Source organism: Castor canadensis, chromosome 3 (assembly GCF_047511655.1).
Source record: "Castor canadensis chromosome 3, mCasCan1.hap1v2, whole genome shotgun sequence".
Classification (NCBI taxonomy): domain Eukaryota; kingdom Metazoa; phylum Chordata; class Mammalia; order Rodentia; family Castoridae; genus Castor; species Castor canadensis.
The window spans coordinates 156,148,309-156,292,487 of NC_133388.1; the positions used below are offsets into that span (position 1 = coordinate 156,148,309).

Genomic DNA, 144,179 nt, shown 5'->3' on the forward strand with positions numbered 1-144,179 from the left:
GTTATTCACAAATGATTTGCTTCTAAGGTAGGAGCATGCCCGTGAGCCTAGGTTTCCTTGCCTGTTAAATAAGGTTGATGATTCCTGTGGCTGAGTTGTTGGGAGAGTTAGCCATGTGGATAAAATATCTGGATCCTGGTAGGCGGCATGGAGTGGGCACCCAGCCATCTAGTATTATGTGGTGGACAGGCCACTTTTGTCCTAAGACTGAATGTATTTAGAACAATAGACCAACCAGGAAAGGAAATATTCTTCCAAATTCTTTACATATTGTAGGCAAAAATTCTTAGCTAGGGAAAGCTTCTGGGAAAGCTTCTGCGGTGTCCCCAAAGAGTTCCACATAGTGGCTGTCTTTTACTCTCCACCATAAACTGTCATCCCTCCATCCCTCCGTGGTTCCTCATCTGTGGATTGAACCAACTGTGGACAGAAAATATTTAGAAAAACAATGTCAGAAAGTTCCAAAAAACAAAAGTGAATGTACCGCACTCTGAGCACCTCTCTGAATCCACACGAATTAAAAGATGTGTAGGCACACCTTCTGTGACCCCTGTTTCAGTCTCTCTCCAGCACGTGCTCCAGCATCCTTCACCTCCTTCATGTACTGTGTAGTTAGGCCTGTTATGGTTACCTCTGATCTGAAGATGTACAGACTTTTCTTGGCATTACTCCCCACACGATACACTGTAACACTTTTTTTTTTTTTTTTTCCTTTTGTGGAACTGGGGTTTGAACTCAGACCTTTGCACTTGCAAAGGAGGCGCTCTACTGCCTGAGCCACGCCTCCAGTCCGTTTTGCTCTGGCAAACTATTTCCTGGGGCTGGCCTCAGCCGAGATTCTCCGGATCTCAGCCTCCCACGTAGCTAGGGTTACAGGCATGAGCCACCGGCGCGCAGCACGGTATAACAACTATTTATGCAGCATTTACATTGTATTAGGTATCATAAATAATCTAGAGGTGATTTAAAGTATATGGGATGTGCCTAGGTTGTATGAAAATCCACCCCATTTTAAAGTATGGCATTTTGGTGTCGGTGGCATCTTGGGACCAGTCCCCCTTAAAATTGAAGGGATGACTCTATTTACAATTCAAAAGACAGTGATAAGGCATGTGATAATCACAAAGACTTGAATTGCTATTTGGTGGACTAACTAGAACTAATAAAAATGCCTTTCAGAGGTTCTAAGAATGTAGGAAAATCAAAGTGGCTTTTTTTGTTTGTTCTTTTCTCAGAGACTTCTATGATTCCTGGTCACCAAGAAGTACGTGGGAATTTCGCCTCATACTTCTGCAGTGGACGCCGGTTGACAGTCCTCTAATTTATTTCTAATTTATTTAACACTTGTCTACCTGGAGGTAGCGTCAGATCCCATAGGTCAAGGGGTCAGTCCCACAAATCTGTCCCCTGCCCCACTTCCACAAGCCTCAGGTGGTTTTACCTGATCTTTGGAAGCATTATCAAGGAATGTTCCTGCAACACCCTCCGCAGGTTCCACTAATTTGCTAGCATGGCTAACAGAACTCAGGGAAATACATTATTCACATTGGCTGGTTTACTGTAGAGGCATTACAAAGGATACAGATCAAGAGAGGCACAGGGCAGAGCATGGGGAGGAGTATGGCGCTTCTGCGCCCTCTCTGCTGGGCCACCCTGTAGGAACGTCCACGTGTCAGTCAGCCAGATGCGCTGAACCCTGTCCTTGTGCGGCTTCACGGACGTTTCATTTCATAGGCATGGTTGATTTTTGTTTAATCAAATAAACAAGATTTTCCCATGGGGAGAGGTTGGCCGACCTTCAACCTCCTTGCCTTCCCAAAATCTGGGGGATGGGGCTGAAACTCCAAACCCTCCAGTATTGCTTTGGTCATTCCTATGACCAGCCCCCTTCCTGAAGCTACCTAAGGGGCAGCCAGCCATCAATCAATTAATTAGCATACAAAAGACATTTATTACTTTGAAGATTCCAAGGGTTTTAGGAGGTATTTGTCAGGAAATGGGCCTTAAGACCCATTTCACAGTATCCCTTGGGGAGAGGAGGATACATAAGAAGCCACCTACCTGTACCACCAGAAGGATCTTTCTGTTTGTGCTCTTTCATTGTTAGCTTAGAGATGTAGTTGGTCTAACCAGAGCTGGGTTTTAGCTAGGTCACTGGGGAAGGATTTAAGACAGCAACCCTTGGATTAGGGAAACCAGTTTGGAAGCTCTTGGAAGAACTGAGATGAGCTATGTGCAGGCCCTACACCAGGCAAAAGAAAGTAAAGATAGGGAGGAGGTGCTGGGTATGAGATGTTTTAGTTTTTTCCTTTGGCAGCACTGGCGTTCAAACTTGCTAGACAGGCACTCTACCACTCTATCACTTGAGCCAATCCCTGGACATGAGATCGGAAGAAGCAAGAATCTACAGGACTTTGTAATACTTTGGATGCAAAGGGGGTACAGGCAAGGAGAGAGGTCCAGCATGATATGTAGGAATCTACTGATCATGGCCCAAAGGGAACTTAGAAAGATGAGTAGGTTTACAGGCAGAGAAAATAATGAGTTTGGGAGGGACCTGTGGGATTTTTTTTCCCCCCATTATTTGGAATAGCTGAGTGGAGGTGTCAAGGAGTAACGTTTATTGGTCAATGTATTGGGCTTTACAAACCTTATTTTCTCAACTCCTTTCGAGAAAGTACTTGTATTTTCAGATGAGAGAGACAGTTAATAAATGAACTAAATAAATTGCCTAAGGTCACCTGTTTAGTGAGTGGTAGAATCAGGGTTGAAGCCTAGCCTCTGAACCTAAGGTATTAGCACTGGGAGGAGAGGTCTAAACTGAAGACCAGAGACTGGAATATAGCCAGTCTCACACCTGTAATCCTAGCTATTTGGGAGGCTGAGATCAGAAGGATCTTGGTTCGAAGCCAGCCCGGCAAATAGTTCCAGAGACCCTCCCCCCCATCTCCAAAATAACCAGAGCAAAATGGACTGGAGGTGTGACTCAAGTAGTAGAAGGCCTGCTTTGCAAGCATGAAGCTCTGAGTTCAAACCCCAGTTCCACCAAACAAACAAAAGCAAAAAACAACAAATGGGGTAGTGCTGGAGCCAAGGCAGTGGATGACAGAAAGATAGCAAGTGAGATGAGTGTTCAGATGAGGAGAAACAGCTAAGGCCACTGAGAAAGCCCAGCCAGAGAGGCAGGAGGAGGACCAGGACAGTTTGTTCTCTTAAAACCCACCCAGAAGAACAAGAAGCAGTATGTGAAATATCATGGAGGAAGGGTCAAAAAAGCAGCTATGCAATTTAGCAACTTCTAATCGATGACTTTTTCATCATCAGGGACCTACACTAGAAGGTTGGTAGGATGCAGGAAGGACCAGGAAAGGAGGGAAGATAGAAGTTTTTGAGATGATCACTTTGAAGAACAGGAATGAGCCTTAGCTAGAGGAGAGTCCAAGAAAAGTTTTCCTGGATGAGATTCGAAATACACTTTTTTTTTTTTGGCACAGTGGCAAGAGGGCTCAGACAGAAACTGAGAGAGAACCAAAGTTTTTGGGAAGCAAGTTTATTAAGCAGGCCGGCAGTGACTCAGCAGACTCGAGTCCAAAGGCTGAGCCCCAAGAACAAAGGGGGCTTTCCTTATACACCATTTAGAGCAGGTTTCAGAAGTGGAGGGGTGGCTTGTCCCATACATAATCACATGTTTTTTCATTGGCTGCTTTAACTTCTGGGGCAAGGTGACCCTTCTCTGGCCTCCAGGTAACATTCCCTAACTCTGGTTTTTCTTTGTTTCAATGTAGCACTCATTAATCTCCCTTCCCCCTCCCTGCCTTCCTGCCACAGTACCAGGGTTTGAACTCAGGACCTTCACCTTGAACCACTCTACTAGCCTTTTTTTTGTGCTGAGTTTTTTTGAGATAGGGTCTCACAAACTATACGCCCTAGCTGGCTTTAAACCATGATCCTCCTAACCTCTGCCTCCTGAGTAGCTAAGATTACAGGTGTGAACCACCAGTGCCCAGTTTAAAATACAATTTTAGGGCTAGGGGAGTGGTTCAAGGGGTAGAGCGCCTGCCTAGCAAGTGCTCAAGTTGAAACCCTGGTACTGCCAAAACATCTATGGTGAATAATCTTTTTTTATTAATATTCATATGTAAACATTTCTTTAGTTAGAATATCTAAATTATAGTTGCTGGATTAAATAGTAACCAAAAAAAAAAAAAAAAAAGAAAGAAAGAAATCTTGACACTTCTAAATGGTACTCCAAGAATCTTCTACTATTTTATGCTGCCAGAAATAGTGCAGGAAATGATTTTTTGTCGTTGTTTTATTAATAATCTGATAAATACCTATTTCTGCCTTTATTGTGCATATCTCCATTTTTTTCATTGTTATTTTGTTTTCCTTGAATTTGGTATCCTTACACTACTATAAACTGTACCCTCTTCCATTACTTTAACACAATTTATAACTTAAAGCCTGAAATAATATTCCTGACATAAAAAAATATGTTTCAGACTGGAGGAGGAGAGCAGTTCAGCAGTAAAGCACTTCCTAGGCTGCTGTGGTGGCACAGGCTTGTCACCCCAGTTACTCTATTCTGAGGCAGAGAGGAGGATCATGGTCCAAGGACAGCTGAGACTGTATCTGAAAAATAAACTAAAGCAAAAAAGGGCTGGGGGTGTGGTCAAGTGGTAGAGTGCCCTGAATTCAAACACTATACTGCCAAAACAAAACAAAACAAAACAAAAAAACTTTGTCAGGTTTAACCTACACAATCTTCTGGTTCTTCTTCTTCTCCTTCTTTTTCTTCTTCTTCTTCTTCCTTTGTGGGACCGGAGTTTGAACTCAGGGATTCATGTTTACAAAGCAGACACACTACCACTTAAGCCACCTCCAGTCCAGTTTGCTCTGTTTATTTGGAGATGGGAGTCTTACAGACTATTTGCCTGGACTGGTCTTGAACTGAGATCCTTCCAATTTAAGACTCCCAAGTAGTTAGGATTACAAACTATGAGCCACCAGCGTCTGGATTATATTGTTTTTTTTTTTTTTCATGTCCATGATTTATTTTGTTAACTTGAATTTTCATTAACTAAGCTAGTACTTTCTCAATTTCTTTCCAAATCTATCATTAGTCAAACTGTTAATAGAATTGATAAGCACATCAACATAGCTCTTTACAAATGAACAAAAATGGAGCCATGCTCTTTTGCATGGCTGACCACCATTCTGTCCCCTTTCTTTTCTTTTTTTTTTTGCAGTACTGGGGTTTGAACTCAGGGCCTACGCCTTGAGGCACTCCACCAGCCCTTTTTTTTGTGATGGGTATTTTTGAGATAGGGTCTCATGAACTATTTGCCTGGGCTGGCTTTGAACTGTGATCCTCCTGATCTCTGCCTTCTGAGTAGCTAGGATTAAAGGCATGAGCCACCGGCCTCTGGCACTATCCCCTTTAAATGGCATCCTAGTAAATCTTTGCTTGTTTCTTAAAAAAAAAAAAAGTGAATATATAGCATAACCAAGTTATAAAAGAGATATTTTGTTTAATTTTCCAGTATTTAGAAAGATACTTAATTCTTTTTTTATTTAAAATTTTTTGTTTTACAAGTGTCTTAAGAGCACAGAATTGACCTCCAAATATTGATTTAGTTAGCATCATCTGATATGCATCTTATATTTTTGTTCAAAAGACTGACTGTAATGTGGATCTGCTTTATGACTTTAGTTTTACTTAAGAGAATACCCACATATACATATATCTACATATATATATATTTATTTTAAAATATGCTGCATTAAAACAAATCTAAAGAGCTGGAGGCTTGGCTCAAGCAGTAGAGCCCCTGCCTAGCAAACAAGAAGCCCCGAGTTCAAGCCCCAACAGTACTAAAAAAAGAAAAATCTAAAATTTTGTTTTGGGGAAGTGGTGCTATAGCTCAGAGTTACAATGCTTGCCTAGCATGCACAAGCCCCAGATTTAATCCCCAGCACCACATACACCAAATAAAATTGCTTGGTCATTGTCTAAGAATATCATACATAGAAATAATACCTTGAGGTATTAGCGGTGTATCTTTGACCTGTAGTACAGGATCAAATAGTGTGGATGTCACAACTGCACTTGGGAAGAATTTGTTCCTTATATTCTGCTGGTAAGATTTTCACACATGTACACTCTACCATGACTTTACCACTTGTGTGTATGTGTGTGAATAGCCTTTTATTGTGATTTGCCACAGACACACTGTGGATGTAACACAGTGGAATTTCCCATTCCTGTCATTCCTTAAATTCTTTCAGTGTTATGGAAATGATGCATGAACTTTTCAAACATACTCTTATGGTTTCTTTTCATCTTTTTTTTTTTTTATTTTCTTATTTTTTGGCAGTACTGGGGTTTGAACTCAGGGTGTCGGGCTTGCTAGGCAGGCACTCTACCACTTGAGCCACCCAACCAGCTCTTTTCATCTTTTAGTCTGCCAGATTTACAAACAAATTTGGAGGCTGTGTGATTAGATTCGTCCAGGCAGTGGGATACACACCACATACCAGGGGGTACCTGGGAGCAGTTTGGCAGGGCTGGAGAGAGGGAGAAGAAAGGATGGCTGAGAGACTGGGAGAAAAAGGAAGCCGGGCCCTGGAGGTCTCAGTAAGATCAAGAGCAACTGCAATTAGGAGGAAAGAGGCTGTACATAGTCATTATCAAGAGCCGGCTCTGGGGAGCCCAAACTGGCTCTGTCTACTTACCAGCTATGGTCCTTAGAACAAGGGGCCTTACGTCTGTGGACCTCAGATTCCTCATCTATACAGTGAAAATAATACTAAGACTGTTGTGAGGATTAAATGAAATGCTTTCTCTGTAAAGCAGTTACGTCATATCCAGTACATAATAAGTGTCCAATAAAAATGTTATATTCATGTTATTTTCCTTAGCTAGAAGGCTTGGAAGTTGTCTGAAAGATTTCAGATGTAGATTTGTTCTTCAGTAATGCTTACTACTCATAGTAATTTCTTAACCTTGTTTCTTAGGAAAACTTCTACATTATTGTAGCACTTGCCTATGGTAAGATGTATTCACTATTTTTTTGTCTTTGGGAAGACAGTGTCTTACTACATTGCCAGGATTCCTGGCCTCCTGTCCCAGCCTGTAGTAGCTGGGACTATAGGCCCTAGCTTTACCATTGTATTTTAATCATTTGTTTCCCTAATATAGACTGAGCTCTGAAAGCTGGGGTGGGGCCTCATTCTTGTTTATGCTGTCAAGACTCCAAGCATTTTGCAGGCTGAGGAGGATGTGGGAGCCATTCATTCACACAGAGGCCATCCTGGGGAAACTGAGAAGGTCCTCCAGGACACAGCTGTGCGTGGCTTCCACAGGTCAGGAGCCACACGCTTTGCTACTAACAGTCTAAAGGTTTGATTTCTTTTCTCATTAACTGTGTACTTAGAAGTCTCACAGAAACATTTTCACAATGGCCCCATCTACTGGGTTAATTACTTTGCATCTGAATGATGACTGCCTGTTTATAAAATTGAAAATAAACACAGTGATGGTTGATTAAAAACTTTAAAAGAAAAAACTAACAGTTCTCTTCTGCCTTATTGTTTACACACAGAGATAGATATCCTCTAAGAAAAGAACTTTCTTTCTTATGGAGGAGTCACAGAAAAAGCAACCAATTAGAAGACAGCTGAGTTCCCACACAGGCTTAGCTCTTACTAGCTGAGTGAACTTAAAGGAATCATTAAGCCTATCCAAGTTCATTGGTCTCATCTGTAAAATGAAGATTATACCTATCCTCCTTTTCTTCTTTTTATTTTATTTATTTATTTTGCAGTACTAGGGCTTGAACTCAGGGCCTTCACCTTGAGCCACTCCACCAGCCCTTTTATGTGATGGGTATTTTCAAGATAGAGTCTCACAAACTATTTGCCCAGGTTGGCTTTGAACCTCGATCCTCCAGATCTCTGCCTCCTGAGTAGCTAGGATTACAGGTGTGAGCCATCAGGGCCTGGCTCTTTTTTTTCTTTTTAATAGTTTTGAGTATGCATTAGAATATTAAATATGAAATATTTTATTTTATTTATTTTGCAGCATTGGGGTTTAAACTCAGGGCCTATACCTTGAGCCACTCTACCAGCCTTTTATCGTGATGGTTTTTTCGAGATAGGGTCTCCAGAACTATTTGCCCAAGGCTGGCTTTGAACAGTGATCTCCCTGATCTCTGCCTCCTGAGTAGCTAGGATTACAGGTGTGAGCCATCAGGGCCTGGCTCTTTTTTTTCTTTTTAATAGGTTTGAGTATGCATTAGAATATTAAATATGAAATATTTTATTTTATTTATTTTGCAGCATTGGGGTTTAAACTCAGGGCCTATACCTTGAGCCACTCTACCAGCCTTTTATCGTGATGGTTTTTTCGAGATAGGGTCTCCAGAACTATTTGCCCAAGGCTGGCTTTGAACAGTGATCTCCCTGATCTCTGCCTCCTGAGTAGCTAGGATTAAGGGTGTGAGCCACCAGTGTCCAGCTAAAATATATTTATTATTTTCTTTTAATTTTTGGGTTGGGGGATAGCTCAAGCATTAGAGCACTTGCAAACCCCAGTAGTACCAAAAAAAAAAAAATTATGGTGCTACTAGACATTGTACCCAGGGTCTCATACAGACTAGGCAATAGTTAAACCATTGAGTTACAAAGCCACCCATAACAGACCCAAAATCCTTGAATACTGCTATTCAAACAGAGGGGAGTATTCTCATAAGAAGTTCACTAGAGAAGGGGTTTTTTATGTAGTTGTTTGTTTTGCTTTTGTTTTTGGCGGTACTGGCCTGCCTTGGACTCAAATCTTCCTACCAGTGCCTCCTAGTAGTGGGGATTACAGCTGTGCACCACCTTGCCTGACCAGAGAGGGTTTTGAAGCTCTTTCTAAGCACACTAGTGCTAGAAAATGCTTCAACTCAACATTAGATACTATGACATCTGTTGATAGCATAGTTGACATATTTGTGGCTATATTGAGTGCTGGGTGAATCTATGGCAAAAGTAAGCATTGAATTAATGAAGACAGGATGAAATCTGGATAGGAAGGTGCAAACAGGAGGTCTCTTATAGCCTTTGACCTGTGAAGAGTAGGGCAGAGTGAATGAAGCATGTGAGGTTTGCTTTTTCTTTGGTGCTGGAGATTGAATCCAGGACCTGGTACATGCTAAGCCTAGTACATGCCCAGCCCTCATATTGGACATTTTCTTTTATTACATTTATTACATTTTCTTATATATTGGAAGTACTGGGATTGAATTCAGGGCCTGTGCTTAGCCCCTCTCCCACTTGTGGCGCCCCCCCCCCCCGCCCCAGTTCCACTCTGGGATTTTTTTTTTCTTGTATTATTCATATGTGCATACAAGGCTTGGTTCATTTCTCCCCCCTGCCCCCACACCCTCCCTTACCACCCACTCCACCCCCTCCCTCTCCCCCCCACCCCCCAATACCCAGCAGAAACTATTTTTCCCTTATTTCTAATTTTGTTGTAGAGAGAGTATAAGCAATAATAGGAAGGAACAAGGGTTTTTGCTGGTTGAGATAAGGATAGCTATACAGGGAGTTGACTCACATTTATTTCCTGTGCTTGGGTGTTACCTTCTAGGTTAATTCTTTTTGATCTAACCTTTTCTCTAGTTCCTGTTCCCCTTTTCCTATTGGCCTTTTAAGGTATCTGCTTTAGTTTCTCTGCGTTAAGGGCAACAAATGCTAGCTAATTTTTTAGGTGTCTTACCTATCCTCACCCCTTCCTTGTGTGCTCTCGCTTTTATCATGTGCTCATAGTCCAATCCCATTGTTGTGTTTGCCCTTGATCTAATGTCCACATATGAGGGAGAACATACGATTTTTGGTCTTTTGGGCCAGGCTAACCTCACTCAGAATGATGTTCTCCAATTCCATCCATTTACCAGTGAATGATAACATTTCGTTCTTCTTCATGGCTGCATAAAATTCCATTGTGTATAGATACCACATTTTCTTAATCCATTCGTCAGTGGTGGGGCATCTTGGCTGTTTCCATAACTTGGCTATTGTGAATAGTACTGCAATAAACATGGGTGTGCAGGTGCCTCTGGAGTGCCCTGTGTCACAGTCTTTTGGGTATATCCCCAAGAGTGGTATTGCTGGATCAAATGGTAGATCGATGTCTAGCTTTTTAAGTAGCCTCCAAATTTTTTTCACTCTGGGATTTTAAATGATGGTGCCCAGAGTGAGCAGATCTGACTGTGGCCATCAAAGATGGACCTGTTTTACTTTGTTTTGTTCCCATTGAAGCAAATTTACTTGTAGCTTTTAACTGAGCTAAGGAGGTTGGAAAATGAATAGGGGAGAAAGGCAGAATCATTGTTTTGTCTGAAATTATGTAGCCAAATACCGTCCATTGACAACAATAGTTAACAACAGTGAGATAGTGAGCAAACTTCCCAGGTAACCCATACCCAACACCAGGAAGACCTGGACTCCCTCCATTCCTGCTCCAGCTGGTGAAGGGAAGCTTGCGGGCTCCTCAGCCCAGGGCTGTGATTCTCCAGGCTTTTGCATAGCCATATCCTCTGCCTGGAATAGTCTTTCTTCCCAACTGCCTATCAACATCTTAAACTTCTTTCAAAGATTAGATCAATGAATTAATTACTGGGTCATCAAGTTTTTTGTTTTGTTGTTTTTTGAATGCTGGAGATAGAACTCAGGGCCTCTCTCATGCTGGGCATGTGCTCTACCCCTGAGCCACAGCCCTAGTCTGTCAAGTATTTATTTTGTGGCTTGAATACATACAGTGTATAGATAGGGTAAAGAAATGCACAGTCTAATTGTACTAGGAGGAAGAAATACGTGAGAAAACATAATTTTAACGCTATATGATAGGATCTTTTTTATACCAGCTTTATTGACATGCTATTCACAAACCATAAAGTTCATTCTTTTACAGTGTATACAGTTCAGTTTATTATATCACAAAAATTGTAAAATCAACATCACTGCCTAATTTTAAAACATTTCATCACCTCAGAAAGAAACCTAGGATTCATTATCAGAAATTTTCCACTTTTTCTTCTCGCCATCCCAGCCTCTGTCTCTATGAATTTGCCTATTCTTGACATTGCATATACATGGAATCATACAACATATGGTCTTTGAGACTGGTTTCTTTCACTTAGCAGGTTTTTAATGTTAATCTAGGTTATAGCATATATTCGTACTTTATTGCTTTTTTTCCTCCACAGTGTAGGGAGATTAAACCTAGGACCTCTGCACATTCATACTAAGCAGGTGCTCTACTACTTGAGCCATGCCCCCAACCTGGCTGTGAACATTTATGCACAAGGTTTTGCATGGACATATCTTTTCCTATTTCTTAGCTATATACCTGGAAGTAGCATTGTTAGGTCATGTGATAATTTTATGTTTAGCCTTTTGAAAAAGCTGTCAAGACTTTTTTAGAGCATTTTACAATACTTCCAACAATATCTGAGGGCTCCAATTTCTCCATAGCTCTCAAACACCTGTTATTGTCTGCCTTTTTAATTTTGGCCAACTTAATGTGGATAAATGGTACTCCATTATGGTTTTTTATTTGCATTTCCCTAATGACTAATAATGTCGAGCATTTCCATGTGCTTTTTGTCCATTTGTTTTTTTTTTTTCAGCCTCTCAAGTGCTGTGAGTACATGTATGCACCACTGTGCTTCACCAGAGCCCTTACAATTTTGACAAAATTAATCTATTTCTTCTGTTGCTTGTGCTTTTGGAGTCATATTTAAGAAGCCATTGCCTAATTCAAAGTCATGAATTTATTTTTTTAGAATTTTATAGGCTTAACTCTTCCTGATCTCTGCCTCCTGAGTAGCTAGGATTACAGACGTAAGCCATCAGTGCCTGGGAATAGGCTTAACTCTCACATTTTAGTTATCATTCAGTCTTAGTTCATTTTTCTATGTGCTGTGAGAAAGAGGTTCAATTTCATGGATATCCAGTTGTCCCACCACTGCATCCCCCTTTATAGAAGGTCAACAGATTAGAAAGTTAAGGCTGTGTTATTTGACTTTCAGTTATATTCTGTTGGTCTACATGACTATCTATAATATACCAGTAGCACATACTTGATTGCTATAGTTTTGTAGTACAGTGTTTTTGTTTTGTTTTATTTTTGAGATAAGTTCTCACTACGTAGCTCAGATTGGCCTAACTTGAGATCCTCCTGCCTCCATCTCCCTTGTACTCAGGATCAGAGTAATGCACTACCTCACCCAGCTGTATTAAGTTTTGAAATCAGGAAATATGTTCTCAAACTTCTCTAGAGTGTGTGTGTGTGTGGTACTGGGGTCTTGCAGTTACCAGGCAGGTGCTTGAGCCATGTCCTCAGCCCCCATCTAGATTATTTTCATGGGGTTGGGGATTTAGTTTGGTGGAAGAATGTCTGGCAAGTGCAAGGCCCTGAGTTCAGTCCCCAGCACCAAGAAAAAAAAAAAAAAAAGGAAAAATACAAAATAGATTATTTTCACTATTTTGAGTCTGTTGCCCTTCTATGCTCCCATATTAATTGTAGGATCAACATATTAATTTCTGGGGGGGGTGGGAATGGCCATTAGGATTTCAGTAGGGATTACACTGAATCTGTAGATCAATTTGAGGAGTATTGCCAATTAACTATATTAAGTATTCCATCCATGAACATGGACTATCTTTTCATTTAGTTGGGTCTTCTTTCATTTCTTTCAACAATGCCTTATAGTTGTCAGTATACTAGTATTGTGTTCCTTTTTATGAAATTTATCCCTAAGTATTTTTGTTTGATTTTTCTGTTGTGAACGTTTTCTTCAATTCATTTTCAAGTTGTTCATTGCTAATGTATAGATATACAATTTTTGTAATGGAGTCTCAATGTTGCTCAGGCTGCCTTAAACTTCTGGGCTCAAATGATCTTCCTGGCTCAACCTCCTAAGCAGCTGGGACAACAGGTGCACACCACTGTGCCCAGCTTGATAGGTTCTTCATATACTCTGATAGATGGTATGAGAGTTGTAGGAGGTCAAAAAGGAAGTGACCAGCTCTGACTAGAAGGAAGATGGGGCCAGGCATGATAATATATGTCTATAATTCTAGTACTCAGGCTACAGGGGCAGGAGAACCTTCACTTTGAGGCCAGCCTGATCTACATAGTAAGACCCTCTCAAGAAGAGAAGAAAGGAAGGAAGGAAGGAAGGAAGGAAGGAAGGAAGGAAGGAAGGAAGGAAGGAAGGAAGGAAGGAAGGAAGGAAGGAAGGAAGGAGGAAGGAAGGAAGGGAGGGAGGAAGAGAAGAAGAAAGAAGAAAGAAGAAAGAAGAAAGAAGAAGAAGAAGAAGAAGAAGAAGAAGAAGAAGAAGAAGAAGAAGAAGAAGAAGAAGAAGAAGAAGAAAGTAGAAAAAGAGGAAGCAGTAAGCAAGAATTTCATTTCTATAGGTGATACGTTGTGCAAATATAGCAACAAGAGGGCTAGACAGGCAGTCTGGAGACATATGAGTCAGAGCACTGAGTGCCCAGACTCTCACCAGACATTATCTGCTACTTCTCCCATGTGGTTGTTGTCACTGTTTCACGGGCTTTACACTGAAGAAGCACAGTCAGTGAACAAGCCATGGGAGAAATTCTGCTAGGAGATTGCTGGTCAGTAGAAATCATACTTCAGGGTGAAGGGTACAGCCTGAGTGTCTAATTAGAACAGGTATAACCAGTTGGAGGAGCTTATAAAGTGAGGATAGAGAGAATTAGAATTGCATACTGGTTACTCAAGGGATCAGAAAAGCTTCCCTACCAGATTTGGGAGTGAGTGCCTATAGTTCCAGCTACTCAGGAGGCTGAGGTAGGAGAATCACTTTAACTCAGTTTAAGACTAGCCTGAAGCTGGGTGCAGGTGGCTCATGCCAGTAATCCTAGCTACTCAGGAGGCAGAGATCACATTTCTAAGCCAGCCTGGGCAAATGGTTCACAAGATCTTATCTCAAAAACACCCAACTCAAAAAAGGACTGGTGGAATTGCTTAAGTGGTACAGCACCTGCCTAGCAAGCATGAGGCCTTGAGTTCAAACCCCAATACCACCACCACCACCAAAAAAAAAACACCCTGGGCAACACAGTAACGTCCATCTCTTAACAAAGAGGGTCTGTTGTGTGGGTCAGTGGTACAGTGCTTGCCTAACATGCTTGAGGGCCTGGGCTTGATCCTGGTACTGCAAAAATAAATACATATCTCTTTGGAGATAGGTTTTAATTTTATATATGTCTCTTTGGAGATAGATTTAAAATTTTTTTTTTCAGTACTGGAGATTGAACACAGGGCAGTGCTCTACCTTTAAAAAAAAAAAGAAGGGCTCATTCCACCTCCACCTCCTGCTTCTCCTCCCAAAACACTTCTAAATTCTCTCAATGGACCAAGCTGTAGCTCCAGAATCATACTCCTGGATGGCAGGAAATATGTCAGCATCAGTGGTGAACATCCAAAACCTGTCTCCATCCTCCTAAGCTACAACGAACAAGATCCCTCAACCAAGAATGCTCTTTTTCTAGCAAAACCTTAACAAGAGGGCTGGAAATGAAGCTCAGTTAGTAGAATGCTTGCTTAGCATGTTTGATCCCCAGCATCATAAAAAAGAAAAAAGGAAAACGAAACAAAATTTAATAGGAGAAATAGTTTTAAGAAAACTAGCTACACAGATATCTCAAAGGCCTATCTTGAAAACTTACCATATTCTCAGAGGGACCACAGTGTCTGGGTAGCCATGGACACAACAGGGAAAGAGCATTAGATTGGGAGCCAGGAGACCTGAGTTCTGAGTACAGTCCTGCCACTAATTAGCTGTGTCATCTTGCTTGGGCAAGTTACTCAGTTCTCTGGCCTCTTGTGAAATAAGGAAGTTGGTATAAAATATATACTAAAGTCTCTTCCATATATGGAAAAAGGCTTTGATAACATATTTAATACTTACTTTAATTAGCATGCTATTTTAGTTATTGTAGAATGTCACTCAATATGTCAAGAGTTCTTTGTAATTCATGGCTAGCTTATAAATAATCTGAGGACGTAATACAGTAGACCTTTGGTATCAACAGGTATATAGTTCCAAGGAGACCATGATGGTTGGGATGCAGAGTTCAATACTCTAAAATTACTCAAATTTACATATACCATTCATATAGTAATTCTGAACATTCACAACTTGAAACTTCATGGAGGAGGCTACATTACTGTCATAGACATTACTGCTGTACACAAGAATACTGCTCACCAGAAATTAGATCTTATTTCATGCTCTTTATCTCAAATACTGCTGATGCTGGATTCATTTTTCCCACTAAAGACATGCTACCTTTCAAAAAAAATCTCAATTTTTTTTACCTTATTACTTCACTGTAGCACATTCCATGCCCTTTTTGGCTTGTGAGGATTACCGTAACCCTTACTTTGCTTTCTGGGAGGCAGATTTTCACAAAATGAAGGGCAAAAAACACTCAGCAGATCATACAATGATCTTTTCTTTTCTTTTTTTGGTAGGACTGGAGTTCAAACTCAGGGGTTTGCACTTGCAAAGTGGCTACTGCTTGAGCCACACCTTCAGTCCATTTTTGCTCTGGTAATTTTGGAGATGGGGTCTAACAAACTATTCTTCCAGATTGGTCTGGAAATGTGATCCTCCAGGTTGCAACCTCCCAAGTATTTAGGATTATAGGTGTGAGCCACCTGGCTTCTCACTGTTTCTCTTCTTTTTTTTTAAATTGAACTCAGGGCTTCACATTTGCTAGGCAGGTGCTCTACCACTTGAACCACTCTGCCAGCCCTTTTTTATATTGGGTATTTTCAAGACAGGGTCTTGCAAACTATTTGCCCAGGGCTGGCTTCAAACTGCAATCCTCCGGATCTGTCACCTGAGTAGCTAGGATTATAGGTGTGAGCCACTGGCACCCACTATCACTGCTTCTTATGTCCACATCCACATGTCCCTGTGTACTGTGGACAGGGCCTGTGAGCCTCTGTTCAGTTATTCACTTCTGGACCAAATTCTGGATCCTGTTGTTTGGTGGTGACACCTTGGATGGATTCTAGTTTGCCCAGCAGCACGTTGTCTACATCATCGATGTCATTATATTCACAGAATTGGGAGATGTGGTTCTCCAGTTCATCCACACTGCAGGTATGGAGAGATCTCCTTGTCCATGGTGCTCTGCTTCTTCTTCAGTCCCTGAATGTCAAGGCATAGGGACACCTTGCTTGTTGCATCAGTCTGCCCAGACTTTGGGACATGGCAGCTGCAGGGCCTTGAGGTCTAATACTCAGGTAAGAGAGAGAGGGAGAGAGACAGAGACAGAGAGAGAGAGAGAGAGAAAGTGTGTGTGTGTCTGCAGTGCAGAAGGGTCCCAGGCAGGGACTGGAGAATGAACTCTCAGGTCCATCAGGAAACTAGAATTCTGTGATGGAGGCTATAAATGGTAACACCTGACCAGGTTATTATTATTATTATTTTTTTGAGATGATGTCTTGTTATGTTGCCTAGACTGGCCTTGAACCCCTGGGCTTAAGTGACTCTTCCCTCATAAGCCTCCCAAGTAGCTGGGACTACAGCTGCTTGCTATGGCACCAGGCTGACCAATACATTTATAACTACTGGTTTCCTCAGCTATAACAAACAGTACCTTCACCTCATTTAGTTGTTGTGAGAATTAAATGAGATATGGCTTATAAGGGCTCAGAATAGTGCTTGTTACATAGTATTCACTCAATAAATAAGTGACCTTATTATTTTTGATGCATTGAGAGAAAACTCTCCTCCTGTCTGTTCACTTCCATTAGCTCTCTGGACCCCCTCCTTAGAGGGAGTTAGTGCTAATGTATTTTTGTGTTGCGTTATGACAACTTGATTCAAAATACTGTTTGCAGAAAAGCGTTCTGATTGAAGTCAGATACTTCCTCTACTAGCTAATGCAAGCATACAAATCTGGGCAAGAAAGGGATATTCTTTTTTTTTTTTTTTCATTTTTCTTTTATTATTCATATGTGCATACAAGGCTTGGTTCATTTCTCCCCCCTGCCCCGAAAGGGAGATTCTTTTGTGGGAACAATTCTTTATTTTAGAGTGTTTATCCTTCCCTGTAAGATCAGCATAACTGATAAATACCTCTTTTCCATATGTTCTAAGCATGAGTAAATTCTGGTTGCTAAAGAGAATTTAACAATGGAAATGAAAGTGGCTATAACATGACTACTAAGGGGGAGTCTAGAGGTTTAAGAAAGTCAGTGCTTACTTGAAATCAGTAGTGTGAAGCAGCATTTCAGCAATACAGTCTAGCTTGGTAATAACACCAGGACTTTGTTGGGTGGGAAATGTCACAGATGGATTGAGATTTGAGCTAATGGCTTTTTACTTCCTAACTTCAATTCAGTTTGAGAAGGATGCACCAGGTAGACTTTTAGATTTTAAAAAACTGGTTTCTAATAGTAGTAAGTACATGTTATTTTAAAATGAGGGTGTAAATAAACAGAGGGAAAACACCTGCAAGTAGGTAGGAGCTGTCTCTGGAATCAGGAACTAGAGTGTGAGAAGAGTGCTTACCAAATAAATAACCAAAATAACCAAAAATATCCATTGGATCTGACATTTTGTACAGATGTTTAGTCTCTTACAAATCCACAGGTGAGAAGACACTGACATGCAAATGAAGTGGCTTTAGGCCCATCATAAAAATTATCTTCACCATCTCCCAGTGGCAGTTTCTGCCAAAGTGTACTCTCTCAGTTTAACAACACTGTATATATTCCAAACAGATAAAAAGCAGGGTGACTATTTCCTGGTCTTTGGGTTACATTTTGCCAGAAGAATAAAACAGGCCCTCCAGCCAAAGGGGTGGATGAGTAAGCCAACTACAGGGAAGGAAAGAAATGAAACAGACTTAGGAAATAAGAGAAACAATACTTCCTTTCCTTCTTAGAGTCTTTAAAAGGCGAAAGATTTATACGATCTGAAGAGAAACCAGAGTATCCTTCTTAGAGTCTTTAAATGCCCCGTCTTATCAATCCCTGACCCCCTTGACTTAAAAGATAAAGCTTGCTACCATGTTTCTTGTCTCTGGGTTTTGGAAGAGGCAGGTATATACTTCTGAGCGAGGGACAGGCGGAAGGAGGGTAATTGTGCACAAAGATGCCATAAGGCCAGAGTAAGGAGAGAAATTTCCTAGATGCCTAGTTAAATGGGTTCAGTTCTGCGATCTCCAACAATCAAGTGTGTTTTGGAAGACACATTGTCCAGATTCCTGGCACATTTCCCCATCTGTACCTTTCTGTTTATTTCTGTATGACAGGGAAGGCAGTAAAGTCTTGTTTAAACACCTTGATGGTGTCTTAGTCAAAGAGAAAGCCAGAGAGTCAATAGCCTTTATGGTTTTTGCCTTAAGATACCTCTCCTCATTTGGATATACCTTTTTTGGGGGGTGGTACTGGGGTTTGAACTCAGGGTCTCATGCTTGCAAAGCAGGTACTCTACCACTGGAGCCACATCCTCAGCCCTTTTTGCTCTGGTTATTTCTGAAATAGGGTCTGCCTTTATTTGATCCTTCTATATATGCTTCCCACGTAGGTGAGATGACAGGTGCTTACCACCACACCCAGCTTTTGTTGGTTGAGATGGGGGGGGTCTCACAAACTTTTTGCCAAGGCTGGCCTCGAACCAAATCAGGATCCTCAAGATCTCCACCTCCTAAGTAGCTAGCATTACAGGCTTGAGCCATGATATCCAGCAACCCATCAAATTTTAAACCATCAAATTTATTTATTTATTTTTGTGGTGCTGGGACAGAACCCAGGACCTCACCCATATAGGGAAGCACCTTACCACTTAGCTACATCCCTAGTCAAATATTCCTCTTATGTAGTAACTTTCCTGATTCTCAGATTTGTTTCCTTTAGGGAAGACACTTTTTTCCTATTCCCTCTTCCCTTAAAACCTACAAAGTGAGCATCATCATCATGATCCTCATTTTCACAGGTAAGAAATTGAAACCTTTTGGGGTTAAGGAACATGCCCAGAGTCACAAGATAGCAAATGGCAGGGTCAACTGTTAAACCCATATTTTTCCACGTAGACAGCCTATAATAACTGCAATAATAAAGGTTCAGACCAGTCATTTGTTTAAAAGTGTAATGCAAAGGGTAATTAATAGAAAATTATAATGTATTTAGTTATCTTGACTATCATTTCTTCTTACCTTTCCAAATCAGAGGTTAGTTTTGAAAGGGGGATATAAAATGATGAGTCTCACAACTGCAACTACTGTGAATAAATATGGAATATCAATGGCTTGTGATAGCTTCAGAACAGTTTTTACTTGATTTTTTTTTTTTTTTTTTTGTGGTACTAGGGTTTGAACTCAGGGCCTCATGCTTGCCAGGCAGATGCTCTACCACTTGAGCCACTCCACCATCCCTATTTGATTTGCTTTTCAAAAAATGAGATATAGCTAGGTTTGGTGGCACATATCTGTAAATTCTAGCACTCAGGGTGCTGAGGTAGGAGTATCAGGAGTTAGAGGTCAGCCCAGGCTAATATAGCAAAACTGTCTCAAAAACACTCCCTTAAAAATTGAGATATAATTCACATACCATAATATTTATTCTGTAATATACAATTCAGTTCTTTTGTTGTTGTTGTTTTTTGAGACAGGGCCTTGCTTTGTAGCCCAGGCTAGCTTTGAACTTCACATCCTCCTGCCTCTGTCTGTGAAGTGCTGAGATCAAAGAAAGAAGTGCTGGGATTATAGGTGTGTACTACCATGACCAGCTTCAGTTGTTCTTAGTATATTCACAAATTTGTGCAACCATCACCACAAAATAGTCTGAGAAAGTTTTCATACTTTGATTCACATTTGAAGGCTCTTCTCTTCGAGGAACACAAGATTAACTATGTATGTACAACTGAGAACTCTAAGAAAGATGAAGACAGCTCAAATGAAACTAGCGTCAGTAAATAGAGGGCTGCTACTGCAGTCTTAAAAAGGGAACTATATTCCTAGTATTAGAATATGACATTTAGGAAGCACTGAGTCTGTGGTCAACCCCAGCAGACACAATTTGACACCAAGCTTTGTTAAGCAACAGAAAGCCACTGTCAGGAAAAAAAAAAAAAAAAGTTAAAAAAAACTTTTAAATTTGAAATAATTTTAGATTTACAAAACAAAGAATAGCATAGAGTTCTCTCAATGTTAACATCTTAACCACATTTGCTCTTTCGCTCTCTACAAATACATACTTTGAACTTTCTGAGTGTAATTTATAGATACAATTTCTCTTTATCCCTAAATATTTCATGGCCATGTCCTTAAAATGGTATCTTAACTAACCACAGTAATACTATGAAAATTGAGAAATTTAAAAAATTTATTTAATCTATAGATTTTGTTCAATTTTTGCCTATTGTCCCACTAATATTCCTTAAACAAAAAATGGTCCAGGGTCACTTCTCCTAAACTTTTAAGATCTAAAATAGTTCTTCAGAGTTTTGTCTTTCAAGACCTTCACGTTTGATGATGTGTCTCTTGTCCCTTAGGAGTAAACAGACAAACAAAAAACAAAAAGAAACCTCACTTATTTTGAAGAGTTTTAGGTGTCTTGAGTGAAAACTTGGTGAGTGAAGACTTGGAGGAGCTCCTCTCAAGTTCCTCCCAGCCACCTCTACTGTAGACTTTTTAAAAATAGATGGTGGTGACAGCAATGAAACATTTTTGTGCCCAGAACTGATTCACTTGTATTACACAATTTTTTCTCCTTGCCATTCTTGTCTTTTACAAGTTTAACTTAATACAAGTTTGTGAAGAATTAGCACCTAGTTTTCAAAAATATTCGAGTCTTAAATTACCTGTAAACTCCCACTTTGAGAATCTCACCTTTACAGTGATGAACTACACTCTGGGTTCAGACAAAGCGCTGCAAAAATGGGTGGGTGTATTACAATCATTCAACAAATATTTGTTGAGTTCAGAGTATATGTCAGGTTGTATTTCAAGCCCTGAGAATATATTCTACATCAAAAAAAAAAAAAAAATCCCTGTTCTCGTAAATCCGGTTGGACAAATTAGAACTAAAGAAAAAAAAAATCAGAACCAGGGAGCCAACTGCCTTTAACAGAAGGGGAAGTGTGTACAGAGCGACAGCTATGAGGCTCAATATTCTAATGTGGACAATGCTGCTTCGGTAAACGCGCTTATTCTAAGTCAGACGCACTACACTGTGGATCCAAACACCAGTGCCTTGAAGAGTCTGGCGGGGGTCGCACTTCCAGAGCAGTTGCCGCGGCTTTTCCAGCAGCTGTCGCCGGCTTGGCTTCCGACCTCCCAGCTGCCGCGTGCGATCCGCTCCGCCCTGCTGGGGCCACGCAGCGGGTTCAGCGCCCCTGCGAGGTGGCATCTCTCCCTCCCTGCGGAGCAGAGCACCTGGGAACCACGCATCGAAAGAGCCCCGCGGGGAGGTGGATCGGGGGAACCGGCTCCTCCAGGCAGCCTCGCCCACTGCAATGCAATCTGGGTGGTTTTCCCAGGTCCCTCCCGCCCTGGTTCCGCACCCAGTTCCTGCCCCCGCGACGCCGAGGGCTGGGGGAGGTTGGCTCTGTGACACCTGGGCTAGGGCGAGGCCTGGCTGCCACTGCCAGCCAACCGGGACAGATTCATGATCGCGCATCTTGAAATCCCGGAGAGGGAGGCACACGATCCTGGAAGTCAAGCCATGGCCGAGTGGTACCGAGCTCCCCGACGGGCACTCGCAGTGCTGCGTCCCGCCCGCTCTCGGGGGATGCCGGCTGCCATCAGCACCGCAGGCCGCCCAGCCTCCTCCCGTTCCTTGTCCTACCAGGAAACGGGCGGCACCGACCTCCGATTCCTGTCCCCACTCCCGGGAGCCTCAGTCCTCATAGGGAAAGCCGGTTCTCCAGCTTCCCCCGACAAGCGTCCCTGCAAGGTTACCAGAGTGGGTTACTCAGGCAGGTGTATGACTGCCTGAGTTCACATCGTGAGCAAGAAGGGCTGGACACCTGGAGCCCAAATAGTACTGCTTCCGACGAATTCCTGGTCCCAAGAGCAGACGGGTTTGAAACATAAAACTCGAGGAAATTACACCTCTGGCGCTTTTCTCTCTAAAATGTCCACATGACCTACACCACGTTGCCGTCGGACTTGGGGGCAGGGGTGACGGTGGAAGCTCCAGCCTCCGGGCAGAACAAGCCAAGCCAGAGAAAGGGAGGTTGTTTGGGACCTTGGTCAAGTCACACTCCAAGCACAATGCGAGAGGGCACAGGGTTAGAGCGGGAAATTACAGAAAAAACTTTCTTGGCCTGGTTTTGGGAAACCTTTATTAGACACGCGGGACAGATGCATGTTACTTCGGTCCCAAGACAAATTAAAAGTCAGTGGGCCCCAGCCCTGGAGGACGTTCCAGTCTCAAACTAGCAGCCAGGACAAACCAAACAAGAGGTAGCAATTAGAGGAGATGAGGGAAAAGGGAGTGGGGTGCATTGTGCCCCAATTTCCTCACGGGGGTCCCCCAGCTGCCTTGTGCGAGGTGAGTAACTGAGTCCCGGGACGTGACTTGGTGGCAGGCCGTCCAGCCGTGCCGCGCGCGGGCTTCCTCACCCGAAGGTTGGGTAGCACCTCGGGGCCGAGGGAGTACGCGCCGGGCTCCGGCCAGGCTGTTTGCACTGAAAGGTGTGTGGGCTCGGGAGCGGCTTTTCCGGGGTTCGGCAATTGTCCCCGCCACCTCCCGGCTGCCGTTGGCCGCTCCCTCCCACCGCGGCTCGCCCTCCCAGGGCGCCGCACCCTGGGCTGCTCCGCGCCCTGGGCCTCACCTCTGGCCTCCTTTCGCTTCCCCGCGCCTGGCCTTTTCGCTTGACCCTTCAGAACCTTCGGCTGCGCTCCCCACAGCCAACCTTCCTCGAGCCCCCTCATACCTCTCGGTTACCTCCAGCAGGGACCCTTCCCCGCGACTCTGCACCCTTCACCCCTCACCCTTTTGCAGTCCAGCCCTGTCTAGCCTCTGGGTGACAACCGCCTCTTCCCCGCCCCTCCGGCCTCCCCTTCCTCCCTCGCCCTCGCCTCTCCATTCATCCAGCCATTGTCTCCCGCCCCTCCTCCCCCTCCCCAAGCGGCCTCCTCCCCCACCGCTGCCACGTCGTGGTTTGAAGGAGCCAATGGGCCCGCGCCGCCAGGTGTCTCTTACCTGCACCACGTGGGGGAGGGGGAAGGGGCGGGCAGGTAGAGCCACATCCCAAAACAGAAAGGCTTTCAGCCATTGCGCGCGCCTCCCGGGGGTGCAGCCCTGCTCCAGGCTTTTTCGTAGACGCACGGGCAATTGAATACAAAAAGGGCAGGCCTCCTGCGCCCTCCTTCCCACCCCCCTTCCTGCCCTGGGTGTGGAGCACCGGCCAGGTGTGGGCTTGGGTGGTTGGTTACCGCCTTTTGCACCAGCGGCAGCGAGGAGGGGGGGGTGGGCGCTCTTTCTTTTTCTCTTAGAAGAGGGTTTTAGCACTGGTTTTCTCGTTCTCACTTCCACCCCACCTCACCGCCTCCCGACCCCCCTTCTCCCCCCTCCCCACCTATCGTCATGACGGCGTCTCCGGATTACTTGGTGGTGCTTTTTGGGATCACTGCTGGGGCTACCGGAGCCAAACTGGGCTCGGATGAAAAGGAGCTGATCCTGCTGTTATGGAAAGTCGTGGATCTGGCCAACAAGAAGGTATTTCTCCACGTTTTTGTCTAAATGCAAGGAGTGGGGCCGGAAGTTTGTGTGGGAGTTGGAGAAGGGATAGGTAAAAAGGTGCTCTCGTTTGCCCACTTGTGAAGCTGGATGCGAGGCCTAGAGGATCAGGAGTAAAACCAAACTTGTTGGCCAACCGCCTTGGAGCCATTTCAGTCTCACGAAACCTGGCCCAGGTGCAGAGGCCCGGCGCTGCCCGTCGGGGGACGCCAGGCCGAGGTCTAGTGGGTTCCTGAGGCGCTAGGGTCCGCTGGCAGGGCTTTGGCGACTTGATCCGGGTGGGGGTGGGGCGAGGGCAGGGACGCGCCGGCCGCGGGGCGACTGGAACTGCTGGCGTCTAGGGAGCTTTGATTATGCAGCTGGACCCCTAGAGAGGCGCGGGCCGGCCCCGCCGCAAGCGAGGGAGGAGGGGAAGGAATTTCCGAATTGGAGGGGAAGCTGACCCCCTTCTTCTCTCCCTCCCGGAGGTGGGACAGTTGCACGAAGTACTAGTTAGACCGGATCAGTTGGAATTGACGGAGGACTGTAAAGAAGAAACTAAAATAGACGCCGAAAGCTTATCCTCCGCGCCACAGCTGGACCAAGCCCTCCGACAGGTGACAGCCCTTGGCCACGCCACCCACTCTCAATCTGGGCCGCCCGGCAGCCCCTCCATGGGGCCCGACCCCATAGTTCCACGCCCTGTAGGGCGGTCCCCGCTTGTCCCCTGGGGCGGGGTGGCCAGACTCCCAGCGGCGTGGGTGGAAGCGCAGCCTTGGGACCAGGGAAGGGGCGTCTGGGAGGGGACGCTGCTCTTCTTGGTCTCCCAACCCTCAAGAACTTGGGGGACCCAAGTTCGCTAGTTTTCGAGTTGCGTCCCGAATAGTTTTTGGGGCAGGAGATCGGTCGCTGCAATCGAATGACGAGCGGAGTTTGAATCCTAGCGCCCCCGTCTCCAGGTTCAGACCCCAGACTCGCCAGTCCCCGGCGGGTTTGGGTCGGTCTTTCAGCCACTGGAAAGGGGGCGCTGTAGGGTAGAGATGCAGACCTGCCTGGCGCCGTATGCTAGGCGAAGTCAGTTTTGATCCGACCCTGAAAATGTTTGCCTGGTTTCAGTTTGCTGAACTCCCAAAGGCTCGGTTCCTTTATTGCTTCTTTAGTGGCCTTGATCCAATTCCAGGGAGGGTTTGCAGGTCCGAACCTGTAGGGCTGCTCGTTAGGTCATCGTGGACCTGGTGGAATCCCCTTATTGGAACTGAGGTGACCTAAAAACTGGCTACTCCCGGGGGTGCTGACGGTTCTGGAATCGGGGATAGGGCGGGGCGCTCAACACCTGTGCACAGGTGAATGCCCTGAGCTCTCACCGCCTCTCCCCTGCACACGAGTTTTTGCATTATAGGGAAATGTTATCACTTCTGGGGTATATTCCAGCCTTTTCAAAGCCCTCTGCATTCATTAGCCGCTCTGTTTATGAGAAATTGCCATCTTAAACTTGGCACATCCAAACATTAAAAAAGAACGTCAGGGAATGATGATGTAATCTGAAGACAACCTGCCAGGGAAGAGACCTGGTTTGTCTTGAATGAATTTATCATAAAAATAGAGGGGGACTGAAGATAAAAGGCATTGATTAACTTCACCTGAGCACGCACTATGGCTTGATTGGAAAGTTTCTTTAAAGGAAGTTAGCAGGTTTTTTGGAAAGAAGTTTTGGCTCTGTCGTGTTGCCCTAGCACCGGTGTTCTTCAGGGTCTTCAGGGCATTTTCTTTGGTTATCGCTAAGTGGGGCAACTTGCAAATTCTGTCTCAATGGCATCTCCTGTGTGTGCGTCTTTTTCAGTTTAACCAGTCAGTGAGCAATGAGCTGAATATTGGGGTAGGGACTTCCTTCTGTCTCTGTACTGATGGGCAACTTCACGTCAGGCAAATCCTGCATCCAGAAGCTTCCAAGAAGGTAAGGCTGCTGGACTCTAGAAGAACGCTTGTCCTACTGCTTGTGACAGGAGACTGGAAAAACCAAAAAACACCGAACAATCAACAACAACAAAAAAAAACCAGTTCATTTATTCTATTTATCCTGGCTTCTGAACAAACTTGAACTTTTGGGGGTGACAGGAGGTTTTTTGAAAAGTGGTTTACCCAAATTTTTTTTAAACTGTATTTGGGAAGATTGAAAAAAAAAAAAAAAGAAAGAAAGAAAGAAAAAAGAATAGTGGTGATGGTTGCAAAATGCTAATGAACTAGGCTGAGGCTACAGCTGAATGGTAGAGAGCCTGCCTACCCTGTGCAAGAGCCTGGATTGGATCCCCAGCAATGTACACAGTGTTCACGTAATTCACGACACCAAACTATACATTTAAAGTTGTTGATTTAGGAGGTTAGGGATGTAGTTCAGTGATACAGCACATTTATAATATGTGCAAGACACTGAGTTCACCCCAACACCACCCAAAATGTTAAAATGGTAAATTTAATATTAAAACTGCATGACAATTTCATGGAGCTGTAGGGGATTGCAGTAATTTTATAGAAAACCTTTGGTGGTTTTTGTTACCCTTTTCCAAAGCTGAATTTTTAATCACTTAAAGTAACTAAGAGTAGGGAAGGAAGACAGTGTTTATACTTAGCAATATTTCCATTTGTGGAAATGTCTTACCCTAAAAAGAAATATTAACCTAAACCTTTTAAATTGTATTTCTAATTGGTTAAAAGACTATTTATTTAGGTGTTACTTAAACACTTAGATTTTATGTAAATGTTCAAAGCCTAAACCTTGAATCAATAGGCCCAGGTCCTTGTCTTACTATTTGTTACCTTTTCTGATGTGGAAAAGATTGTGACATGATAAAATACAGTTTTACCTTGGCTATATGTAATTTCTCTCCCTGGGAAGAATATTTAGGGGCTGTGGGACAGTGAAGAACATAGCCACTCAGTACACCAATCATTGTTAATACAGTTGCTGTTAACTCAAATTAGTTTGAGCTGTCCCTTTTCATTATAGTAGGTGGGTACTGAGCTTGAAAAGACAGAATATATTTGGGTAACTCTGTGAGGCAGGTCTTACAGTGAATGATGTAGATTGATAGTTGATGATACAGGCAAGTGTAGACAGTGGATATTTTCTTTCTCTTCATTCCCTGAAGTAGGGAAACCTGGGAAGCTAGTTAAAAATATAATAATTTTAAGAGTCTGCGAGAGAAGCAGGGTATGGTGGTGGTGCATGCCTGTAATCCCAGCACTTGGAAGGCTGAGCTAGTAGATCCTGAGTAGAAACCAGCCAGGACTACCTAAGAGACTCTGCCTCAAAAAGAAATGAACAGCAATGACAAAAGTCTGAAGGAGAAACTGAAGTTTCTCTACCGTAATGGTTGAAAAGATCACTCCTTTTATGATTCTTAGTCATAATTCAATTTTATTGAAGTCTAGACCAATTGCCATATCCTTGATCAAGAAATAGATACACATAAAGATTATTATTTTCCCAAAAAGTCATAAGGCTTTGGGGTGGGGGGGGGGCAGGCCAGCAAGACTTAATTCTTTCCCTACTGGAACAAAGGAAAGCACCTGTTATCATTATTTTAGATGAACTGCTTTGCAGAAAAACTTATGGAGAAAAAGGAAGATATCTTCCTGAGCCATTTCTATTAGGATTAATTAAATCCTAATTAATTAGGATTTTTTAGTTCCATTGCATAGTGACCATGATGCAGTGACGATGATTTTAAACTAAGTACAAAAATACACATTGCTAGAACTACTAAATATTACAACTTAATCTTTTTTCTAAACTTTGTATCTGTGAGAAAACTGATTAGTTAAATATGAGAAACTAAAACAGTTTATGTGTCATAATGAAAGTAATTCTATATATTCATTTATATGCAAAATGGTAAAAATAATATATTACATAGAAAATAATAGATTAAAATGCTTTTTCCAAACATGAACATATTTGGATAAATTCTTCCAGACGTCTGTAGAAAAGCATTATTTTTACAAACTTCTTTTCTCTGGTTTATAGCTTAATATAATATCAACAGCTTCATAATTCCTAAATAAAATACTTAGTATTTTTAATTGATTTAGCTATTTAAGCTGACCCTTATTGTCATATATATGAGTTATTATAAACAGCTTTTTAAATGAGTTTTTATAGGTAATTGTAGAGATTTTCTTTCTTTTTTAGTAATTCTTGAAAGCTGTGGCCATGATGCAATGACACTGATTTTAAAGGTAGCATGCAAAGATCACAATAGAATCTAAAAGGAAGAATTTGGATGGAGGAGACATTGTTGTATAAATATTCAGAACACATTAAAACTCTTTATTTCCTCCATTTTTTTAACCTGTAAAAAAGTAAGTAGAAATGTACAAAAACTATTTAGAAATTTTAAGAGAAATCTAGGGTTTTTTTTGGTGGGGCCGGTATTAAATTTCATTTTAAAAATTTCTCTTTAGTTTGGTGTGCTGGTACATGATTGTGGTCTCAGCACTCAGGAAGTTAAGGCAGGAGGATCAAGAGTTCCAAGATAGTCTGGGCTATATAAGAAGACCTTGTCTTAAAAATAGTTATCTTCTAAAAGCTGCTTAATGAGGCTCTCCTCTTTTCCCTATGCATGGAAACCAGGGCTTTGCTCATTCTAGACAAGCACTCTACCACTGAGCTACATCCCCATATTTTTAAAATCTAATTCAAGCTCTCAGGTATAACCAGAATAGTGGACAGGGAACTAATGTGGGACTAAAATTTAGCACAAAATAATGCTTTTCAGTTAACCAGGAATCTACTATTTTAAACTAAGCACAAAAATACACAATGCTAGAACCACTAAATACTACAACTTAATCTTTTTTCTAAATCAAAATACATATGGTCTAAAATGATTATGTCTGGGAAGAGTGTATTATTACCACCCAGAAAATAGAAAGCCTAGCAGCCTAAGTGTGATAGAACTTCAGAAACAGTTTGAATGGAATGCATAAGGGAACACAAACGTTGTGATCTATTTCATTAACATAAGATGACTTTTTTTGTGAGACTCATAAACAGGATCTGTTATAATAATAGGAGTAGCTATTAAAAATGATGCCATTCTTACATTGAGTCTTATATTTTTAAAAATTGTAGCAAAATATGCTTGCATTCAATTGTTAGGTTCCTAAGTACTAGGCAAGCAGTGAACCAAGTTCACTTAATTAATAATCTCTACCTTGTCCTTTCTCAGAATGTATTACTACCTGAGTGCTTCTATTCCTTTTTTGATCTACGAAAAGAATTCAAGAAATGTTGCCCTGGCTCACCTGATATTGACAAACTGGATGTTACAGCAATGACAGAATGTATCCTTTAAAAGGTTATCCAAAAATCATTTGAAAATATAGCTCCAGGAAAGTATGGTAATTTAAGAAACTTTTAAATGCTTTCAGTTTTGTCAGTGTATGGATGAAATTGTCCAAAATTTGTGGACATACCATGCTAGGAGGAACAGTACAATTATAGACATCTTTCAAAGTAGTTATAATTAACTGAACAGTTGGATGGTTGTGTAGATGGATTTTTGTTAGGTGATTGCATCTAAGATAAGATTTGATTTCAGATGAGATTTTTTGTTTTTTGTTGGTGATGAACCAGAGAAGAATGTGAAGACTATGTTTTTTTGCAAATTCCAAGACTACTTGCTTTTCATTATCTTGATCTTGGGGTTTATTTTGACTTCTTTAGAATGGATAAGATTTCTTTTTTTTTTTTTTTTTAAACTACTGTTTACCTCTTTTAACCTTCCTGAGTTTCTCACAAGATCATGACAATTATAGTAAGACATCCTTGGGGATGATAAAATGAGGTCTGGATTGTCCTCACATTCTTTGCTTACCAATAGTATATTTGATGCATTATATGTTGTAAAAGTAATTTTACAATCCTAAACCCTATAGTCAAGAATGACCCTCTGAAGTGCTAACTAATAAGTAGTCATGTGTTCATGTATCAGAAACTGAGTAATAGTTGAGGTGACTCCTTGACAGCCACTGGGAGACTCCTCATGAAGTTCAATCTAAGTTACTTTCAGGAACTTGGGGGTATAGACAGGGTCTTGCTAGGTGAGTCTGAGGTTCGCTTGGGCTACATAGCATGACCCTGTTTCAAAAAAAGAAAATAATTTTCTCCAACTATTCAGTTTCCTCTTAAAGCGAAGGAGACCTTTGCCTAGTGATTATAGGTCAACATACTAGTAAAACTGTCCATTACTAAAAATGGAAGTTTCTTCTATGTAGGCGTTTTGATTTTTCTCAATGTGTTGACAGTTTAGAAAGAAAACTTGTTGAACGTTCACCCATTATTTATTTATTTTTCCCTCCTAATGTCTTCACATAAAATTTGGGAACATGAATGAACATTTTTAAAGTGGTTACTTGGGTTTTTTCCTTGCTCTGTGTTGCTTTCCAACATTTTACAGCACTTTTTATTATCTGATCTTTAGGTAAATGAGTAGGATGCTGTGCCAATAAGTTTTTCTGTCATTTCTTTTAATCCTAGCTCTATAAGCATACATTGGCAATTTATTTTTAAGTGCTGTGATAATGAAAACCAGACACTTGAGTCTAGCAAACAGATAAGTTGTGAATAAAGCTGAGATGGGTTCCATTTCATGTGCATTGCACCTGATATTTGAGGCATTCATGGCCATTTAGCAGTGCATTCACTGAAAAATGATAGAATTTCCCTGATGAGGTCACCAAACCAATTTCTAAGGTCAAAAGCAATCATACTAAATTTGAGTGTCAACTTGTGTTCATCTATGCAAAGTATTTTTATGGTGTCTGCACTGAGGAGTTTTACCCTTCCAGACCACTAAATAAACATTTTCCTTGTTAATTTGTAAATGGTCCTAAATTTGGAAGTACAAATATATCCATTAGATATCTTTGGTTTTGCAAGGTAGAGAGGCATTTCCTCCTGTGGGATTACCTGTTCAGGTAAATCAGTGGGGAAGGGAGAAAGTCTCCTGCCATCCCCTGGGAAGGAACAAGTTAGAGAATATGCAGATGAATATGCTTATTTAATTTTTGTTGCTATAGAATAGTTTTATTCTTGTTAATTTAATTTTTAATTATTTTTTTGGTTTTGACGATTGAACCCAGGGCCTTGTGCATACAAAGCACACACTACCAATTAGCTATACCCCCAGCCAATATTCCTGTTTTTTATTTTTAAATATGCATAGATATATGGATTTGTTTTGAACATAGTTGAAATCAGATAGTCTTTTCAGCTTTGATTTTTTTTTTTTTTTTTTTAAGCCCAAGAATACATGTTTTAGATTGCTCCATGTCTTTTCATGGCTTTATAGTTCACTTCTTTTTAGCACTGCATAGTATCGCATTGTCAGGATGTACTCCAATTTATTTATGCACTCTGCTATTGAAGGACAATTTTGTTGATTCCAAGTTGTGATAATTATGAATAAAACTGTCATAAACATGGCCACATAAACCTGCCACACAGGTTTTCACATGGATATAAATTTTCAATTCATTGTGTAAGTACCCGGAAGTATGGTTGTTGGATTGTACAGTAAAAGTGTGATTTAAAAAAAAAAAAAAATATATATATATATATATCTCTTTACTGCAATTTTGTGTTTAACACAGATTTCTTTTGGGACAAGAAAGCAATTAGGCCTTCAGGGTTTTGTTTTTGTTTTTCTTAATGTAGAGGGTGAATATGCAGTATTTCAAGGTGCTTATGGACAGTGAAAGAAAATAAGAATGTAGTCATTTTCTATGCAAACATTCTACCTTTGAGGCACATCCTCAACCAACCCAATGTTGTCATTTTCTAGTGGAAGAGAGACTGAGACTGAGTTGTAGTTATGTATTCTAGGCCTCAGAGGGTCTTACCACTCTGTTCTGCCTTTCTAGATGTCTTTTTTTTTTTTTTCATTTTTCTTTTATTATTCATATGTGCATACAAGGCTTGGTTCATTTCTCCCCCCTGCCTCCACCCCCTCCCTTACCACCCACTCCACCCCTTCCCGCTCCCCCCCCTCAATACCCAGCAGAAACTATTTTGCCCTTATTTCTAATTTTGTTGTAGAGAGAGTATAAGCAATAATAGGAAGGAACAAGGGGTTTTCTGGTTGAGATAAGGATAGCTATACAGAGCATTGACTCACATTGATTTCCTGTGCATGGGTGTTACCTTCTAGGTTAATTCTTTTTGATCTAACCTTTTCTCTAGTACCTGTTCCCCTTTTCCTATTGGCCTCAGTTGCTTTAAGGTATCTGCTTTAGTTTCTCTGCATTAAGGGCAACAAATGCTAGCTAGTTTTTTAGGTGTCTTACCTATCCTCACCCCTCCCTTGTGCGCTCTCGCTTTTATCATGTGCTCATAGTCCAATCCCCTTGTTGTGTTTGCCCTTGATCTAATGTCCACATATGAGGGTTAAACGCAGCCTTCCCCAAGGTTCACTTTTATCTTGGATTTTCCCAAATGAAAGCCTTGTGGACCATAATGTGCTATGTAAATAAAACACTATGGCCACTTTGATAAAAAGAAAAGGCTTAAGAATTTCTTGAATGCAGTTCTGGTTCTTATTTTAGCACTTCTTCCCTCTTGTCTTTGTTCTTGTTCTAAAAAGTAATCCTGGTGTTGGTGTTAGGCTCTGAGTTGTTCCACTTGCAGGTGTGTTGCCTACTTCTGAATTATGCAATTAAAACTGAGAAGACCTTATCTAACAGGTGAACTGTGCATTGCATTTTGCAAGCTTTTTATTTAATCAGGCAAGGTGGTGAGAGTGTGATGATGGGGTGGTATTTCTGTGTTTCTTTGTTTTCTTAAAGGAAGAAATTATCTTAGGCTCCTTGGAGAAAGTAGTACCAAGTTGTCTCCTAACATTTTGATTATGGGGCTATTTGTTTCAGTGATACAGTTCATACTAAGTGTTGGTGTGGCCCTGGGTTTAGTCTCTAGCACCAAAAAAAGAATTATCATTTATGCCTTCATTAGCCTGACAAGAGCCCAGTGGGATATGTTACGCCCATTTTACAGCTGGAGAAGCTGAGGTATAGATGTTTTTGTCTTTATCTTAAGCTCCAGCATCTATCTGATACAAAAATCCCACTTCCATTAATAAGAATAAAGATCATGCCAGGCACTGGTGGGTTTACACCTATAATCCTAGCTATTTAGGAGGCAGAGATTAGGATCTGGGTTCAAAGCTAGCCTCAGGCAAATAGTTTGTGAAACCGTGTCTTGAAAATAACCAACACAAAAAAGGGCCTTGAGTTTAAGCCCCAGTACCTCAAAAATAAATAATAAATAAAGATCATTTGTTCCCTACTTAGATAAGTCATTTCCTTCTAAAAGATAAGCACCTATTTAAATTTATATTATCTTGGTTTCCTCTGTATACACCAATAAGCCATTCAGCAGTAAGGTGAAAGTAAATTTGTAATTTCTGTTCCACTGTGGGGTATTGAATCTGTATGTGTTGTTTGACATGATTATACCATTCACAAGTGCAGCTTTCTAATACCAGGATAAAAATATGACTAAACTGCTCTTCTTGCAACCCATGGGTTAGTAGGGGTGATGGTTATGTTTTCCTGCTGTTTGTTTGTGGGACTAGGGTTTGAACTCAGGGCTTCACACTTGCAAAGCAGGCACTCTACCACTTGAGCCACATCTCCAGTCAGTTTTGCCACTTCTTGGTGGGTGAAAAGAATTTGGAATTGTGAGTACATATGAGTTCATAGTGACAGTGGCCTGTTTTTCTCCATAAGTTAAAAATAAAAATGGGGAAAATGGCCTCAATAGCTTAGTGGTTAAGAACATGAACTCTGGAGTCAGATTTACTAGTGTCAAATTATTTTCACTTGTCAGTTTCAATTTCCCCATATCAAAATGGGAAAGACTATTATAAGGAGCAATAAAATAGTTTACATGAAACCACCTAGCAGTGCCTGGCTGGGGGTGCTCTCTCGTCGACTAAGAGCCTCATACCCTGCTAGACTATTGGTTGTCTCAGAACAAGTAAGCAGTGGCCAAGGACTTTGAAAAGGACTTCCTTATTGATTTAAAACCTGGTTTAAACTGTTTTACACTTAAAAATTTTAACCTCACAGGAGACTGGATACTAGAACTTTTCAAAGGATCAACTACATGTTAGTACAGGTAAACTTTAATGTCAGTTTGACTTTTTTTATTTGGAAAATATTGTGTGAATGTGTTTCATTCTACCCTTAAGAATTTATGATTGAACAAAGTCATTATAATTATACAAACACTCACTGCCCTTCTTAAAAGAAGAAGGGAAGCACTGAATCTTCTGAAGTACCTGTTCATATGAAAAGGAATTTGGTCTATCATGTCAAGGAAAAAAACGGTAGAAAGGGATTTAAAATACCCCACGCACAGTTAAGCTATGTCAGTGGTTGGCCTTATTAGCTGGAGGGGAAGGAATATCCTTAGTGTCTAATCATCATGATATAAGCCAGGTCGGCAGGTACACCAGCCTGTGATCTGTAATAACGAAGAGACAAGACATACTATGCTCCTTGCCAGCCACTGTGTTGATTTTGTATAGTTTAGTTTAATTATAAGAGAAAAATTTTTTGATGGTGGTACAGGGCTTCATGTTTGCTAGGCAGGTGCTCTATCACTTGAACCACTGTAGCATCGAGTTTTACTCTTCAAATGTAAGTTTGAGAATTCCAAGATAATTTTATTTGTTTTAGGACACTTTAGAAGACTTGTTTTGTTTTCATGGAATCCCCTTTTCCTAACTTGTTTATCCCATAAAAATGTCCTTTTATCTTTTTCTCTTATTTCTTTATACTTTTTTCCTTTTCCCCTTTTATCATTTTTACATTTACTTACATGTGTATACATTGTTTGTGCCACCTCACTCCTCCCCTCTTCTTTTTTAATATTTATTATAATTTATTTTGCAGGACTGAGGATTGAGCCCCTGGCCTCATGTGTGCATGCTAGGCAAGCACTCTTAACACTGAACTGCACAACCAGCATAAATGTCTTTTCCTGAAGTAGAGTTCTTCATCTCTTTTGTTAGTTAGGTTCCATGGTTCTATCTACCTCTTGTTTGTCCTAGGGTACAATTGATCTGATTTGTTTCAAATTCTCTCACGTGCCCCTTCATTATAATAAAATATCTCCTGGAATATTAGGTCAGGATCTTATTTTTAATTCTGGGAACTTGAAAATTTATAGGAAGTAGTTAAAACAGATTTTAGATTCTTTGTCCAACATTTTATTGTTGGTATAAAAAAACTTTGTTGCCTAAGCTCCTAGTTCCTTTACAGTGGCATTTTTTTGGGGGGGAGGGAGGGTGGTGAGACTGGAATTTGAACTCAGAGCCACACCTCCAGTCCATTTTGCTCTGGTTATTTTGGAGATGAGGTCTCTTGAACTGTTTCTCTGGGCTGGCCTCGAACTGAGATACTCCTGATCTCAGCCTCCCAAATTGCTAGGATTACAGGTATGAGCCTCCTGCACCTGAATTACTGTGGCATTCTTAGTTGCTTGTTTCGAAGCTCACTTTAAAATGTAGCAGATTGGGGCTGTGGGTGGAGCTCAGTGGTAGAGTTTATGCTTAGCATTTACAAGGTCCTGGGTTCAATCTCTAGCACACACACACACAAAAAAATTAAAACAACCAAAAAATAAAACCAGATGGGGGCATGGCTCAAGTAGCAAGTGTGAGGCCCTGAGTTCAAACTCCAATATGGGGAAGGGGGCACTGTTGGGGGGAGGGGGGAATTGGGAATAGAACCTATTTTTTTTTTAACTTATACAATTCATTTGTATAAGGGTAATCTTAACACTTTGTCATTTTCTTCCCCCTTTTCCTTCACATACTTATAGGAAATTCAATTCTTAGAATACCATTGATTATTGTCTTGCTATGTTGTATCTGTTTGCTATTCTTTTCTTCACTACCATAGATATTTTAATGTCTGACAACATATGTAATTGTCACATTGTAAATAAAAAAGAAAACAGTAAAAAGAGATATAACAAAGTTGTCTTCTGAGGTCTCTTTGGCAGGAAAGACAGTGGCTCTGAGATGGGATTTTGAGTTGGGATTTAATTATAGATTTTTAAACTTAATTGGTTCACAGCTAATGTATTTATTATATATGTGTGATTTTCAGATACAAACTCAAAACTAAAGTTTGTAAAAGATGTTATTACAAGTGAAAACTGTGTATCCATTCTGTCAGTCAGGAAAGACTTTTTTTTTTTTTTTTTTTTTTTAGTAGATAAGCTAATACTAATGAACTGCATAAATTTCTTCCTCTAAATTATACCTTCAGCTGATACAAGCAGTGCTGAAATCTTACCCTATTTCACCAATGGTGATGCTAAGGAAAACTTTCCTCTTTGTCCATGTGGTGCAAAGTCTCTCCAGTGCTCTAACTCAATTCTAGCCTGAAATGTTAGTTTTGTTCCCACCATGCTAGGCTGTACCCTTCCTCATTCCCTCCTGGCACTTCTTGTTTGTAAAGCTGGCCAAGCCTGTTTGTGCTGTTGTGCTGCCTCAAGGGCAGAATGAGTAAATTGCATGACAAAGCCATAAATCAGGAGGCCAGACTCATCTTCTCAAGATGAGCTGTGCAGCAAGTAATTCAAAATAGAACTAACTATATACGTTGATGGGATAAGGAATTGGCACTATACAACATTCTTAAAAAATACCTCTTTATTTGTGTTGAATTTGGGTGAGGATTATGTGTTGAACAAACTTGAGAGAGGTGTATGTGTGTTTAAGGAGGAGGTTTGAGCATGCAGGAGGTCGGGTGACTTAAAAGTTGTTAGCAGCATAGAGCTGCTGACCTCTGTGATGGCTCAAAGGGAAGCATGTTGGTGCGTGTTACATAGAGTCACGTTAGCCGGATGCCAACAACATATTCTTAATTAAAAAGGAGAATTCAGCAAAATTATTCTTTCCCTACAAATCTGTTTCAACACAGAAAGGAGACTTCACATTTTTACTTTTGATCTCTATCTCCTTCACTTGGCTTTTATCTATGAATTTTCGAAACAAAACAAATTAAGCAAAGCTTCTTAAGCTTGGTGCAGGGAATTTTGTACACAAAATCACATCAGAGCTGTGATGTAAGTCTGGTTCCATTTCCTGCCAGCTAGGTGACTGAGTGGGTTGTGGAACGTCAGTTAATCCCAGTGCCTTTATCTTCTTGGTGAGGTTATTGTGAAAACTGGAAGAAATAGATGGTAGTTTGGACAAAATAGTGTTTAATAAATGCCTTTATTTATGTCAGTGTATTTTTAGAAGCTCTCAGGGCTGTGAAGGGTAGAAAGATCAGAGCAAGGTAGGTGCCAGGAAATGTAAATAATACAGTAGAAGAGAGTAATTTATTGCAGAGATAATATCTGATGGACTCTTAAATTGATGGTTGTTGCTGAAAGCAGGTAGGGAAGTCTTTGGTGCTATGTGGCGGTTACTCATAGTCCAATTTGGTTAGGGGATTAAGAAGATAAGAGTGGTTTATAAGAAGTTACTTAAGCAAAGGTGAGGAGGTTATATAATCTCTTGTTATTTATAGATGAGTTAATGGAGTGGATTTGAATGGAAAATCCTTTTACGTTCCTATTTCTCCAAACCTGAATTTCCTCCCAGTATTGTGTTTTGGGATGGAAAGTTATGATATGGGCAACAGTCCTGTGGTAGTGTCTCTATTTGGACACCCCCATTCCTCTAGGACAGAGACAAAGCTTTTTCTGTAAAGGACCTGATAGTCCATATTTTAGGGTCTGTGTACCTCATATGGGCTCTGCTTATATTCTTCTTTTTATAATCCTATAAACCTGTAAAATCTATTCTTTGTTCTGAGCTGCACAAAACCATGCTGAGGACGAAGGATCACCTCCTGTATAAGTGGGTGCTTTTCTTTTAGGTTTCCTAAGGTGCGCGTATGTATTTGCTGATGGGGTTCCACGTGTATCCCGGTGTTGACAGTGTATCATGTTGCTCTACATGCAGTGCTTTCTTGGCCAACTCTCTGCAAAAATCTTCCCAATAAAGGTCTTTTATATATTATATGTAAGTGCTTTCTCTAAGAGATGAGCAGATGGTAGGAGGCGGAGCTGTTGGGAACTATGACTTTACATCAGTGGTTCTCACCGTTAGGTATTTTTACCTACTAGAAGACATTTTAGTTGTTACAACTGGGGAGTGAGTGAAGGTTAACATGCTACTAAAAATCCTCCAGTACCCAGAAAACCTCCCCCTCTCACAAAGAATTGTGTGGTTTACATGCAGAATAAGTGCAAAGATTAAGAAACATGGTTTATATGTCGAGTTGGTCTCCACTTTCTTGGGTAATTTTTACTCTACTGTAGGCCCATACAAGACTAAAGGTATTATTAGAATTGCAAAGTTGCAGACAATGGTGGCAGAATCTGTAGGATAGGGCTACTCATGACTAGTCTTTGTTCTGTAAGGATCTCTACAACCCTTCCTTCCTCTCCATAAAATTTAGGGCATTTGTCTCCCCAGTGTCTTCATCCTTTGGCTCTGGGTTTTCTGTCATTCTTTGTAAATGGCACTGGTTGAATACTTTATAGTACCTCCTTCCACAGGTAATCAGTGGCCAAAAATCAGTGGTCATTGCAATCTGTTGCTTGATGTTCTGATCCTTCAGTGGGCAGCACACTTATTACATCACTACATGATATAAAGGGCAGGGGTGAGCATGTAGACATGATCTACCATTTGAGCTTGATGATTATCCTGTGGGAATGAACAAGGAGACTGCTGAGTTCAGATTTTTTCATCATAAATGCAGCCCTCAAAGTGTCTGGTTCATCATGGGTTAGGAAAGTGGTCACTGAGGGCTCCAGGAAGAGGGATGGGGAGTAGGACATCTCTTATTACAAGCTTGCTTTGTACTTTGGGCTTTTTGTTTGTTTGCTTTTTGTTTGTTTGTTTTAAGATAGGATCTTGCTATGTAGCTCAAGGTTGCCTTGAACTCTGATCCTCCTGCCTCAACAAAAAAGCCTGGGGAGGGGAAGATTATCAAATCTTTTTGTTATTGTTGTCCTGGGATTTGAACTCAGGGCTTTGGGCTTGCAAAGCAGGCACTCTACTGCATGAGCCACACCTCCAGTCCATTTTGCTCTGGTTCTTTTGGAGATGGGGTCTCACAAATTATTTGCCCACTTAATCTCACATTTCAATCCTCCTGATCTTAGCCTCCCAAGTAACTAGGATTATAGGCATGAGCCACTGACAACAGCTTATCATAGCTTTATCTTCATAGATAAACTCAAGCTTAGAGAGGTGAAGTAGTTTGAATAGTGTATTATCTACGGAGAGATGGGCCAGGTGAGAGACAACACAAAGATGAGTTTGCTCTAACAATGTCTTTTTACAAAGAAAAGAAGGAGGAAGCCCAGGGTGAAATGGAAAGTGATTTTTAAACTGAGAATAAAAAAGAGTGTTTTTTCACTGAATTAACTCTCCCAATGATTGGCTGAACTTGTTAGGAATTAGTGGTGCGAATTCTCTGAATTCTTTCAACATGTATCCTCTTAGTTTTCTCTGAACAGCACATACAGACCTTTCCCTTACATCTATCTTAATTATTAAAGCTTTTTATACTAGTTAGAAAACAGTGTAAAACAAGGCAAATATTCTAGTAACCATCACCCAAATGCCTGTTTTCATTCTAAACGCTAGAAAAAAATATGTGGTCTGGTATTAACTTTCCCTATCCCCAACAAAGAAAGGGTCTCAGTCCTTCTGCCAGGTGATTACAGGCCTGTGCCATCTTGCCCAACTCATAGTATTATCTTCAGTGTACATTGTACTACATTATAAAATTTACAAAAATTTATATACAGTGCAAAAAGACTATAATATTGAAATTAAACATTATAGTGATTGTTTCATAAGGTAAATTTTTTGCTAGAAATACATGCTTATTTTAGAAAGATTACTAAATTATAAGACTTAATTTCTTGTGATGTTGAGCCATGTGTTTAAGAGCCATGTTTCCTGGTTTACTCAAACAGTGTACTGACATGGTCAAGAACCCTATGTTAGCTGTGCATGAAAGATATATGCCTATATTCTCAGCACTCAGGAGGCTGAGGTGGGAGGAGTTCCAGATCAGCTTGGGGCAACATAGTAAGACTAAATCCCTTTAGCTCAAAAAAGCAAAAGTATGTGTGCTGTGCCATTGATGACTCTTCTTTTTTTTGGGGAGAGGTTTTTTTTTTTTTTTTTTTTTTTGTCTTTTTTGGTGCTGGGATCGAACCCAGGGCCTCACGCATGCTAGGCAAGTGCTGTACCACTGAGCTACATCCCAGCCTGATGACTGTTCTTGAATTGTTTCTAACATTACCCTCCAAGGACTAGTATTTGCTACTATCAAAGATGGGATCTCCTATAAGGCTCTAAAAGTATTCTGGAAGGGAAGTTCTGAGTAATAGCATGGAAATAGTGTCATCGGTAATCTGAAGCATCCATTATAAACATTATGCCAAAATATGTAATGTCTTTTAATAAGTCATTTTTTATGTCTTGACTGATGTAACCATATCAGTTACGTTACATGGTCATGGCCTTATTTATATCTAAAGATAGAAGGAAGTAGTCTAATTTTGTTGCTTTCTTTATAGTTCAAAGTGAAATGAAAGTGGTTATTATTCATGCATTTGCTATTACTTAGACAGAATTTTTATTACCATAATACCCAGGACCAGACTGACTTGGACATTTGATCCAAGAGAGCAGGTGGAGATGTCAAGGAGTATGAGTGTCCTGACTAATGGGAAGGGTTATGTTGAGACTTCTACAGAATTTTCTCTGGCATTTTGGGACTTTATGAGTTTAATTTGGGGTTACCAGTAACATCATTTTACCTCTTCAAAATGTTTCCTTAACTTAATCTCACAGGTTTAAACTTTGACAAGCATAGTTCAGTCTCCCGATATGGAGCCTCTCAAGTTGAAGATATGGGAAATATAATTTTAGCAATGATTTCAGAGCCCTACAGTAAGTATTGCTTTGGAAATAATGCTGTCCTGGAACTTGATCCCACCACCTTTCCTGCAGCTGTGCTTTTGCTCTCTAGTAGCTAAAATAATGATTTTCATGTTCTCATTTTAGATCACAGGTTTTCTGATCCAGAGAGAGTAAACTACAAATTTGAAAGTGGCACTTGGTAAGTGAATTCTATTCATTAGAGCTGTTTTATTTGTTCTTTTTCATATTGTGTGTAAGACTCCCTTTGTTTAGTTACTTTTTGCTGTCATTTCTTAATGTTAGGCCATTTGTTACTTAAAATAAGCTTGGATAATGGGTTAAAATTTAATGAAGTGTTCGCATCTTCAGTCATTCAATGACCTTAGGTGCATCCTATGTTTGTATCTATCGTTATTATTATTATTGTTATTATTATTATCGTTATTGGTTGTACTAATGTTTGAACTCAGGGCCTCATGCTTGGTATGCAGGCACCCTCCCACAGGAACCACTCCATTAGCCCAATTTTTTTTTTTTTTTTTTTTGGCATTGTGTATTTTCAAGATCAAGTCTCTTGAACTATTTGCTTAGGCTGGCTTAAAAACTTGATTCTCTTGATCTCCGCCTCTCAGATAGTTAGGATTACAGGCATGAGCCACTAGCACTTGGCTTGTTATTCTTATTTTAGTCTTTTCAAATCTAGCTATCCTCTCATTTGGAAAACTCTAAACTAAAAATCATAGGCTTTAAAAGGTCATGATTTCACTGGGATAAATTACATATGTTCTATTAGTTTATACATTTTTGGGGGGTGGTACTAGGGCTTGAGCTCAGGACCTTCACTTTGAGCCACTCCAGCCCTATTTTTGAGAAAGGTTTTTCTTTTTTAAATATGGAACGCTTCATGAATTTTCATGTCATCCTTGCACAGGGGCCATGCTAATCTTCTCTGTTTAGTATATGTGCTGCCGAAGCAAGCACGAGAAGGGGGACTCACAAACTATTTGCCCGGCTGGCTTTAAGCTGTGATCATCTTGAATCTCTGCCTCCAGAGTAGTTAGGATTACAGGTGTGAGCCACTGGTGCCCAGCTTAGTTTGTACTTTTAAAGCAAAGGAAATGCTTATAGAATGTGGAATGGTGGTATCTCTGTGATCACAGGTAGACCTGGTTATATTTGTCACTCACTGAAGTGAATTGTGTGGTGCCTGATGTGAATAGAAACTTCTGACTGCTTTGCCCATGGAGAGACTTTGAATCCTATTTAGTTGTGGAAAAAGTGACTCATTAGGAAAATGTCCTGGGATTACTGAAAATATGACCATGAGAAGGACAAAACATCAAAAGGTGTCAAAATGTGTAATAGGTGATTTACAAATGACTCATTAAGTGTAGGGACTCCCACCTGTTTTCATAAACACCTGGTGATGGTTCTCTAGTTTGATAGGAGAGATATTTTAATGGCAGATTTCTGACTTACATGTACACATTCCTGATGTGGGTTAATTGTCAGCTCTATTCTGATCCTAGGTTTTACTGCCAAATGGGATTTCACCTCCACTCGTGTACTGGTTAGATCTTAGAATGAATTTAAATCTATCCTTTTTGTTCTGTGAGGGTATTGGGAGCACTGTGCTTCCTATGAATTGATCCTGGGTGCTTTTGAGTTTATGGCCAGCAAGCTGCTCTTTGGCTGGTGGTGGTTTGCTGGATGAGCTGGCTGTGTTGGACCTACATAGGTAGCTTTCTTAGTATAGTGACCCACCTAAACATTACCTTGTAACCAGAAAACTTTCCAGGGTGTAAAGGAAGTCAGTATAGCAAGTCTTTTTGAACTCCCAATTAATAAGACCCCATGGGTAACATTGCCTTGCAGGGGGTGATAGATGTCTGACTTGCAGGCATCAATAAGGAAACCTGATGTTCTGCTTCATCCACAGCAGCAAGATGGAACTTATTGATGACAACACTGTGGTCAGGGCACGAGGTTTACCATGGCAGTCTTCGGATCAAGATATCGCAAGGTTCTTCAAAGGACTCAACATTGCCAAGTTGGTTTTCTTTGATCTATGTTTTACTCAGTCCTGAATGGATGCGGAGTTTGCTATCATTTTCTCCTCACTGTGTTTTTTCCTACCTGCCACCTGTTTTATTATTTTCAAAGGGGAGGTGCAGCACTTTGTCTGAATGCCCAGGGCCGAAGGAATGGAGAAGCCCTGGTTAGGTTTGTAAGTGAGGAGCACAGAGACCTAGCACTGCAGAGGCACAAACATCACATGGGTACGCGGTACATTGAGGTAGGTCCTCAAACCTAAGACGCTTGACTTCTTGAATGATCATTAACATATGGTGAAGGACTCAGAAACTGTGTTTTAAGCTCTCTTTCTTTTCTTAGGTTTACAAAGCAACAGGTGAAGATTTTCTTAAAATTGCTGGTGGTAAGTGCCTGTTATATAATGTTATATAATAAGAATCTAAAATTTCACATATGTACTGAGAGTAGATAAATGGGATTCTGAATGTTTTTTATTTCCCAGTGAAACATGGGAACTGATTTAAAAAAAAAAAAAAAGTTAAGAAGGAACTTCCAGTATAGTATCAGTGAGCTTAATGTACTGTAACACTTGCCCTAAGGTTCAAGCCAACCTTCTGTAGTTAAATAGCCATTAAAAATAGTACTATACAAAGGTGAAAGGGTCACATAAAGTTGTGTATAAAGAGAAATGGTAGTTCTTGAAAGAAATGAGTCTGAAAATGGTTTTCAAGCAGCCATGCTATAATAACTTAGGTTGTTGGAAATCTTCTAATTTTTCTCTAAGAGAATTTATCAGTGGCCTGAAACATGGTAACTTTCTACATTCGGGAATGTGTAGTGTACACAGAAATATGAGCAGAAAGAGAGGGAACAGATAGGGTTTCTATTACTTTTATTTTTAGCATTTATTGTACAAAATAATGAGTTTCATTACGACATTTTCATACATGTAAGTAACATACTTTGATTTTACCCTTCCGTTTAGTTTAGTCTTTCTGTAATTCTTGAGTGATTCATAACTTTAGAATCTAAAAGTAACAGATGCAGAAGCAATGTTAGTTTGTCTGTTTTTTTTTTCTTTACATACATCTACTTTATAATTTTATGTTGCTCTGTTCATGTTGCTTTATAACTTTCTTCCTTGATTGTCATCATGTGTCATAATTTTTAAGCATCTGTGCCAGGCATCTAGACCTTACTACCAACTTTTCCCTTTGTCTTCAAGTGGATATTTTTGTATCTCTGTATGTGCTATTCAGTAGGATAAATCTCTAAAACTAGAATAGCTGAAGCTAAGAATTATGGACCCTTTTGAGAGACTTTAACAGTTCATGTCAAATTATACTAAGACAACTTTCACTTAAATACAGAGAACATTTGTATCTCTGCATAATGTAGCATTGATGAATTTTTTGCAATTGGAGAACTTGTTGAAAAGCATGCTCTTAGCACTGTAGCACAGTTAGCTGATATATTTCTATTCTTGCATTTTCTTTCTTTAGATAAACCCCAAGGCTTAAAAATTCAGGAATTTAAGTTTAATAGTTTCCAAAGCTCCAAAGTAGCATTTGACATTGGTTGGGGATAAACTGTATTTGGAGTTGCTGGGCTCTTAACTGGATCTTGGGGTCCAAAGGTAGATGTACTGCAAATTGAGAATCACAAAGTTAACTAGTATTCACAATTTTGCCTGGGATTTCATTGTCTCTGGCTAGTGTGATAAGAATTTTCTATTAAGGAAAGTGTTAACTATTGTATAAGGTTGAATGATGGTATATTTTGGTATTTACACTCTGGCAGTGCTGTACAAAATGTTTTAATTTGGCCAGAATGTTGATTAAATCCTGGAAGTGTGAACTGAATATATTCATTACACTATTGTCTTTACTTGAATGCATTGGAAGCTTTCTTAATAAAAAGTACTAAGGAAAATAACATACCCAAAGTGCTTAAAGGTATTAGCCTACTTCTCATAGTTTATGAAGTAAATTTTACAGATGAGGAAATTAAGCTATGAAGGTTAAGCTTGACTAATGTCATGTACTAGTAAACAGGGTAGCAAGATTAGGCCAGGTATTCTGGCTCCAGGACCTATGCTCCTTTTTTTTTTAAATTACTGTTGATGTGTTTCTGGGGATTGAACTGAGCTTTGTGCATGCCAGACAAGCACAGTACCACTGAACTACATCCTCATCCAGGTCCTGTGCCTTTAACTATTGTGACTTACTATCTCTCCCAGAGGAAAATAAGTCATATCATATGATTTAATTATCTGACCAGCTTCTTAAATTAAGAAGGGTGTTTTATGAAATTGCTAGGGGGAGAGTTTCAAATTTGAGCAAAGAAAATTCTGATTCCTAAGATGTTACTATGAATTCAGTAGGAGTGTGGGTATTAATTACGAACTGAAGACATTGCCTGGAATTTTACTATTTTAAATTTGGTAAAATTGATATCTTAACTATTTCTCCCTATGCGTTCTAATATTTCTTCCCCTAGGGACATCCAATGAGGTAGCCCAGTTTCTCTCCAAGGAAAATCAAGTCATCGTCCGGATGCGGGGTCTCCCTTTCACAGCCACAGCTGAAGAAGTGGTAGCCTTCTTTGGACAGCATTGCCCCATCACTGGGGGCAAAGAAGGCATCCTTTTTGTCACCTACCCAGATGGTAGGCCAACAGGGGATGCTTTTGTCCTCTTTGCTTGTGAGGAATATGCACAGAATGCATTGAGAAAGCACAAAGACTTATTGGGTAAAAGATACATTGAACTCTTCAGGAGCACAGCAGCTGAAGTTCAGCAGGTTGGTTTTCCATAACCTTTGTATTACTTTCTGTTTTTTTGGCATTTTGCCTAATAAATACTTTGTTAAAATTTCATATGCATAGGAAAAAATTCAATAAAAAAATAATAATGGTAGTACCAAGCATTTTGTACATATTGCCATATTCTGTACTAATTTCTGCTGTTTATCTCTGAAAACAATCTTAAGTTATTCATAGTATTAAAATAAAACTTGAATAATGCAGGAAGTCTTAGTGCATGAAAATTGTCTGATTTTATAACCAAAAGGTAGCCACTGTTACTTTGTATACACTCAGAAAGCATTACCTTTTGTATTTTCTTATTTCCATTTTAAAATTTTTTGTCTTTAAATTAATGTCTTATTGAAGTACATAGTTGATTTAGCAATTCCTCTATTGCACATGTGGGTTTTTTAATTTTTGTTTTATTTTGTTTTCTGCTATAAGAAATTCCTCCATAAACATGCTAGTAAACTTTTTCATCAATTTCTGATTGATTTCTTTAGAATTGAATATGGAGTATGAGCTTTTGAGGTTGTTAATGTTTTACCAAATGTATTTGCCAGAATGCTTGATAAGTTTTATTTCCTGCTAGTCACCTTCTGGCTTTACTAGCTTTTAGAATTTATAGTTTTAAGACAGAAAATAAGTTAATGTATTAAAATCCAGGCGTGAAACCATCTATAGAATCTCAAGCCTATTCGTAGCTGCTGAATATGTCACCATTTCTTTTTCAGTGGTGGTGGTAGGAGTCTCATTCTGTAGCCCAGGATGGTCTTGAGTTCACTATCCTGCTTCAGCCTCCTGCTTAGCTGGAGTTACAGGCGTGCTCTACTGCCCTTTGTTGGACTCTTTTACATATCTTTCAACTTTTTCAGTTTGTGTCCCAGAGTAGTACAGTCATTTAAATTATTTATTTGGTCTTTTATTGTAAGCTTTTATGATATTTGCTCTAATTATTTGTGTGAGCTCAGGAGATGATTTTGTCTAGCTTCTGTAACTCATTGTATATTGTGACTTACAATAATTACCCACAGTTACAAAGAACCTTTTAATTTATTAGGATGCTGTAGATGGTTTGGGATATAGGTGAGCTTCCTATCTAATTCTGTTTCCCTACTGACTTATTTAATAAGTGCCAAAGTAGTCATAGGCATAGGCTCTGTCATTCTTTCTTCCATGACTAGTAATATTTCACTCAATAAGTACTTGAGCACCTTCTATTTGGCAGATATCATAAGGTGCTTGACTATTTTCTGTCCTGAGTTCTCACTACATAGATTTTCTGGTCATGTTCTCTCTCTAATATTTGTTCTGTGTCTAGATTGTTACTTTGTTTGTTTGGTTTTGTTGCAAGGAATTGAATCCAGGACCTTGCATGTGCTAGACAAGTACTGTACCACCAAGCTACATCCCCAGCCTTTATTTATTTATTTTTATTTTTTTGAGGCAGAGTCTCATTCTGTAACCCAGGCTGGACTTGAACTAAAGATCTTGCTTCTACCTCCTGAGTGCTGGGATTTCATGCCCAGCTGTGTTTATATAATTTTAAAAAATTATTATTAAAGCTTTCCTCGGCTGGTGGAGTGGAGTGGCTCAAGTGGTAGAGTGCCTGCCTAGCAAGTATGAAGCCCTCAGTTCAAGTATCTCAAAACAAACAAGCAAAGCCTTCCTGTTTCTTTGTCATGGCATTACTTTGGGTGTGCTATGTTTGGATTTTGACTTTGTTACCTACTATCCAACAACTGAACAGGGTGTAAGTGAAGAAATTAATGCATGCTTTTGGGAGGGTTCATTGATTCTTACACATTTTTTGTTAAAGGCTATAATGAAATCAGATGTAGTAGTATATGTCTGTAATCCTAGCACTCAAGAAACTGAGGCATGAGCATCATGAGTTTGAGGTCAGCCTGGGCCTGTATAGTGAGTCACTATTTCATAAAACCTAAAAAGAAAAACTAATGGCTATAATGGTTAAGTTTTCTAGAAAATCTGGGCATTTCACAATGTCACAAGTGGCATTTGCACAAAGTTCTACCTCCTAGTTTTATGAACTAGACAAAAGTGGACAAAAACTTATAATACGTATTTTGCCTAGAGCAATTCTTGGAAATGTATCTGTGTCATCATCCATTCTCACTTTCTCTCTCTCTCTCTCTCTCTCTCTCTCTCTCTCTCTCTGTTTTTTGCTGTACTGGAGTTTGAACTCAGGGCCTCACACTTGCTAGGAAGGTGCTCTTCCATTTGAGCCACTCCACCAGCCCTGTTTTGTTTTGGGTATTAAGATAGTCTCCTGAATTATTTGCTCAAGGCTGACTTCAAACTGCAGTCCTCCTCATCTCTGCCTCCTGAGTAGGTAGGGTTATAGACATGAGACTCCTGGCTCATCCATTGTCAAGATAGCTGAATTCCATGAATCTAAAAAGATACTGAAGTTCCTTTGTCTTGACGACTACCTCAAGTTCACATGGAAATTAAATTACTATTTAACTTTATGGTACCAAGTTGTTGTTTTGTTTTGTTTTTTTGTTTTTTTTTTTAGTTTTTCATTGTCTAGCCATTCTGTCTTGTGCTTTTATATCATTCAAAGTTGTTATTTGACCTGTGGTTCTTTTACTAGGTCATTGTCTTTATTTTCTTGGGTCTGCAGTAGAGTGTGAAGACAATATTAAGGAGAACATTATGTACTTAGTGAAGTAAAATCTAATAAATTGCTACAGAAGTAAGTGCACTTTGAGCGATACATTCAGATTTTTAATAAATTCAGATTTTAAGGGTACTTGTCTTAAGGTAGGTAGTGATATATTTGTCCAGGTAGACACGGCCTTAGTAAATCCCTGTGTCGTGTGTTATGTATGTTTTATAGATTAGACAAAAGTGGGTATCTCACTTTTCCAGCTGAAATGCATGAATTCCTTCACCAATACTTTTCAAACTTCAGTGCACTGAGGGATCGTCTGAGGATTCCGTGAAAATGCAGATTCATATTTTGTAATTTTGGAGTGGCACTCAGGCAGCATGTCTCTGTCTCTTTGTGCTAGATATTAAACCCAGAGCCTTGTACGTGCTAAGCATGTCCTCTATTATGGAGATACACGCCAACTCCTAGACTCTGCATTTCTAACAGGCTCCCAAATGATGGCAGCTGGCCTGCAGACAGCATAGGAGTAGCAAGACTCTAAATCACTTCTGTTTTGCTTTGAGAACAGGTGCTGAATCGATTCTCCTCGGCCCCTCTCATTCCACTTCCAACCCCTCCCATTATTCCAGTACTACCTCAGCAATTTGTGCACCCTACAAATGTTAGAGACTGTATACGCCTTCGAGGTCTTCCCTATGCGGCCACAATAGAGGATATCCTGGACTTCCTGGGGGAGTTTTCCACAGATATTCGTACACATGGGGTTCACATGGTATTGAATCACCAGGTAAGAAAGTTGAGTATTGGAAAACTTATTCGCTATTCTTTCTGTGTTCAAGTGTTGTCTTCTAATAATAGAGTACAAATATTTCTTAGTTTTTCCCTAAGTCTTTAAGAAAAGCTTTAACCGTAAATACAGGAAGTCTTTAGGATATACTCCAGAAAGAATGCTCTTATTCAAATTAAAATTCAGCTCTGATTCTTTTCATCACATACACCCATCTGCTTGTCAGTACATCAGGTAGGAGCCAAATATGTTATTAGTGTACACAAAATTTTCCTGTTGCAGCTACTGAACTCTGCAACTCTGCTGTTTTGGTGTGAGAGCAGTGACAGATAATACATAACGAGCATGTCTGTGTCTCAACCACAGACTTTTTTGCTAGGGAGGCGTTCTTACTGCTTGAATCCCTCTATAGCCTTCAGAGTGTTTAGAAATTACTGATTTCAATTTTTTTCATACTTATATTAGACATTAAATTATATTCAGTAGAATGCACACTCAATGAGTACTTATATCTATGTCCCCTATTAACAGTGTATGGGGCTTAGAGGCACTTACCTATATTAAGGAATGAATTGTTCATAAATGTCCACCAAAATCAAACTGAATTCTTTCAGTATGCCAGAGAAAAGTTTTCCAAATAGCTTGGTGCTACTTTATTTGTGATTATTATTATTATTATTACATTATTGTTGTGTTGGGGATACAGTGACGTTTACAAACGTGCTTACAGTATATCTTAAATTCAACTCCTCCATCTTTGAGTTAAATAAAATTTAACTCAAAATTTAACTTCCTGGGGGAGTTTTCCACAGATATTCGTACACATGGGGTTCACATGGTATTGAATCACCAGGTAAGAAAGTTGAGTATTGGAAAACTTATTTGCTATTCTTTCTGTGTTCAAGTGTTGTCTTCTAATAATAGAGTACAAATATTTCTTAGTTTTTCCCTAAGTCTTTAAGAAAAGCTTAAATTGCACTTTCATGAGTGCAATTTAGTCTAAACTAGAAAGGATGTGTCAGGAATCAGAAAACTTCCTGAGTCCTTGTATTCTATACTAGTACATGCTCATTCTAACTCTTAAGTCGTTATCAAGCCATATACCTTTTTGTCTCACAGCCGTCTTAGCATGCTTCACCGGTGGGAGTCCTTTTGAATCAAATCCCCCACAAGTCAGCATCCCCAGGGAATTATTTCTTTTTGAGCCATCATTTTTCCTAGGGGACATTATTCTTTGATTAACAGCAGTAGACAGATTTGCCTCTCATTTGACCTCCATGACCTATTGTGATTTCACTGGATAAAAATGCTGCTTTGATGATGGACAAGCTCTTAGCTGCCTTGAAGATGTTAGGTCCATCTGGACTGGGTTCATTGCTAATATCCCTGGTATGGTAACTCTTATGGTAACTTGCATGGTAAAAATTTGGATTAAATTCTTCCTAAGAGACTTTGAGAAGAAATTATAAAATAGGAAAGCAGTCCTAGAACCTGGCTCTACCTTTTTCTCTCCTACAAAATGCTCACATTAAGTAAAACCAAGCAAACACTACTGATTAAAAAAAATTTACTTTGAACATCACCTGTTTGAGCAAGTTTAAGGTAGAGCTCAGAGACAGGAGGTAAGAGAATGGCTTCCAAGCAAAAGTGATGGTACAGCTCTCACCACCCATCACTGTGCCTTTTCTTTTTAGTTGTTTACCCCAAGCTACATTCCAACACCAGCTTCAGGGATGGGGGAAGATGGAGGAAAAGCAAAAGGGATGTGGCAGGTCCATGATGGACGAGGACTGAGAGCCAAGAGAGAAAAGTGGTTTGTTTGGCTTCCTGTAGGAGGACACATAAAGTTCTAATACTGGTTCTGTTCCTAGCTTTTCTCAATCCAGTGAGGTTTAATCGGATTTTTCAAAAGGGAAAAAAGTCTAATACACAATCCTATATTTTGAAACTGCAGTCACAAGGAGACTCTTTCAAAACTTTGTAAATCTGATACTAATTTAACAGAAACCAAAAAAGGATCACTTTCACTTGTGAGCTCTCAAAACTGTTTCTTCCAGGTTTTGTGGGCCATTCTGGTGATAAAGGGATGAAACTCAAATCAGATTTCAGTAGCTCACACTGTCACCCAGATTTTGCGGCTAAACATGTCTGTACTAATGGGTGATTGTCACTTTGCATGTTTTATAAGCAACCATTTATTTCCTTGTTGAAGGAGACAGTCTCCTTTTGTTTTTATTCTTCCCCCACACACTCAGGGCCGTCCATCAGGAGATGCCTTTATCCAGATGAAGTCTGCGGACAGAGCATTTATGGCTGCACAGAAGTGTCATAAAAAAACCATGAAGGACAGATATGTTGAAGTCTTTCAGTGTTCAGCTGAGGAGATGAACTTTGTGTTAATGGGGGGCACTTTAAATCGAAATGGCTTATCCCCACCGCCATGTAAGTTACCATGTAAGTTTTTCTTGGGTCTTGGCGCTATTCTACGCTGTATGCTGGTAGGTGCTTCAGCTGCTTTCATGACTTTCTGTGCCCCTGGTTCTTTCTGAGGCAGGCGAGGTGGTTACATAAGGCTTTCCCATCTGAAATCAGTAGTATCTGGTAATCATTTAAGACCTTGGTTGTGGACACCCATAATTAAAGATGCTACAAATACCTCCTTTCAAATTATATTCTTGCTTTTCCAGTGATAAGCACTTGGTTTCTGAAGCTTAGTGTGCTCCAGATAAGCACTGACTCTGGGAGGCAACCTGGCTATGTAGATAAATTAATACGCATTTAAAGGTAAAATATGTATGACTGAATCCTTTTCATTTCCTTTAATACCTTGAGCTTTACAAAGGATGATTTGATGCCCATTTTGAATTTTTAACTTTTTGAGCATCAGTTATATTTTGAAAATGATAACCTGGAAGAGCATTCGTACTGTTGTCCAGGATATCTGAAATGAGCAAGTTAGCAGAAAAAAAAAAAGTATGCATATGTAAATGCGTAAGTGATTTAGCCAAAGTTTCCATTGGATCACAGGATCAGTGCTTAATTCCAAGCCATGCTCTTGCTCATTGGCAAATGGGTGCAAGCCATCTGGAATCCTGTTTGAGAGGAATAAGCCCTGTAGCCTAGAGATCAAGTCCTAGTTAGCAGCTAAGGAACGTTTGGGAACCTAATGTTGAAACTTGAGTCTTTTCTTACGCAGTTTTCACCTATATATAAGACATACCTTGTTAGGCATGTTGGGTATGTAGTCAGGAAATAGTACTTGGAATATAGTTCAAAGTTAACTGAAAAAGTAAACTAGATTTGTATGTTTGATTCCATTTAACTGGGCAGTTATAGAACTTCAGCTTTACTTTGTAGTAAGCATGACCATACTACTAATAAAGCTGTTTGATAAAGCATTATTTGAGAACATTTGGTGGGGCTTAATCCTTTTTTCCCCCTTGGAATTCCTAAATGCTTAATAATCCATTTATCTGCTGCTTGCTGTTGGTGAATATCTAAGAGTTGATCATTAATGAGTATAAAGTTTTGAAAATTCATGACTGCATTTAAGAAAATATCTTAAAGTAATCCAATTGTGTGTCTTCTGTCTGTAAGCCACTGAATAATGCTAGTGGCTTTTATAATATCCTTTAGTGACAGTGTATCAAATATTGTGAGATAGAGGAATTTCTCCATCATGTACGACCCCAATTTTTCTGCTGTGATATCCTTTTACTTCTCTTCTGGTGGAAAACTGCTTATTACAGACTTTCTTCATTTCTTCCCTTTTTTCCTCACAAGCTCCAAGAAAGGAAAAAAAATGTAAACCCATGTTTCATGTAAGAATATATTTCTGTATCTTTGGTTACCTTTAATACTTTCTGAAAAACAAAGACAAAAATTTTAACCAAAATTTGTAAATTTGTCTTTTTAGCAGAAAATCCAAAATCCACTTTTTACATGCTATTATTATGTCTGTTCTACTGAACTTTTTCCTGCCACCATACTTTAGGTGACTGCCTAAATAAACAATGACCACAAAACTTACAGAAATGGCAGGTTTTAAAATCTATCTCAAAAGCCGAACAGTTAAAATAATGATTGGTTAACATTTCCCACTGAAGAGTTTCTTGTTGCTAGAGTTTTGCTGATGTGTTAACATTTGCCACTTAAGTTCATTAAGAAGGAATGTTTTATAGTCAATTTCATTTTTGTGGTCTATACATGTACACACCTTATTTATTTATTTTTATAGGAATGTAAGAGCCGTGCCTTCACTTTAGGAATGCCCACATCTTAGCAGCATAAGCTCTTCAGTTGTAAAAAATGTCTACCTTTCTTTGTTTTGAAGCAGAACAGACTTAATTACTGTTGTAGGACTTATACCTACTATTACTTGTCTTCATTGTGTGGACTGTCCTATAATGAATTGGTTGATATTGAGAATATGTGCACAGGTTGTATCATTTTCTGTAATACACTAGCCTCTTAATTTGTACTATTAGATTTTCTGTGGGTCCTTTAAGGCCAGAGAACATAATTTAAAATTTTATAGGTAACTAGCATCTAGCCTAGTTTTTGGTGAGTATGAATGAGGTACCCACAGCTGAGTATGGTAACACATGCTTGTAATTCTAGCACTCAGGAGGCTAAGGTAGTAGGATCAGAGTTCAGGGCCAGCCTGGACTACATAGCAAGACTCTGTCACAAAAAACAAAGGGCTGGGGTTGTAGCACAGTGGTAGAGCACTTGCTTGACATAAATAAGGCCTTGGGTTCAATCTCCAGAACCAGGAAGAGAGAGAGAGAAAAGAATGAGGAAAGGAAAGGGAAGGGATAGGAGGAGAAGAAAAAGGAAGGAAAAGAAGGAAGGAAAGGAAGAGAGTCACTCCAAGTCGAATGTGATATCAGTATTAGCCTTTCATCTGTATACTTGTATTCAACTTGTCTTACTCATCTCCATAGAAATAGAGAAACTCATAAGAACAAAGGACAACTAGAAATCATCTTGGAGGTTTTCATGTGAAAGTTCTCCCTTGGGCCTCTACTATTTTCAGAATTTGGTGGTTCTAGGATGAGGCTTAATGTCTAGGACTCAAAGCCAGTCAGCTTCTCAGTTATTTTTTCTGTTCAGTGCAGATGGTCTGGCTAGTTGTACTCATCACACGTGTGAAAGCTAGTGCCCCACAACTGCTCCAACCTAGGGGAGTTTCTGTGCAGAGAAGATGTGGGATAAGAGAAGACAAAGGAAGTCCGTTCTCCCCCTCCCCCAACACACGCAGTGGTGTTAGGGGATCAAACACGGTGCCTCACACATGCTAAACATACCCTATCCTACTTCACCACACCCTTAGTCCCTGGGCCCATTTTTTTTGATGACTCTTGGGAAGTCTTCTACATCTGTTTCTTCATGGATGTGTCCCATGTTGGATTTTGGTTTACTAGTCTGAAGATACAGATTGGCATAATACCTGGTAAGGTGTTTTATCTTACCTTTTCCATTTTATTTTACTGCAGGGTAGACAAAACTGTAATCTAAAGGAAGTTGATTGGGATGATGTAAAGAACTGTGATAGTGTTTCCTTTAAAATGTGTAGGTAGAAAAGTGCCATCATGTCTTTAGTGTTAACACACATGTGTCAGCTGTTACAAATGTGTCTCAAAGACTTTCTCTTTGGTTATTTAGGCCTGTCTCCTCCCTCCTACACATTCCCAGCTCCTGCAGCTGTGATTCCTACAGAAGCTGCCATTTATCAGCCCTCTGTGCTTCTGAATCCACGAGCACTGCAGCCCTCCACGGCATATTACCCAGCAGGCACTCAGCTCTTCATGAACTACACAGCATACTATCCTAGGTAAGTCTCTGAAGGAAGTGCAAAGAAAGGACAGAAACAAAGAACTCCTTTGATAGCCAGTGCCTGAGTACACAAAAGAATATTGTCTGCCACACTGAAGGTTAGCAGGCTACAGCTTCTGGTCATATCTCTGACCAAGAAGTTGTTTCAAGATAAACTGAAAAAAGTTTATTTCTTAACCACATACGGGTAGCATAATCTTTTAGGGTGCCTATGCATTCACCTTCCCCTTTGCAGTCCTATCACAGGGCCATGTTAGTGGTACTGTAAACCTTAAGATAGGGTGTCAGTGTCATGGAAATGAATCACAAGACAGAAAAATTCATAATGGAAATTATTGTGTTTTTTTTAAGCAGCATGAACTCATGTCAACCTAGAATAAAAAAACCCAAAACTGTTGCTTTACATTTTCCAGGGTTTGTATTCTTTTCCCCTTAAGTCTTTACTATAAATAAAGCCAGAATTAAGTTACTCAATATTTTCTTAGGGGATACATATTTTAAGTCTCTGCTTCTTTTTGGTGGTAGTCAATTTCTGGGAGATAGGAGAGTATAATAGAATGTTGTCGGTTAGGGAGATGAGAGGGAGCTGAGTTTTAGTTTCACTGCTTCTCACTGGGGCAAATCACTCAAACTTTCTGGATTTTAATTTTAAGCAAAATGGGATTGACCACGTTTTTGGTGTCCCTTTTCAATCTGCGCCTGTGATTCTAACTTGGTTATATAAGAAATGACCTCTCATTCTATCAATTGTTTTTCAACAAAATCTTACAATATCTTTGTTTAGCCAGTTCACTTTATTAATGTCAAAATTTACTTTGGTAAAGGCAGTATTGTTCAGAATTTTAGGAAGCAAAACCATTTCCACCAGGATTTTTCTTTTTCTTAGCGTAAGCTATTTAGACTAAATGTTTTGAGTGCCTCTATGAGTACATGAGTGAGGCTTCTGATAAATGGCCTGGAACTAACCTGTCTGATTCCTAAATTTTTAAGTGGGATTGTATTATTCTTCCTCCAGTGCAGAGTTTCCAGTGTGGGGCAAGAACTTTGGGGTCTCACGTAGTGCACTCCCCCCCATACTGGAGTTTGAATTCAGGGCCTTGCATTTATAAGGCAGGTACTCTACTACTTGGGGGTTGCCCCCCCATATACCTCCCCTACCCAAGGCCTTTTTTTGCTTTAGTTATTTCTCAGGTAGTGTCTTTCTTACACCTTGTATCACCATCCTCCTTCCTATACCTGCCGATCCTGTGCATCATATCCGGCTGAGTCTCTTTTAATTATATTTGGTTATTAGGAGTTTTTCAAATATCAGTGCTGTTGAAAATAATTGTATATTCTATTGGGAAATTAGATTTGGAAGATAGTTGTCAGCTGTTGTCCTTTGAAGGGGTGGAAAGGCCACAGGGTTGCCCTATTGTGCTTGCCTAGCCCCCACTGAAGTTCTGGGTTTGATCCTCAGCACCAGAAAGGAAAAAAAAAAAGGTCAGAATATGAGTAACTATTCATGGTTAGTACCAAGTCGGGCAACTACTCCAACACAATTCTGTTACCTCTGGTCTCTGGGATAATCACTTGCTGCTAGTGACCTCTGGTTAAACAGAATGTCGTTGTCTACCTTTCTTATGTCATCAGAATGTCAGGGCTGGACTGCAGCATCCCTCTGTGTGCCGGGTGCACTTCTCAGACCAACAGTACACTTGCACAGTAACCAGTTCTATTACTGAATAACTGTCTGAGCCCTATCACAAAAAGGAATCTCTTAGAAATGAAACCATGAGTGTTGAATTAAAGCCCCAAAAGCAAAAAGGGGTGACATTCATATCTTAAATGGTTTTATCATTTTGGCCCCATCCCTGTATGTTAAATCTTTTACAACTCATAGTTGTACATGCTAAGCAAGTCCTCTACCACTGTGGTGCATCTTAGCCTGAAGTAATTTAAAAAGCAAATTTGAAGAACAAAACATTTTACATTTTTGACAGAACATTCATTTTTAGCCTTATGTGACAATAGTGCTACTAAGACTATTGACAAACCTGTGTTGTGTCAACATTCAGGTATATTTTGGCCTATTCTGATAGGTAGGAGAGTCTGAAGTGGCATACTTGAGGCTCCAAAAAAGGGATATGAATCAGAGGCTCTGTCTCTTTTAAGGGTAAAATTTTATTTAAAACATTTATTTGGGTCCTGGCAGTGAACCTAGGGCCTCTGCCTGCTAAGAATGTGTTCTACAAATGAGCTACAAACCCAGCCAAAAATTAAAATCATAAATTCCCTCCCTCCCCCCCCTTTTTTTCTTTTGAGACAGTGTCTTAAAGAAAAGTGTCTCAGTACCCGCCTCTGGCCTCGAACTTGATGTCCTCCTACCTTACCCTCCCAAGTGCTGGCATTATGAGCACAGAAAAACTAGTTCCTGTAAATTAATTACAATAATTTAAATTTTAAATGTTTTTAACTTTCAGTTTAACCGAGAAAACTATGAGCACCTTGCAAGTGTGATTGTACTAGAAATATTATGGTTAATAAAGCATGGACTCTTTCAGGTGTATGTAGCTGACAGAATTTGCACCTGTGCAGTCAGTGATATTAAACAACTCCCACTGCTAGAAGTAAAGGGCCTTTGTCTCTGATCTCCTCTAACTTGGTTTGTTCGACAATGTGAAGACATGTTCTCTAGTGAATTTGTTCTGATAGTATAAGGATTTGGGTTACTTGAGGAACATTTAAAGCGAAAACATGAACCAATAATGGCTATTTGTTTTATTGTTAAATGAGTTCCTACCAGTCTGAAAATGTGGCTGTCACAAAAGCAGCTTAAAGAGCAAGTGAAATGAAGGCAGGTATCCCTCAAGGAGTTTCCATTTCTCCTTATGGACCTTACGGATTTTTTTTCCCTCCCCTTTGGATGAGGCCAGTGACCCATGGCATAACTAAGACAGAAGAATTAGAAAGAGATGTCCTTTCATGTCCACCTACCTTACCTGCCTTTTGTAGTATTCTATAAATAGGACAAGGTAACATCTTCTCAAGGCATCCAAGCGGGGAAGCAAAGTTTGATCTGTTTCATGCATAAAGCTTTATTTGCTCATTCATGTGAGAGGTGTATGGTGGAGAGAACACTTTCTTTTTTGGGAAGGTAACCATTTCTTAAAAATCATCTTATTTGTTCCTCGACAGTGAATGGGTATAGTTAATAATATTAATGCATTTTGCATTGTTGGGTTTGTTGTGTAGTGTTATTGTGTTCTATTTGAAATTCTTTGCAATTGAAGTGAAAGATAATCACCATCTGCAAGATGCCTGTGTTTACTGATTTGAACACTTAATCCTTCCTGTTTCAATTTACCAACTTTTTCTTTTTGGAAATGAGATTTGAACTCAGTGCTTACACACTTGCTAGGTAGGCTCTCTAGCACTTGAACCATGCCTGTAGCCCTTAGTTTACTTTTTGTTGTTGTTGTTGTTGCAGTACTGGGGCATGAACTCAGGACCTTCACCTTGAGCCACTCCACCAGCCCTATTTTTGTGAAGGGTTTTTCACGATAACGTCTTGTGAACTATTTGCCCTGACTGGCTTCAAACTGAGATCCTCCTGATCTCTGCCTCCTGAGTAGATAGGATTATAGGTGTAAGCCACCAGCACCCAGCTCAGTTTACTTTTTAAATTAAAATATTTATTGCAATGAGTATAAGTTCACATGCAATTGTCAGACAGGAAGGTTTTTTTTCTCTTTCAGGGCCTTGCATGTGCTAGGCGAGTGCTCTACCACTGATCTACATCCTCAGCCCCTTCACATGCAGCTGTAACAAATGATACAGAGAGATCCCATGTAACTTTCCCTAATTTATCTCAGTGGTAACATTTGGCAACCAGTTTACTTTCTAATTTCCCTGTTAAAAGTTTTCTGATAGGACAAAGAAAAAGATAATTCTTGTATTTCTGTGTTGTGTTTTTATTTTAAGAGTCATGTTCACCCTATGTTGCCAAGCCTGGCCTAAATACCTGGACTCAAGAGATCTTCCTTTCTCTGTCTCCAGTTAGCTAGGACTGCAGGCATGCACCACTACACCCAGCTAAGGAAAATAATCAACCCCAAACCTGATAAGTTTTGGTTATTTTTCTAAGAATTTTTTCTTCTAAAATGGGGATCATATTGTATGTGCTTTTCAAAACTTAAAAAAATCCCTATAGATTTTTTTTTTTTTTTTTGCAGTCCTGGGGTTTAAATACGGGTTTCACACTTGCTAGGCAGATGTCACCTGTCTTGTTTCATCTGTTTCCACTGCTTCTTGTACTGTGTCCACCCACCCTCCAGAACATTGTAAAACAAAATATAAAGGTCATTTTGTTTACTTAACTATTTTTGTGTCACATACCTCTAAGTTGTGCACTTTATTCTTAAAGGACTAATAATTTTCATTGAAACATAAATACAAATGACAACCTTGGTAATCTATGTTGTCTAGACTGCCCTTTTGAATTTTTAAACTTTTCCTGGGTGTTGGTATGTCCTTAAGAGATTATTCTGTCCAAAAAAGAAGAATTGACTTTTGTCTGTAAAAAGTCATTAACAACACAGATTTATAACTTTCAATATTCTTTATTATATGGTCTTCTAAAGTTTTTGTTGTTGGGCAGGGGAAGGAGTACTGGGATTTGAACTCGGGGCTTGCTAGACAGGTGTTCTGCTGAGCTATGACTCCAGCTTTAAAGTATTTTTTTAATTTCACCAAAATAAAAATGGACTTATTAGAAAACTTTCATTTCAAGTTTAAAATAATTAGCAAGCACTCTGGAAAGGTTGCCAATGGTAACTAAGAAGTCGGAAAATGTTTGCTTCTAGAGAAGAGTTCTGATTTGTTAGTAAAAAAAAAAAAATGGTGTGGTAAAATCTTTTTGAATGTGGATCTCCAGAAATGGTTGTCTTCGTTACTTTGTCAAGGAACACAAATGTCCATGCATCACCTGGGTGCACTATGCAGAGCTGTAGTCCCACCTACTTGGGAGACTGAGGCAGGGGGATCACTTGAGCCCAAGAGTTTGAGACTGGTTTTGGCAACACAGAGAAACCTGTCTCAAAAAAAAAAAAGGGACTGGTGGAGTGGTTCAGATGGTTGAATGCCTGCCTAGCAAACATGAGGCATGAGTTCAAACCCCAGTGCCACCCAAAAAAAAAGACCATGGGTCACACTACATTTTGCTTGTTTCTTAACTTACATTTTTCATTAAAATATTAAGTATCTTTTTTCCACAAACCTATTAAGAGGCTCACCTGTGTGATCATTTTCTATTTTGAATCAAGCAAGGAGACTACTTTCATATAATTTCCAGTGTAGGGTTTCGTTTTCAAATAAAAATCTAGCTTTGTACAGCAATTATTTTAAATTGGCAAGTCTCACTTTGCTATGGATTTAGAATAAAATATTGCAATTGTAATATGGGGTTTATTTTTTGTAATTTTGACATAACCAGAGTATACTTGGTTCCCAATCTTTTTCAAAAATACTTGTATGAAATGCTATTTACATAAAATAGATTCTTGGAAGATTTATTTGTTCCAAAGTTTTTGCATAGTTGTTTGACACTTTCTTCAAGTGGTGCATGTCAGACCTGGAGAAGCTTGTTATATTATTGACAGCACATACACTTGAGAAGTAATATACTGGAACATGAGAATCTGAAACTTAAGACATAATAAAGTTAAAGACAAAAGGTCTAAAAGATGGGCATGGTGGCCCATACCGATAATCCCAATCTCAGGAGGTTGAGGCAGAAATAGTCTGAGTTCAAGGCCAGCATGGGGTACATAGACTGTGCCCCAAAACAAAAACCTCAATGGCCTTCAAGGAGAACTAACAGAACCCCAGAATCCATATGTAGTATTCAGTTCTGACAGCTATGATATAAAATTCATGTGAACAATGAAAAGTTAACTTCTTACGATTGCTGATTTCAGATGAAAGTTTACAGTTGGAAATCACTACATGAAAATTGTCTCCAGCCTTTACACCAGCAAGGATTGAAGCAGTCTTTCTCTAGGCATTTTCCAAACATAAGGTTTTGTAAATGTTAGTGTAAAGGTTCTGTTCAGTAACTTTCCAAGCAGTGGAAATCAATTTCTTCAGGACTTCTCAGAGTGATTCATATAGTAATGTGTTTTGACTCACTGAGAGGGGAGAACATAATTCTTTCATATTCTGTTTACTTAACCTGTTTCTCTAACAAGACACACAGTGCTTGGTTGGGTCATCTCTTCTCTAGAGAAATATAGCAGGTCCTCAAATCTGAATATTGTCATTGCATGACTATATTTTAGAAAGTCACCTAACAACATTAATTACTGTTAGCAATTTATAGTTGCTAAATAAAGGAAGGCAAACTATATGAAGCTTGTTTTTAAGAGTATACTGTGAGTGTGTTGATGTGGTAGGCATCCTGGTCTCCCAATATATTTATCTATCTTTCCTTGTTCTGCAAAGAATTTTGCTTGGTCTTATGACACATCGTATATCATGAAATTAGATGATAGATGTCAGGTGCTTAGTAACTCAAACCTGTCATCCTAGCTACTCTGGATGAGGAGTTTAGGAGGATTGAGGTTCAGGTTTGAGGCCAGCCAGGCAAAAAGTTCATGAGACCCTATCTCAACTGAAAAAGCTGGGCAGGGTGGTACACCCCTGTTGTCCCAGCTACTTGAGAAACGTTGATAGGATTGCAGTACAGGTCAGCAAAAAGCAAGATTATCTGCAAAATAACGAGAGTAAAAACAGGCTGAACATGTAGCTCAAGTGCAAGAGTAACTGCCTAGCAAGTGCAAGGCCATAAACTCAATCCCCAGTACTGTGCTCTCCCCTCAGAAAAGTGATATAAATTAGGATCTGAGGAAAATTTTGATAGGAAGAATTACTTGGATATGCTGGCAACAACTCAAGCAGTTAAATCGTTGTTGCCATAACTATAATGGGTTGTGAGCAGGTAGTCAAATGAAATGAGTTTGAATTGCAAAACTCAATTTCAAAGGAAAAGGAGTAACTTCCCATGGAAATGGCATTTTTTTCATTTGAAAAAGTTGTTAGCAAAACATGGGGAGGGACATTAAACACTGAAGTGGAGGAAGCCTTTGGCAACTTTGTAACTTTTACTCATTTGATTTTGGGGCTGCTTTTCCTGCTCTTAGTGCAGGGCTCCCAAGGAATTGGTGTCTTCACAGCTGTGATGCTCTAGCAGTGTGCCAAACATAAGCCTTCTCAAAAGCACTGCTCACGTTACCTTCCTTTTTGCCTTGGTTTTCTTTTGCATCCATCCTCCTGGTCCTTTGTTCAGGCAACCCTGAGAGGGTTTGTCGCCCAGTTTAAGCAGTGTCTTCGCTAGTGTACCTGCTGAGGTGCGGTTTCTCCAACACCAGCACACCTTTGAATTCAATGTTGGGTGAGCTGATCACTTGGCCATTACCCCTTTCATTTCTTTAAGATTTAATTTTTAGCTTTTGAGTAGAATCTTCATTATTGACACCATGTGTACACGAGAATTAATACTCTGCAACATAAGAATCTGTATTTAAATATACAATGAAGCTAAAAACCTTAATTAAAAAAAAAAAGACAGATGTTTATGTTTATGTTATGGTGAGGCCAGGCATTGGTAGTGCTCATCTGTGATCCCAGCACTCAGGAGGGGCGAGAGGATCATGAGTTCGAGACCAGTCCAGGCTACAGAGCAAGTTCCAAGACAGCCTGGGTTGCATGGTAAGACACTGCCTCAAAAAAACAAAAAAGATGAGGAAGAAGCAGCTTTGAGCTAGCTGTGGTGATTGGCCTGTAATTCCAGTTCTTGGGAGGCAGATATTATTACAAGTTTGAGGACATCATAGGCTACAGAGTAAGACCTTGTGAAGAAGAGAACAAAGAATAATGTTTTGCGGTGGAGGGTGGGGAGAAGAATGCTACCGTAAGGATTTATATTCAGATTTTTCGTTTTTCTTGGGTATATACGGTAGTGGTGGAATTGGCTGATCATATGTTAACTCTATGTTTAGCTTTTGAGAAAGTGACAGATTGTTTTTCAAAGTATTTTCCCACATATAAAATGAGAGTTCTAGTTTCTCTGAATCTTTTCCAGCTCTTAATGTCTTATTTCTGCCATTTTCACGGATATGGGGGAGGGCATTGTGGGTGTCTGACTTTTTTCTTTCTGGTACTGGAGATTGAACCCAGGATCTTGCACATGGTAGGCAAGTACTTTACCGACTGAGCTATATCCCCAGTATGGTTTTCCATTTCCTAAGTGATTATTTACTTTAAACATCTTTTCATATGCTTCTTAGTCACTTGAATATTCTCTTTCCCTCTTTTTTTTTTTAAATTAACTTTATTTTTTACAGTACTGAGGATTGAACTCAGAGCCTCACAAGCCCTCTACCATTTAAGCATGTCAACATCTAAATATGAGATGTTTTAAAGTACTATTTACAATTTTTTTTTCCTCAGTCTATGGAGTCTTCATTTTCTTGATGTGTCTTTTAAAACACAAAATTTTGGGGCTGTGTGCGTGTAGCTCAGTGGTAGGGCCCTTACCTACCATGTGCTGGAACATGGGTTTGATCCCAGCACCACAAACAGATTTTCTTTTTGAAGTTTAATATAGTCATTTTTGCCTTTCTCACTTACACATTTGGTATCATCTAACAGTGGGCCACAAAGATTTACTAGGTTTCCATAGAAGTGTTTTTTTTTCTCTCTTATAGTTAGATTGATGACTCAACATGAGTTAATTTTTTGTATGTCAGGAAGAGTCTGAACTCATCCTTTCTGTTGATATGTCATTGCTCCAGTACCACTTCTTGAATTGAGCTTTGTATGTGTGTATATATATATTTGTGTTTGTGTGTGTTTCTGTCTATCAAACCAAGGACCTCCCAAATGCTTAGCATGCTCTCTAGCCCTGAGCTACACCCCTACCCTAAGTCCTTTCCACATCAGATTGTATTACAACACTTCTCAAAATCTGTAGCCCATAAATGTTAGGGTTTCTTTTTCTCTTAATTTCTATTCCCATTGATATATATGTCCTTATGCCAGTACCACAATATCTTGGTTACTGTACCTTTACACTAAGTTTCATATCTGAGAATCATTGTTGTCTTGTGGTCTTTTTCAAGAGACTTGGCTCTTCTTGTCCTTTTCCTTTTTATATACTGCCTAAGCCATAGCCCAAGCCAGTTGCTTTCTGTGTGTGTGGTGCTGTGGGTCAAACCTAGGGCCTCAAGCATGCTGGGCAATAATTAGCCTGTGTAATTTTGATACATGTTGTGTGAATCTGTAGATTTCAGGAAATGTGGTCATTTTAACAATACTAAATCTTATATATATATATGAGCTTTTTTTTGTTTGTTTGTTTGTTTTTTGAGGAGTAGTGGAGTTTATACTCAGGGCCTTCCATTTAACTATGCAGAAGCTATACCACTTGTGCCACACACCACAGCCCTTTTTGCTTTAGTTCTTTTTCAAAGAGGGCTTCTGTTTTCTTTCCCCATGCTGACCTGAACTTTGATCCTTCAATTTTTTCCTCCTGTGTAACTTGGACCACACTGAGCTTTGTTAGTTGAGATTGGATTTCCCTAACTTCTTTTCCTGGGTTGGCCTCTCACTGCAATCCAAGTTGTGATTAAGCTCAATCAGAATAAATCCTACTTTAGAAGCTGAATATAGTTGTCCTTCTTAACCTTAAATTTCTAGTTGGTTAATTTTTTCTCTAGCTATTGTTATTTTGATTATATTTTGAAGACACTAGAGATCACAAGCTTAATTTATAAAAGATCTTTGGGCAAAGGTAATGGAATATATCATGACAGTGCGGAAAATGTGTAGAGAACTCGATTGTCTTCATGTAGTATTAATCTCAGTATATCAGATATTTGACATGAACTTGTATGGTGTGTGTATGAATGGTGTTTGAATAGGAGGAAAACATTTAAGTAGAAGTTGAGAAATCTGGGGGGTTCTTCTATTTTGGTGAAGAGCTTAGTAGTGTGTGTCCAGTTGGGAAATTACTTAAATCTTATTTTCAGATTCTACCTCAGTAAAAATGAGGAAGTGTGGCTGAGTGATAGCCAAAGCCCTAATCAGATCAAAGATTGACTTGGAGTCTCTAAACAGTGGTTTCAATCTTGATTTTCATTGGGATCACTGGATTACTTTAAAATATATTAATACAGTAATGTCTGGATTTCAGCTCTCTTGAGTTTCTGATTTTTAATTTGCTGACAATAGGCTTCTATTATAGAGATGTGTAAAAACAAACAAAACCTCTCCCCAAGTGATTTTAATTTGTCACAAAATTGCAAGTCACTGCTGTAGACACTTCCAGCTTGATGTCCAGTAACATTTCCAGGGCTTCCATTGTCTTAAAGGATGAAATAGAATGATAGTTAGGGGAATAGCAAGAGTGAGATAATGTGATGATATTTTGAAAAGTAGTCTGATGTGTTAAATTATTGAACCTGAAGGCTCCTATGAAACCATGAAGGTGCTTATCAGTCCTCAATAGCAAATAAAGAAATTGAGTTTAGAGAAATTGAGCTGCCCACAATTGCTGTGCTATTAGATGCCTGGTACCATGCCTGTTAATCCATCTGTAAGGATGGATTGTGGGGTAGATGTGTGGGGTAGATACTCTTAAAGATTTTTAGTGCTTTCCATTATGTTTCTTTGAAATCAGATACTTACTTGCTTAGAAAGATAAATAGAAGGTATTAATCTTAAGTTGGTAGCATATTAACCCTTAAGCTAATGATTTTGAAAAAAATTCCCTTGTATATTTTAAATCACAATTATCTGGCCATCAATTAAAGTAGAAAACAGATTGGCTGAGGGATACTGTGAAGCTGATTGGTAAACTAATTGAATGAAGTAGTAAACTATTGGTGAAACTAACACGGTGATTACTAGAGTCACCACATAAAGTTAGGTGTTCATTTGGTTTATACGCCATCTTCCCCTCATGTGAATGGTGACCAATTCAACTTATGTAGCCCTTCCAACTCTCCCCTATCCCATTTTTTGAAAATCATATTGCAAGAAGTAATTCAAAAACGGTGTTTCGCTTTGCTTTACTATTCTATTCTCATGCTATATGTTGCTTGTGCATCTGGGTAGAATAGTCCTCATTTCTGAGCAGTCACTTCAGACACTCTTGTTCTCGGTGCCTATGGTTCCTCTACCAACCCTTTGTATTCTTGACAATTACTTACTCTTCAGTGAGCGGGCTTTGGAAGTGGTGCCTTGTGGTTGAGTGCCTTGAAGGTTTAATGCTCTCCTTCCTCTCCCTTTAAGAATTAGGGATTTGGGAAAGTGCTGCATATAACTCTTCATTAACCTCACTACGCTTTCAACTTTTGGCTTCCGTGGAAATGTAAGACAGAACTACTATGATATTCTTACCTGTCTTAGAAAAGATAGCTCTGAGAAGTACAAGAAAGATCACCTTCAGAAAGTCTATTTCCTGAAGTAACTAATATTTGTAGAGTAAATATTCAACATTGTCTGTTCCTGTTGGTTCACTGTGCTTTCTCTCCCTTTAGCCCCCCAGGTTCGCCTAATAGTCTTGGCTACTTCCCTACACCTGCTAATCTTAGCGGTGTCCCTCCACAGCCTGGCACGGTGGTCAGAATGCAGGGCCTGGCCTACAATACTGGAGTTAAGGAAATTCTTAACTTCTTCCAAGGTTACCAGGTCAGTAGCTTGAAGAAGAAAAATACTTAGTGCCCTTATTATTTAAGTTGATTTGCCTAAAGAATGCAGCCAGGAAAGAAATTTATTCTCTGAAACTCATGTATGTGCGTGTGCTAATGAATTTGCTTATGGAAGCAAATAGATTAAGAGTCAATGTTGAGGGACTAATTTCTAATTCATCCTCTTGATGAGAACAGGGCTTTTCCATGCTGTCTTAATTCCTTCCAAATAATCTATTGGTACTTTTTTGAAAGCTCCACTGCCTTGGGAAAGCTCTTTAGGATACACACAGCCAAACAGGTGTTTTCATCGAGAATAGGATTGGTTAAGGAGGAGTTTTCCTTGAAGTGAAATGTCAAATCCTTGATTTAAAAAAAAAGAAAGAAAAAGCACTTAGGTTGGTGCTGAAGCTCAGCTCTTGCCTAGTATTCACAGAGCCCCAGGTTCTATCCCCAGCATTGCCCCCACACCAAGGCACTGTAACCTTGAGTTTAAAGTTGAGTATTCAAAATGTTATTTTTAAAAATATGCCCTTCTAGTCTAAAGTTTGGCCAAAAGGATATTAAGGTCACCAAGAAAAATTTAGAGTTTGCCAGGGACTTGTTTAAAAGTATTTTCAAGTCTGACCAAGAACTCTGACATTTAAAAATAGCTAAGAATATAAATACCTAAAATCATGTGTTCTTTTCAGGAAAAAATAAATTAATAAAATGAAGTTGAATATTTGAAAATCAGAGGCCAGTGCCTAACCAGGGGAAAGAAAAACTGCCTCGGCCTAGTGGAATAGCTCAATTGGTACAGCACCTGCCTAGCAAGCATGAGGCTCTGAGTTCAAATTTCAGTACTGCCACCCAAATATTGCCTAATACATTATGACAGACTCATTTGAGTCCTTAGATTCAGCGGCTAGCATTTGCTTTCGTCAGTTTTCTATTACTGCCTGTGTCTATCAGTTGTTTTCTGACTTAAGCTAAAGAGTGAGATTTTTTTTTAGAAAAATCTTTGTAACAGTGAACGAATTCTGTTCATTGCCAACTCATCTGAGCAGATGACCTAAAGTGAAAATTCTTTCCTGCAATATCTAAAAATAAGTAATTTGCAGCCCTTTTATTGTGTTCCTGGTAGAAATTGTCCTTCTTCCTGGAGCTTGAGTGAAGTTAGCTTGAGGGTTGAGAGTTGAGGAGATGTTTTAGGAAGAGTAATGAAATCCTGAAATAACCTTGAATGTTTGAAGCATGGTGTGTAAGGGTTGTGTCTGCATAGGATACTTCACAGTTAAAATTAGTTTATGAGATTCTTGACCTTGAGTCATGGGGAAATTATCTCTGACTAAGCCAGTGCCCAAACCTTCAAGTTACTATATCGTTTTAAGGGCTTTTAACATGCAAAGGATATTTTCTGTCTCGTGAAAAGCTGAATGAAGGAAGACACAAATTATCTTTTGTCACTGCCTGTCTTAGCACACTTCTTAATCTAGAAGAGGATTTATCCCCCACCAGGAGGATAAATATATCCTCCCCTGAGGAGAGATAAAGGAGAATGATGGAGGGGATGAATTCACCTACAATATATTGAAAGAACTTTTGTAAATGTCACAATGTACAACAATAATATAATCAAAGAATAATATAAAACAATATAATAAAAGAAAAACAGAAGTAAGACTCTTATTCTTTCTAAAAGTAAGTTTTTCAGATGTCAGTAGATATTTTTAATCTTCCCTAAACAATTATGTTGCCTTTGGAGGACCTTGAAAGGTCCTTCCAAACTTCATATCTGATTGATTAGAAATTTTACTGGAAGTTTATTGAAAATTCTGCTTAATCTCATGAAGAAAGCATTTTGACTTTTGTATTTTCCCATTGTAGGACATCTAAGGAAAGTTTCAAGTTTACTGGTCAGCTGGGTTAATTTCTTTTTAGTTTTGACTTAATTATGTTCATACCAAATTTAAGCAGTCTTTCACAAAAATTAGTAACGAAATTAAGCAAAATTGCTCTTATGTAAAGAGTACTGTTGCTGGCATTTATGGGTATTTATTTTACCACAAACACATAAGAGGCACAAGGATTCTAGGTTTATGACTAAAATAACTGACAAGCTTCAAAAGTGAGGTAAAATAATATCGATGACAATTATTTAGTATCTTCCAGAGTCATTCAAGGTTGTAGTAATATTATCTGGTATAATCAAGCCCAAAGATTGTTGAAAATTATTTCATCTCAAGATAGTTGGTCTTTTCTTTCTTTCTTTCTTTCTTTCTTTTTTTTTTTGTATTGGGTATTTTCAAGACAGGATCTCTCAAACTGTTTGCCCATACTGGCTTTGAACTGCTGTCCTCTGATTTCTGCCTCCTGAGTAGCTATCTATTACAGGTGTGTGTCGCCAGTGCCCAGCTGGCCTTCATTTTTGAAGTGCTTGGAATTTATAAACTGGATCAGCGAGTTAGAATCTCAATTACCCAATTTCATATATTAAATTATTCCAATATGTGCATTTAGTAATTTAAGCTACAAGGCATGCATTCAAAATCTTTATACCTGACCTAATTTCTTATTCTTACAGATAAAGCTCATATTTCATATGTCTTTAAGAGTTCTTGCCTTCTTATTTATATTTTCTATTCTCAGTTATTCATGTAACAGCTAGTCACTATGGGGTTCTAGATTCATTAGATTTGACTTTGTCACAAAATAGCAAAATCAGTGGGTTGGCTTCTTTATTTTGGTGGTACTGGGACTTGAACTCAGGACTTCTTGCTTGCTAGGCAGGTGTTCTACCACTTGAGCCACTTCTCCAGCCCTGTTTTGTGTTGGGTATTTTTGAGATAGTGTTTCTTGAACTATTTGCCTGGACTGGTTTTGAACTGTGATCCTCCTGATCTCTGCCTCCTAAATAGCTAGGATTAGGGTGTGATCAGGGTGGCTTCTTAAAAACTATTCACTTATGTGCATTCTTTGTCTATCTTTATAGTGCATTTATTGCTATAAATGCTAGTTTAATGGGAGGTTTTATTTATTTATGGTTATTTGTCATTAGTTTTATCTATCATAATAGTTATATTGACATAAGCAAATACTCAGGACATAATTGGTTGAGTAGATGAAAATTTTTGATGGTCTCTGATTCTCTGCTTTAAAACAGTGTAGAACTGGATATAATAATAGCATATGTCTCTTCATAAATACATTGTCCTCAGATATTTTTTGGATGTATTTCCTCCCCTACCTTCAGCAAAATTCCTTTCATAAAACTACTCCAACTTTGTTTTCTATACTTCATTTAGGATGGGGGGGAATGTAAAGGCAGAAAGAGTGAGGATTTTGACAGTTAAAGCAGAATATAGAGCATAAGTTCTGCTATCAAATCTGCCATCCTAGCTGGGCATGGAAGTGCACATCAGTAATTCCAGCACTCAGGAGGTACTAAGACCCTGTCTTAAAGTAAACAAAAATCAAAATCTGAGATACCTGAGTTAGGTCTACTCTAATAGAGTTCCATTCATTCAATAGAATGAGCACAGAATTTATGAAGATGAACTACTTTGAAAATATTTAGCAATTAGGGTCAATAAAACAACTGTGCATTTGTTAGTTGATGAGCCTCTTGTTCTGAAATGGACTTTCAGATATCCTTACATATTTCTTTTAACTCTTTCCATTTGTTCTTTATATTACCCTTTTCTGTCAATTGCTTTACATTTCAATATATGCTGGTTTTTGTTTCTCCTTAGTGTTTTCTGAGTTTAATCAGTGTGTCTGTGGATGACTCAGTACTGAGATTTTTACTTGGTACTCAACTGAGAGAGTTGGATTGATATTTCAAGTATATCTAATACCATTTAAAGTCACAGAGTGTTGAATGATACGGAGTAATTTGGCTTACTGTAAAATGCTGTACAAACAATTGCTGCTCAAACGTGTGATATCTAATCATAGTTAGGATATCATGGGAACTGTACTGTTAACCAGATCTTGAAGGTTTGGTCTCCTGAATTATTGTGGTCAGGTGCTCTTTGTTTTTGTTTTTGTTTTGTTTTGTTTTAAAATCATGTGTTCAATCTAACTTCCCTCTTAGAAGGGATTTTGATGGTATTTTTACGTTAACTAAGAAATGAAGATTGGGAATTAGCACTTTTGTGTGAGGTATGTTCCAGTGTTTGTTTTCTACAGTCTAAATGTCATGTGCTTTTTCTTGGTAGATATGTTTAGTTGAAATACCATCCATAGTGACAGCTTGTCCATCTTTTGATCCTGTTTGTTTTAATTTGCATTTTAGTATGCAACCGAGGATGGACTTGTACACACAAATGACCAGGCCAGGACTCTACCCAAAGAATGGGTTTGTATTTAAGGGCCCCAGCAGTTAGACCATCCTCAGAAAAGAAGGTAAGGCTTCATGACATGCAAGCTCAATCATAAAAGGGCAAAGGAAGTAGGCTAAGACTCTGAAGGTGTTTTAGGTATCAGAGGACAGGCTCCATTTTTTCTTTAGTGTAATATAAGTGTCAAAAAACCTGGAAGGAAAATCCATCAGAACAAAGACTGGTGAAGTGGTTCAAGGTATAGGCCCTGAGTTCCAGCCCCAATACTCCCCACCCCCCAAAAAATGGAAGGAATGGAGACTTAATTCAAGTTTATCAACTAACAAAATGGTGCATAAGCAACATCTATGAATCAGAGTTGTATGTTATTTTGTGTAAGGGGAACCTTCTCTATTTGGACATTGATTTACTGTATCATATAGAACATAGGTTGGATGTGCTTTTTAAGACATGTTCTAAAATTTGAAATTCTCATAATGTAAAATTAACCGTTTAAAAGTGTACTGCGTGGCGCAGTCTGTGAGATTCTGGTGGATTAGAGCCTGTAAGTTCATTAAGTTGCAGACATAATTAAGATTTCACCAGGAGTCCACATTACAGAGTGTCCTCTCTCCTTTATATCTTCTGGCTTGTGTTAGTTTCTCAGTCTTTCCTTGTTTTTAAAGAGCATGCCACTTTTCAAGTATATTGCTTTTGAGGTATTTTGTGGCCTGGCTTACAATTTGAATTTGTTTTATGTTTATCTTGTGATCAGACTAGACCAACAGGTGTTAGGAGAGAAGGCCATAAATGTGAATGGATTGCCTGTCTTGTTTCTGGGTACCCAAGGGTATGGCACCACATGACATTGCTAGTGAAATTAACCTTGGTCTCTTGGTAGAGATCATGCTTCTTTCTCATTTTCTATTCTTTGGAAGAGAGCCTTTGTCTAGCCAACTCTCAATAAGGGAAGGGTTTACCTAAAATATTTGGAATTTTTTTCTGTGGACTTGTACATATTTATTTGATACTTTGGAATATAATCTATTACTTTTTTGGGGGAGGGTGGTACTGGAATTTGAACTCAGGGTCCTGTGCTTTCTGGGCAGGTGCTCTACTTGAGCACACAGCCCAGCCCTTTTGCTTAAGTTAATTTTTGAATAGGGTCTCACATTTATGTTCACGCCAGTCCAGACTTTGATCTCCCTATTCATGCTTTCTGTGTAGCTGGGATGGCCGGTGCCCACCACCATACCTACTTTTATTGGTTGAGATGAGTTCTCCCAGAGACTGATGGAGTGGATCAAGTCTGCCTAGTAAGCATGAGGCCCTGAGTTCAAACTCCAATACTGTCCCTCCATAAAAAAGAAAGAGAGATGGAGTTTCCCAAGCATTTTGTCCAGCTGACCTCAAATAAAAATCTTCCCAATTTCTGCCTTCCAGACAGCTGGGATTGCAGGCGTGAGCCACCATTCCCAGCCTCAGTATTACATTTTATGTTACTCAAATTTTTTCAGCTTTGGCCACTGGGAGCTCATTCATGTTGGCTCATTTGGTCCTTTAACATGCTTCCATCCTTTAGGGTTTTTTAACCTTTTCCTTTAAGCTTTCCTTTGAATAAAACTGATCTAAGCTCCTTGTTTCTTGATCTCTTCGCTTATCTTGGGTCTTAATGTACTTTGAGTAGTGTTTCCTTTCCCCTTTTGGTCATTTTGCTATCATCCTCAACCACCTGGGCTTTTTGAGAGTGTTTTCTATTTCCTCCGTAAATCTATTTTGAAGAGTTTATTTATTTATTTTTTAATTCTGAAGATTTTAATTTTAAAAGCAATCTAAATGGCAAAAGAAATTTCTACTCAGATTTCTTAGAAAATTAACAGTATTTACCACTGTCTCAAAAGGTAAACTGTTCATGGACAAATGTAAAAATTCAGATTCTGCATTGAATCATGTTACAATTTCATAAGATCTTGTGCAGAATAATTAAAAGGAATAAAAACATTTTTACTGGGTTCTGTGTGCCTTTTTTCTAGTTAGAGAAAAATAAAATTGAGTCCAAAATAACAAAAAATCACATCACATTTTTAATACCTGATTAAATTTTAATGTAGGCAAAAGTACTATATTGAAAAGTATTAAGAGTTTCCTTGAAGTGTGAAGTTTGGGTTGCTTTAACGGATTGAATGTGTTCTCTGGCTTTTGTAATATAAATTCTTATTTTGGATTAATGTAGTTAACAATATTTTAGTTTCTAACCAAAAAATATTTTAATAGATATCTTTTGGGCAAGAAATAAATAGCTTTTAAAATTAAGCCTGCTTACTCTTCTAAGTAGTATTTATATTAGTGGGTAAGAACAGCTCAGTAAATGCTGATTTCATTCATTTAAATAAGAAAAAAAGACTAACAAGTTTTCTTTGATTAAAAATTCTGAGTTACGGGATTTATTTATCTCATACACGAGGGAAAAGTAGCTGTTTGACCTAACCAAAGCAAGAAAACCCTCATAAATGACCTATACTTTTCAGAAAAACACATGAAAATTATTTTAAGAAAATAAAACATTATAACTACCCATAATTGTAGGGTTTTTAAGAAGGCTATAGGTTCATTCCAAAAGTACACACCTCCAGTTGGTGACATCCAGGTATCTTTAAAAAAAAAAGCTCCTGTGTATATAACGTTTTTAATGATAGTTTATTACAAAATAAAACATTGTTTTAACACACATCTTATTAGAAAGGAAAGACAGATTTGTGATGTTTGCAGTTAAAACTTTTAAATTTGTCTTTGTATCATAATATTTGCTTTATAGCTAAAGAAGAGGAAGTAAACATTTTCTCCATTTCCTTTCAAGATTTTTTTTTTTTTTTAATTGAATTGGGTTTGCCGATAGGATCCTGCAACTTCTTTTCTAAATACTAAAACTCCACTAGAGATCACTGGGATTAAGAAGCAGGTCTGAGGGCTGGCAGAGGGCCTCAATCAGTAGGGTTTCTGTAAATCAAGGGTGAGGCCCTCAGTTCAACCCCAGTCCCCCCAACCCCGCCTCAAAAAAAAAAAAAAGAAAAAAGTGGGGGGGGAGCAGGTCTGAGAAGGCTAAACATTTAACTTCTTTTTAACAACTTTGGCCTTTTCCACATTGTAACATAGTCTGGGGGTATGATTTTCAGCATTTACAAAAGTATGCTTCCTAGTATAATACAATGTGCTGGGAATGAGGAAGGTGGAACTCCTTGACTGGTAACTGAAGTGCTAGGGTTGATTAATATGAGTGGATATAGGTGCTTGCTCTCAGTCAGGCTCATTTCCTTGAGGTACCCACTGCAACACCTGGTTTATACCCTTTTATTTTCAAGTCCAGAGCACCCAAGAATTGAGTGTTGCTGACATGACTTACCTCCATCTCTGAATCCACTATGGCCCAGATTGTGTAGGGCTTTCTTCAGATAAAGCTGGGTTACTTCCTCAGCTCATTTGCAAATTTAACTCTTTACAGGGTGAGATTGGGTAAGGAGAAAGGCAATTCTTCAAGGAAAATAAGTGTACTCTTGCCAAAAGAAAGGCAAAATTGGCCAGGTGCCAGTGGCTCATGCCTATAGTCTTAGCTACTCAGGAGGCAGAAATCAGGAGAATGGTAGTTGAAGCCAGCCCAGACCAATAGTTTGCAAGACTCTCTCTTGAAAAAACCCATCACAAAATAGGGTTGGTTGAGTGGCTGTAGGTGTAGGCCCTGAGCTCAAACCCCATTATCACCCCCACCCCTCCAAAAAAGGCAATAGACTTTGTTATCCGCATTTATCTGTATTCAAGGAGAAGCCTTTCAGTTTTAATCTAAGAGTTAAATTTTGGTCATGTAACCACCACATTTTACCCATGAATTCTAACAAATTAGCCTATTTCAGTGCTTTTTAAGTATTTGATTTTAAATATGTACCAAATGTATCATCCCTGTTATTAAAGCAAATTTAGTCTTTTTTGGGGGAGGAGGAGGGGAATATAACTGGGGTTTGAACTCAGGACTTGGTACTTGCAAAGCAGGTGCTCTACTGCTTGAGCCATACCTCCAGTCCCATGAATTTAGTCTTGACCACATTTCATACTGGCCATATGAAATAAGACTGAACTCTGAAGAGCTATTTCTATCTTCATGTTTCTCATTTACGTGTGAAAGTATACATAATGCCTAGCTGAAGTTTTCACGTGTATGGTATATAAATAAAATGACATAAGGGAAACCTCTCGGTATTAGTTCAAATCCTAGATCATGCATTGGTTTCAGGCAGGGTGGTTCCAGAACCCCATGGTGTAAAGTGGTGTAGTATTTGCTTATAACCGTCACAAATCCTCTCATACAATTTGAATTATCTTTAGGCAGTAAAATTATCTTTAGAAGCAGTTGTTGTACTATTTAAGGAACAAGGAGAAAGGGAAAAAGTGTGTACATGTTTAAGATGTGATTCTTTCGTCTGAATATTTATAAGCATTCATTTGAATCCACAGACATGGATCCCACCAATATGGAGGACTGACTATACTTGCTTAATCACTCTCTGCTTCAATTTCCCCAGTCTCAAAATGGCCAGAGGGGATTGCAGTGTAGCTCAGTGGCAGAGCCCTTGCTAGCACATGCCAGAACTTAGATTTGATTCCCAGCACTACAATCAATAAGTAAAATAAAAGTCTAGTGGAGTGGCTCAAGTAGTAGATGCCTTCTAGCATGTATGAGACCCCACGTTCAAACACTGATAACACCAAAACCAAACAAAAATAAGTAAAATAAAGGGCTGGTGGAGTGACTCAAGTGGTAAAGAGCTGCCTACCAAGCATGAAGCCCTGAGTTCAAACCCCAGTACATACATACATAAAATAGGGCTGAGATGATAAGCTAAAGTGTTGTATGTGGGAATTAAATAAATTGATCAATATAAAGGTGCTAAAGGCATGTAAACATTTTTTTTTTCTTTTTGCTAGCACTGAGTTTGAACTCAGGGCCTCACACTAGCTAGGCAGGTGCTTTTACCACTTAAGTAACTCTACCAGCCTTTTTTTGTGATTTTTTTTTTTTTTTTTTTTTTTTGACATATAGTCCCCCCGAGTTATTTGCCCAGGGCTGGCTTTGAACTGCGATCCTCCTGGTCTTTGCTTCCCGAGTAGCTAGTATTACAGCCATAAGTCACCAGTGCCCAGCTGCCTTGGTTCTTCTTGATTATAATGTTTTAGTTAGACATTTTTTGATTTTTTTTTTTTTTTTTTTTTGGCAGTACTGGGGCTTGAACTCAGGGCTTTGTGCTTGTGAGGCAAGAACCTTACTTTTATACTAGAACTTAAAATTTTTGACTTAGGGCACTCGTAGTAGTTCAAGTGGTAAAGCATCTGCCTACCAAGTGTGAGGCCCTGAGTTCACACCCCAGCACTACCAATCAATAAATAATTAAATAAATTTTGTCTTTTGAAATTTTGATTCTATTTTTTTGGTGGTTGTTTTTTCGGGGGTTTTTTGTTGTTGTAGTTACTGGGGTTTGAAATAACCTCTCCTTCCCTCCCTCCTGCCTCATGCTTGTTAGGCAGTATTAGGTAGGCTCTCTACCACTTGAGTCACTCTGTCAGCCTGTTTTGTGTGTGTGTGTGTGGTGGGTACTTTTTGAAATAGGGTCTATTTGCCCAGGGCTGGCTTCGAACCGTAATCTTCCTGATTTCTGCCTCTTAGTAGCTAGGATTACACTGGCGCCTGGCATTGATACAGATTTTGAACTTTTAATATTAGAAGAGTGCTGTGATAACTTGGGAACCCAGACTAGAGATTGGATGAAACTGGAGCTGAGTTGAATATGGAAGTATAAATGGTAATACAAAGGATAGGGAGTTATAGAAAATGCCAACTGTCATTTACTATGTAAATGCCAACTCTGTGTGAAGTAAAAATTTGTTTTAATTCTTTAAGAATTTGAGATTGATTTTGTGGCTACTGAAAATTTAGAGATCATAACATTCTTTTCCATTCATTTTTTTCAGTGTTTGAAAGACATATTGTGATCCTGAAACGATCAGACACAAGAAAACTTCTAGCAATTTCAGGTGAAGTTTGTCTACACTCAGGCTGCAGTATTTCAGCAAATGTAATTGGACCATGGGCCTTACTTGTGCCTTATTTTTGGTGGAGTGAAAAATTTGAGCCAGCAAAGCCAAATCCTAATAGCACCATGCAGCATATATACCTGGCTCCTTGTTGATTACAGATAGGCATTTAAATGTGAATTTGAAATCAAATGTCTCTATTACTTCCAGCTAATGTGGCATCAGAGGTGTTTCCTAAGTTTAAATCTTGGATTAAAAAATACTCCACTAGTGTCTTCACTGTTAACTGTTCTGGAAGGTTCATTTTTGTGTATTCACCCGCTTCTTTCTGTCTCTCTTTTCTGTCCACTTATGCTTGAAGTAATTCAAGCATAAGGTCTTGGAATGACTAAATCACAAACTTGTAAAAGGATTAAAACCAATATTCTCTTGATCTCTTAGTGATCATGATATCTTATAGTTTAAAACCAAGTAACATGATTTTAAAAACACCTGATGCAGGCTGGAGACACAGCTCAGAGGTAGCACATTTGCCTAGCATGTGTGCAGCTGTGGGTTGGATCCCTAGCAACCCCCCTCCATCCCCCAACACACACAAACACGAACATCTGAGGATAATTTAGAACCTGCACCTAGTTAAAAAGGTTTGGATTTCTTCTCAGCAGGTACTGGTTGTAAATAGGAATGAAGTAGGGGCCAAAATGCAAAACCAAAAATGAAGCAGCTACATGTAGTTAGTCATTTCTAGTTTGAACTGTAACTGAATATTGCGGCTTCATATGTATTATTTTATATTGTACTTTTTTTCATTGTTGATGGTTTGAACTTTAATAAGAGAAACCCAATAGTTTTTAATATCACAAAAATAAGACTATTTGAACAGTGTATTCTAGAAAGCAATATACTAACTGAAGTGATTGCTTGTATATATTAAGATAGCCTTAAACTTTTTTCTCTGATGCCTTACTGTCAAATACTTAAAACTTTTTAAAGCATAGGACTGTAGTCAGCATGCTAGACTGAGAGATAAACACTGATGCTGTTAGAGCAAAGTGTTTAACACTATGTGTTTAGCTGTGTTAATGCTACAAAAGTGCAATATTAGACACTAGCTAGCTAGTACTGCTGCCTTATGTAACTCCAAAGAGGAAAACAATTTGGTTAAGTGCACATATTTCTTTGTTACTCATTTGTCTTTTGCTTGGATGCAATGCCATGTGGATTTTTGTGGCTGCTATTTTTATTTACTTTGCATTATTTTGATTAACATCTCGAATGGAGAGCCAAACACTACCTTCTTTACCTGACCAGCAATTGCCCATTAACTGCAGTAGTAAAAAAGACAGAAAAAAAATTTGTGAAAAATTGATAAGAACTGGCACTTAAGATCAGAAAAAAAGTTCATTATACTTGATGCCTTAAGATGCTCTCTTCCCAAAGTTCTAGAAGACTAAGATAGGCAGTGATACTACAATACTACTGAGTTTTTGTAGAATTGTTACATTTGATAATAAAACTTGCCTGCTTAATCTCAATGTTTGCATTCTTGTTATTAAAAAACTAAGCTAAAGCCACCTTTTTCTGAGGTAGTAGGGTGTTTCCTGAGTTTACCGTAAGAAATTATAAAGGCTGTCGATTGTCAGTGCACTCAAGATACTGGCCAAGCAACCATTCTTAGGAGTATAAACCATTGAAATTTTATTTTTAAGTTCTCAATAGCTATGACAGATATGTGGTCCTTGTGTCTTGTAACTATGCTTGACAGTTTGCAAACCTATTTAAAGATCTGGAATGTTGATGCTTCTGGATTCCATGTACACCTTGTTTGTTCCAATTTGTCTTTGCTGATGCTGAGTTCTCTAATTTAGATTTTAGGACCCAAGTTAGGTATTGCTGACTTAACTTTCAGAGCAACATGTCTATCAATATCACTTACTTGACATACATATTCATTTTGGGGGGGGAGTGGGATAGTATGGTGTTGGAGGTTGAACTCAGGGACCATTGCTTACTAGGCAGTGCTCTTGCCACTTGAGCCACTCCACCATCCCTTTTTGCATTGATTGCTTTTGAGATAGGGTTTTTCTTTATGTCTGGGCTGTTCTGCACTGGATCCTCCCTACTTATGCTTCCCCATGTAACTGGGATAACAGATCAGACCACCACACCAGCTACTGGTTGAGATGGGGGTCTTGTGAACTTTTTGCCCAGTCTGGCTTTATTGATTCAATCATGATCTTAGCCTCCCAAGTAGCTAGGATTACAGGCTTAAGCAACTGCACCTGGCTTGACATATTTTTGCTTTAGAGCTCAAGTGTATCAGTTTTAGAACTAGAGTATACTCTCATGGCAGAAACATACCTGTATTTTCCTTAATGTCTAGCACATCCCTGTTTACTCAGGATATTTTTTTTTCTGGGTGATACTGGAGTTTGAACTCAGGGCATTCTCCCACTTGAGTCACTCTGTCAGCTCTATTCAGGATATTCTCATTAAGCATTAATTGAATGGGCCACTTGGACAGGGTTTTTCCTGTCCTTACCAACATTATTTACAAAAGTGGAACAATCACTTTCACTTTTGTGTTTCAGTTTTTGGTCCTGCCATCACTTATTGTGAAGAGGAAGCAAAGTTTTTGCAGCAAGCTGAGGTCTCTTCCATGTTTCTGCTTGCTTTTGGTATCTGACAGGCACTTGATGTTACCCAGGCTGTTCCTTGCTTTCTTCAGAATCAAAGTGGGCTGGGCTAAGTAGTGTTTCTGTTATCCATCTTCCTGGGAGTGTGCCTGGTGCTGCTGCTCTCTTCGTACATGAAACAGGCCATCAGGAGGATATGGAATTGATATGGGTAATGTAGTAGAGCAAGAGGACTAGAATGTGTAACAAACCTTCAAGTCCCTTTTTTTTTTTTTTTTTTTTTTTTTTTGTCGACTAGGGTTTGAACTCAGGGCTTCATGCTTGCAAATCAGGCTCTCTACTGCTTGAGCCAAACTGCCAGCCCATTTTGCTCTGGTTATTTTGTAGATTGGGTCTTGCGAAGTATTTGCCTGGGCTCACCTCAAACTGTCATCCCCTAATCTCAACCTCCCAAGTAGCCAGGATTATAGGTGTGAGCCACTGGTGTTGGACAGCAATATGGCTCTTGTTCCCCACTGTGTCTTTCATGACTATGCAGTGCTTGAGATGTATACAATAAATATCTGTTGAGTGGATAAATAAGTTTTATTCCTGCAGGTGAAAAGTGATGTGATTCTATAAGGTTTTTAGAATCTTTATAATCTTTAACTGGGGCTATAACTCAGTGGTGGAGGGTTTGCCTAGCATGTACCATGCACTGGGTTTGATCCCAGCACCACCTTATCCAAATTTTTTTTCTTATAAACTCAATGTTTCTAAATAGCAAAAAATAATTTTCTTTAGTACCATTTTGTCAATTTAAAGCAGGTTAATACATTTATTAACTGTATGGTTTGTACACTGGAGTACAAATTCAGAGTTACTTTTTATACTGAACTATACATTCAACCAGTTTGGTATGAAATTTACCTAAACATAATGTGTTTGGCTGCTTATGCCATCTACTGGACACAGGGTGTTAATGCCTTTTTCAGGATCCAATTCTTAGCCAGAGGATTTAGAGAATATGGCAGAGGCAGTACTGGGGATGGAACCTGGGTCTTTCTCATGCTAGGCAAGGACTCTTCCATTGAGCTACATCCTCAGTCCTTTTTATTTTGAGACAGGGTCTCACCGAATTCCCAGGCTGGGCTTGAACTTGTGATCCTTCTGCCTCAGCATCCCAAGTAACTAGAATCACAGGCATGTAGCACTACACCTGGCTAAAACTCCTTTTTCTATTTTAAAATCCTCTCATAACTGATGACATTTTCCTGCATTAAAAAAGAAAAATGTCATGGCTGTTTCCCTGTTACATATAAATTTTTATTGTAGCTGGGCACTGGTGGATCATGCCTGTAATCCTAGCTACTCAGGAGGCAGAGATCAGGAGGATCTAGGTTCGAAGCCAACTCAGGCAAACAGTTTACAAGACCCTATCTCAAAAAAAACCCATCACAAAAAAGGGCTGGTGGAATGGCTTGAGGTGTAGGCCCTGAGTTCAAACCTCAGTACCGCAAAAAAGAAAAAAAAATTATGGTGGTAGGTCACAATTTTGGTGGAAAACACTTTGCCCCCAAAATCACTGTGTTCTTCTGGTTTGAAGGTAAGTATGATCTGGAGTGTGATTGGTCCTCATACATAGGTGTGCACCTAGGTGAATGATCTGCACTGGCTGAGAAAGGCTTCAGTAGCAGCCCCAGAACCATACTAGGTTCACACAGCTCTGGACTGAGGTCTGAACTGAGGAACTCAGAATCCACTTGCTATCAAACTGCCTTCCCTCTTTCAAAATAAGAATTGTCTGTCCTTTACATATGCTAAAAAGGCCTGAGGTCAATCAATGCTACGTGTCTTCTAGGGGAACAGTCTCAATCCAATTCCCATAAATAGATTTGCTGGAGTTAGCCAAAACAAAAAAAAAACCCAAAATACTCAAATGAGATTTCAGATAAATGACAACTAATTTTTAGTATATGTTCCAAATACTGCATGGGGTATCCTTATACTAATATGTCTTGAATTTTACCTGGAAATGTATGTGCACATAATTCAATTTCACAAATATGTAGAGGGCTTACTATCTGAAAGGAGAGGAAAACTACTTGGGAGATTGAGATTGGAGAATGGTAGCTTGAAGCCAGTCCTGGCAAAACAAAATTTAAAAAAGAGCTAATCATAGTGGCATGTACCTGTCATATAGTAAGGAGTTTGAAATAGGATCTCTACCCAGGCTGGCCTGGGCAAAAATCAAGACCTTATCTCCAAAACAACCAGAGTAAAAAGAGCTGAAGGCGTGGCTCAAGTAGTAGAGCACTTGCCTTGCAAGCGCCAAGCCCCGAGTTCAAACCCCAGTTCCACCAAAACAACAACAAAATACGCGATTGATTTGAAGCTAGAAACCTCAGGAATCATCAGATGCAATCTGTCATCAGGTCCTGCAGATTGCATTGCCACAAGCTTTGAGTCCATTTTCTTTGAATATTTTTATTTCCATTGCTCTATTCTACGTCTTTTTCTCACCCAGTTTAATGCTCCCAATCCACAGTTCCTAAAGACTTAATTTTTTTCCAGTGCTGGGAATTGAATCCAAGGCCTCATGTATGCTAGGCAGGCAAGCATTCTACCACTGAGGTACATTGTCAGCCCAAGACTTAACTTCTTTGTGAAGGGTTTTTGCAAGATAGGGTCTCAAGGAACTATTTGCCTGGGCTGACTTTGAACCATGATCCTCCTGATCTCTGCTTCTTGAGTAGCTAGGATAATAAAAGTGGGCCATCGGCACCCCACACAAGACTTAACTTCTTAAAGCAAAGAATATTTCACATCACACCCTAAACATCAATGGCATCCAGAAAGGGGCCTCAGTCTTTTGAAGGTGTCAGAAAATCATATTGCTCTTTGAGAATAGTTTGGAAATAAAAGGCCATGTGATAAATCTGGTATGTTTAGAATTGGTTAAGGAGAGGCAAAGAGGATTTAGATTTAGATTTTGGGTGGGAACCTAACAGCCCATGCTTTGCAGTGATAGAAGTGTCAATATAGTTATTACCTAAAGTCATCTTAGGGCCATGTCCCTGCCATGTGCACTGTCATCTAGAAGCAACTGGCCTTTAGGAATTATGAACGAATGAAAACTCAACTATACTGCCTGCTGCAAGGTAACATCTTGCGCAGTTAAGAGTTCTTTTTGGATGAAGTATGCATTTTGAATGAAAAATGGACTGTTTCTTTCACAGCAGGTTACACTAGTTTGGGGATAAGGTATTCCACTCTTATCCTTATGTGGAGGTTTTAGGACTCCAGGGAAGAATGTTTCCACTAGAGAATACAATCGCTAGTCTGTTAATTTCTATTTAATGATTGAATAATTCTATATTCTTTCATATTTCCATTTCTCATTTAAATTGTTTTTTCTCTAGTGTTTTTTCCCCACTACTGTATATAGTAGACAAATTTACAATAAAGTTCATTAGCCACCTTTAGGTGATCATGAAAGAAATACAGTATGGCTGGGTGTGGTTATACACACCTGTCGTTCTACCTACTTGAGAGGCAGAGGCAGGAGGATCATGAGTTGGAGGGCACACTGGGCAAAGTTACCAAGACCCTACCTCAAAAACCTTATACAAACTAAAGGACTGTAGGACTGACTCAGGTGGTAAAGCTCCTGCCTATGTACTGAAGCCCTGGGTTCAACACCCAGTACTGCACAAACAGCAACAAAACTACAAAATGGCACCTCCAGACCCTAGACAAGGACAACAGTGACACACAATGGCCTCTGTATTGGTGTCCCATAGGGTGTAGCTCTTCCAGCACAAAGATCTGATAAGCAGGACACTTCAGTATCTGCTGCCCATGTCCAGGGACCCTGTTATATCCTGTGGTTTTCAAGGTTCATACCTTCAGTTTTTTCTCTGCTTTGACCAGAGGCCTTTTCTGGTCTACAGTTTTCTAACTCCTGGCGCAGTTTTGCTTGGCCGCAAAAGACATATGTAGGCATATGATATATTCAGGCTACCAAAGACATAAAAAGAGTTCCAGGAACTGTTTTTTCCCAGCTCTAACACAATTATAGCTTCTCCCCAAATACCCTAGCTTACTCAAGGTGCTTTTAGGAGAGTCTTGCTGCCTGCTAATAAAGGGACATCAATCATTACCCTATCACTTCATTGACCTTGTGCTTATTTCTGCTCTAAAAACGATTATTTTGTCAGTTCTAAATGTACATCCAAGTACTGTTGGGGAAAAAGTTGGAGAATGAATGTCGAATGTAACAGAAGTGAAGACATACACAGTATTACAAATTAAAGTTTTTGCTGTGTAATATCTTCACTCATACCTCCTTTCACACACCATAGAGTATTATTGTCTTTTTCCTGAAATATCAAGACATGCGAATGCTTTGGTGACTGGCACAAGCTTCTTTTTTGTAATGGTCAAAAAGTCTTCTAAATCAGGTTAAGGCGTGGGTCATGCCTGTAATCCCAGCACTCTGGAGGTACAGGCAGGACAGTAGGAGTTCGAGGCCAGCCTGAGCTGCATAGCAAGACCATGTCAAATAAATAAATAAATGAAAACCAAAGCGCTGGGCGCCGGTGACCATAATCCTAGCTACTCTGTAGGCAGCGATCCTCGTTCAAAGCCAGCCCGGGTTCTCTAGACTTTATCTCGAACTTTATCTCGAAAATACCCAACACAAAACAGGGCTGGGGGAGTGGCTCAAATGGAAGAGCGCCTGTCTAGCAAGCACGGAGTTCAAAACCCATGCCGCCAAAAAAAAAAAAAAAAAAAAAAGCCTATGTTTTGTCCCGCTCTGAAATCTCCATGGGATGCAGGCACTGACAACAGCTCGGAGCTCTGGGTTCCAGTTCTAGTACACTAGCTTTGTGATTTGCTTCGCGTTGGACCCGTTTCCTGTTCACAAAATAGGGCCGGACTTGGTGGCTGGATCTGGAAGGAGCAGCTGATCGCCTGACTCCCTGAGTGGAGTCACAAAGCCATGGAAAGCACAGTCGGTACCCGTATTCGGCAGGGCTGCCACGAGCCGCACCAGCGATGCTTCTCCGCGGAGGAGCCGGCCAAGAGTGGGCAGTGGCCCCAGCCTGGCGTCTCCTTCCGGTCTGCGAAGGCCCAGGCGTCCCAGCTAGACGCTCCCGCCGCCTTCCGCTCCCTGCAATTTGGTTCCGACGCTGCCCCGGGAAGACGCAGTTGGCGGCGACACCAAAGGCGGGCGGGTCAGGAAGTGGGGGCGCGGCAGTCGGGAGTGGACTCGGGGCGCCCACGGGGTTCGGCGACGCTGAGGGCGTCAGACACCCGGCCGTGCGGGAGCCTTAGGGCCTCCGCGGAGATGATGGCGAAGGAAGAAGGTGACGGCCCTGGAGCCCAGAGCGGTAACTGCCGCCCGCGGCGTCGGGGAGGGGGCGGGGACGCCCGGGGCCGGGAGGCCCGGGCTGCGGGCGGCTGAGGCGCGGGGAAGGCGGGAAGCAGCGGGCGGCTGGGGTTTGCGGAGAATTCGGGAGGAGCGGAGTCCGGGGCCCGAAGTTTTGTTGGCCGAAGTGGGAAGCAAAGGTGGAACTTAAAGTTGGGAGTCGATGGGGAGGGGGAAAGCTGTGCTGGGGGCGGGGTGTTGAGCTGAGGGTCGAAGCTGATCTTTAATGGAGTCTGGGGCCTAAACTGCTTTAGAATATGTAGGTTTAGGTGCACCATGCATGTTTGGATGTGAGTTTAGATAAATGCCGCTCATTCTCTGGGCGCTCTTTAAAGGTTTGTGACCCAGACATCAAGTCCGAGTATGAGAGGGGCTGGACACGCATACCCGAGCTAAGGTGAAGTGGGAAGGAATGGACGCGCTGACAGTAAAAGGACTAAGTTCAAGTTAGGGTTTAGGAGTGATGCCAGAACGGTAGAGGCATGCACGGCGTCTGGGGGAATCAGGAGGCCAGGAGAACCTTGAAGGTTCAAGGCCAGTTGAACCTTGAAGGCTCAAGGCCCCTCAGGACCAATGCCACGAAAATTAATGCAGCCAGCAACATGTATTCATAGAAAGTGATAGGTGTGAGAGGAAAATGGGAAGCTGGGAGAAACTTACCAGTTAATGATAGACAGTACAAGGAAATGTACATGGCATAGTAACTTCATGGTACCGCTGCTAGTGTCGGGAACAGGTCAGGCTTACGGGACTGAGCACTCATTGGAACAGTTAGATGTTGCGTCCTGCTGGAAAACAAGATTTTACCTTACTGGTGGAGTTGTGAATTTCATAGGAAGACGATCTAATTTAGATGTAGGACTCTTTGAACCAAGAGTGCAAGAAGGGAGTTTTAAGAATTCAGTGGAAAGCAATTAAAAACAAATGAGTATGTGTATGAAGTGTTTGTTGTTCTGTGACTTGGTGGTCAGACCCTATGCTCTGCTTTTGCTTCAGCTCTATCTTCTTTTCCTTGAATTTTCCGTAATGAAGATGCACCACCTAAAAACAGCTTCTGTGGCTGCAGTATGTTATCATTTGAAATACTTCTTTCTTTCTTTTTTTGGTGCTGGGATCAGACCCAGGGCCTCCTGCATGCTAGGCAAGCGCTCTACCACTGAGCTTACATACATCCCAGCCCTGAAATATTTCTTGATTGTATTTTGCTTTCCTGACTAGCTGCAAATCTATGGGAGTAGGTTGATAAAGTAGCTTGCATGTTCCCCTGAATACATTCATGCTGAAGTTAAAATATAAAAAATATTAAAACCGAAATACAAAGTCTTTAATATACATCAAACAAAAAAAGTTACTTAGGAGTTGATAGTTATGCCTAATTAAATAGTTATAATGTGGAACTAATTAAAAGACATACCATTTTGTAAAATTTGCTTGGATATAAGTTGTAGACTTACAGGTAATCAAAAAATAAATATAAAACAAAAATGGGTTGCAGTTTTCAAATATGTATACTTTCAATTATGAAAGTACAGTTCCATTCAACACGTGTTTTCATTCCATAAATATTTGGATCTCTGCTATGTTAGGTAGGATATATATCTTCGTTGAAAGGCCTTCCTGGGCTGGAGGGTGTGGCTCAAGTGGTACAGTGCCTGCCTCGCAAAAATTCTCTGAAGCAGTAGAGGGTCAGGATGCTTATATTTATACTTCCTGAAAGAAATATTAGTGCAAAGACAGAAGTGACAAACTTTGAGTAGAACAGGATTAACATTTTGCTTGGAAATTACTCTGTGAAGTCTTCATGAACATTTGCAAGTTGATTTGTAACCCTACTATTTCCTATGATAGTTACTGGACTAGAGACTGAAATAGATTGTTTTTGTGTATATGTAATCATTTTCATTTAGTTTGACTTTTTCTTTATAATGCTAAAAATATAATCTTTGGAAAAGGGAATTCAAGTTTCAGTCCAAAGATTTCCTAACAGAACTAATAATTAAATTTGTTGCTTTTTTGGTTTTCACTATGTTTCCACCTACCTGGTTTTTGTTTTGTTTTGTTTATGGTCACTATTGGGGATCAAACCTAGACCCTAAGCTCTCTACCACTGAGCTACATTCTTAGCCATTTAGCTTTGTCCTTCAGTTATGAAACTGTATGTCCAATGGAAAGGAAATGAGGTGAAATTTGTATTTTGTTTTTTGGTGACAGGAGAAGGCTGGCTGTAGGAACAAAGTTGAAATTGGATAAAATACTGTCTTTCCCAGGTTGTGTTTTTTGCTCCACAGTTTAATGCCACTAAAATTGACAGGTCTTAAAAGCAGTGCATGCATTCAATATACTGTAGTGATTTTCCCCTTGAAAAATTTATTAAGTAGTACCTTAAAATGTATGGCATTTTAGAACCAAGAGAATCCTTTATAGATATTTGTACGTCCTTTGACCATTGATAATATAGATTCTTGAGTGATAACTGCTAAGATTTGTATAGTTCATAAGTTATTTCAGAATCTGTGTAAATTGTACTTTTCAAAATATCTGTTCATGTGCACAAAGAGAACAATTTAACTATAATCCCTGTAAAGTGATGTACACATGGTAAAGAAAAATTTTGTAAGAGCACTTTTTTTGGGAGTGTGAGGGTGCTAGAAATTGAACCCAGGCTTTCTGAATTATATTCCTCTGTAAGAACACTTTTTATGTGTTCCCTTCCCAATTTATCTTTATCTTAGTTGTGTATTTTTAAACTCTTTCTAATAGAAAAGACTTATCTACCTAGTGCATTTCATTTATACTGCATTTATTAGCTATCTCAATAGATTCGTTAAATTGATTTCTAAAATTAGCCAATTAATTTTTAAGCCCAATAAAATTGATGTGTTTAATCTAGGAAGTATAATTACTTAGAAAACTTCTTGTGGTTATTTCTTCTCCTTGTATGCTTTTTAGATAAAATTAAAAATAATTTGCTTTTGAAGATTTTATTTTTCATATTTCATTCTTCCTGATTACCTGTAACTTTTGGTTTACCCCAGAGGGGAAAATTAAAAGAACATCATAGAGAAGGAATATAGTAATGCTTATTAATTGTCCCAGATTTATATAAAAATATTCAAAATCTTAGTTATGAATTTTCTAATAATATCATTTCACTGGTTTTATTACTTGACTGCAAAACATATGGTAGTATTGAAATGGGTAAAACCTAAACCTGTCAAACTGGATCTACTAAATGTACAGTTTTTTCTTTTTTCTTTTCTTTTCTTTTTTTTTGCAGTACTGGAGTTTGAACTCAGGGCCTTACACTTGCTAGGCTGGCACTCTATCTTTTGAGCCATGCCTCCAGTCTTCAGTTTTTTCTTACTATGATGGTGTTTAAAGACATTTTAGTGTTGGCTGGAGGTGTGGCTCAAGTGGTAGAGTGCTTGCCTAGCAAGCATGAGGCCTTAAGTTCAAATCCCAGTACTGCCAAAACAGGAAAAAAAAAAAAAAGATCTTTTAGTGAACATATGAATTTGTATAAAACTTTAAAGATATACTGGGTTTATTCATTTTTCATAAGAAAGCTAGAGAGCCATTCATCTGATCATCTGCAGTTGCTGATTAATTTCTCCTTTTTTGACTCCTTTATTTAGACTCATATGTCATAGCCTGAAGTTATTAGAGAAAACAAAAAACAAAACAAAAAAACCCCTCTCTTCCATTCCTTTAAAAGAGATCAGTCAGTTCCTGGACCACATTATAAATTTGACAGGGACACTCTGAACTTATACTACCCCACAAGATAATTTTAGGAAAGAAAAAATAGTTATATTATCTATAGCAAATTCCTGTTCAGTTTGGAATTTAGTTTGCTGGTTTGTAGGTAACTTCTTCATTAGATTTTTTTTGTTGAAGATAAAAAGGGAAGATAGTCTAATACTAGGAATTTTTTTCTGAGAGCTTCCCACATGTATTATAGAATCTTTATAGGTTCAGCCTATTTTCTGACACCTAGTCTATAAGAGTGCTGATGATACCTTAGTACTGTGAAACTGCATAACTTTCAAGATTTTTTTTTGGCAGTACTGGAGTTCGAACTTGAGGCTTTGCATTTACTAGGCTGACACTCTAGTGTTTGAGCCTTGTCTCCAGCCCATTTTGGAGATAGGGACTCACTTTTTTCCCAGGCTGTCATGGACCGAGATCCTCCTATGTTAAGCTTCCCTCCATAGCTGGGATAACAGGCACATGCCACCATGCCTACCTTTTTTCTGTTGAGATGGAGTCTCCCAAATTCTTTTCCTCAGGTTGACCTCACTGCAGTCCTCCTGATCTCAGCTACACGAAAAAGTGTAGTTTTATAATTGATGCGTTGTGTTTTGATTTTTTAAAAAAACTGTTCATTCATGGATGATGCAGTTGATACTCTAAGGTAACTAAAATAGTAAGCTAAATAATATCTTGTCTCCCTATCATTCTAGAAGAAGTTTGTTTAAAGGAGAAGAACTTGTTGGTTTATCAGTTGGATTCTGAAAATATGGTGATAGTGGTAGTGGTCAAGCTTGTATTGGCTTTTTTTTAAATGGAAGATAATTGTGCAGGGGGTTGTGATAACATAATTATGAAAATGTTATCTTTGGCACTAGCAGGTCTCAATGTGACTTGCTTTAGTATAATGAAAGTTAATCAACCTGGGATTCAGATGATTGATACACACATTGCAATGATGTCTTAAATATTTTTAAGAACCGCATACAGATGTTCGCCAAAGAAAAAAGCCAAAGTCTTCAGAAAGTCAGGAATCTGCCAAAGAAGAAAAAATCAATGACACTAGGACTCCTGAAAGAGCTCCAAAACGTAAGTTGTATAGATTTGGAGTTTTTGTATTACTACCAGCATACTTACACTGGAAAATATGTTTTAACATCTTAAAAATGAACTTTTAAAAATGAAGTTGGGTTTTTTGTTTTTGTTTTGTTTTGTTTTGTTTTCGTGGTTCTGGGGATGGAACTCAGGGACTTGTGGATATTAGGCACCTGCTGTACCGCTGAGTTCCGTCCTTGGCCATTAAGAACATACTGTGAGATTAGGTATGCGGTTAACTTGCATTAGATTTTGCTGCAACACAATTCCTAATCCATTTAGATCTGACTTATATTACATGTTGTGCCCATGGATTCCTTCTTGGAATAAAAGCAAGAGAGCAGTTAGAATCATATAGTGCCTCTTAAAGTTTAGGCCAAACTGGCCTGTCCCTTGTGTTCCCTTTCTATTGACCTAAGCACATTGTAGTCAGTCCAGACAGTGGGATACAGAAGTATACTGTGATTATAGGTAAGTGTTGCAGGTCACATGATAACAAGCAGAAAAGTATAATCTTTTTATTTTTATTCATTTATACTTAGTTATTTTGTCATGCTGGGGATCAAACTCAAGGCCTTGCTGAGCATGTACATTACCACTGTTGGAATTGATAACCCTCTAGTGCTGAAAACAGACACACAAGAGATAGAAAATCTTGACAAGGCAATTTTCTCTTGATCAAGAGGGTGCAAGCGTGTGCTCACTCGGCTGAGCAAGCACACCAGCAGTCGTACCTGCCCCTCACCTGGGACTTGTCCAGGTCAAAGGCTCACAGTCTTTCCCGATTGGCTAAAAGGCTTGGGGGATGGGTTAGGGCTTGCACTTTGGCGGACAGTGGAGTTGTACAGGAATCCAGAAGAAGAAGCAAGGACCCTTTAAACATGCAAGTCACCTAAGATGGTGACTTGAGGAATTTTTAAGTAATCTAAGAGGGTAACAAATACTTTGATAGAAAAGATCATTTTTCTTACACCACTGAGCTGCATCCTCAGTCCCTATAATCTTTCTGTAGGGTGGGAGAAAATGGTTAAGAGTAATAATATAGTCCATCACATTCTGTCCTTTTGGTCATAAATACTTCCTTCGCTTAGAGAAAATACACTTACCGTCTCACCTAGGGTAAGGGAGACACCCATTTTTAACTCCTCAAAGTGGACTAGTAGAGTGGCTCAAGTGATAAGAGCACTGCCTAGCAAGTGTGAGGCCTAGAGTTCAAATTCTAGTGCCACCAAAACAAAACAAAAAAACTACTCAAAGCATCAGTCTTGCAACCCAGGCTCTTCTTATCCAGGCTCTTCAGGTCCAGCTATTGACTCATTTGGATCCCAAGACCTATGAACTAAAAAAGACAAGTTATCTTTTATGAACTAAAAAAACAAGGATCTTGGGGACCCTGACACATGACTCATCCTCATGTTTGATTATTAGCTCATGGTACTCACAGATCTCAGAATATAGTTGTATTTACGGCTAAGATTTATTACAGTGAACAATACAAAACAAAATCAGCAAAGGGAAAAGATTTATGGGGCAAAGTCTGCAACAAACCAGATGGATGCTTCCAAAATAACTCTCCCAGTGGAATCACACAGGACATGCTTGATTACTTCACCATCAAATTGTGACATTTGCAGTTTTGTCAACCAGTGAAACTCACTAGTGACTCATTATTCAGGGCTTTTACTGGGGGCTAGTCATGTAGATACCTTTTACCTACCACATACCAAAATTCTAGACTCCCAGGGGAAAGCATACACCATTATACATGTATGGTAGATACAGTAAACCACCCTTATCAGTCAGAAAATGGTAGAAACTCTCCTGAAATCCAAGTTCCCAGGTGCCAGCCAAAAGCCTACCTTGTATTCAGCCCCTTCTTATGAAAGTAGTCTTGGGCCTGCATTGTTACATTTTTTCTGCACATGTCCCCTCTCTCAACATTGTTGGACAGGTATAGGAGTGTCAGTATAAATGCTCCCATTTGAAAGAAAGAGTAGGAGATACCCATCAGCCACTGGTCCATAGCAATTCTGAAATCCTATCAAGCAACTGAGGGTTCCCTACTCTGACATAGGGAATGTTTTGTAATGTGTTCTAGTTGTGTTTCTTGGGAAGTGCTTCCAGTTCATTGTTCTCCATGGTCCTTGGCTTCATCCCCTGGAGGTCTTTCCTTTTCTAAATCTTCAGATGGAGATAACATTGGAGAATATGTCATCCTTAGGTGCGAAACAGCTTTTTCATTTTGCTTCCTGTTCATAGACAGATAAGGCCTATATACACTTGCTCAAATAAGAACAAGATCCATATTATGCATTGACAAGCATTTGGTAGTACTGTTTCTTGTGAATAGTTACAGTAGTAACCAGATTGCAAAACAGGCTAGAGTGTGTTGGTTATTTGATTGCAGGATAGAGATGAGTGTAGCTCAGAATTGGCTTATTTACGAATGGGAATGAAGAGGAAAATAGACACTCAAAAATTTTGCAGTGTTAGAACTGTTTGCATTGTTCAACCAATCAACAATTAAGTAGTTCAATCAAGACATACTTTAAGTAATGAAGGTTAAGATGAGTGCTGGGGCAATGATCAAATCAAGGGGCTGATTGACACACAGGTTGTTCAAATGAAGAAATGAATAACATTATTTCCTACTAAACCCTTTTCATTGGGCATAGAACTTAGGAAAAATAACTAAGGCGGTTGTCCCACAAAAGTTTGGTAAATTCAAACTGTTTAAACTTTTAAGAGAGATGTAGCTAGAAAAAAAGTTGTGAGTACTCTTACTGGAATTAAAGTTGATTGGAATCAAGTAAGTAAAAAGCCAACTCTTTTTTTTTTTTGTAATATTCAGGGCCTCGAAAAAAATTTTTTTTAACTGAACGGTTTAGGCCAAGCAGGGTGGCTACATCTATAATCCCAGCTATTCAGGAGGTGGTCAGGAGGACCTGAGGCCAGTCTGGGCAAAAAAAGTTAGTGTGACTCCATCTTATTCAGTAAACTTTGCATGGTGGCGTGTGCATGTCATCCCAGCTACATGAAGGTGTAAAGAGGAGGATCAAGTCCAGGCTATCCCAGGTAAAAACATAAGATCCTACTTGAAAAAGAGCTAAAGCAAAAAAGGCTGGGGGCATGGCTTAAGTAGTAGAGCAACCGCCTAGCAAGCATTAAAGTCCCTGGGTTCAATCCCTAAAACCATTAAAAAATATTAGTAAAAATTAGTAAAATGAGTGGTTCATTTTATTTTATTTGTGATAGGGATTGAACCCAGGGCCTTGCGCACACTTATCATCAAGCTACGCCCCCAACCCCTAATTTTTGAAATAGAGGTATGATTAACCCACAGTTAAATATACTGAATTTTAGGTGTTTAAATGAGTTAATAGAGTCCAAACAAGCTCTATTAAACAAGCTGTAGGACATCTCCATTATTCCATAAAGTTTCCTGTATTCCTTCCTGGTAGGTTTCTGATAATACTTGCAACATGAGAACTGTTCTGCTACTTATTACTGTAGAATAATTAATTTTACATGTTCTAGGCCTTTAATATAAATAGAATCATACATATGTCTGGATTCTTTCATTTAACTCAGGATATTGTTCTATAAAAATACCATTTTATGGCTGGGGGTGTAGCTCAGGCTTGAGCATGTGTTTAACATTTGAGAGGCCCTAGGTTCAATCCCCAGCACCAAAAAAAAGTACAGATAATTATTTTGAAGTTCAATCATATTGTGAATATGTCTTTCATTCCTTTTAATTGCTTATACCATAATTGTTTCTCCCTTCTACTTTTGTTGTTTCCAGTAGTAATATCCACGCTATGAACACTCTTAGATAAGCGTCTTTTGTATGTTTTTATATATATGTGTGTGCATTATATGCATTCTTTTTTCCAGTACTGGGGTTTGAATTTGGAGTTCTGCCACTTGAGCCATGCCCCATCCCTTTTTGTTCTTTTTTTTTTTTTTTGTGGACTAGGGTTTGAACTCAGGGCTTTGCACTTTGCAATGTGCTTGAGTCACACCTCCAGCCCATTTTACTTTGGTTATTTTGGAGATGGGATCTTTCAAACTGTTTGCCTAGGCTGACCTAGGCAATCCTCTGAATCTTAGCCTCCCAAGTAATTAGAATTACAGGGGTGAGCCACTGGCGCCCAGCCAGTGATTCGATACACTCACAGATTTACGCCCAGGCCAGACTGGACCACTTATGCTTTCCAGGTACCTAAGATAGCAGGCATGCACCATCATGCCCAACTTTTTATTGGTTGAGATGGTGGTCTTAGGAGCTTTTTGCCTGGGCTGGCCTCAAACCATGATCCTCCCTATCTCTGCCTCCTGAGTAGCTAGGATTATACACTTATAAACCTAGCATTTAGGATATAATTATTTTTAATTTAGTGTTATCTAATTGTTTATTCTATTTGATAAGTAGTAATGTTGAGAATATAATTCTAATTTAGTTATATTTATTTTAGCAAATAAATAATGATATTTCGAAAATAACGAAGTGGTGATTTTTTTTTTTTTTTTTTTTGCTTTGTTTGTGTGTTGGTGTTCAGGATTAAGCCCAAGGCCTTGCTCATGCTAGGCAAGCTCTAAAATTTTTAACCAATCCAATATCAACAAGTTGATTTTTATAAATCTGTCAGCCATTCAGTATCAGAACACTGAGTTTCAGGCCCTTAGGCTTGTGCTTATTACACTTTAAAAAATTGTTGCAGGAATGGATACAAAATTTGAATGTGTTCTAAGCTATTTTATCTAAAAATAGTTATATATATGTAGTACTTGTATGTGATATTTTGTTATATAGTCATCAGAGTTGGTGGGGTGGCACACACCTGTAATTCTAGTACTGGAGAAGGTTAGGCAGGAGGATGTTGCATTCAGGACCAGCCTGGGCTAACAAGACCCCTCCAAAAAACAAAAAAATTAAACCTAGCAAGTACAGTGCTCTGAGTTCAAATCCTAGTACTGCCAAAAAAATAAAAGGTAACAAACAAAAATGACCTGTTTAAAATTAAAAAACAGTGCAAGGCTGTGGTTCATATGGTAGAGCACCTGCCTAGCAAGTGTGAGGCCAAGTTCAAACTCCAGTGCTACAAAAAAAAACAAATAAAAATTCTGTTCCTCTCCTCCCCTCTCCTCCCCACCTCTCTTCTCCCTTCCCCTTCCTCTTCTTTTTGAGAAGGAACATTTGAGTTTGTTACCACATCATATTGAGGGTATATATTACCATTTGATTAATTTTATTATGCTTTTTCAGATCTATTATTTCAGCGCTTTGCAAAGATTTTCATTGGCTGTCTTGCAGCAGTTACTAGTGGCATGATGTATGCTCTCTACCTATCAGCGTACCATGAACGTAAGTTCTGGTTTTCCAACAGGCAGGTAAGAAGAAAGAATTTTGAACATATGAAAATGAGTTAAGTGTTAATATCAATCTAAGTAATGCATTTTCTAGGAAATCAAAATATATGTGTGGTAAGTATGATAAGTGCTATCTTATTTATGGCTGTTAGTAACCAAATGTTATAGAAACTCTTTAGAGAATACAGTCACAGTATCAACCTTAATATGTGAAAGAATATTTCATGGAATAAAAGCTATGGGGTACTCTTCTTGTACACTTCATTTATCAGGAAGTGTTGCAGAAAATCCTGTTCCAGTGTATGAGAACTGGCTGTAAGGGGTCATGAGACTGAAGAAAGAGGCAGGCAGATCCAGGAGTGCATGGAGTATAATGTATTGGGGACCTATATACAGAACCATGTCTTAGGCAGCAGCAGAACAAGTGGATCCATATGATTTGGATTAGAAGGATGGGGCTTTTATAATGGTCAAGACAAAAGTGACTTCATCCAAGCCAGAATGCACCTGGTTTATCTCAAGCTGGCATCAAGGACTTTAGGAACATTTCTGGCGACACCAGGGTACAGGTTGAAAGTTCCACATTCCACTCCAATGGTTTTGTCTATTTATAGTCTGCTGGGAAACTATGGGAGAAAACAGACTAGGGTTACTCAGGCAGTCATGGCAGTTATAATTCAGGATAGCTGTGGTCAGGTCAAGCTGAATCTCTGCAGGAAATAATGAAATAATGTGCTCAGTCAGTCTTTTACTAGTTTTGACAGCTTACATTTCAGAAACAATCTGTGGAGTTTCAGCATTAAAAATATTTGAATTTTTAGATTATATAACTAGAATTTTTTTGGATGGGTTGAAAATGATTAACAGGCATAATATAGTATTTAATAAGATATTGCCACATATTACTGTGTTTAAAGTTTGGCTCTAAGTTATGTATATTCCACAGACTTTTTAAGTCAATATAGATATATTTGTAATTTCATCATTTGACCATTGGATGAGTTTGCTTTCAAAGTTCATTTGATCTCATTTTAATTTTTTGAGCTCAAACTGGGTTTTTTTCTTGTTCTTGTTTTTGAGCAAATAGTTAAGCTGACTAAATGTTTCTAAGCCATTGTTTTATCTAATGCTACCAAAACATTTATGTAATTACTGACTACACTTTTACTGATTTAGCTATTACTGTAGCACATACTTTTTTCTTAAAAATGTTACCTAGACTTCCGGGTGCTGGTGGCTCACACCTATAATCCTAGCTACTCAGGAGGCAGTGATCAGGAGGATTGGGATTCAAAGCCTGCCTAAGCAAATAGTTCATGAGATCCTGTTTTGAAAACCCAACACAAAAAATGGCTGGTGAAGTGACTGAAGTGGTAGAGTGCCTGCCTAGCAAATGTGAGGCCCTAGTACTATCAAAAAAAGAAAAAAAAAAAAAAAGGGTACATAAGATTAATAGTTGTTCCCATTACCAGATGTAGGATGAAATTATCTAGGGAGCTTTCAAAAAGAAACCCATCAGATTTTTAGGTGGGTAAGTAGGAGTGACTAGAATCAGTATTTCAAAAAAATATTTCTAGGCAGTTCTCTTATGTGGCAGAACTGAGAACAACCAAAGGTTTGAAAATACAGAAGACATTCATCTAGAACTTTGTTTTTCAAAGTATTTTGTATGATCAGGAACACTGGCACATACATTTTAAAAGGTCTGTAGGTGTTTCATAGGCACAGCAAATTTAAAGAAGCACTGATTAAGAGTTTCATCTTTGAAATCTTAGAAAGAACCAAATCTGTTTCCATTAAAAACATCATTTTAAGGAAGTTTATTTAGGTTAGTAAGTTCTGTCTTAGTACATTTGAGCTGTTGTAACAAAATATTTGTTATAAAGTGGGGCTGGAAGTCTGCGTTAAGGCACCAGCAGATTCATTGTCTGGTGAGGACCTGATTTTTGGTTCATAGTTGGCCATCTTTTCATTATAGCTACATCTTTTTTTTTTTTTTTTGTGGTGCCGGGACTTGAACTCAGGACCTATACCTTGAGCAACTCCACCAGCCCTTTCTTGTGAAGGGTGTTTTCGAGATGGGCTCACGAACTATTTGCCTGGGCTGGCTTTGAACCGCAGTCCTCCTCATCTCTGCCTCCTGAGTAGCTAGGATTATAGGCATGAGCCACTGGAGCCCAACTAGCTACATCTTCTTCACATGGCAGTGAGGCAAGGGATCTCTCAGTTGTCTCTTATAAGGGCACTAATCCCATTCATGAGATGACTAATTCATGATGAATAATTCATGACTTATTCACATAATGCATTCCCAAATGCTCCACTTCCAAATACCATCACATTGGATGGAGATCAGGCTTCAACATATGAAACTGGGTGGGGGTGGGGAGCACAGAAACTTCCAGACCATAGCAAACTCTAACTCGGGATGGTGGGAGAGGGGAGGCATTAATTTGGTAGGCAGACCTGGAAAAGACTTCTTAGAGATATACAGTGTGTAGTGTATATGGAAACTCAGAAAAGTTTTGCAATAAAAAAACTCATTTAACTGTTCAATCCAGCCATTCTCAAAACTTGACTGCAGAACTATTTATTTATTTATTTACTTACTTACTTATTTATATATTTAAAGCAGGGTCTCATGATCCTCCTGCCTCATCCTCCTGAGTGCTTGGATTATAACATTGAGTAACCATGTCCTTTTATTTTTTTTGGCCATGCTGGGTTTTGAACTCAGGGCTTCATATCTGCAGGACTGATGCTCTACCACTTGAGCCATGCCTTCAACTCCTTTCTCTCTGTTTATTTTGGGTATAGGGTCTTGCTTTTTGTTCAGGCTGGCCTGGACTGTGATCCTGTTTTTGCTTCCTGCCATAGCTGGGATGATAGGCATGTACCACCACACCCAGCTTTTTCCTAAAGTGAGGTCTTGCTAACTGCCTAGGCTGACTTTGAACTGCAAGTTCTCCAGTCTCAGCCTCCCAAGTCAAAACTTCTTTTACTAACATCTTGGGAAGTCCAAACTTTGGACAACTACTCCAGTATCTTTTTTTTTTTTCATTGAAAAATATAGTCTGACAGGGGATTAATAACTGCAATTTACAGGAAACTCAAAAAAACTAACTTCTCAAAGAATCAACAACCCACTGAATAAATGGGCAAATGAACTAATCATACAATTCTCAAAAGTACAATTGGCCATAAAGGAAATGCAGATCAAAACTACATTGAGATTCCACCTCACCCCAGTCAGAGTGACTATCATCAATAACACAAACAACAGCAGATGCTGGTAAGGATGTGGGGGGGAAGTCACACTTTACACTATTGGTGGGAATGTAAATTAATTCAACTGCTATGGAAAGCAATATGGAGGTCCCTCAAAAACTAAAAATAGAGCTACCATATGATCCAGTGATACCACTCCTAGGCATATATGTGAAAGAATGCTCTCCAGGATGTGATAGCGCCACTTGCACAACCATGTTTAATGTAGCACTATTTACAGTAGCCAAGTTTTGGATTTAAGAAAATGTGGTATATATAAACAATTCAGTTTTATTCAGACTTAAGAATGAGGGCTGGTGGAGTGGCCCAGGTGGTAAAGCACATGCCTAGCAAGCATGAGACCCTGAGTTCAAACCCAAGTACCCGACCCCCCGCCGCAAAAAAAAAAAAAAAATGAAATTATGTTGTTTACAGATAAATGGATGGAACTGGAGAACTTCATGTTAAGCGAAGTAAGACAGGCTCAAAAAAGCCAGAGGTTGCATGTTTTCCCTCATGTGGAAGCTAGATCTATAATGTATAGATACATACATGATTTTATATATATATATACACATGCATACATGGAGCGAGAATAGTGAGAGAACAAAATTGTATTAGTCTGTCTGAGGGGACTATGAGAGGCACAGGAGAGGGAAAGAAAATGTTAGAGAATGAAGCAGCCCATCTATATATGAATATAGTACAATGTACTGTACTGTAAGCTATTGAATATTAGGGGAGCATGGTGATATAGAAAGAGTAACTCGGGGTGGTTAAATTGATTAAAGCACAATATATACAGGCCTGAAGTACCAGGTCAAAACTCTCTTGAACCATCAATACATACTTTAAAAAAAATGACGATCAGGAGAGTAAAATAGATCTTTTCCTGGGGTGGGTACCAGTGGAGGGGGGTGAGTACCAGTGGAGGGGGGTGAGTGTAAGGAAAAGGTGAATGAGGGTGAATATGACAGATGTATTTTGTATTCACATGTGAAAATAAAAGAATGAAACCTGTTGAAATTGTTCTAAGAAAAGGGAAGGAGGGGAAGAGGGAGAAGGATGGAGGGGGTAAATCTAATGAAGATACATTGTAAGCACATATGTAAATATTGCAATGTGTCCCCCTATACAATTATTAAATGCTAATAAATTTAAGCGAATAAAAATGAAAATAAGAGTTATTACTTACCCAAAATGCTAGAGAGTACTTCAGATTTTGTTGTTTTAGGAACTTAGAATATTTGCACATCTTTTAATAATGTATTTTGAGAGGGGACCCAAGTCTAAACATGAAATTCATATATTTTTATATATGCTTCATACACAAACCCTGAAGGTAATTTAAGTGTGTCTGCACTTTTATGCTACCCCTCACATGAGGTCAGATATGAACTATTTTCTACTCATGGCTCAAAAAATTTCAGATTTTGGAACACTTAGGATTTCAGATTTTTGGACTAGGAATGCTCAACCTATATCATTCATGAACATAATTTGCTTGATTTCAAAAAGATCATACCTGCAGGGCTGGGGTTATAGTTCGGTGTAGACTGCTTGCTTAGCATGCACAAGGTCCTGGGTTTGATTCCCAGTATGGCAGTATATATTTTACAGATTTATGAAAATTCGATTCAGCATTAAAAAAACTAAGATTCCTAATATTTTGACTAGTACATTCTTGGTTCTAATAGCCTAATTTTAGGATTTTTTTTTTTTTTTGTGCTGGGATTGAATGTAGGGCCTTTGCATGCTAGGCAAGCCCTCTACAATGAGTTATATAGCCTGGAGGAATTTAAAGTCTTGCTTACGTTTCTGGAATTTATTTGAAAAGCACTGACTAGCTATCTGTTGAGCTTGAAAAGTATCAATTAATTATAGCCTCACTGTTCTAGATACATAGGACATGGAATAGTAATAGCAAATACTACTTTTTTCATTTAACTATTATGGGCTTCCAACACTTCAACTATTATTTATTACCTGTGTCACTATTTTGTTATTTTTAGTGCATTCTTTTGGTTTTCCTTCTAGGTTTTCTTTACATATAAAAAACAAATAATGATATATGAATTACAATCTGTTTGAAACCTTAAAGTGTTTCATTAAAATGTTGCTAGAGTATTAAAAGTTTACTCTCATTAGTATGGTGATCAAAAGAAATTCAAACATGTCTTTGTTTTTGTTTTTTTTTCATTTTTCTTTTATTATTCATATGTACATACAAGGATTGGTTCATTTCTCCCCACTGCCCCCACCCCCTCCCTTACCACCCACTCCGCCCCCTCCCTCTCCCCCCCCCAATACCCAGCAGAAACTATTTTGCCCTTATTTCTAATTTTCAAACATGTCTTTGAAGAAAAGGGTAAATATTCCAGATTGGACTGCTGGAAAAAAAAAAGAAAAGGATAAAATAAATGTCATGTTGACTTAGAAGATATGGGGAAAGAAAGATTACAGCTGAAAGTAAAAAATACTGATATTTAAGTATTCATTTCATTTTATTTTAGGAACTTGAACGGGAAATCACATTTCAGGGTGACAGTGGTATTTATTACTCCTATTATAAAGATATGTTAAAGGCACCTTCATTTGAAAGAGGTATGATAATTACAATTGTATTTATAATAAGAATATTTTTCTAAAATAAAATGTTCTGCAATATTGGAGCTTTTTTTTTTTTTTTTTTTGAGTGCTAGGGTTTGAACCCAGGGCCTTCACCTTGAGCCACTCCACCAGACTTTTTTTGTGATGGGTTCTTTCAAGATAGGGTCTTGTGAACTATTTGCCTGGGCTGACTTTAAACCATGATCCTCCTAATGTTTGCCCCCTGAGTAGATAGGATTATAGGCGTGAGCCACTGGTGCTCCTGACCTCTTTTTTTTTTTTTTTTTTAATGGTACTGGGGCTTGAACTCGCTCACATTTGCAAGGCAGGTGCTCTACCACTTGAGCCACTGTGCCAGCCCTTGGAGCCTTAAGATACGGAATTTTCGTCTTAGAATATAGCTTTTTCTCTTTATGGTGCTTAATACAGTATTATTTTCTCTTTATGGTGCTTAATAGAGTATTATATTTTGGAATCTCATAATAATAAATATTTGAATGACATGTTTACTGTAAAAGCAGAATAAATAATCTGGAGAAAAATGTTTCTGTTTTTAGGTGTTTATGAATTGACACACAATAACAAAACTGTATCTCTGAAGACTATAAATGCAGTACAGCAAATGTCTCTATACCCAGAACTTATTGCCAGTGTTTTATATCACGCAACTGGTAGCAATGTATGTATTTTTCTTTTGACCATAATGTCTGTTTCTCACATACTTGCGAATCTTTAAATTGTTTATTGTCACTCTATTATAATCACTCCCCTTCTTTTTTTTCCATTTAGGAGATTACTGAACCAGAGTATTTCTATATTGGCATTGTTTTTGGATTACAAGGAATATATGTTACTGCTTTATTTGTTACAAGTTGGCTGATGAGTGGAACATGGCTAGCAGGAATACTCACTGTTGCATGGTTCATTATTAACAGGTAAGACAGGTATTTTTATTGGATGTTTACAGTTTTTTGGTTGTGTTAGAACTCTGAAATGCCCCCTCTCCCCAGGGTTTCCAACCCTAATTCCCCAACCTGTGAATAATATATCATTCTTATGATTATGCTATGCTATATGGCACAGCTTCAGGTGGGAAGATTACCCTATGGACCTGATCTAATTACATGAGCCTTTAAGAGCAGGGAGTTTTATCTAGCTGGTACAGAAGGAGAAGTCAGATTGAATTCATGAGAAGGATTCACCATTCTATGGCTGCCTTGAAGCAGGGAGGAAGTTAAGTTCTGTCAACAGCCAGTAAGCTTCGTAAGAAGACTGCAAGACCCTGATAGAACTGTAGCTCTGACTGATACATTGAAATTTTCTGGAAAGAAAATTCAGCCATACTCTCCTGACCTTTGTGAGTTATAATAAATTTATTTGGTTGTAAGCTGCAATATTTGTAGTCATTTGTCACTCAACAGTTGAAAAATAATGCATTACTTCTGTGTCTTTTTTTTTTTCTGACATAGCAACATTGGCATATGTGGATATACCTCTTCCTTACTCTTTTATTTAAAATTCACACTACAGCTTTTTGCAAAAGAGGAAAAGACATTAGTTTTACTATATTACTGTTAAGTTAGCCACCACAGATAAAGACTGTTAATCTGTAAAGTGCCCTTTGAATAAGCCCATCCCCATTGGTGATCAGTGAGCCTTAGTTTTTTAATAGCAAGTAAAGAAAGTAGCAGATGAAGCTTTTCTGAGATGGAGGGCTTGTTTGAGACATGCCATTAAATTTTCTTGGAATTGGTCAGTGTCATAAGTTTCCTTCTTTCCTCCCTCCCTCCCTCTCTCTTTCTCTTTCTCTTTTTTTTTTTTTTTGAAACAAGGTCTCACTATGTATCCAAGGCTGCACTTGAACTCTCAATCTTCTGCCTCAGCTGGGATTGTAAGTGTGCATCACCATGCTCAGCATAAGTTTATTTCTTGTTTGATAGACATGCCTTAGATAAAATTTTAAAAATGAAACATTTCTTCTGTTACACATTTTCTCTTCCTTTGGCAGTTGTCAGATGAAAAATATGATGCTTTCAAGTTATTAAATTCAACATTAACAGCTGTATTTCTTACTGGGCTTTGTTTATATTTAGCTTTACTTGCTAGCAGCAGTTTGATATAAAGGGTATTTTAAATCCTTTTAAAAAGTCTTCAAGTATAGCTGTCTTGCTTTATCAGTTACGTATGTTTCTTCTTAAAAGCACAGGGGTAAATCAAACCTTATTTTTGTAAAAGAAGTGGATAATTGAGACCAACAAAAATAAAAGAATAACTTCATATTCCCATCATCTAGAGATCATTCGTTTCTTAGTGGATATGTTTTTGGGTCTTTTTCCATGTAAATGTGTTTATATATATTTGTGTTTTTTTTTTTCCAAAATGAGATACATTACATACACTGTTACATGATTTTTTTGTGAGAAGTGTTAAATATTCTTTATTTGATATTACACATAAACCACACTAAAATGTTTTTCAATAAGTAAAAGGCAGCATTTTAAATTGGTAGTAGTGAAGACCAAAAATACAGACATTGCTTCCTTATCTTCAGTGTTGCCTTGAACAGGCAAGTGATCATAAATTAAAATACAGGTGAACTATGTTTTGAGATAGTAAAGGGAATTTCCAAGTATTTAAACATATTTTCATAACCAGTTATATAAATTTAAATATAAAACCAATCCTCACTAGGTTTTGAGATGGCATTTCCCATCTTTGTGAAAAGTTGAACATTACTAATTAAGTCCAATCATATCTTTAGAAAGGGAAAACTGTGACAGTATTTACTTAACTGAAATTTTTTCTAAAAAAGACCACATTCATTTAACTACAAGCCAATTTTACTTAAATCAGGACTGCCCAACAAAAATATTCTGCCAGCCATTTATGATCTGAATTCTGGTGTTAATAAAAAAGCCACGAGACACTTCTGTTTTGTAATAAAGGCAGTGGTTATTACTCATTGGTAACTCTTTCTTTTTTTGAGCTAAGCTATGAAGTCTGCCTTTTCTTCCTTTTTAATACCAGCGAAGATCATTTTTGTTGCAGGGATGTACTTTTTGGGATTCTCCAAATACTCATTCAGTGTACCACTCCCCCCAGGTGATGCCTTTGTTCTTGTTGGCATTTGTGTAAGAGAATCCAACAATCTAGCCTGTCTTGCACCCATACAGACCATGGAGATTTGGCCTAGTCTTGTGCTTGCCTCCCTTTTCCACTGTGTGGCACTGGGCATACTTCTAAACGAAAATCTTTTTGCCTTTCTCAACATCACCCTTTTTTTTTGGTGGTACTGGGGTTTGAACTCAAGGCCTCACACTTGCTAGGCAGGCACTGTACCACTTGAGCCACTCCTCCAACCCAACATCACCCATTTTTAATTCACTCTTTTTTCCCTATCAAAAGAAAGGAAACTGCTTAGAAGTGGGACCCACCCTTCCCACTCTCTCTCATGATTTCTTTATTCAACAGCTTCTCTTTCATTTCAGTAACATTTTGTCTTATATAGTACTTAGTCCTTATTAACAATTTACACAGTTGGCCCCAAATACATAGCTAGCTTATCCAAACCCATAGTAATCTAGTACTATACTACATACTACATTTGGTGGATATGTTAATTCTTTTTAAATCTGCCATAGTCACTCTCTCTTTCTTTTTGGAGAGAGTTTCACGGTATTCCCAGGCTGGCCTAGAACTTGCTATGTTGACCAGGCTGACCTTGAACTAATGATCCTCCCAAGTGTTGGGATTATAGGTGTGCCTTGCCACACCAGCATGTAATCTTTTTATGGTAAGAGACTAAGTCAGTCAGCTGTCCTATACAATATCTTACTGTCTGGATTTCTCTTGTTGCATCATCTTGGTCATTAACTTTTACTCTTACAACCAATGTTTCTTTAATCTGTGAGTTTTATCTGAGGGCTTGATTGGATCAAGATAAGCAATTCTGGTTTAGAATATATTTTGGATGATGTGTTTTTCATGTTCCACAACATTAGAAGTTTTATAATACTTAACTGATCTACACCTACTGAAGCTGACATTGTCTGCTAGTTTGGGGACAACAGACTGATTTCTCCATTCAATGTGTTTTTCTCTAATGACTAGATAATAATCTGTGTGGTGTCCTTTGGCCTTTTTTACATTTAACCTTTTACCTAAAGGTTAAAGGGTAAGGGAATGTCCCTTACTACTAGCTGTTTTTTTTTTGGTTTTTGGTTTTAGCATTGGAGTTTGAACTCCGGGCTTCATGTTTGCTAGGCAGGTGCTCTACCACTTGAGCCACTCCACCAGCCATTTTTGCATTGGGTATTTTTGAGATAGGGTCTTGTGAACTACTTACTCAGGCTGACTTTGAACCATGATCTTCCTGATCTCTGCCTCCTGAATAGGTAGGATTATAGGTGTAAATCACCGGGGGTGCGGCTCATTTACCTGAGATTTGTAACACCAGTTGGAAGTCTTTACCTAAGCTAGTCATTTCACTAGGGTTCATGAAACTATACTTTTCTATTTCCATTAGCACATTCTTCATTTTCCAAAAATAGGATTTTTCTTTTTAACCAGGGGTACTTGGTTCTTTATATTTAGTTACTAATATAAAGTAAGGACAAGTGCTTAATTGCACCTAACTTATCAATTGCTATATTAGAGATTATTTTAATAGCTGTCTCAGATAAGTGACCAAACACTTTGTTTTTCTTCTCTCTTTTGGGGAGGGGTTGTAGTTTTTGATACTGGGATCGAATCCAGGATCTTGCACATATTAGGCAACTGCTCTACCACTGAACTATTCTCACACCTCTCTGTCTCTCTAGCATCTTTCTACACTTAGTCAATTTTCATTGATGCAGTGAGTCTCGATACATTACCATCATTTTCTTTTTGTTGCACAAGTTTGGTTAATAGGAGTATTTTTAGGCTGGCTCCTGAGTTTGTTAATCTTTGAATTTTTTCTGGTTTAGTGGCTCAACAAGGTGAGCAGGTTTTATACATTCCCTGTGGAAGATTTGGCTTTAGCCATTTTCTGTGGTGCTTTCATTCCTTTTCATAAAGAAATGGTATTAGAGAATCCAGCTTGGATGCCGAGGATGAGATGATTTCTTGTTATGCCAGAGAGTACCTGTAGTTAAATTTAGATTGTTCTGTACTTTGCTAAAATCTCATTAGGATTTTTTAATTTTTTTAGAAATTTAATGATACCACAGACCATGACCAAACTCATAGACTTGCTTCTTAGAATGAAATGCTATTTAGTGTAAAGCACAATTGTTTGCTTTATGTAAAATATAGGCCTTCTAAGAGTATTGTGATTTATTAGTTATTGTTGATAACAAAACTTAACACTTAAAACACCAAGTATTATCTGACATATTTCTGGGGGACAGAAATCCAGAGAGGCCTAGATCAGTGGTTCTGAATTAGCATCACTGCTGAGGTTTCAGTCCAGATATTATAGTTGCTGGGCACAGTGGCTCATCTCTCATACCAGCTGCTTGGAGGTGGAGACAGGAGGATCTTGAGTTTGTAGCCAGCTGGGCAAGGTTAGTGAGACCCTAAAACAATAAGAACAAAAGGACTCAAGTGGTAGAACACTTGTCCCTGGGTGCAGTCCTAGTACTACAAAAATAAGTAAATAAGTAAACTAGCTTAATAGTTAATGATCCAAGAGAGTATGAGAATGTGCCATAGTGGAAGCCAGATGTCTTTTGTAATGTAATCTTGGAAACAATGTAACATCATTCTGACATACTCTGTCAGTCATACAGACCAATCCTGATGCAATATGGAAGGTAACAACACTAACACCCAGAGGAATGACCCATCAAGGCCATCTTAGAGGCTACCACATTTGGTGAACTTTAGAATCCATTTCATCTGATCACTACATTTATCTTCATATCCATAGAGGAAACCAAGGCACTTTTTTTTTTTTTAAACCCTGAGAATTAACCCCAGGGGGCTCATGCATGCCAGGCAGGCACTCTGCCACTGAGATATATGGCAGTCCCTAGGCAATTGTCCTGTGTAAACTTAATGACCCTAAAGAAAAATAAGTTCCTGTCAAATAGAATATATCTAGAGACCTTTGTGAAAATTATAAGGACTGAAATAAAGAAAAACATGGTTGCTTACTTTAATGTCACTGATGTATCCTATAGAGCTGGAGAAGGAGTGAAGTAAAAAAATTGACCTGATGTAATCTGCTAAACTGTATATGACAACTGAAATGTTCTTCCCAAGTAAGTTTCTAAAAATGTGTTTGATACCAGAGGTGTGGCTAAGTGCTCAGGTCTGCATGTTGGAACAAAGGATCACTTCTGAAGCCAGGAAGCCAAGAAGCTGAAAGCATAGTCTCTTTCAAGGACATGCTCTAATTGACCCAAGGACCTCCCACCTGGCTCTGCCCTTTAAAGGTCCCCACTATATCCTAATACTGCCCTTGAGAGAATGGACATTTAACAATATCAAATCTACCACGGTATATAAAACATGAAAGATAAATTACCCCATTTCTTTTGGCCTTCTTTACATTCTCTAAATATTTTGTGGTTGTAGCAGTTGTTTGGGTTTTTTTTTTATTTTGTTTTTGGTGGGATTAGGTTTTTGAACTCAGGGCTTCACACTTACAAAGCAGGCACTCTGCTCTTTGAGCCATGCCTCAAGTCTATTTTTCTCTGAGACGGGGGTCTCATGAATTGTTTTCCCTGACTGGACTTGAACCTTGATCACCGCGATCTCAGCCTCCCAATAGCTAGGATTACAGGCATGAGCCCCCAGCACCCAGCTGTTAATAGCAATCTTATATACCTTTCTTTAGAAGTATTCATAGGTATTTGATCTTTTTTAATACTATTATTAGTGGTAATTATAATGTTCATTGACAGTATTTAGAAAAAGAATGGGTCTTTGTTTATTATCGTTGTATCCTTCAGCCTTGCTAACTTTATTAGTTTTAGAAGTTTTTAAAAGCAGATTCTTTAGGGTTTTCTGTATACAAAATGTCTTCTCTGAAAAGCAACAGTTTTACTTTTCTTTTCAAGCTTGATACCTTTTATTTCTTTTTGTCATCTTACTATAAGGCTAGCCTGTAGAAGAAAGTTTAACAATGTTAGTCTCTGAGTGGATGAGATTATAGGTTTTTAGAAAGTTTTTGGTTTTTCCTCCCTCGGCTGTGTGTGATAGTGCACATCTGTAACCCCAGCTACTCAGGAAGCAAAGGTAGGAGGATTGTGGTTCGAGACCAATCTGGGCAAGATGGGAAACTCTGTCTGAAAAACAAACTACAAGTACTGGCAATGTGGCTCCAGTGATAAAGTGCTTGCCTCACAAGGATGAAGCCCTGGGCTCAGTCCCTAGCACTGATTTAAAAAAAAAAAAAAAAAATTGTCAGGCGCCAGTGGCTTACACCTGTAATCTTACCTACTTTGGAGGCTAAGCTCTGGAGTATTGAGGTTTGAGGCTAACCCAAGCAAACAGTTTGTAAGACCTCCCATCTCCAAAATAGCCAGAGCAAAATGGATTGGAGGTGTGGCTCAAGTAGTAGAGCACCTGCTTTGTAAGTGCTAAACCCTGAGTTCAAACTCCAGTCCCCCCCCAAAAAATTTTTTTTTTTACATTTTCTAGTAATTTCTATAACAAAGTGTGTAATAAAGTAATCCATTTTTCAAAATAGAGTAGGTATGAAGAGGGGGAGGATATACAAAATAAATATGCTTAAAATCAGAATTAATTGAAGAATTATGATTACATATAATTTTATTTTTTTCTCTCAGTGCATCCTATACAAGTGTTCTATTTCTGAGCTATATCCCCAGCCCTTATTATGTAAAATATTTATATATGGGACAAATACTTGAATGTATTATAAGGCAGTGGAAATGCTTGATTTCTTATAATAGTGATTAGCATTGTGCATAGCAGTAAGAACAAACATATTAAGGTACAATTATTTTGTTCCATGTTCTTGTCTCTTTCTTCTTAGAAAAATCTTTTGTCTTGTTTTGCTTAGCTACTAAATAAACTGTTCTGCTCAATCAGAAATAGACCAAGTGTAGATTTGAGGAAGGAGGCTGTAGATGACTTGGTGTAACAAAATACATTATACTACTCCAAGAAAAATAAAAGATCGATGTGAGGGCAAAAGTATGAATGAAACAGGAGTTGGGGAGGGAATAGGAACAGAACATTCTTAGTCTTAGAGATCTAAGACTAGGAGAAGAGGATTTTTAGAGTTTATATATGCTTTATAATGTAATTTTTCTCAAAAACGTCCTTAGCCTTTTTTTTTCCTTGGTGGTACTGGAGTTTGAATTCAGGGCCTTATGCTTGCTAGGCAGGCATTCTACCACTTGAGCCACTCAGCCAGCTCTGTTTTGCATTGTTTTTTTTTTTTTTGAGATGCCTTTACAACTATTTTTCCTAGAAAAATAGTTGGCCTTGAACCTCAATCCTCCTGATCTCTGCCTCCTGAGTAGCTAGGATTACAGGTGTGAGACACCAGCACCTGGCTAGACGTTGGTTTTCATGGCTTTTTGAAGTTTTTGTTTGTTTCTTTTGGCTGTCATTTCATGCTAGACCTGGCTGAATTTATTACTGTTCCAACTATAGCTTCTCGGTCTATAAGGATTTAATATTTATAATTTTGACTATTTGCAAAACAATCCAGTGGTTCATGATCAGTGTAAATGGAAATATAATTTACTAACTCTGATAACAGTAGGAAGGAGTGTGCCACTTGGCTGTTGGGTGTTCTAAATTATATGTAAGCATACCCATCTTTATTGCTTAGGAGAGTTACACATCATTCTCATAAATTAAAAAAATAGCACCTTTGTTTTCTGAGGAAAAAAAATGACTACTCTAAAGTTAATACTGGGTAATTTGCTGACTGAAAAGATTATTAAACTAGATATCAGAAGATATGCATTATAATTCCATTTATGCTACCTGCCAGCTATATGACCTTGCACCATATCTCTGAGCTTCATACTCCTTTTGTAAAATATGAAAAGAGCTTTGTGCCTGCCAGGCTGCTAATTGTGTAGTTCAGATTGTACTCTAGAAAAGGACAGCCATCTGGTTAATGAGAGAGGGTGGGGACAGAAATCCAGGCTGCTGCATACAACTAGCAGTGCCTCAGCTTGGGGCCAGAGTGGCATGCCTTTTGCAAATTCTCACCAAGGCCCAGGTAAAACACAGTGGCACCTTCTTGGATGGGAGGTTGGGGTGGACATAGCTAATTTCCCCAAAGATGCTGTGTAGGTAATGGTGGCTCTATCTATGCCTACCTCACAGGATTGTTTCAGAGAACAATGAGAAATTTGTGAAAGTGCTTTGAAAAGTACAGTGTTACACAAATATAATGTCTTGCTTTTGCTGTTCATCTGTGGTTTATTTTAGGGTAGATACAACAAGAATTGAACACTCCATTCCTTTAAGAGAAAACTGGGCACTACCGTATTTTGCATGCCAAGTTGCTGCACTTACAGGCTATTTAAAAAGTAACTTAAACACTTACGCAGAGGTAAGACAGAAATCTGTTTATCGTAATTAATTCTGATGCATTGCAAATGTATATAATTTTAAAGATAGTTGTATTAAGAGCTAAGTCATATTCAGTGAATCTTAGTGGCTGTGTAATAAAGGATATATAGTCAGGTAATTTTTATATGCTATAATTCTGTAATCTAATTGTCAGTGAAATATTTTTAAGGAAAACATTTTATGTTTTATAGTATGATTCCTTAATAAATATGTTGGAAGTACCTTATGCTGAAAATTAATCTGTCCTATTGTTATTTTACCATTTCTCTTCAACCTTGATGACCTTTAGTTAACATAATTTGAAGAAATACTAATGAAGATACAAAGAATGACCCCACAGATGACAGCAGTGTTAACTTTGATGGTAGCACTGCATATTCTCTTTGTTTACTCAAATGCTTTCTATAACTGAGGTTTGGCTTTGCTTTTCAGTGAAAGTTGTAGGAGACTGGCCCAGATAGTTTAGATTCTTTGTTGTTGTTGCCACAAACCCTTAGCAGCTGATGAAGCCTACAGATCCTGTTTTAGAATCATGATTTTAATAAAATGAATATCTGCAAAATAGCCAATTATTGAAATTGACTGAAATGTAGTAGTCCTTTGATAGTCTGCCTATCTTGGATTAAGAACTCCTGACTAGGGGACTGGAGGTGTGGCTCAACTGGTAGAGTGATTGCTTTGTGAGCGCAAAGCCCCGAGTTCAAATCCCAGTTCCAACTGAAAAAAAAAATCCAGGCTAGGAAAAGAAACCAGAGGGACCAAGGGAGGTCTTCTGTTAAACCTGGACCAGAGGATGCACTCTGGAACCTTTTTGAAATCTCTGAAGAAACACTCTTCTTTCCTCCTCTCAGTGGTGATAAAAAGTCCTGAGCATGGCAGACTTTATTGTTTCATTTTTATAACTTTAATGTTTTCTTTTGTATGTAAAATAACATGAACACATTTCAGATTTGTAGTTTTTCTTTTTGTTGTGTGTTTGGTGGATTGTTAGGTTGGTATAAAGAGCTTTCTGAGCAAGAATATTTTCTACAGTAGTTCCAGAGTTTGTATTTAAGTGTTTTCATAGTAGAGTGTGTGGCTATCTAAGAGAGAATAGAGGTTTTATTTTATTGTTGTTGTTGTTGTTGTTTTTGGTTTTGGTGGTGCTAGAGATCAGACAGAGCCTGGGCTTCATATATGCTAGGCAAGAGGCTCTAGCATGGGCTAAATTCTTCAATTTTTGAATAAAAGTTCTTAGTATAGTGAAATAGACTGCTGAAGTTTCTTTTATTACTTTTCTTTTGAATTAAAACAAAACTCCTATTGCCTAAAAATGGTTTATCTTTTTAAATTATTTTTCCCACTGGTACTATAATTTTTCTGAGTATCTTCATTGCTATGTTTTGTACTATGCATTCATTCTAATTTTTTATTCTACTTTTAAGTTAAAAAAGTAGTATATATACATTATACATATGGTAAAAACAATTCTGTCAGTGCAAGTGTGTATGCAGTGAAAAGTGTATTGCTTTCCATCTCAGTTTTTACCGACCTTGTACGTTTGTTTTTTGGCATCAGTACGTATTTAGTCCTATTAATGTGAGGTATTTTTGTTGTTATTGAGCTGAGGATTGAACCCAGGACTTTGTGCAAGCCAATCAAGTGGTCTCCCACTGAGCCACACCTCCAGTCCTTATTCTTTCCATCTTAAATCACAGTGATCTTCTCTAACATATGGCTCTAAGTCTAACTGCAGAAAGACCCTGTATTTTTGAAGGGAATCCAAGAATAGCTTATAGTCTTATTTTAGGTTATATTTTGTTTCTCTTAAAAAAGTTTAACCATAATCATTTTTTTCTATTTCAAAAATAATCCATAGTTAAACTCCCATTCTTTCTTCCTTAGTCTTTATCTCTTTATGTTAAGGTAAAGGGGGAAAATTGTATTTTTCAGTTATATAACTAGCCACTCATGCATCTGCTACTTAAGAGTACACAACAAGAGCAAAATATCTGTGTGCAAATATTAAAGGGTATTTTTAAAGAATATTAAAAGGAGAGTACTAAAAAGTGTAGCAAGCTATATTCTAACCTATTTGATATGTCACTTAAATCTTGTATAAAAATATTCACACTGCAGGCATAGTGAGAACCAAGCACTGTGAGGCACTGTGATCAAGGTAAGGGGTAGACAAGACTGTGCAGAATATAAAAAATTTTTAGGAAAAGGGAAAAGCCTAGCTAAATGTCCAGATGTGTTTGACATGTATTTCTGGCCTCAAGACTTATTTTTACTGAATGTTCTTAGAGTAGTTTGGGAGTAAGTTCTTATAGTTAACCTATTTTATTACATTATAACTTTTCCCCAGAATCCCCAAAGTAATCTCCAAATGCTCAGTATGTTAATTAGGCTGGATGTAGATTTGAGCCTTCACTGATTTCTGAAACTGGTTTCTCTGAGGTTGCTGGTTTCAGGCATGGTTATTGTAGTTCTGGTTGTTACACATAAGAAGGCTTCCAGAAAGCTTTATATACAGTGATGGTGGCTAGGAAGGGTGGAAGTTTATGTGTTTTATCAGTGTGGAGCCCTCAAGAGCTTTGTGACTGGTATTATTTGACCAACTGGTGGAATTCTGCATCTCTTACATTTTGTTGTCTGATGTAATCTTACTCAGGATGCTGGAAATTTGTTTTTATCTGCTGATGGCTGAGGAATTTCTAACTCTGGAGCTTATCATCAAGTATAGTCAGCTAAGTATGAAAGCTTGAGATTTAGAGAACACAGTTCTTAGTTTTCTTGACCTGACCTTTATTGTCCTTCTTCTTCATTCTTCTCTCTTTATTAGATGAGATCATTTGATACTAGAGCTGGTGGAGGAATTGGGAATAAAAGAAAAAGTGGGTCTATGGAGGAAATAGAGACTTGCCAGAGCTGTCACAGATTTTGCTACTAATTAAAGGATCATTTGGGAGATTATGTTGGGAGGACAGTACTGATTTTAGCCAGGCATATTTCAAAAGAGAAATGAAATCCCTGTTTAGTAATTAGTAGAGGAAAACAGCTGTGTATTTCATATGGCAGACAATACTAGCATTGGGATGGAGGTATGGTTCAAGAGGTAGAGTGCCTGCCTAGCAATGGTGAAGGGTTCAAACTCTAGTATTGAAAAAAAAAAAGCCAAACTTTTCTTAAGAGCAAAAAAAAAAGAACAAAAGCCTTGACTAGAGTTAGGCTGAGACAAACTTACTCCTTAAGTGGTAGCACCATGGAAGTAAAATACTATTTTCAGGACAAACAAAGTTACTTCCACATTAACAGACATTCACCAGCTAAATCTAGTAAAAGTCATTGTTTTCTTGTATTTTTTGCTTTATTTCTTTTCGGATGAAGGAAAAATTATACTGAATTTGCCCTTTCCCAGCTTCCTCCCACATGCTCCCTTTGTTTTCCTGTGATTTGCAGTATGAAGTAGAAGAACCAGTCCTTCAAACAGTGCCTTATTTAAAATGTTAATGTTTTGTGATTTTAAAATAGTTCCAAGTTTATAGCTTAAAGTTAACTAATAACTGAGTTGCAACTTTGAGATAACAACCTCATGGGTTTTTATAATGAAAAGCCACTTATAATTAAGTTTCTTTCTTTTGTTTTCCTAGAGGTTTTGCTACTTGTTAATGAGTGCTTCAACTTACACCTTTATGGTGATGTGGGAGTACAGCCACTATCTCTTGTTTCTTCAAGCAATATCTCTATTCCTGCTAGATATCTTTTCAGTGGAACAAAGTGATAAGGTATTGTTATGTTTTAAAATGAATTAAATCCAGAGAATAAATGTTTTTATAGTATTTTCAAGTTTGTCTTATTTCTTCATCACTTATACTTAACTGGTTCAGAACCCTGATTAGTATCAACATTTAAGTTATTGAACAGAGAAAACGTAATTAATAACCAAGGCTAGTGATATAGCTCAGTAGTAGAGTGCATGGTTAGCATGTACAAGGTGATGAATTTAATCCCCAGGAACACAAACAAACAAAAACAATATAAGCTGAGGGGGAAGGGGGGAGCAACGCAGTGGTAGAATGTTTGCTAAGCATGCTTGAGGCCCTGAGTTCAATCCCCAGCACCAAAAAACCTACAACAGCCTCCCCCAATAATTGTTAACCAAGTATAAAGTAATTAACTTGTTAATTGATTAACTGCAAGGATAAAGGTGATAGGGACCCAAAGTATCCTAGAGGAAGCAGCTACCACTACTAGTGCTATAGGAAAAAAGGTGAAAAATAGGAAATTATTAAAGTTTAGAAACTTCGAAGAGGGCCCACATGGAACTGAAATTCAGACTTCTGAGGAGGGGTCACTGCTCAGCTTTGCTGGTGTCTCTGAGCTCAAAAGAAGGGCCCTTGGAAACTGGGACCCAGGTCTCTGAGGATGGAGCTCTGTCCAGCTGGTCTTAGGTATCTGAAGGTGGAGAATGTGATGAAGCTGGTTTTTCAAGTGCTGGAAAAATTTAACTGCATTCAGAGGTTCAGCAGGAAAGAATTGTTCTATTGGGGTCAAATAGTATCACTTAGGAAAGACTCACAGAACAAAAAGTCAACTAGAATCAGGAGGGAGGAGCAAGCTCCTCCTTCCTGCGCCAGCCTTCCGGTGTACCTGTAGCATTTCTATTGGCAGAGATTAATAGAGAATCAGCTGGAAAAGTACAAATGTAGACTGCAGGGTCCTAGCTCCAGCATTACAAGATAAAAGGCAGAAGGGTATGTTTAGAGCTGAGAACCAGCACTCAGTCAAGAAAAGAGCATTACCGGCACCCAAGAGACTCCATTATGTTTTGTTTTGTTTTCTTCAAATGCAGTTCTGGGGTTTGAACTCAGAGCCTACAGCTTGAGCCATTCCACCAGCCCATTTTTGTGATGGGTTTTTTTAAAATAGGGTCTTGCAGAACTATTTGCCAGGGCTGGCTTCAAACCTCGATCCTCCTGATCTCTGCCTCCTGAGTGGCTAGAATTACAGGTGTGAGCCACAGGCGCCCAGCCATCATGTTCTTTCTCAGTCACTCCTTTAGTCCCTACCTCACCTCTAAGGGTAACTACTATCCTGACTTTTAAGTGGCTCTGGCTTCTTACTGTTTCTTTGTGACATTTGTTTTTTACATTTTTAACTTTTTTTTTCTTTTGGTTTTTTCCTCCAACTAATGCTGTTTTATCTTAGTTTTTCCCTTTTTAAAATTAATTAATTTCACAAGTAAGTGGATTAAAAGAAATACTTTTTCTCTGGTGATTTTTCATAGTAGTGTATTTTTTACTAGGTATGTTTTGAGAATTGCTGTTAAAGGTTATGGTTTTGATTTATATAATTTGAGATTGCATAGATGACTTTAAATAACAGGGAAAGCCAAGTGAAATTAAGAAGGAGTGGCATTACAGACGGTTCTTCCAGTTGATTTTAACTCATGGATTTTGCTATGTTTTGGGGGTTTTTTTTGCAAGGGGTGGGGGGGATTGGTCAGTATGCAGGTTTGAACTCAGGGTCTTGTGCTTGCTAGACAGGCACTCTAGCACTTGAGCCATACCTCCAGCCCAACACTCTTTAAATTTTTTTCTATGGTCATTCGTGTTAGATAGATTGACTATTTCTTAACACTAAACTATAGTAAAGAACTTACTGTATAATTATAGTAAGACCCTAAATAAAACTAATGAAGAGATATGCAATAAAATTCATTTTTTTCATCCCAACAGGTTCATGAAGTATATAAAATCTATGTGTTTTCCCTCTTTCTGGGATATATACTGCAGTTTGAGAATCCAGCTTTACTGGTTTCTCCTTTATTAAGTTTAGTAGCAGCCTTAATGCTCACTAAGTGCCTTCAGGTAATTAGCACTGCTTTTTTAAAATCATTCTTGTTACTTATTTTTAAATTGTTAATATTTAATACCTCACTTTGTTCGTATGATTTTCCCCACAGCTGAATGTGAAGAAAGGAACTTTTGTAGCTAAAATAATTAAAGTAATTAATTTTTATTTAGTGTGTACTCTGACAGTGACATTGAATGTTTTAATGAAGGTGAGTAACTCAGATTCATGTGATAGAGCAAATTAAATAATTAACGTATTAGGTGAAATTCTAATGAGGCCAATAAGATAGTAAAGTAATAGAGTTTATATAGTATAATTGTGAGTTGAACAATGATTATAATTAGCATATTGGGTGAGAAAATAGTACTCTCATTCTCTGTATACTTATAGAAAAAATACATCATTATCCATTTTCTTTATTTATGGAATAAATTGAGACAAATAAAAAGTGTTCAGAAGAGTAGTTATTACTTGAACCAGGTGGAATAAGATGAAATCTTACTATCCCATTACAGTTTTATGCATAAGCATACAGTAATGTGGTTGGTTTATGTCAGTAAATCTCCTTGCTCCATAGTATATGCTCAGAGTATTGTTTAATTCATTATCCTTTTAGTCTTGCTATGCTTTCTATCACTAGTAATTGGAAAAAAGCATATGACTATAAGCATGGCTAATATTTAGTATTTTTCTCTTCTGTGAGACTGATACCTTACAACTTGGCCAACACGCCTACATTTTTCTCTTCTAGATGTTTGTCCCACACAAAGAAAATGGGCACATGCTGAAATTCCTTGAAGTAAAATTTGGACTAAATATGACTAAGTAAGTTTTAGATTATGTAATTTTACCTAAATCTATACCATTTAGAAAATAAAGAGTAAAAACATTTGATGGAGGGTGTATACATCTAATTACATATCACTTAGAAAATAATTTGGGGTATTGTACTGAAGAAATATGACATTAATATTTATTCTTGGGCTAAGCATATTCCTCAGTTGATACAGTACTTTCTTAGTGCATATAAGACCCTCGAGTCTATCCCCAGCACTGCAGGAAAAAAAAAAATATGTGTAGGGGCATAGGTGCATGGTTCAGGTGATAGTTTGACTATCTAGAAAACACAAAGCCCTGAGTTCAAAACCCCATTACTGCCCTGCAAAAATATATTACCCCCCCATGTTTAGCATGCTTGAAGCTCTAGATTTAATCCCTAGCACTATAAAAAAAAAAAAAAACAGAAACAATAAAAAAAATTTAAAAAAAAAGTGTGTATGGCTCAGGCTGAGGAATGGCTCAAGTGGTAGAGTGCCTAGTAAGTACTGAGTTCAAACCAAAATACCACCAAAAAAAAAAAGAAGATTCAAGAAATAAATGATCTCTCCCTTCCCTTCTAAAATGCAAGCCCAATGTTTAGTGTCTGACACACAGTAAGACAGTAAGCACTAAATAAATATTTATCAAATAAATTACTCAGAAACCAATTTATTCTCTTTCTCCTCTAGAAGCCCAAAGGATTGGTTTTATTTTATTTTTCTCTAGAGATAGAGCCCCTAGAAAAAATAAATAAATAAATACTATTTAAGGAAAAAGAAACAAGTGAAATTAATTTTAATGTGTAAACCTGTAGAAATTGAGATGTTCTGCTTTTTTCTCATTTCTTTTTTTTTTCTTTAAAATCCTAAGTATATTTTGTACTTAAAGTAGCTCTCAGTTTCAAATATTCAATAACCACAAATAGTTAGTAGCTACCATACTGGACAGTGCAGATATAGAGGTAGGTCAGCTGAATTTTTTGTTGTCTTCCAGCTAAAAATAGAAATCAAAGACTGTGAATGTGGCTCAATGGTAGAAAATATTTGCCTGATATGTGGCCTTGGGTTTGGTTCTTAGCACTTCAATAATGAATAAATAAATTATATATATATACGTATATATATATATATATATATATATATGTATATATATATATAAACTCCCTAAAACTGTATTGGACTTTAGAGGTGATTACATTACTTGGTGTGTTAGTCATTTTTCTTTGTGACAAATACTTCAGAGAACAATGTAAGGGAGGAAGAATTCATTTTGTTTCACAGGTTCTGACAGTTCAACCCATAATTACTTATCTCTGTTGTTTCTGGGCCATGGTAAAGCAGAACACCATGGCAGGAACATGTGGTAGAAGAGGCTGCTCACTTCTTGGTTGCCAGGAAAGAGAGAGGTAGAGATTAGTCCTTCAAAGGTACACCTCCAGCAGGGGTATAGCTCAGGGATGGAGCATTTAACTGTAAAGGCACACCTCCAGTGAGCCTTTTTTCAACTAGGCCCCACCTTCTAAATTTTCAGCCACCTCCCAATACCATCAAATTATGAATCCATCATGGATTAATCCATTGAAGTCATAAGTCTCATGATCCAATCATTTCCCAAAAGCCCCACCTCTGAACATCAGGAACTAAGCCTTTTTATCCATTAGCTGTTTTGGGAGACACTTCATGTCCAAAACTGTAACACTTGGTGATAAAATGCAGTTTTACATTTATTGGAGCAGTTTTGATGAAAGCATGTGCTTTGTTGTGAGTTACTGTTATCTCCACTTACGAAGGATGAAGCCATACTAGTATAAATGAATGGACTTAGGAAACATGCTTTCTGTCAGTTTTTACTGAAATTTAAGAAAAAATATTTTTGCAGTGGTTTTCACCTATAATCCCAGTTACTTGGAAAGTGGAGATCAGGAGGATCATGGTGCAAGATAGTCTGGGCAAAAACTAGTGAGATACCATCTCAATACAGAAGCTCTGATGGTGGTGCACCCACTTGGTATCCCCATTACTGGAGGCCTCAGTTAGAACTATGGCCTAAGGATGGCCTTGGGCAAAAAACAAAGTGAAAACAGGAGACCCTATCCCAAAATAACTAAAGCAAAAAAGGTTTAGAGGTGTGGCTCAAGTTGTAGAGCACCTGCCTAGGAAACGTGGGCCCTGAGATTAGACCCCAGTACTGCCAGAAAACAAAAAACACATTTTATGGCCATTAGTTTACACCTGTGATTTTAATATCATGCTTTTTTTATTTTTATAGGAATTTTACAATGAATTGGCTTCTCTGTCAAGAATCCCTTCAGGCACCATCTGAAGATTTTTTTTTACGATTGACACGATCTTCTCTATTACCATTCTATATTTTAGTGTTAATTATTTGTCTTCTTTCTGTGATACAAGTTATTTTTAGGAGGATTAAGTAAGTACCTGTGAAAATCAATCACATTATTAGCATATTGTAAAAATACATAATACTTATTTTTAAGATCTTTTGTGTGTGTGTGTGTGTGTGTATTTTGCTTGTTTGTTTTGGTCTGGATCAAACTCAGGGCCTTGTGCATGTTAAGTACATGCTCTGCTACTGAGCTATACCCTACTTAGTCCTATTTTTTTCTTTTTTTGTTTGTTTGCTTTTTAATAGATGAGGTTCTGGGCTGGCAATATAGCCCAGTGATAGAGTATTTGCCTAGCATACATGAGGCCCTGGGTTCAATCTCCAGTACTTCAGAGAAAGAGAAAAAAGAGAGGGAGAGAATGGGAAGGAGAGGGAGAGGATAGGGAGGAGAGGGAGAGGAAGATAGATAGGGAGGGAGGGAGGGAAGGAAGGAAGGAAGGAGAGATGAGAGGAGGAGGAAGGAAGGGAAGGAAAGAGGGAGAGAGGAAGGGTAGAAAAAAATAAATAACAAAGAGAGAGATGGAGTTTTGTTGTGTTGCCCAGATTGGCCTTGAATTCATGGGCTCGAGCAATCTTCCTTCCTCAGCCTCCCAAGAAACTGAGACTGCAGGTGTGTACCCTGTCACCTCCTTCCAGAATTGTGTTATAGAGTTTCTAACTCAATTATGTCTTCATTGATCGTTATGATTGATCAGAAAAACTCATACTAAACTTTGTACACCTAAATATATACTGTCCAGATTTGATACAGGAATATATAATACATTAAACTTTTATAGACTCATTTACTAATTTACTCAAAATTTTTTCACCTCCTCCATCATTCTCCCTCACACTTTCCCCCTTTAGAACAATTTCAACAGGTTTTACTTAATGTAAGAATAATATCTTATATTTCATTGAAATGAAGTTACTAGTATAAGTGATTTTAAATTGCTACAAAGTTTGGCTGTTTTTTAATATGTTTATCATGCTTGAAAGGAGATTATTCATAATTTACTAATTTTGAGTTCTTACTCATACTGCAGTTTAACTGCATTGATTTAGCAATCATTTGTTTAGGCATAATTGATCTTGGAAAAGGAACCTGTCAGAATTTATTGTTATTTTCAAAATTCACATTTAATCTTCAGAGAGTCAGTTGTCTGCAGGCTCTGAAAACCATTAGTAAAGACTTGGAGATATGTGCTAGACATTTGACTAGCAGAACATACTTTGAAATTTTAAGGACAACTTACATTTTTTGTATGGCCTTCAAAGATGATAAACAATGTATCTTTGATTTTTCAAATATACATTTTCAAGGTTTTAAAAAACACATTTTCTTTCTGTAGTGGTAAGTCCCTGAAAGAAAGTGTTACTCTTGAAGATGGACAAATTGGAGAAAAGCCAGAAATAATTTATCATGTAATTCACACTATCTTACTCGGTTCTCTTGCAATGGTTATAGAAGGGTAAGTGTACTTGATCTGTTTGTTTTTGCAGATTGTCTATTCTAATAGTGATAAGTGGGTTACATTCAAGAGTACATTTGTAAAACTTTAGAAAAACTTAAAATCTATAAACTTTCTTAATATAACTGGAGTTTACAAAGATCCTTACAGTACCATTGAATTAACATTTAATTACTCATTCAATTTGTTAAAAAAACAGCAAAAAAAAAAACCTCTTGGCTGGGCACCGTGGCTTATGCCTATAATCCTAACTACTGAGGAGGCAGACCTCAGGAGGATCACCGTTGGAAGCCAGCCTCAGGCAGTTAATTTGCAAGACCCTATTTCAAAAAACCCATCACAAAAGTAGGGCTGGTGGAGTATAGGCCCTGAGTTCAAACCCCAGTACTGGAGAAAAAAAAAAAAAAAAAAAAACCTCTTAAATGTCTTCCAAGATGTACACACTGCTGGATGCACAGTAAACAAAAGTGGACACACAGTCTCTAATGTTATCTAACTTATGGGCTAATGGAGGTGACATATTAATTACACAAAAATAAAAATTATAGCTTGATAATTGAGAGAGAGATAAGTGGTGCTGTGAGAACATTTCAAAACAAAATTTGAGTTGAAGAGGTTAGAAAGTAAAAAGATTGTTTGAGGGAGACTTGAAAAGTGAGTAAAAGTAAACTTAGTGACCAGAACAAGAGTATTGCAGGTGGAAGGAATATCGTTTGCCAAGTTTTGAAGGAGCATTCTGCAGAGCTCAGTATGGTTGAAGTGCAGTGAGTACGCAGTAGGTATTATTGAGGATTGGGGGTGTTTTTTCTTTCATTCTTTCCCTGACCTAATTTCTATTACTGCTTTTAAGATAGGGGGATCCCATTTAATGTTCAGTAAGACAAAATATTTACATTTAACTTATTTGATTCAATTTTACTGTTCTGTGTACCTTCTAAAATTTGTTAAGGCAAATGGGTATCTATCTACACTCATTTGATATTTGACATAGGGATATGTTCTAAGAAATGCGTTGTTACATTGTGAACTTCATAGAGTATGATTACACAACACAACTCTTCTGTCTCGGCAGCATCTATTCTGTGTATGTCCACTGTTTCTCTCAAAGCATGAGTTAGGATTCACTTTTATTTTCTGATGGCACTGGGGTTTGAACTTAGGGTCCCATGCTTGCTAGGCAAGTGCTACATCCTCAGCCCTTTTTGCTTTAGTTATTTTTTTGGATATGGTCTTGCAGTAGGCCTCAGGTTGTGATCCTCCTAGCTATACCTCCTTTGTAAGTGGGATTATAACCCCCAGCTTATTTACTGAGATTGGGGGGGGTGTCTTGCTTTTTGCTTGGGCTGGCCTCCAACAATGATCCTCTTGATCTCCACTTTTCAAATAGCAAATTACAAGCTTGCACCACCACTGTGCTTGACTTTAGGATTCACTTTTTAACTACATTCTCAAATTAGTTATTTCACTTTTATGTGATACTAGGCTTTACGTAATATTTTTTATTGCTTCCCTGTGTTTGTTTTTTTTTTCATCTTGATAAAGAGCCTGTTAAGGACTTGTTTTTCTTCTTTCCTGTCTGGCTCTTTTGGTCAGCTTGCAGTGCATTTGGTTAATCAATGTTTGTTCAATGAATGAATTTTGACTTTTTTATTCCATAGCTCTGCTATTTTATAAGGCCATAATAGTTGACATTTGTACTCTCTGGTCTCACATTCTTCTAGTCTCATCTGAGTTTGACACCAGGGACTGTATCATGGAAAGATCTGGTTGTGCTTCCTAGTATTAATTACAAGTGTTATCTCCAGCTCTCCTCTTCTGTCTTCAGCTTTTGCCATTTGCTGTGGAGATGGGCTCCTTTTGTCTCCGTGACAACCTACAACATAATGCATATACTTTCTTTTATTTATGCAAATGCATTTTTTTGAATGCATGGATTTTTAAACTTTAAGAGAGCCAAGTGTGGTGGTACAAACCTGTAATACATGTACTCAGGAGACAGAGGCAGGAAAGTGATGAGTTTAAGGTTTACCTGGGCTACAGAGCAAGACCCTGCCTCAAAAAAGAAAACAAAATATGAGCTCCAGTTTATATATCCTTGTTTTGTTTTTTTTTTAGAAAAACAAACAAACAGACTCATACCTGTAATCTTAGCTGCACAGAAGGCAGAGATCAGGAGGATCGAGATTCAAAGCCATCCTGGGCAAATAGTTCTTGAGACCCTATCTCAAAAAGACCCAACACAAAACAGGGCTGGTGATGTGGTTCAAGTGGAAGAGCGCCTGCCTAGCAAGTTTTAGGGCCTGAGTTCAAACCCCAGTACCAACAGAAGAAAAGAAAATCTCAAAAATAATATGTTACTGATTATAACAAATAGCCTAGAAGTATGCAATGTAAAAAGTGAAAATCCCTCTTTCTAGCCATTTTTCCTATCTACATTGAACAAAACAAAAAGCATAAACCTAGGAAACACTGTATATGAAGTTTTTCATTAGTATCTATTGAAGAACATCCAGGTTCTTTCTGTATTTTTTTTCCTATTAAAACAACCTGCTGCAGTTAAAACCCTTGTGTATATATATATATCATATATTTATGATAACATGTCTGAAGTCTGAATTACTAGACTATATTAGGGTATTTTAAATTTGTATAGGTCCTACCAAATTGCTTTCTGAAAAAATTTTAAGAGTTATGTCCTCTCTGGGACTACAGTTTTGTTATCCCTCATCAATATAAATGTTTTTTGTCTTCATTTGGTAACCCACATGTCTTACTGATTATTTAAGAACTGAATGACAATCTGTTGCTGACTTTTAGAAGCTAAATAAGCTTGATAATTTTCCTTTGGCATTTTCATAGGTAGTTTAAAAAGAATTCAGAAAAAAATGAGATAATGATAGTCATAGGATGTCTTATATGTGATTCTTGGGGTTATTTTTACAGCTTGAAATACATTTGGACTCCTTATGTATGCATGTTAGCAGCATTTGGTGTCTGTTCACCTGATCTTTGGATGACACTTTTCAAGTGGCTTCGAGTAAGAACTGTACATCCAGTATTATTGGTGAGCCAATGTTATTTTTGTTAAATTCTTGTTTATTTCCAGTAATATAAAATAAAATACTAGTAAATAGAAACCACATTGAGTACAATTGAAATAACCTGAATAAGTCATATAATGATCTACAAATAGAAAAATAGATCCTGCGGTAAGCACTTCTTTATAATTTCTGGTTTAAAAGCATTGCAATCTATATATCTTAAAAATTAAAAAAAGGTAGCCAACGCCGGTGGCTCATACCTGTTATCTTAGCTACTCGTAAGGTAGAAATCAGGAAGATCTCAATTTGAAGCCAGCCAGGCAAATAGTTTGTGAGATTCTATTTTGAAATAGGGCTGGTGGAGTGGCTCAAGGTAAAGGCCTGAGTTGAAGTCCCGGTACCAAAAAATAAAAAAATAAAAGGTAAACATTCAAGTGAACTGTAATATGAGAGGCCAATAGGAATTAATTTTTTCCTTTTTTTTCTAACTATTCTAGCAATCTGAAAAGAATAAAATTTATTTATATATTTAAAAAAATTTTAAGGTAGTTTCATGGTAGTCTTTATTTTGTGTTTTTTAAGAGACAGAGTCTTACTGACTTGCGTAGGCTTCAAGTGACTCTTCTGCTTTAGCGTCCCAAGAAGTCTGAGATCACAGACATGCAACACCACTCCCAGCTTTAACTTTTATAATACCTGTCTTATTTGACTTAGAACTCTGCATGTTTGCCACATAAATGGAGTATTAACACTGTGCCTCCTATGTGCTTGCAATAGAGATAAATAAAACCTTGTTATTAAAGCCAGACATGGTGACTGATGCCTTGGTAATCCCAGCACTTGGAAGGCTGAACAGTAAGATCACAAGTTTGAGGCCAGCCTGGGCTACATAGCGAGACCTTGTCTCAAAGAGAAAAAAAGGATGGGAGTGTGGTTCAGTGCTTGACTAGCATTCATGAGGACTATAGGTTTAATCTTTAACACCATTAAAAAAAGAAAAGCCAGGTGCTAGTGGCGCATGCCTGTAATCCTAGCTACTCAGGAGGCAGAGATCAGGAAGATCATGTTTCAAACCCAGCTTGGGCAAATAGTTCACAAGACCCTATCTTTTTATTTTTTTAATTTTTATTGTTTTATTATTCATATGTGCAATACAATGCTTGGATCATTTCTCCCCCCTGCCCCCACCCCCTACCTTACCACCCACTCCGCCCCCTCCCTCTCCTCCCCATCCCCTCGATACCCGGCAGAAACTATTTTGCCCTTATCTCTAATTTTGTTGAAGAGAGAGTATAAACAATAATAGGAAGGAACAAGGGTTTTTGCTAGTTGAGATAAGGATAGCTATACAGGGAGTTGACTCACATTAATTTCCTGTGCATGTGTGTTACGTTCTAGGTTAATTCTTTTTGATCTCACCTTTTCTCTAGTTCCTGGTCCCCTTCTCCTATTGGCCTCAGTTGCTTTTAAGGTATCTGCTTTAGTTTCTCTGTGTTGAGGGCAAAAAATGCTAGCTAATTTTTTAGGTGTCTTACCTATCCTCACCCCTCCCTTGTGTGCTCTCGCTTTTATCATGTGCTCAAAGTCCAATCCCATTGTTGTGTTTGCCCTTGATCTAATGTCCACATATGAGGGAGAACATAGGATTTTTGGTCTTTTGGGCCAGGCTAACCTCACTCAGAATGATGTTCTCCAATTCCATCCATTTACCAGCGAATGATAACATTTCATTCTTCTTCATGGCTACATAAAATTCCATTGTGTATAGATACCACATTTTCTTGATCCATTCTTCAGTAGTGGGGCATCTTGGCTGTTTGCATAACTTGGCTATTGTGAATAGTGCTGCAGTAAACATGGGTGTGCAGGTGCCTCTGGAGTAACCTGTGTCACAGTCTTTTGGGTATATCCCCAAGAGTGGTGTTGCTGGATCAAATGGTAGATCAATGTTTAGCTTTTTAAGTAGCCTCCAAATTTTTTTCCAGAGTGGTTGTACTAGTTTACATTCCCACCAACAGTATAAGAGGGTTCCTTTTTCCCCACATCCTCACCAAAACCTGTTGGTGGTGGTGTTGCTAATGATGGCTATTCTAACAGGGGTGAGGTAGAATCTTAGTGTGGTTTTAATTTGCATTTCCTTTATTGCTAGAGATGGTGAGCATTTTTTCATGTGTTTTTTAGCCATTTGAATTTCTTCTTTTGAGAAAGTTCTGTTTAGTTCACTTGCCCATTTCTTTATTGGTTCATTAGTTTTGGGAGAATTTAGTTTTTTAAGTTCCCTGTATATTCTGGTTATCAGTCCTTTGTCTGATGTGTAGCTGGCAAATATTTTCTCCCACTCTGTGGGTGTTCTCTTCAGTTTAGAGACCATTTCTTTTGATGAGCAGAAGCTTTTTAGTTTTATGAAGTCCCATTTATCTATGCTATCTCTTAGTTGCTGTGCTGCTGGGGTTCCGTTGGGAAAGTTCTTACCTATACCTACTAACTCCAGAGTATTTCCTACTCTTTCCTGTATCAACTTTAGAGTTTCTGGTCTGATATTAAGATCCTTGATCCATTTTGAGTTAATCTTGGTATAGGGTGATATACATGGATCTAGTTTCAGTCTTTTGCAGACTGCTAACCAGTTTTCCCAGCAGTTTTTGTTGAAGAGGTTGCTTTTTCTCCATCGTGTATTTTTAGCGCCTTTGTCAAAGACAAGTTGGTTATAGTTGTGTGGCTTCATATCTGGGTCCTGTATTCTGTTCCACTGGTCTTCATGTCTGTTTTTGTGCCAGTACCATGCTGTTTTTATTGTTATTGCTTTGTAATATAGTTTGAAGTCAGGTATCGTGATACCTCCAGCATTGTTCTTTTGACTGAGTATTGCCTTGGCTATTCGTGGCCTCTTGTGTTTCCATATAAATTTAATGGTAGATTTTTCAATCTCTTTAATGAATGACAAGACCGTATTTTGAAAACCTTCACAAAAAAGGACTGGCAGTGGAGTAGCTCAAGGTAAAGGCCCTGAGGTCAGGCCCCAGTACCGCCCCCCAAAAAGAAAAAAAAAGAGCCATAGATCAGTAGGAAAAACAGGTGTGGGCAGAAAGATGATGTGTAATGTGTTTAATAATAGTCTTGTTGTATTCTGCCAGTCTTATTCCCAGAAGAATTTATACATTCTTATTTTAACATGGAGGTATATTAAATATACATTAGCTATGTCAACTTTTTTGTGGCGGTGGGGGTTGGAGTCAGGGTCCTCTCACTTCCTATGTAGGTAGGTGCTCTATCACTTGAGCCATCTGAGCCTTTTCTTTTCTCTCTTTGGTGTTTTTTTTTTTTGCTTTAGTCCTTTACTTTGTCCTTATTTTTTAATTTATTTTTATAATTATCATATATTAATATATCATATATTAATAATATGAGGGAATTTTATTGTGATAATTCCATACAGTATACCTTGAACAAATTTACCCTCTGCATTATATTCCCATTGCCCCCACCACTTCTAGTTTTCAAACAGTGTTTGGTGGGTTTCATTATCCTGTCTTCATATGTATATATGTAGCATACCTCCATCTTTACCCCATCACTGTCCTTTCCTTTCCCTCTCCTCCTTCCCGTTGACACCCCCCAGACAGTCTCTCACACACATTCATGTTTTTTGGTTATTTTTCAAATAGGGTATTGCTTTATACCAGGGCTGACCTGGACCATGATCCTTCTATTTGTGCTTCCCTGAGTAGCTGGGATGACAGGAGCCTGCCACTGTGTCTACCCATTGGTTGAGATGGGGTCTTGTGAACTTTCTGCCTGGACTGCCTCAAACTGCAATCCTCCTGATCCCTGTTTCCCACGTAACTAAGATTATATGCTTGAGCCACTGTGCCCACCTTGTTAACTTAGGAATTCAAAATTCCTTGTAAGTTCTTCATAAGTCTCTGGCAGTTTTCAAATGCTATTTGCTATTGGAAGTATTACTATGAGCATTAACATTTTTTTTTTAAAGACAAGGTTTTGCTATGTAGCCCAGGCTGATCTTCCTGCCTCAACCTGTTGAGTGCTGGGATTAAAGGCATGAGCTATCACATTCTGCTAAGCACTTGTTTTTTTAATGGTCTGCCTTTTATTTGTATAGTTATATATACAAATATAAATATGTATATATCATTCTACCTGCAGTTTGAAACACAGTAATCTTGACTCATTTTGCTTTATGAGTTAGATTCCATGTAGACTTTACTTTCTCAGATTGATTTTTTTTTGGCGGTACTGGGGTTTGAACTAAGGCCCTCACACTTGCTATAGTCAGGCACTCTACCACTTGAGTCACTCCACCAGCCCTTTTTTGTGTTGGGCATTTTCGAGTTAGGGTCTCAAGAACTATTTGTCTGAGCCTGCCTTGAACTGTGATCCTCCTGATCTCTGCCTCCAAGTAATTGCCTCCGGAGTAGCTAGGCATGAGCCCCTGGTGCCAGGTTTCAGATTGAAATTTTTATGGCTTTAAAGGTAATTCAATTGGTCATAGAATCAGTGCCATTACCTCTAATGTATACTCTAAAATACCCACAACCTTTTTTGTTTTAATGTTTTAGGCAATTTTTCTGAGCATGGCTGTGCCCACCATAATTGGTCTGAGTTTATGGAAAGAGGTAAGAAAACCAGATTTTTATATCACTAAAATGTACTTTAGCTACAAGGTAGTGATAAATTTATATGTTTGGGTAGGAAACTCATAACACTATTCTAACATAGTATGATTTTTTTTTTATCAGTGCTTCATTTTCTTTTCTATTAGGATTATAATAGGAAAACCAAAACATTTTTAGAATATTATCTGATGCAGTTTTCTGTAGTCTAATGCCATTGTTGATTCAATGTATATCAATAGTAAAGAGATTTTAATATTTAAAAATATTTTGGTTAGGATGGCAGAGTGGCAGCCCACCACTCTGGTAGAGCACTTGTCTAGCAAGCATGAGGCCCGAGTTTAAACCCCAGTACCACCACCACAAACAAAAAAAAATGGTGACTCCCAAAATTTTAATATCTATAAAATGATATAAATTATTTGACTTCTCATAATGTAACATTAAAGTTAATTGCCAATAAACCTGCAAATTATTTGAGCTGAAATTCATTTATTTAATATGTATACATGAAAGATATTACTGATGGTTGTTTGGTAGTTATAAAATTATTTACTGAGTCTAGGCATTGAATTAACTATACTATAGATTATTTGGGTTGAGAAGAATGAGATGTCATGAATTTTTGTTCATGAGAACAGTGCTGTAGTATCATTTGCCTTCATTAGTCTTTTGGAATACTCTGGAACAATTTTAAACCTTCTAGTTACTTATATGCACCTTTTGGGGATTTTGTTTTGCATTTTAGTTTTTTCCCAGATTAATGACAGAATTATCGGAACTACAGGAGTTCTATGACCCAGACACAGTGGAACTTATGACCTGGATAAAGTAAGGCTTTAATTTCCCATGACTATTGTTGTTAAGCTACTAAGTAATCATTGCATGCTATCTAATGGATTCAGGGGAAATAGTAGGTTAATTAATATTTTCAGTATTCTCTGAAAACTCAGGAATTTTAGCTTGTGTTTTTAAAGATAGTTAATTTTTAAGGCTTTATAATATTAATTTTATAGTTAAACTTACTTTCATGTTGAAAGTACAACATTGTAAGATTGGAAATTCCTACCACCAAACATCAGCAATGTGGAATAAATAGGAATAATATATTTTATTTAGATAGTCAAGAGGATGCTTCTTTGCCATGGGCGGTGGTTCATGTGCAGTAGCTTGCTGGTCTTGGTAACCAAGGGGTTTAGATTTTAATATCAAATAAGGATATGGGGATGTGATCTTTGGCCTCTGGAAGCAGAGTTAGAATTGAGACCTCTCCAGCATACACATACTTATAACTCAGGGACTCTCAAAAGGCTACAATGTCAGTGAAAGGATCTAATAACAAAATATTCTAAGTAGCCATGTCTTTCTGGACTTCAACTCTTGATCAAAAAAAAAAAAAATTCCGTTCTGAATTCATAGCAGTGACTCTGAATTCACATTGGTTTGTAGTTTAAAAATATACTTATCTAATCCAGAAACCCTAAATCAAGAAATTTACATAAAACAGTCCTGGGTTTGTCTGATACATCCTCAGTTCAGGCTACACAGAATTCCATAAATAAAGTTTCATGAAGCTGAACCTCCATTATTATAAAACACAATGAGGAAACAATTCAGCATAAGCAGATACCAGCTATTATTCATGATAAACAGTGGAATTAGACTTCTAGCAATTTCCCACAATGAAATTTATGTTAGTTCTTTTTTGCTGTGTAACAGACTGCCATAAAACTTCAGTGACTTACAAGCAATGAACATTTGTTATTTTTCATAGTTTTGAGAAGGATTCCTCTGGTCTGGGACAGCTCAGGTGGGCCTGGGTAGTCTGGCATGACCTCTTTCACATGTCTGGAATTGGCTGGGTCAGCTGAGGGAATCAAATTGACTTGGCCATGTGCATACCCATGTGTATGTTTGTTTATAAAATAGTTGTGGCATTCCCAAGAGCAACAAGAGATGGCAAATTTCATTGCCAAGCATATTTTAAATCTCTGCCTATATTATATTTGCTGTTGTCCTTTTGACCAAAACAAATCACATGACCATGGTTAGAGGGAAAAGAATTCTGCAACCATTTTTGTAGGTAGAGACTCTGAAATGACTACACTAAAAATGATTAAAGACATAAATGAAGAAACAAAAACCTGAAAAAGGAAAGAAAGACTCAAAAGAGGCCTAGAAAATAAGGGGCAAAAGCCAAAAGTATTTCTAGAATGAGGAATTGTCTTATAGAATCAGTATATAGAATTGAGAATATTATGATGTCTTGTTACTATAAAGACACTCCTCGTATGCACAAAAATTATTTCTGTTAGATCATCCTTAACTTTGCGACTGCTGCTTTTTTGTGAATTGTATTTGCTATCGGGAAGTTCTGACGATATAGCCTTGTTGTTGTCATTAACAAAAGAGTTAAATCTATGTGTGTGATTTACCACAATATTTTCAAAAGCATAGCAGAGGCCCGAACAATTGGATGTTGGGCAATTGGACATTTAGCTGAGGTGTAATTATTCTGTCTTATGTCTGTTTCCTTGCTACTGAATTGCTCCCTGAAGACAGTGGCCAGGTGCTGTCTCTTTATTTCCAAAGCATGTCACTACCTCTAGCATGTGGTAGGTGGGTTTTGAATAGTGATTATATGGAGTAAATAAATGAAGGAAGGAAGGAAGGAAGAAAGGAAAGAAGGATGGGAAAGAGAAAGGGGAGGGAAGCATTAGAACAGCCCTTTGGGACATGTTTATAGGTTTCCTACCTTCTAAAGTAGCATCTGTGTGGAACATCGTTTTCATGATTCAGAATAGAGATAGTCTACATGTGTTCTGTGAAGATAGTCACATGTAAAAACAAGGAAGGATCAGGAAGGTTAGATGGATCTGGGAGGAGTTGGGCTGTGTTGGTTAATATTTGGAAAGATGAATTTGAGAAATTGCAGTATTACCACTGAACTAGCCACTCTATCTAAAATATTATATTCTTGACCCTGTTCATTTACCCTGCATTATTTTTAATGGTATTTTTACTATTTCACATGTGTTTATATTTGTGCTTGCTGTTTTTAAAAAAATTTTTTACCAGCATTTTATAGTTGTTCAGGGGGGATACATTGTAACATTTGCATATGTGCTTACAATATATCTTAATTAGATTCACCCCCCCCTCCATCTTTCTTCCTCATTCCCCCCGCCATAGAGCAGTTTTACCAGCTTTTATTGTTCTATTTTCATACATGAATACAAAATATATTCACCATATTTGTCCTCCTTCACCCTTTTCTTATATCCTCCCCCCTCCCATTGGTACCCTCCCATGGATAGGGCCTGTTTTCCCTTCCTGTCATTCATTTTTTTTCAGAAACATTTTTTGTTGGTACATGATAGTTATAGGGGGTTTCATTGTGACATTTTCGTATATACACGTTTTATACCCTTAGTTGATACATTCCCTCCATTAGTCTACCACCTACCCCTTCTTAAGTTGACTTTAGCAGATTTTGATGGTCCGTGTTCATACTTGTATAGAAAGTACATCAAGCATATTCACCTTACTTTACTCTCTTCTTTTACTATCCCCCACCCCCACACTAATGTTCTTCTGTTAATATGACCTCTGTCCTTCATTATTAAGGTACCTGTTTTTCAGTGGGAATTTTTGTGCCCCTCTTTAAAAGAAAAAATCTGTATCTTCACACAAACGAGGGCTTTTATGGGGGGGGAGGGCACTGGGAAATGAACTCAGGACCTCTTCCCCAGCCCAAACTAGTGCTTTGTAAATGAAATTAACTGGAGACTGACATTGAAACTTAAGTGTATTATACATTGCAAGTTGCCTGGTATTTCAGAGTTGATATAAATCAGTGATGTTAGTAGTATACTTGATTTTTCATCATGTCAATCTTGTGATTCATTGCAGAAGGCAAGCTCCAGTTGCAGCTGTGTTTGCAGGGAGTCCACAGTTAATGGGTGCGATTAAATTGTGCACTGGCTGGATGGTGACCAGCTTGCCTCTTTACAACGATGATGATCTTCTCAAGAGAAATGAAAATGTAAAACGTTTTAAATTCTACCTTTGTATCTCTTTTACAACACTCTGTAATTTAGGATAGTTCTGTATTGATGTGTATGTTCCTAGCTGGGAAAATCCAAACAATTTTAGAAGAGCACATTCACTTTAGTTTTTAAAAGTTGTATAATACATATAGCCAAGGAAATCCAAAATTAAATACTAAGTTATTTGTTTTATGAACAGTATTGATATGTTTCTGGGAAAAACATTCAATTTTCCATAGTTATCAAGGGAACTGATAAATAATATTTCAGAAGGGGAAACTTTCCTTTGACATATTGTTCTCAAATCATTGAAGAAGGCTGTTGTTTCATGACTTTGATACACTTTGTCTTTCCAAACTGATAGTCTGTTACTGATTATAAAAAAAAGAAACTGATTTAACCAGGCATAGTAGAAGACATGTAATCCCAGCTTCTTGGGAAGCAGAAGTAGGAGGATCACAATTTTGAACCAGATGGGCAATTTAGTGACACCTTAATTCATTTTAAAGGGCAGAGAATCTAGCTCAGTGGTATAGTAATTGCCCAGCATTCATAAGGCAAAACAAAACAAAAAAGTATCTGCAACTTTTTTGTGTGTGAGGGCTATTATAATAAGTAAAACATTAGAATGGCTTCTAATTAAGTATAGTTTAGAGGATAAATAATTTTGAATGTTTGGTGTGGATTTAAATGATGACTTTATATCTGAAGTTGATTATCAACTGAACCTTGATTCCCAGTATTCTGCTTTCAGTTTGAGAAAATTTTTTTTTTTGGTGGGGGTGTTATCTTTGTGCTTATTAGGTAGATGTTCCTCTACCTAGCAAGCCTGCATCCACACCCACAGCCCTTTTTGCTTTAATTTTGAGATAAGGTCTCTCTTTATTCCTGGGCAGGGTAGGACTATGATCATCCTGTTTATGCTTCCCCACGTAGCTGGGGATGACAGGTACATGCTATGCTACCATATCTAGCTATTGGTTAAGATGATGTCTGGTGAACTTTTTGCCTCTATCTGAGATCCTCCTGAGTATTACAGGCTTGGGCACAGCCTGTTTTTAAGTATACTCTATGCTAAGGAAGAAATATAATAATGTAAAGGTTAAGAATGCTGACTTTGGAGCTGGGAATGGTGGCACACACTGTAATCCCAGTACTTGAGAGGCCAAAACAAAAGGATTACTTGAGCTCAGGAATTTGCGACCAGCCTGGACAACATAGTGAGAGCCTTCAGAAACATAAAGTGGGGCTGGAGGTGTAGCTCAGTGCTAGAAATCTTGCCCAGTATGCATGAGCCCTTGAGTTTAGTTCCCAGCACTAAAAGAAAAAAAAAAATTGCACACTCTGGGATTAAGAGTATCTGGGCTGGAATGCTACTTCTGCCACACATAAGCAGCTTTGTGACCTTGAGTAAGTTACTGAATCTAGACATAAAAGAATAATAGAACAGACTCTCCTATTTGTGAGAATTAACTGAGATAATTTATTATGCCTGAAACACTTCAATTTAAACATAGGCTATCAAGTCAGGTGCTGGTAGCTCACAGGTACTGATAGCTCATGCCTGCAATCCTAGTTACTGGGGAGGCTGAGATCAGGAGGATCGAGGTTTGAGGCCAGCCCAGACAAATAGTTCATGAGACCCCAATCTCCAAATAATCAGAGTAAAATGGACTGAAGGTGTGGCTCAAGCAGCATGAAGTCCTGAGTTCAAACCCCAGCCCCACCAAAAAATTAAAAAAATGAAACAATGAAATTAGGCTATTGTATATTATTAGGTTGTTATTCAATTGTAATTGTGCATGCATACGTGTGCCCATAGAAGTGTAATATGTCATCATAAAGGACATTCCCCTTTATGGGCCTTGAAGGTTGTTTAAAAACTTGTTCCAGAAAGGAATATATATGACTCCAGGTTGAAAAAGTAACATAAGTCAAGAAATTTGTATGGCCATGAAACTAGAAAATAAATGAGGTCAAATTCTGAGGACTTGCAATGCCATGCTAAGGAAGTTAGGCTTATCCTTGAGGCAGTTGGGAAACATCAAAGACCAATAATCACTTCTTGGCCAAGATCAAGTGTAGTGTCTGTTCTTATCAGTTTAATATCTGATACATCCTCTGTGCAAGGATAATATCTTAAATGGATTTTTGGAGCAGGAAGATGGAATAGGAAATTGCTCTATCCACTCTACACATCGACCTGATATTGCAGTACCTCCAGGAGTGGTGTACCCCTCTGGAGGATCTAAAAATGGTTGTAAAGTACCAAGCACTCGTGGCTTACACCCATAATCATAGCTACTCAGGAGGCAGAGATCAAGAGGATCACAGTTCGAAGCCAGCCCCAGAAAATAGTTCTGCAAGACCCTATTTTGAAAAAACCCATCACAAAAAAGGGCTGGCAAAGTGGCTCAAGGTGTAGGCCTTGAGTTCAAGCCCCATTACCATAGGGAGTTAACTATGGTCACAGTAGGAAGGAGATTGAAGCAGGCAGGGGAGAGACCAGAAGTGGGGAGATCTACCTGAGAGTGATGTGTCTGAGAGGTGGTGGCCATAGGTGATTAGTGTCTGCTGCATTTCAGCAAGGTAGAGGTATTTAGGTAGCATGGAGGCAGCGCTGAGCTTCAGTCTTATAGATTTAAACCAATCAGCTTCATGACTTTTTTTTTGAGACAGTGTCCCTAAGTAGCCCAGGATCATCTCAAACCTCCCTTAGCCTCTCAGGTGCTAGGATTATACAGATGTGCACCACCATACCCCGCTTGTCTGTTTTTGGTTTTTTGGTTTCTTTTTTTTTGATAGGACTTTTTCCTAGCACAAAATTTCAGAGTCATTTACAGTTAGCTCAGAAATCTAGTTAAGGAGTTCTAATTAAACATTTTTGAGTTTTATGGAACTTGACTCTGAGAACAATAATCATACTTTGTTTCAAAGCTTTGTTTTTCTTTATGGTACCTAATACATAGCAGATACTGAATAAATTTATTTAATCAAAATCCAACTAGAACTCCATAAATAAGACCATATCATTTAAATTAGACACTATCTCTAATTTATAATTAAGACTAATCTTTGTATAAAACCCTAGGCCAGTTGTCAACCTGGGACAGTTTTGTACCCAGGGGACACTTGGCAATGTCTGGAGACATTTTTGGTTGTCACAACTGAAGGTGAGGTTCTTCAAGCACCTAGTGAGTAGAGACCAGGTTTGCTGCCAAACATCCTACAGTGTACAGAATAGCCTCCCTCCTGTCCCAGCAAAAAACTGTTTTGTCCCAAAATGTCCGTAGTGCCAAAGTTGGAAAACTGCTCTAGGCTCTCTGTAATGTTATTGCCATTGCCCAGAAATGATTTTTAATGCTTCAGAGTCTGTTATAGTTTCCTAAAATTTAAAATTAAATATTGATACTTATAAACAACTATTAGTAGGTATAGGCTGGATAGGATAGAACCATTCTCACTTAAACTTAGCACAGTAAAATAAGTGAGCAACTTCCTTTTAATTTATTAACATTTTGTATAGTGCAATGTCAGTGGATATTATACCAACCATGACATATAGTAGGCAGCTACTGAGTATTCTGCGAAAAGGTCAGGATTTTATTCAGTCTAGATTTTCAAGACAGTTTGCAATACTAACAAAGTTAGTTTCATTGGCTTTATCTGATGTACAAAATGAGTACAAAATACTGATATATGGTAATAAAAAAATGAGAGGAACTGTTGCAACTCAATAATAAAAAGATAGATAATTCAATTAAAAAATGGACAGAGAACTTCTTACCTAGAGAAGAAATGCAAATGACCAGTTAGCATATGAAAAGATGTTCAGTTTCAGTAGCCATCAGGGAATATGCTAGATCCACCATCAGATACCACTTCAAACCTAGTAGGATATCTAAAATCAAAAGGACAAGTAACAAGAGTTTACAAGGATGTGGAGAACTCTGAACCAAACCCGGTATTGCTGGTGGGAATATAAAATAGCACAGCTTCTTTGGAAACTAGTTAACCACAACTGGGCATGATAGTACACACCCGTAATTCCAGCTCTTAGGAGGCTGAGGCAGGCGGATTAGTGAGTTCAGGGCTATCCTGGGATATTTTGAGAGTCCCAGACCTTCCTAGATTACATATTGAGACCTTTTCTCAGAATAAAACAATTAACAAAAAAAAATTAGTTAACTGCAGAGTTACCATATAATCTAGTAATTCTACTTCTAGATATATAAAGAGAATTGAAAACATATCTGTACAAAAACTTGTAATGAATATTCAGAAGTATTATTCATAATGGCTAATAAGTGGAGTCAAATGTTTTATCAGCTGTGAATGGATAAACAGGTGTGGTATATACATACAATAGAATATTACTCAGCACTAAAAGGGAATGAAGTACTGATACATGCTACAACATGGATGAATTTTGAAAGCATACTAAGTGAAAGAAGCCAGAGACCACATACGGTGTGATTCCATTTATATGAAATATTCAGAATTGGTATATTTGTAGAGAAAAGTAGATTTTTGGTTGCCTAGGACTGAAGAGGAGGAGAGAAGGGTTAGGGGATAACAACTAAAGGATGCAGGATTTCTTTCTTGGGGTAATGCAGTAATCCACAATTAATTGTATTGGCAAATGCACAGCTCTGTAAATGCACGAAAAAACAGTGAATAGTAGTAGATGAATTCTATTTCAGTAAGGCTGTATAGTTTTGTTTAACAAAAGCCTTCCATGTCTTTTAAAATCAGTTTTAATTCTATTCTTCCAGATTTATCAAATCTATTCAAAGCGATCTGCTGAGGATATTTATAAAATACTGACATCCTACAAAGCTAACTACCTAATTGTAGAGGATGCTATCTGCAATGAGGTGGGAACCACGAGTGGCTGTAGGGTCAAAGATTTATTAGATGTTGCAAATGGCCATGTAAGTAAAGTTAATTGCTTTAGAAGGAGTTAAATTTATAACCTTCAAACTTTATTTTTGGAATTTAAGAATATAATTGAGTTATGTAATAATGATAGAACTTATTAAAAGTAGTTTGAAGTGTTATTTCAATGTACAAAAAAGCTGGGCATTTAAAAAAAAAAACCCAACTAATTTTACTAATACCCAAATTCTTTTTTTTTCTTTTTTTCTTAATTGACAGTACTTGGGCTTGAACTCAGGGCTTTGTGCTTGCTAGGCAAGCTCTCTACCACTTGAGCCACTCCCACATTCCTTGCTCGTTGCATATATTCATACATTCATTGTGTGTGTTTCATCATTTACAAACATCTGTTTGTTTTTTAAGCAATGCTGGGGATTGAACTTCATGGGCATGCTAAGCAAATGCTCTACCAGATAATTATACCCCAGTCAGCATTTATAAACAAAAGATGGCATACTTTGATTTGAATGAGTTTATTGTAACACATTATAAGAGTCTAAAGAGCAGCTGGTTGCATTGTCATATTCTTATGTTGAATAATCGCATGTCATTTGATTGTGGAAAAAATGCTTGCTAAATTAAATTAACACAGTACTTGTGCAATGAGTCCTGATTATCCACAGAAGTCAGTGTATTCCAGGTCACTTTAGTTTTCAGGAGTTAACTGGATCTTACTTTTGACATTGATTTTAGCTATTTTACTGTTTTCTTACTCTCAGTTTGTAGTGGATATACAGGATATGTGGTAACCAAGCTGACTGGCAGGGGAGTTTATAAATCTAATAGTGTTTATTGGGATGGATTTACTCCTGAGAAAATCGAGCATGGGGAACTTTAGGAAAAGATTAGTAAGTCATTCTGAGTTGTAGTACACATTCTATTTTGACTCTGTCCCTTTCTAAGTAATCATAGTGCTTTGTTTTATAATCCTAGTCTAGTTTGGAGGTGGAAAATTAGTTTTAGAGATTTTCATTTTCCTTTCCTTCATGACCCCTTAAACTTGTAATACAAACTTATTCTGTGTTATTCTGCTGGTGACTGTGCTCTTTGACTTATTGGTAACAGAATGAGATGTAATTAAGTATTTTATTTATTAATTACTACTAGACAGCTATCTGGAACCTTTTTATTCTGCTCTTGGCTACTTACCTTTCTGCTCTATTTTGAAATCAGGCCACTTCTTTCATGTAATGCCAGGCATAGACTTAAGTTAATCCATCCTTTTATTGTTTTTCTTTCTTTTTTTGGTGGGAGAGGCAGCACTGGGGTTTGAACTCAGGGCTTCATGATTGCTAAGCATGCACTTTACCAGTTTGAGCCATGGTTTCAGCTCTATCTTTTTACTCTTTTTTTTTTTTTATTCACTTATTCACATGTGCATACATTGTTTGGGTCATTTCTCCCCCTTGCCTCCCTCCCCCATCTTTTTACTCTTAAAGTTGGCTTTCTCTCATCTTTCATAGGCATTAGGATAATATTTAGTATTTTATTATTCTTTAAAAAGCCTTCAAGTAAGCTAAACTGTCTTAGTAAGCACCATTAGATGAGAACATAAAGGTTTACATTGGATAAGTCACACAAGCTTACTTGATTACTAGGTAATTATGAGTCAGTTCTACATGAGTTTGAATATAGAGTAGGAATATAATATGTTCATTTTTCAGCCTTTGTAGGCTCTATGATACAGTTCTTCAAAGCAAAGATAATAGATAATGAAAACAGTGGTTACTAAGCTTTAGGATTAAATGTTTTAAAATTTGAAACATTTTATTACTGTTTTCTCAATCTGATTGGAATTTAGTGGGCTTGGTGACTCAGTAATGAAGAGGTTTATATTTGCTAAACAATGTGACATGTTTTATAGTCCATGTTTAGCAATAATAGTTTTCATGTAAATGTAGTCACTTGAGCAAGAATTGCATTATTCCTATAAGTTTAGTAAGCTTTTTAATATTATATTTCTTATCTTTTGATAGGTGGTTTGTGAAGAAGGTGAAAAGTTAACCTACTCAAAATATGGACGATTTTGTCATGAGGTCAAAATTAACTATTCTCCATATGTGAATTACTTCACCAGAGTATACTGGAACAGGTCCTACTTTGTATATAAAATCAACACTGTGATATCCTTCCAGTCTTGAAAAGAAACAGCCTTCATTTCAAAGACTTAAGCTACTTGAAGTAAAATGCGATTTTCTTCTACCTGCGCTGTGTCTGTTGCAGATCAGAGTGTGGACATTAGAAATGCTGCTGCTCCTTTTCCCCTCCTGCTGTTAACTGGGTCCAGGGTTTTGAGGAAAATAGAAGATCAAGCATTACCTTTCTTTAGTAAAATCTCAAATCCACCACTCTGCAGTATTCCAGACGGACATCTTCCTTACTATCACATGGTCTTCAAAGATTTTCCCTATTGCAGTGTTTCCCCATAAATCTTCATGCTATTATAACATTGACCTTGAATTTGAATATGTTCAAGGTCATAGCATAATATTTCTCGAGCATAATATTTAATAAATATTTAATGTGATATGATTATGTAACAGAAGGAAAGATTACTCTTCAAGTTAGTTTCTGAAGGTGGCCAGTGGGTTATAACAATTAAAATTTTACAATAAAAATAATTTAAATGTTAGTTGAAAACGTGACATTTAAATTAAAATGAAAATTATATAAAGGAAAGTGACTTTTAAGGATATTCGTAAATATATATCCAGAATTTTCCATGACACTGTCTCATCACTGCAGCTTATATAAGTGAGCATTTCTTAGTAACACATAGTGCATGTTACTGCATTTTATTATTTTATGACTGTCTACTAAGTGGTTACCTTTTTTCACTTATGACATTTCTTTGATAATAATTTCATCATTATAAAACAGTAATTCTTGTTACCTAAATGTATATATTTTTTAATGGACATTTAAAGAATGTCATTCATTTTTTTTCTAAAAATGGATATAGGGTATATAATCTATTCACATATTTTCTATGAAAGTATTAAGTAAATAATTAAAACTTAGAATATGTACACTACAATGAGTACCAGCTTCTGGAGGTATATGCAGATACTATTAAATATACCTCTTTATTTTAAAATGCAAAGTGATGATATTTATGAAGCGGTGATACAATTTTCAACATTAAGAACAAAATGACAACTATAATATTTTCAATACAGATTCACAGTATAAATGTCTGTGTTCCTTTAAGCATTTTCATATTTGTAATCATTTATTCAAAGAAATTCTAAAATAATTTGGCCTTTTAAAGAGATTCAGGATGGATGTTGCCTATGGCTATATCATTTTAATAAGATGAGATGCATGTTTAGTTTACTTTATACACTGTTCAGTGAACAGGTTTTCAGATTTTTCACTTGTTAGAATATTGTAAGAATTGCATTTTCAGAACTCTAAAGTACATGCATTCTTAGACAACTCTAGGATGCTTTGTTCCTTTGGAGCTTAATTGTTTGATGGCAGTGTCATATATCTAATAAGTTCTCATTTCACTTTTTATATATATAATTGTTTTAATTAAAGATAGGTGCGGGCAGTGTATTTCAGATTGACTCTTTACATCTTAGTGAGTCACTAGTATTTAGCATCAAGCTTTATGAAAATATGACCATAGTTACCTAAGTACATAGTGAATAGTCACGTGGTAGTACTTTGATTAGAGCATGCAAAACAACGTAATTTAAGTCAGCTTGCCTGTTTTGAAAGGGAAGTGGAACACCCTACTTCTTACGTAGTATGAAATATTCAGCTGAATTTTTATTGCCTTATTATGATCACATGTTGAACTAGATTTGATTGTGTGTTTTATTTGCTGTGTAACTCAGCTGCTTTTACTTTTGTCAATTTATTTCTTAAAATAGATTTGGAGAATTTTTAATTGAATTTTAAAAATAATACTATTCAGAATCAATTTAAAGGAACAAATAAGCTTAATTATACAAATGATTGTATTGGAAATAAAAGATAAGGCTTATTTGCTTCTATCTTTATTGTAGTTTAAACATAGTACTTGAATACTTTGAGCAGGAAGCACTTATTATTTGTAAACAAATGATTAAGAATTCTGCAAGTAATTATACTTTGGTAACTTAACAAGTGTTAGGTTCAACAATAAAGATCTGTGAAGAAGAAAAGTATGGGTTTCAGATGGAACAAATTTCTCAAAAAAAAATATAAAACATACTTTGCCCTTGATATTGCAAACCCCCTGAAATAAGTGCCTTAAATTCTTTAAGTTTAATTTATACTTTCCCTAAAATATTATCCATTTATTTTTCCCAAGGAAGTGTCGGTAACTTTATTCCTTATTAATGAAAAGAGTGGGGTAGGGTGTAGCTCAGTGATAGAGCTCTTATCTAGCATACTTGAGGCCCTGGGTTTGATCCCCAGCATCACAATTAAAAAATAAGAGTCATCTCTTTCCTGTAGTCATTTCTAACTTCAACTCAGTAATAAGCAACTCTTTGTTAAGGATTTCTAAATTATTTCACTTCCCAAATGCCAAATAATCCAATAACTGAAACTAACTTGATATGAAATAGTGACCCACTGGTTAATATTTTTTCTAACTTTGGCATCTATATCTTGGTGCTTTTGTTAGCTTTACAACCTAAGGAGTATGTATTGTACTTTACTGCTTTTTTCTTAATTACTTTGTATATGTACAGATGCATTTTTTTTTCAGGACATTAACCCAAATCATGAATAGCCTCAGCGTCCTGACCCTCACTTCTATGTGGTCCAGATTGAGTCAAAGAATAGCAGAAATGTAAATCAAAGTGTGTTAAAATTTGGGTTGAGAAATATGCTTAAAATAGATTAATTTCTTGAGTAGCTCTCTTACTAAGTTGTTTTGTTTGTGAGAAATCAATTGGTTTGGGCTCTTATTTTTGAACTATTGAAACATTTTGATGCCTTTTGTGGAGAAAACTAGTGCCTCTTTTTTCAGTTGGTGGGGTTTTTTAAGTTGTATGCAAGTTGATCTTTTGGTAAATTTATTTTTAATGCATGAATATTTAAAGGACATGTTACTAATTATTCTGTGTATTTAATAACCTTTTATAAAGCAAATAACTACCTGACTTACATCTCAATATACTCTCTACATTTGTCCAGTTTTTAAAATACATAGTGTCTCTTGTCATTTTTTGCTAATAGTTTTAGATCTCAGTGTGTATTACAATCATGGCTCTATAAGTTGCAAGTAAAATCAAACAGTTTCTTACTGAAATTATGAAGTTTTTGAATGTGTAGGGTTGATATTTTAAATAAAAGAAGATATGAAAAGTACAAAGGAATATATATGACTCAACTATTTTCGGTCTAGTAAAATTTTTCAACATTATACTTATTTATTTCCATAATAAAAAGGATATTCTGGAACCAGATTTGTTAATTTAGTATAAAGGTCTCTTTGAATCCTTCCTGTTCATAAATCTCTTGGAAAGTGCAACATGTTAATCTTGACATACATAGGCCTATGCGCAATTCTATGAGAGAACACTTGTGATCGCTATATACACTATACTTGGTGGAACAGTGGTATCAGAAAGAAACATACAGAGCCCATAAACTGCCCTTTCATGCTTTAAATAACTTCTACACCTATTTAACAAAAGATGGGTATAATTACCTTTATGAATATTGACATCTGAGCCATATCTATGACAATATGTTCCTCCTATAATTTAGATAACATATTTACAAAAGTATAAAACTCAATATAAGTCCTTTAAAAGAGTTGGTTTACAAACTAGTTTACTTTAGACTTTGTAACATTCAATCTGCTTTTATCAAGAATGAAATTCTTACTGGGCATGGTGACTTACATTGGCAGTGTCATCCATATCCATAGGGATGGTGAGGCAGGAGGATCAAGAGTTTGAGGCCAGCTGGTGGCTCAGGCCTATAATCTATCTACTTGGAAGCTGAGTTCCAGAGGATCACAGTTCAAAGCCAGCAAGAGCAAAAAGTTAATGAGATCCCACCTCAACTATAGGGTGCATGGTGGTGTAGGCCTGTCATCCAAGTTACAGAGGAGGCTAAAGGTCGGTAGGATCGTGGTTACAGGCCAGCTCTGACAAAAAAGTTTGGGAGACCCCATCTCAACAGAAAAAACTGGACACATTGGTGCCTTTCACCCCAATGTTAGTGGGAAGTGTAAAATAGGGGGCCAAGCCAGCTGGGGCAAAAGGTGAGATCCTCCCTATCTCATCTCAAATAGCCTGAGTGAAAAGGACTGGAGGTATGGCTCAAGAGGTAAAGAGTACCTGCCTAACAAGTGTGAAGTCCTGAGTT

The 144,179-nt window shown here is 38.2% G+C and overlaps 2 protein-coding genes, 1 non-coding gene and 2 pseudogenes across 10 annotated transcripts; 3 read left to right on the forward strand and 2 right to left on the reverse strand.

The window, feature by feature from the left end:
- Window positions 1–23,293: 23,293 nt before the first annotated feature.
- Esrp1 (epithelial splicing regulatory protein 1) lies at window positions 23,294–78,530 on the forward strand. 5 transcript variants are annotated; one of them, XM_020178222.2, is made up of 16 exons: window positions 23,295–23,767; window positions 24,256–24,384; window positions 25,608–25,721; window positions 28,996–29,110; window positions 40,714–40,812; window positions 40,927–40,981; window positions 42,722–42,832; window positions 42,946–43,078; window positions 43,177–43,219; window positions 45,316–45,617; window positions 48,828–49,046; window positions 51,302–51,500; window positions 54,714–54,882; window positions 66,464–66,614; window positions 70,893–71,002; window positions 76,933–78,530. In XM_020178222.2, the coding sequence occupies exons 1-15, from the start codon at window positions 23,636–23,638 to the stop codon at window positions 70,965–70,967; spliced, it is 2,046 nt and encodes a 681-aa protein (XP_020033811.2). In that variant the 5' UTR covers window positions 23,295–23,635; the 3' UTR covers window positions 70,968–71,002; window positions 76,933–78,530. The 5 variants fall into 5 exon arrangements, with proteins under 5 accessions (XP_073924957.1, XP_073924958.1, XP_020033815.1 ...); XM_020178224.2 differs by having other exon boundaries at window positions 51,302–51,488; XM_074068856.1 differs by lacking the exon at window positions 70,893–71,002 and having other exon boundaries at window positions 23,294–23,767.
- Window positions 41,669–41,763, reverse strand: LOC141422032 (U6 spliceosomal RNA; annotated as a pseudogene).
- Window positions 78,531–84,810: 6,280 nt separating the features above from the next.
- Dpy19l4 (dpy-19 like 4) lies at window positions 84,811–143,179 on the forward strand. 4 transcript variants are annotated; one of them, XM_020178230.2, is made up of 19 exons: window positions 84,811–85,006; window positions 89,773–89,883; window positions 95,159–95,283; window positions 101,043–101,133; window positions 101,697–101,818; window positions 101,929–102,074; window positions 110,545–110,668; window positions 114,321–114,455; window positions 116,409–116,540; window positions 116,636–116,734; window positions 117,278–117,351; window positions 119,614–119,772; window positions 121,083–121,202; window positions 124,146–124,266; window positions 128,821–128,877; window positions 129,623–129,705; window positions 132,787–132,919; window positions 137,699–137,857; window positions 139,838–143,179. In XM_020178230.2, the coding sequence occupies exons 1-19, from the start codon at window positions 84,964–84,966 to the stop codon at window positions 140,000–140,002; spliced, it is 2,199 nt and encodes a 732-aa protein (XP_020033819.1). In that variant the 5' UTR covers window positions 84,811–84,963; the 3' UTR covers window positions 140,003–143,179. The 4 variants fall into 4 exon arrangements, with proteins under 4 accessions (XP_020033819.1, XP_073924960.1, XP_073924959.1 ...); XM_020178231.2 differs by having other exon boundaries at window positions 84,826–84,982; XM_074068859.1 differs by lacking the exon at window positions 137,699–137,857.
- Window positions 104,099–107,655, reverse strand: LOC109695606 (cytochrome c-like; annotated as a pseudogene).
- LOC141421943 (U2 spliceosomal RNA) lies at window positions 134,981–135,163 on the forward strand. The gene has a single exon (XR_012446624.1). It is a non-coding gene; the product is annotated as a U2 spliceosomal RNA (small nuclear RNA).
- Window positions 143,180–144,179: the final 1,000 nt, after the last annotated feature.

What these genes read in the sequence shown, in the direction of transcription:
- Esrp1 (XM_020178222.2), top strand. Translation starts at nt 23,636, where the DNA reads ATGACGGCGTCTCCGGATTACTTGGTGGTGCTTTTTGGGATCACTGCT. An exon ending in CAGCAGCTGAAGTTCAGCAG is followed by an intron (nt 45,618 to 48,827) that starts GTTGGTTTTCCA and finishes CTTTGAGAACAG; the next exon opens with GTGCTGAATCGATTCTCCTC. An exon ending in ACTTCTTCCAAGGTTACCAG is followed by an intron (nt 66,615 to 70,892) that starts GTCAGTAGCTTG and finishes TTTGCATTTTAG; the next exon opens with TATGCAACCGAGGATGGACT.
- Dpy19l4 (XM_020178230.2), top strand. Translation starts at nt 84,964, where the DNA reads ATGATGGCGAAGGAAGAAGGTGACGGCCCTGGAGCCCAGAGCG. An exon ending in GCATGGTTCATTATTAACAG is followed by an intron (nt 102,075 to 110,544) that starts GTAAGACAGGTA and finishes GGTTTATTTTAG; the next exon opens with GGTAGATACAACAAGAATTG. An exon ending in CTGTACATCCAGTATTATTG is followed by an intron (nt 124,267 to 128,820) that starts GTGAGCCAATGT and finishes TTAATGTTTTAG; the next exon opens with GCAATTTTTCTGAGCATGGC.